Source organism: Scyliorhinus canicula, chromosome 19 (genome assembly GCF_902713615.1).
Source record: "Scyliorhinus canicula chromosome 19, sScyCan1.1, whole genome shotgun sequence".
Taxonomy (NCBI): Eukaryota; Metazoa; Chordata; class Chondrichthyes; order Carcharhiniformes; family Scyliorhinidae; genus Scyliorhinus; species Scyliorhinus canicula.
Window position 1 is genome coordinate 18,699,367 of NC_052164.1, and position 110,095 is coordinate 18,809,461.

Sequence of the window (110,095 nt, forward strand, 5' to 3'; positions counted from 1 at the left end):
ATTTTCTTAGTGTATTTAACTTTATTGTATTGTTGCTTTCTAAAAAATATTTGAAACTGAGTGTTGCCACCCATTTTAATAACATCAGCTCCAGCAGGCCCTACTGTGACATTATAATCAATGATATAAACATAATAGGTTGGAGATAAAATAATATTGATTTGAAGAGTCATGGAACTAGCTGTGTGTTGGAAAAGTCCATATATGTATCAGATGACATGTACCACCTGAGGAAGGAGCAGTGCTCTGAAAGCTCGTGATTCAAAACCAACCTGTTGGACTTTAACCTAGTGTTGTAAGACTTCTTAATATGTATCAGAGTAACATTAAGAGGGGACATTTCCCTAGAATGCAAAGTGTAGCAAAATCATAAATGTGTTCTTTACAAATAAATGTATGGTGTTGCTGAATTCAGTGGAAAGGAAATGTTTCCCCTCTATCATTTTCATTAAATTTACTACATTCTAACAATCTATTGCAGATCTGGTATAATAGAAATATTAAATGAGTAAATCAAATGGTTGTGTCTGCCATATTTGTCAGGTACCTTACCTCACAATTAAGTTAAAATAATCTCCACAAGACTAAAATAATAATTATCAGTTTGAGGCCACAAATACTCTCAATCCAAATTAATATTAGTTGAGTAATATCACTAAAGCTACGACTGCGATAGCATGGTGGTTAGCATCAATGCTTCACAGCTCCAGGGTCCCAGGTTCGATTCCCGGCTGGGTCACTGTCTGTGTGGAGTCTGCACGTCCTCCCCGTGTGTGCGTGGGTTTCCTCCGGGTGCTCCGGTTTCCTCCCACAGTCCAAAGATGTGCGGGTTAGGTGGATTGGCCATGCTAAATTGCCCGTAGTGTAAGGTTAATGGGGGGATTGTTGGGTTACGGGTATTGTTGGGTTACGTGGGTTTAAGTAGGGTGATCATTGCTTGGCACAACATCGAGGGCCGAAGGGCCTGTTCTGTGCTGTACTGTTCTATGACTGTATATGATTTTCCAAATTGAAGCAATAATCATAAATCACAAACCAATAAAAATTGTATAAACAGCATTTTGCCTCAAATCTACAAAGTGTCTAAATACGTTCTTGTGTGCAAGGCTGTGCAATAAATTTACTGATGTAAAAATGCAATTATTTTCTTGAATGTAATGCTTAAAAATGGATGTTTAACTTTGCATTTGCTAGTCATTCAAATCTAGATACTCTAATTAATGTGTTCCGCAATGAAGAAACCTGTTCAACTCCAAAAAATTGGGAGGCCTGTAGTTCAATCCCAACATTGTGATTGCACCCTTCCTATTTGAGTGCTACCCATGATGCGTCACTGGAGGGTCCTCCAAGATATCCTCCCTCATCTCAGCTGTGATGTTTCCTAACCAGTAATGCAACTCCCCCACCCTTTCTGCTATCTCGTCTCATCTAAAACATTGATATCCCAGAACCAATTAAGCTTCCAATCCTGTCCCTCCTTTAACCATGTCTCCGTAGTACATCATGATTCCTCATTAATCCAAGCTCTAAATTCATCCGCTTACCTGTTATATTGGTGTTGAAGTAACTGCACACCAGACGTCCAGAGATCAGCAAATTCCCAATATTTGTCTTAATTTCAAACGCCCCCCCCCCCCCCCCCCCCCCCACTAGTGTAAACCCTTCCGAACCCGTTAGCAAACCTCCAAGCCAGGATATTGGTGCCCCTTCAGTTTAGGTGCAACCTAACCTGCTTCTATAGGTCCCACCTTCCTTGGAAGACATCCCAATGATCCACATATCTGAAGTCCTCCCCTTTACACCAGCTCTTTAGCCACATGTTTTACTTAGTATCTCTCTGTTCCTAGCCTCACTAGCATATGGCACAGGGAGTAATCCTGAAATGACTACCCTAGCGGTCAGCCTTCCTGTACCTTGGGTGTGACCACGTCTCTATAACTTCTATCTATGACACTTTGCACCATTTGGTTGCTTCTTAGTACCTCCAGCTGCTGCTCAAACCAATACATTTGTTCAGTCAGCAAGTGCAGCTGGATACACTTCCAACAGATACAATTGTCTGTTGTCAGCATTCATGATTGACCACATGTTGCAGGCGGAACACCAAGTCCCACCAAATGTCATGACTAACCCTCTGCTTAATATTGAATTACTTTAATAAAATAAAAACACTCATGAGGACGTACTCGCCAATTAGCTACCTTCTTAGATCCAAACTCCGAAGAATGTCCCTCGATGATCTGGTGTTCTCCAAAAATAAGGTCTCCCTCTTTTTTGGTTTGAGGTGGAAGGAGGGATGGCAACACTGCAGCAATGTAATGTTTGGGGATATTCTGTTCTTTGGCAGTGGGTCCTCCTCAATCCCCTTCCAAGTTGTGACTGCACTGATTTATCCCAGAATGCTTTTCAGTACCACCTTCTGGTGAATCCTGTGCGAGGCTTCACAGCAGCCTGGAAGGTACCATGCTCCAAGTCCAGTTCCATATTAAATACTGTGTATGCACAGCAGCTGTGCAAAACAATTCAGGTGCTGTGCATTGCAAAATTCTGACTAGGAAAAACAATTAAATTTTAAAGGGAATATTGCTGTATAATATGACTTTCTACAACTTACGTTAATTTTCTAATGCAAAAGACAAGATTGAATGACTAAAATTGATTTGAGTATCCTACCATAAAAATGAAGATTCACAACTTTTGAAAACATGAACCATTAAAGTTACTGCTTCCATTAAATACCTGAACACTATCAACAACATTTTTATCCAAGGAACTCACAGTATGTCCCAATTAATGTTAAACTTCACAACTTTGTGAAGATCTATTTTACTGTGCGGACTTAAAGGCTAATTAAAGGAATTAATAAGAACCTGAAGTACTAAAACATGATTTTGAGGAACTTTTTTTCAAATCTTAGATATGGTTTGAAAGAATAATTAGATTCAAGTTACTAGTTTTATTAATAGTGCATCAAATGTATACATTCCATTTGGCCATACAAATAGGAGGTATTGCCCCTGCCATAAAATTATTCCTAGATCAAGGCAGACACCAACAGAAAATAAAAGCTTCTGTGCATTCTGAAAAATGTACATCTTGATCCAGCATGTTTAATTTTCTTTAATAGATACAAGTTGCATAATTGTTCAGTTTCACCAGTCATAAATCACAAACAGTATAAACTTAGTGTTTCAGTTTACTGAAGTCTTGGAATCATGTCTTCTTCGAGCACTATTTGCTTCTTCTTCCAAATCATCCAAAAAACGTTCCTGTGACACTGAATAAAACGTGTATCCATCTGGGGACATTATTAAGGAAATATAACTAAAAAATCTGCACACATTATTTAAAATCTAAAGTTTGTAGTTGTAGTTCAATGTTTGAAAATGTTTAAAAACACTGCTATTGCTGTGACTAAATAAAAGTCAAACATATGAACATTTAGTTATCTGCCATCTGAAAATAACTTCTTGCACCAAAACTTAAGCTCTGTTCTTTCATATGGCAACAAATTAAAAAGGTAAAAATGGCAGGTCTACTATTCTGAAGCGGCAGATACAGTAGCATAGTGGTTAGCACAAATGCTTCACAGCTCCAGGGCCCCAGGTTCGATTCCCGGCTTGGGTCACTGTCTGTGTGGAGTCTGCACGTTCACCCCGTGTCTGCGTGGGTTTCCTCCGGGTGCTCCGGTTTCCTCCCACAGTCCAAAGATGTGCAGGTTAGATGGATTGGCCATGCTAAATTGCCTTTAGGGTCCAAATTGCCCTTAGCGCTAGGTGGGGTTACTCGGTTATGGGGATAGGGTGGAGCTAGGGTGCTCTTTCCAAGAGCCGGTGCAGACTCGATGGGCCAAATGGCCTCCTTCTGCACGGTAAATTCTATGAAATCTATAACCAAAAGCTCTAATCTCGGGTACCAACTTATTGAATCTGTTTTCTCTCCATGTTTTATTTAAAGCACAACTTTTATCAAAATGTTCTAACTGTTGAAAGTTTGTGTATCTGAACCCAATTAGTTCAGGTTTTGCCATTTATTGCACAGTTCTGCTTATTCTTTCCTTTAAAATAATCCATCTTTTATTTTTCTGCATTAATTGTCAGCTTACATCTACCTACCTAATATACTAACTGGTATATGACCTCTGAAATTGTACAGTCCTCTTCAGTTAATCATACTTCCTATTATTTGCAATTTCAGATTTTGTGCACCTATACCGCAGACCACATTATGAAGTCTGTATATAAAAAATAAATTTCAGACATATACACAAAAATGTGAGGCATGTTCTTAACCCTGACTGCCAGACACGTTATTCTACTTTCCGTCCACAAAGCTTTCAGTAAGCACTGCTTTATCGTATGTTCTGTAGCTAACTTTCTACCTATTCTGCCACATTTATCTAATGTGTAATTTAGTTTCAGCAATGTTTCTTCTATGTATCAACTTAACAAACATCTTTTGAATAATTCAAGTACACATCTACCATATTTCATTAATACACTCCCTTATGCTATTTACAAATCCATTTTTTTTCATTCTCCTTTTTCACATTGATCATATTTACAACAAGAAATAATTAACAATAACAATGTAACCAACAATCTCCTCAGCCTACCCACCCTCAAACAGCTCCCAACATTTTGAATACAAATCACCAATGAAAAAGAATCATCATTTAATTTATACATTCCAAATCCCCCCTTCCCAAATGCTCGATGTCATCCAATTCATGAAAATGCATGATGAACAAGGCCCATGAGTTGTAGAACCCTTCCATCCTCCCCCTCAACTCGAACTTTACTTTCTCGGGCATTAAGAACTCCAGCAGGTCCTACCACGCAAGGCACAGGGCGGAGAAGCTGGCCTCCACCCCCAACAGAATCCGCCTTCGGGTAATCAGCGAGGCGAACGCTTAGACATCTGCCTCCGCACCCACTTCCAACCCCGGCCAATCCGACACCCTGAATATGGCTTCTAGGGGACCTTATTCAAGTCTCACGCGCACCACCTTTGTGATTACCCTAAAGACCTCCCGCCAGGGGCTGTTTAGCACAGGGCTAAATCGCTGGCTTTGAAAGCAGACCAAGCAGGCCAGCAGCACGGTTCGATTCCAGTAACAGCCTCCCCAAACAGGCGCCGGAATGTGGCGACTAGGGGCTTTTCATAGTAACTTCATTTGAAGCCTACTTGTGACAATAAACGATTTTCATTTCATTTCAATACCCCTCCAGTTTTGGGCAGGACCAAAACATATGAATGTGATTTGCGTGCCCCCGCCCCACAGCCTTCACAAACATCCTCCACCTCCTCAAAAAAATCAGCTCATCCTCGCCCTTGTGAGGTTTGCCCTATACACCACATTCAACTGTATCAGCCCCAACCTTGCGCATGAAGTTGACGCATTTAACCTCCGTAGCACTTCACACCACAACCCCTCCTCCATGCCTTTCTCCAACTCAGCCTCCCACTTTGCCTTAATCCCATCCCGTGATACCTTATCTTCTCCCAGAATAACCCCATAAATCACCGACACCACCCCTTTCTCCAATCCCCCCCGTCGTCAATATCTCTTCCAACATTGTGGGGGCCGGTGCAATCGGAAAGCTCTGTACCTCCTTCCTGACCAAATTTTGGACCTAAACTTCTCCCCATTCCCCAACCCAGTCTACCCCCTCCTCCCCCAAAGCTCCTCCAACTTCGCAAACCGGCCTCCCAGAAACAAATCCTTCAATACATTAACTCCCCTCTCCTACCATCTTCGGAAATTCCCATCTCAACTCCCAGGTTCAAACCTATGATTCCCTTGAATTGGTATTTCCCTTGACCCCGCCCACAACCTAAAGTGCTGGCGCAACTGCTTCCAGATATTGAGTGTCGCTGCTACCACCGGATTCCCTGAGTATTTTCCTGGGGCCATCGGGAGTGGTGCTGTTGCCAACGCCCCCAACGCCGGCCCCTGCATAGACTCTCCTCCATTCCAACCAACTGGGAGTCCCCCCCCCCTCCCTCTAATCTAGTCCCGCACCTTCTCAGCATTCGCCGCCCAGTAAAAATGCAATACATTTGGGAGACCAAACTCCCGACTGCCATCCTCTCTACAACACCTTCTTAATCCTAGCCACCTTACCCCCCACCCCTCCCCAAAATGAACAAGGTACTCATCTTATCTACATCCTTAAAAAACGCTTTGGTTAAAAAGATTGGCCGGCACTAGAAAATTAACAAAAAACACGGCAATACATTCATCTTAACTGCATCCAACCTGCCAGGGATAGAGGAAGACAATCCCATCGTGTCAAATCCGCTTTCACCCTCCCCACCAAACTAGCAATGTTATATCTACGGAGCTCCCCCCAATCACGTGCCACCTGCACCCCCAGATATCTAAAGTGGGTTACTGTCCTATGGAATGGCAGCACAAACCCATCTTCAATTAATCATAGAAGTAATCATAGAATTTACAGTGCAGAAGGAGGCCATTCAGCCAATCGAGTCTGCACCAGTCCACTTAAGCCCACGCCTCCATCCTATTCCCGTAACCCCACCTAACCTTTTTAGACACCAAGGGCAATTTATCATGGCCAATCCACCTAACCGGCACATCTTTGGACTGAGGGGAAACCAGAGCACCCGGAGGAAACCCACGCACACAGGGGAGAACATGCAGACTCCCAAGCCAGGAACCGAGCCTGGGACCCTGGAGCTGTGAAGCAACTGCGCTAACCACTACGCTAACATATCTTTCAATACATGAATTATATGGTTTACAGGTGCAACAGGTGATTAAGAAGGCAAATGGAATTTTGTCCTTCATTGCTAGAGGGATGGAGTTTAAGACTCGGGAGGTTATGCTGCAATTGTATAAGGTGTTAGTGAGGCCACACCTGGAGCATTGTGTTCAGTTTTGGTCTCCTTACTTGAGAAAGGACGTACTGGCACTGGAGGGTGTGCAGAGGAGATTCACTAGGTTAATCCCAGAGCTGAAGGGGTTGGATTACAAGGAGAGGTTGAGTAGACTGGGACTGTACTCGTTGGAATTTAGAAGGATGAGGGGGGATCTTATAGAAACATATAAAATTATGAAGGGAATAGATGCGGGCAGGTTGTTTCCGCTGGCGGGTGAAAGCAGGACTAGGGGCCATAGCCTCAAAATAAGAGGAAGTAGATTTAGGACCGAGTTTAGGAGGAACTTCTTCACCCAAAGGGTTGTGAATCTATGGAATTCCTTGCCCAGTGAAGCAGTTGAGGCTCCTTCATTAAATGTTTTTAAGTTAAAGATAGATAGTTTTTTGAAGAATAAAGAGATTAAGGGTTATGGTGTTCAGGCTGGAAAGTGGAGCTAAGTCCACAAAAGATCAGCCATGATCTCGTTGAATGGTGGAGCAGGCACGAGGGGCCAGATGGCCTACTCCTGCTTCTAGTTCTTATGTTCTTATATAGCTTCTAAAACAGGCTTGTCCAACCGGTGGCCTTGTGGCTGAATGGCCCGAAGTCATTCTATGTGGCCCCAGAGCTACTTCCAAAATGACAGTAGGACTGGGAAGTGAAACTGAAGATTCTGTGAAAGAGGCGCCATGGGGCCCAGGAAGAGGAGGATCAAGTAAGAGAAGCAGCGGGGCCCGGGGGCAGTGGAAGGGGAGAGAGAGAAAGAGAGAGAGAAGTGTGTAACCCTCATTTTATGTCCTCAGAGGTGGTCACCCTGACCAAGCTCGTTTGACACCCCCTGGCACCGTTATATTCATACTGTTCCAAAGCAATTTGTGATACTCAATTACTAATATTATTCAGCATACTGTGTGCATTGACTTACATTCAATTCAAATTCCCCTCTGTCAAACAATCTTATTCTTTGTAACACCTCCTTCTAACCCTTATCTATCCCCTTTGCCATTTTCTTTTCTTATTTGTCTTGTTTTTTCTCTCCCCTTCATGCCACATTAGTTTAAACTTTCCCCCCACAGCACTTGTTATTCTGCACTTATTCATGAAGATCTTAGTTCCAATCATATTCAGATAAGACCCTACCATCCCGTACAGCTTCCAGCACTGGTCCTCATGTCCCAGTACTCACTACTTTAGCTCCATGTGTACCTTCCCTTACTATTTCTATACTGACTAATGTGTAGCATTGGGTGAAATGCTCAGAATCTGAATTTCCAGCAGTTAGGAAGATAGAAATGGGTAGAACACTCTCCCACAAAAAAAGCAAGAGATAATTGCTCAAATCAATGTTTTTTTTAAGCTTAGTGTGTTAAGCAATACACAGGGATGTAAGTCAGCCATGATTCCCATCGAAGAACAAGACAGGTTAAAATCATAGAATCCCCACAGCGCAGGCCATTCGGCGCATCGAATCTAAGGCCCAATCCCATGCCCCACCCAACCTTTGGACAAGAAGGAGCAATTTAGCACGGCCAATGCACCTAACCTGCCTGCACATCTTTGGACTGTGGGAGGAAACCCACGCAGAAACGGGGAGAACGTGCAAACTCCGCACGATCAGTGACCCGAGGCTGGAATCAAACCCGGGTCCGCGGCGGTGCGAGGAATCGGCCATTCCCAAGAGTGAGGAAGCTCAGGATAGATTTTGTAATCGGTACATGGATAGGCGCGTGAGCGATGAAATGGCTGCACAAAATGTTCTGATCCCATCGGCAGCAAAGCGCGGTGGCTATAACCATGCCCGAGTTCACTGTGCAAAACCGTAGCTTTCTCATCTGGGCCCAAAGCACTGAAATCAGGTCAGGAAGGAGGATACAGATGCCCAGGACCACGGCCCCGATGGCTAAGCCCGTCAACACGTTCCTTCCGCGCCGTTTCTGCAGGTTTTTGTGCCACTGAGCGAGCTCCACTCTCCGCACGAACTCAATCTGCTCTTTGCTCAGACTGTCCTTCCTGGGGTCCAGGCGTTTCGCAAACTCCGGGCCTCTTGGAGGATTCATTTCTGCCATTTTTCCAACCCGTCGGCGAGGGTAAAGGTCGTGGGCGGTCCCAGGTACGGGAAGCTGAAGAAGACAAATCCGAAACAGCAACGCGCGCGGCTCATTCTCCTTGTCTGAGTTTCAACCAAGCAGAGGAGGCAAACAAACTTGTGCGGGCAACTCAACTCATTCCCACCCGAAAGTCCCGTGTGGTGGGTTATGACAGTCGGGGAATACGGTGCTGTGGATGAACATGACATGGAAAGTGCAGATGACGGAGAAATTCAGCCATGATCTTATTCTTTTTTTTTTAGAAATGTTTTTTATTTTTTCATATTTTATATCCAACAAATTACAAATTATTAGAGAAAACAAAACACGCAAAAATTAACATGTATATTTACAAGTAAGCATCTTCATAATAACAACTGTGGCCACCCCCTTTAACAGGCATACATATTTTACATTCCCCAATATGGCCAAGGCACATGTTTATAGGCATTTATTTACAATTTGGTTTTGGGCCTTAGCTTGCCATCAGACTGTCGCTTGCGGCTTTGTCCTTTTTCTTTTTTTGGAATAATTTTTATTCAAGTTTTCAACAACAAATTTTATCACAACAGAGAAAAACAGTAACCCCTCCCCTCCAATACAAAAACAATAAATTAACAAGAAAAGAAATAAGCGTAAAACCATGAGAACAAACCCCCATAACGAACCCGTAGCCCCCCCCCCCCCCCCCCGGCTACCTTCCCCCGATTCCCGTCCATTTTCCCCTGATTCTTGTCCACCCGACTATTCTTCCTCTTGTTCGTTGGCCACAAACAGGTCCCGGAACAATTGCATGAATGGCTCCCACGTTCTGTGGAACTGTCGTCTGACCCTCGGATGGCGAATTTGATTTTCTCCATTTGGAGAGATTCCGAGACGTCGGACAGCCAGTCTGCAGCTCTGGGTGGTGCTGCTGACCGCAGGGCCGGCTCAAGGTACCGGCAACTCGGGCAGTCGCCCGGGGCGCCATGTGCTAGGGGGCGCCATCAAGGAGTGCGGGTCCCGCGCATGCGCAGTTGGGCCGGTGTCAATCAGCGCATGAGCGGTGGCCGCCCCGCACAAACATGGCGGATGGATCCAGGCTCGCCGGTGGTCACTCCTCCCCCCGCCCCCCCCCCCCCCCCCCCCCCAAGGGCGCCGAAGTTCAGCTTGCCCGGGGCGCCAGCAACCCTAGGGCCGGCGCTGGCTGACCGCCAGCCAAACAAGATTCTACGGCGGGCGATCAGGGAGGCAAAGGCAAGGGCGTCCGCCCTCCTCCCCAGGAATAGGTCTGGCTGGTCTGAAACCCCGAAGACCACCACTATCGGGCATGGCTCCACCCTCACCACTTTGGACATAGCCTCGAAGAAGGCTGTCCAGTAATCCACAAGTCTGGGGCAAGACCAGAACACGTGGGCGTGGTTGGCCGAGCCTCTTTGGCACCGTTCACATCTGTCCTCCACCTCCGGGAAGAACCTACTCATACGGTTTCTTGTTAAGTGGGCTCTCTGTATCACTTTTAGTTGTGTCAGGCTGAGCCTTGCGCACATGGAGGTGGAGTTGACCCTATGCAGTGCTTCGCTCCAGAGTCCCCACCCTATCTCCCAGGTCATCCTCCCATTTCTTTCTTGTTGTGTCCGGTATGGTGTCGTCCCTTTCTACCAGTCGGTCATACATGTCGCTTCCCTTTCTCTAGGATACTTGCGTCCAGTAGGTCTTCCAGTAGTGTCTGTCGTGGGTACATCCTTGTCTCCTTTCGTAAGAAGTTTTTGAGCTGCAGATACCGTAGCTCGTTCCCCCTGGCTAGCCGTAATTTCTCTGTCGGTTTGTCCAGTGTTGCGATCCTGCCGTCCGTGTATAGGTCCCTGACTGTCAGTGTCCCTCCGTCCTGCCTCCACCTTTTGAAGGTGGCGTCAGTCAGTGCTGGTGTGAACCTATGGTTGTTACAGATGGTAGCCTTGTCCGACATTTTGGTCAGGCCAAATTGCTGCCGCAGTTGGTTCCAGGATTGGAGGGTGGCTGTCACCACCGGGCTGCTGGAGTGTTTTTTGGGTGGGGATAGGAGTGCTGCCATGGCGAGGGCCCGGAGGGAGATCCCCATGGAGGAGGCCTCCTCCGCACGCACCCACTCGGCCTCTGGCTCCTGGATCCATCCCCTTACTCGTTCGGCTGTTGCCACCCAGTGGTAGAATTGTAGGTTCGGGAGGGCTAGCCCCCCCCCCCCCCCCCCCCCCGGATTTTGTTTTTTGTAGGACCTTCTTTGGGATCGTAGCATTTTTACCCCCATACGAACGCCATGATAAGTTTGTCCAGCGCTTTAAAAAAAGCCTTGGGGACGTAGATCGGAATGGATCTAAACAGGAAGAGGAACCTGGGCAGTACGTTCATTTTGATCTTCTGGACTCTCCCCGCGAGGGAGAGGGGGAGTGTGTTCCATCTTTGCAGGTCCTTTTTTACTTCCTCCGTCAGACTGGTGAGGTTCCATTTGTGGATCCCTTTCCAGTAGCCATGATCTTATTCCTGACAGAAAATGATCAGAAAAACTCTGGATGGCCCCAGAATATGGATGTTGTAACTAGGCAACTGAAGAGAAACTCTTTCATCAAGGTGTGTGTATAATATATCTATGCTGTGGAATTAATAACGGACAATCATTAAAATCAATAAAACGAAAACTTTTGACAGTCATCCAGACTCGAAACATTGGGCACGAATGGGAATGGAGTCCCAAAATGACCGCGTTTAGCCGGGTGTTTCTCGGTGCTCGCAACACCATGCTATCTACCAGGACTCAGCAGGGAACCCCCAACGATGGCATGCTTGCCTTCATAGGATGGGGTATCGAGTATAAAAACTCAAAAATTAAGTTACAATTATATAGAACGTTGATTAGGCTACATTTGCAATACTGTGTCCAATTCTGGTCACCGCACTACCAGAAGGACGTGGAGGCTTTGGAGAGAGTAGAGAAAAGGTTTACCAGGATGTTGCCTGGTATGGAGGGTATTAGCTATGAGGACAGATTGAATAAACTGGGATTGTTCTCCCTAGAGAGATGGAGGCTGAGGGGCGACTTGATAAAAGTTTATTAAATTATTAGGAGTATAGATAGGGTGAACAGTTGGAGGCTTTTTCCCAGGGCGGAAATGGCAATTACAAGGGGGCACAAGTTCAAGGTGAGGGAGGATGGGTTCAGTTGAGATGTGCGGGGGAAGTTTTTTACACAGAGGGTGGTGGTGGCCTGGAATGCACTGCCAAGTGAGGTGGTTGAGGCAGATATGTTAGCGACTTTTAAGACTTATCTGAATAGGCACATGAACAGACGGGGCATAGAAGGATATAAGCGGTTTGTCTAGATAGGACACGTGATCAGTGCAGGCTTGGAGGGCCGAAGGGCCTGTTCCTGAGCTGTATTGTTCTTTGATGCCACACTTAGTCCTGTCTCCTTTACTGAGGAGCTCCGCTCGCCAGAACTCCTCAATGTAGGAGATCAGCCATTTTTAAATGGTGTCCCAATCTCTCAACCCCCGATGCGGCCCTCAAACCCACAACTCACCTATAAGGGGGATCTCAGGCTCCCCCCCTCCCTTCCCCATCCACCGGGCACCAAGGTGCCACCCTTCCCAGAGAGAAATCATCTGGGGACCTCTGATCCCCTAGGAGACCCGAGTGCCATTCTGTCTGCTCTCCGTTTGTGGGGACCAGCACAAAACAGCACTCACCCAACGTCTCTGAGGAAAGAGAGGTAGATCACAATGCCTCAGGTCAATCATGGAAATGCATATTAGAGTGAGACTACCTGTCTCGCTCTACGATGCAGATTTGATTTGCAAAATCGCATTAGATCTCCAGAGGTGTATCAAGCCGGGTAGATCCCAGAAGAGGGGTCTCCTGGCATCTAGCAGCTGCGCCATGCTGCCTTTTTGGCGTAACACAGCAGGTAGATCGCACTTGTTAGCTCTGTCCTCTCTCCATGGGTGCTGTCAGACCTGCTGAAATTGTCCAGCATTTTCTATTTTTGTTTCAGATTTCAGAATCTGCAGTAATTTGTTTTTATATTAAAATCAAGAATATTAACAAAAGATTTCAAATATCATGGATGCACATGCAAAGGTTTTCTGTCTCTTGATCCTTCCTCTTCGAAAACAAACCTCTTTTGACCACGCTTTTGGGCACTCCTATTAATAATTCACACAGCTTCTGTTTTTTTGGATTATAATCCTGTGAAGCCTCTTGGAACATTTTTCTACTGTACGGATGATGATTAATTTAAGTCTGTTGAAGTTTTCTTCCCTCTGTAACCACTTGGTGGCAGTAAAGGACCACAAAACATGGAACACAGCTATTCTTGTTGAGTGGCTCATGTTGACTATCAAAAGTTGAGTGCTGATCACAGAACCTAGAAAAAAGCAGATATGAAACAAGAAGCATGGCCATCTGTGAGTAAAAATCAATTCTTGCCTCCGATCATAAAACATCATTTATCTTTAGCCATTCAGGTTAAAAACAGAAAATACTGTAAATATTCAGCAAATCTGGCAGTGCCAGTGGAGAAACATAATTATTGTTTCAGGAAGAACACCTATTGTCTAGACTGCCCTCCAGGTTAGTTCAGATGCTTGATAAAACTCTTCGGCTATGTCAGTGGTACAGCTAGGCCCTTGGTTTTGGTGGAAGATTCCAACACATTGAAAAAATGACCTTTTGACCAAAATGTCACTCTCAGCCATCCCGAGTACGTCACTCCAAAATAGTGCTGACTTTGTCTTGTTAAAAGCTGCACGTCGCCTAGCCAACTCCGCTCCGACATCTTGGTATATCCTAATGATGCTTCCTTCCCACCTCGCGTCCCGATTCACTTTGGCCCATTGCAGAACTTGCTCCTTCACCTGGAAGCTGTGGAATCCAATCACTGCCCACGCTGGCTTATTTGCCCGAGGTTTCCAACGCAGCACTCAATGGGTCCGATCCAATTCTAGAGGGGACAATTGCCCGCCTCAACCTCAAAAGCTTGACAAACATCTGAGAAAAGTACTCAGTCAGCTTCGGGCCCTCTGGTCACCCCATGATTCTGAGGTTCTGCCTCCTCGACCTGTACTCCACGTCATCCATCTTTGCCCTCAGAGGCTTGTTCCTCTTGTCCACCAGCAACATCTCAGCTTCCAACGAGGTGATTCAATCACCGTATCGCAACAAGGCCTCCTCCACACCCTTCAGCGCCTCTCCATGCTCCTTCACTGCCTCCAAAGATTTTTCCAGCTTCTTTGGAAACGAGCCAAGTGGCTCCTCAGATGACCGCTTCAGGGTTTCCATCATCACCCTGCCCCTCCAAATGCTTCGCAAACTGTTTTTCAAACTCCTGTGCCATCACCCCAATCAGCATTTCCATCGTGGTACGGGCGGCCACACCCAAGGCCGGGTCTGCCGCCGTTCCTCCTGCTGGGCTTCGCAAGCTTACTGGCTCCGTTGAAGGATCACGCCCTGGAATCTTCTTATCAGCAACCTTCTTCATAGATTACAACATATTTTCACTGACAAATTCCTTATCCCACATGATGGGCCAATTTTGACGACCAGAATCCCCAGACAGGGTTAAAAAGTCCAAAAAACAAAGATGATAACGGGAGCCACATTATGTGTGACCTTCTACCTGTTGCCACCGGAAGTCCCAGCTCCACTGTTAACAGTGAATCCAGGTTTTACACCACTCCCTTGTCACATCAGTCTTGACTGCTGTACAAACTGTTAACAATTGCGTTAATTCTCGATTCCCAGATAATTAAAAGGGCATCACCTTTTGATTTACTTCTGGTCTAATTTCCCACCTTAAATCTGGTTACTGGAATTGTCTGTTTAACTCAGAACACTTTGTTTACTCTTCCTTGAATTCTTCTGAACAATACCTTGGTCTCTGTTCATTTAACGGCCATTGTCTTAATACATTTGTTCTGTCCCAATTATTTGGTTATCTCGGCTGTAAATCTTTTAAAAATTCATTTTTATGGGATGGGGGCTTCACTGGCTAGGCCAGCATTTGTTGCCCATCCCTAATTACCCTTAATTACTCTTGGACCGCTGCAGTCCATGTGGTATAGATACACTCACTGTGCTATTAGGGAGGGAGTTCCAGGATTTTGATCCAGCAACAGTGAAGGAACGGGGATATATTTCCAAGTCAGGATGGTGAGTGACTTGAAGGGAAACTTCCAGATGGTGGTGTTCCCATGAATCTGCTGCCTTGCTCTTCCAGATCCAGGTGGTCGTGGGTTTGGAAGGTGCTTCCTAAGGAGCCTTGGTGAGTTCCTGCAGTGCGTCTTGTGGATGGTACACACTACTGCTACTGTGTGTCGGTGGTGGAGGGAGTGAATGTTTGTGGAAGGGGTGCCAAGCAAGTGGGCTTTTTTGTCCTAGATGGCGTTGAGCTTTGTGAGTGTTGTTGGAGCTGCACTTATCCAGGCAAATGGGGAGTATTCCATTACACTCCTGGCTTGTGCTTTGTGAGTGGTGGACAGGCTTTGGGGAGTCAGGAGGGGAGTTACTTGTCACAGGATTCCTAGCCTTTGACCTGCTCTAGTAACCACAGTATTTTTATGGCTAGTCCAGTTCTGTTTCTGGTCAATGGTAACCTCCAGGATGTTGATAGTGGGGGATTCAATGATGGTAATGTCATTGAATGCCATGGGGTGATGGTTTGATTCTCTCTCATTGGAGATGGTCATAACTTGGCATTTGTGTGGCATGAATGTTACTTGCCACTTGTCAGTCCAAGCCGGGATAGTGTCTTGTTGCATTTGCACGTGGGCTGCTTCAGTTTCTGAGGAGTCATGAATGGTGCTGAACAGTGCGCAATCATCAGCGAATGTCCCCACATCTGACCTTATGTTGGAAGGAAGGTCATTGATGAAGCAGCTGAAGGTGGTTGCGCCTGAGGAACTCCTGCAATGATGTCCCGGGATTGAGGTGACTTACCAACAACCACAACTATCTTCCTTTGTGCTCGGTATGACTCCAACCAGAGGAGAGTTTTCTCCCTGAGAGGTCATGTAACCAGAATAATAGTTTTGAAATGCCTTTTGTTGCAGCACCCAAGATGCTAAAAGCATGGAACAAATCTGCCATTGGAGCAGTAACACCATCTCTCGCTCCCTTCTCTTTCTATTTTAAATCTGCTACCCCTTATCCTAAAACTGTGACCTCATTCTAGATTGCCCCAAAAGAGGAAACATCACTCTACATCTACTTTGTCAATACCGTTTATCATTTGATATATCTCAATTAGATCTCCTCTCATTCTTCTAAACTCTAGAGGGCAAAGGCTTACCATGCTCAATCTCTATTCATAAGAAAACCCCTCATCTCTGAAATCAATCTGGTGAACCTCCTATGAACTGCCTCCAATGCAACTACATCCCTCCTCAAGCAAGGGGGGCAAAACTGTACACAGTACTCCAGGTGCAGTCTCACCAATGCCTTGTATAATTGCAGCAACGCTTCCCTACTTTTATACTCTTTCCCTTTAACCATAAATGCCAAAAATCCATTTGCCGTTGTTATTTTTGCTGTACCTGCATACTAGTTTTCTGTGATTTATGCACGAGGAATCCCAGATCCCTCCGTACCGAAGCACTCTTTATGTTTCTCTCCATTTAGATAATAAGTTGCCATTCTATTTTTCTGACCAAAGTGGATAACCACATTTATCCACATTAAACTCCACCCATCAAATTTTGGCCCACTCACCTAACCTATCCATTTGTAAATTTATTTCCTCATTGCAACTTACTATCCCACCTATTTTAATGTCATCTGCAAATTTGACTTTAGTACCTTCTATCCTTGCATCAGTCATTAATATATATTGCAAATAGTTGGTGCCCCGAGGACTGAACCCTGTGGCACCCCACTGGATATATCTAGCCAACCAGAAAAAGACCCATTTATCCCATCTCTCTGCCGTCTGTTGATTAGCCAGTCCTCTAGCCAAGCTAATAAATTACCCCTAACTCCATCTTACCTTGTGCCTGATCTTACCATATGTATCAACCTTTTGTGCGGCTCTTTATCAAATGCCCCTGGAAGTTCAGATATGCTCCATCTACAGGATCCCCATTATCCACTTAACTTGTTACATCTTCAAAGAAATCTTGCAAATTTGTCAAAGACAATTTTCCTTCAATAAAATCTTGCTGACTGATACCGGATGGCATTTTGACTTTTCAAATGTCCTGTTATTGCTTCCTTAATGGATTCTAACAATTTCCCCAAAGACAGATGTTAAACTAACTGGTCTAGCTTCCTACTTGCTGCTTCCCTCCCTTTTTGAATAAGCATTTTTCCAATCCACTAGAACCTCTCCCATATCTAGGGAATTTTGAAATACAATAATCAGTAGATCCACTGTCTCCGCTGTCACTTTCTTTAAGTAAGAAGTCTTAAAACACCAGGTTAAAGTCCAGCAGGTTTGTTTCGAATCACTAGCTTTCGGAGCACAGCTCCTTCCTCAGGTTAATTCGCCTAAGGAAGGAGCTGTGCTCCAAAAGCTAGTGATTCAAAACAAATCTGCTGGACTTTAACCTGGTGTTTTAAGACTTCATACTGTGTTCACCCCAGTCCAATGCCGGCATCTCCACATCATCACTTTCTTTAAGACCCTACGATGTAGGTGATCAAGCCCTGGGGACTTGCCCACCTTCAATCCCAATAGTTTGTTTAGTACTTTTCCCTATTGATGTTGATTGTTCTAACTTCCTCCCTTTATATTACCTTTGAATTACCTGTTACTATTGGGATGGTACTAGAGCCTTCCACCATGAAAACTGAGGTAAAATATTGATTTAGCCATCTCCGCCATTTCGCATCCCCCACTATTAATTCCCCGTTCTCATCCTCCAGGGGACCAACGTCAACTTTGCTACTCCCTCCCTTATAACATACTTGCAGAAGCTTTTGATATCCTTTTTTATATTTGGCACGAGTTTTCTTTCACAATTTACCGTTGCTTTACTTAGTTACCCTCTGTTGGTGGCTTCATAGTAGCAAAATTGCATGTTCCCCCTGAATAACGAGGTTTGGGATTTGAGCCCCTTTTGGGCACAAGATCTAGTCGGACTTCCCCGTCCAGTTGAATTTCGGATGAAATGTTAAACCGAATGCACTCCGCGTGGATGTGAAAGATCCAGGAGCGCATATATTTTGAAGAGCAGCGCCCGCACCCCCCCCCCCCCCCCGTCAATATTTAACCCCCAAATCGACAACTGACTGGAACAGATGACCGGGCCACCAGTCTGTGGGATCTTCCCCAGCCCAAAATTGGCTCTCGCCTTTCCTGCATTGCAAACAGTGGCCGCACTTCAGAACAGAAGATAATTCATCCGCTGTATTAAAACGCTTCTGAAACTCCTGAGGTCTCGTCTGTGCGAATAATATTCCAACCGCCGTGTTCATTTGTTTTAAACTCCCCCCCCCACCCCCACCCCCACCCCCCAAAGTTTGTCTTCCTCCGATTGCTTGGGCGCCAACTGACCCAACTGTCAACGGTTCCTTCGCGCGCCAGGCAGCGCGCTCGATGCCGGCGGTCGGCACATTGCGCAGGCGCTTTGGTGGCTGGGCGCCGCTTTCAGGCCGTGTATCGGTGCAGGGCGCAGGCGCGGCGAGAATGTGCCGGCACCGGATGCAGTGCGCAGGCGGGGCGGGAATGTGCCGGCACCGGATGCAGTGCGCAGGCGGGGCCGAGCCGGCGGGCGCACGCGGGACGGGGTAGATCCGCCATTTTCTTCAGAAGCTCCGACGAAGAGGCCGAGAGGGGCCTGACTTGTCTCCGAGTTATTTAACCTGAGTTCACGTTCACGTGTTTTGCATTCGACGGCGTAGGTTTTGTGACCCACACACACACACAAAGTAGGCCCAGCGACATTTGAGCGGGCCCTCGCACCTTTGGCACTCGGGAGTCGGGCAGCTCCAGAGGACTGTGTGGCGGCCATGAGCAAAATGGTGGTTGTCAAGACGGGCCGAAGCCTGGGCTGCTGCGACAAAGAGACACCCGAGCTGGCCTTCAGCGCCGTTTCCCCGGAGATGCTGGAAGAATTTCTGGTCGACGTGGCGAAGGACAATGAACGCAACCTGACGAACCTCTCTCAGCACGCGGGCTGCTTCAAAACATTAAGATTAATAGGTGGGGCTGGCGTGATAGTTTGGTGGCAGCTTGGTGTAAACTTCACTGGCGTTTAACTCCCCCCCACAATAATTTTTTAAAAAATTTGTATCGCAGAATTTGTTTTCCTCCTTTGTGAGCAGCTGGGTCTCCATCAGGTTACAAGATATCAAGCTGTGGAAATACTGGAAAGGTAAAACGTTATAATTAATTTTTTGGGAGATGAAAAGGAGACGCTAATTTATTAAACATATGTGTAGGGGCCATGTCAAATCACCTAGCCAGTACCAGAATTATCGCATTCACCATTTCGATTTTATTTGACGCGGAATTATAACAGAATTATAACACAGACTACACAGTTCACTACTTGCAATTTTATTCCACAATGTTGATTCCCTCTTCCCAGTATCATATATAACGGGCTGGATTCTCCTTTTCTGAGGCGAAGTGACGGCACCAACGGCGGAGAATCCATGTGTTCCATGACAGGAAAATAGGCACGCATCCCTCAGCGCTTGACTGTGTACCCCCACCCACCCAAGATCTCAGCAGAGTGTGGTAGCACTGGACACAGTCCGCAGCTGGCACACCAGGCTCACGACCGCTGGGATCACATGTGGTCAGCACTGTTGGGAACTTGGCCCATCGGAGATATCGCGGGTAGGCTGGCTGATGATGCGGCAAAGGTGTTACGGCATGCGGCCCGATGACACCGATTTGGAAGGGTGGAGCATTGTGAACCAGCGCCTGCCCCGAATCTGGTGTTGGAAGCCATTCAATGCCCGATTGCTGTTCCTGATTTCAGCGTCAGGCTACGGAGAATCCCGCCCAACTCTTAAACGTTCGCTGACATCTCACTGTGAAATTGACAGCAACTTCGCTTGAATGTGGAAATGCAATGCACCCATTACTGTTACCTCTTCTCTGCTTCTCCCCAGGTTGTGAAACCACTTAGAAGTGAGGTGACGTCATATTTTTACAGTCTTGTAAAACTCCTCGACCAACACACAGCTAGTTATAAGAGAGTTGCTGGCAGCAATCCCGGACTTAGCCACGCACCAGTTGATTATGGGAGGAGATTTTAACTGTATCCTAGAGCCCAGGGTGGATAGTTTGAGCCCTAGGTGGCTGGGAGAGCAGGGAGGTGAGCGGGTGGTGAAGATTAAGGAAAAATGGGAAAGAGCTGGGAGGGGAGATAAATTGTGCAGTATGGAGTGAGGTACTACAAAGGGTAAACACATTCTCCTCATGCGCAAGGATGAGCCTGATACAGTTCAAGGTCATACACAGGGTACATATGACTCAGGCAAGAATTAATGGATTCTTCCAGGGGGTGGCAGATGAGTGAGAGAGGGTGGGCAGGGACCAGCGAATCATGCACACATGTTCTGGGGCTGCGAAAAGTTGGGAGAGATTCTGCATGGGAGTATTTGGAGCCCTGGCAAGGATAGTGGGGGAGGGCGTGGAGCCGGATCCATTGGTGGCGATGTTTGGGGTTTGGGAGAAGCCGGAGCTGATGGAGGGGAGGAAGGCCAATGTTGTGGCCTTTGCCTCTCTGATTGCCCGGCCATGAATCTTATTGGAGTGGCGGTCAGCAGCTCCACTGGGCATAGTGACCTGTATGATTTCCTTTGGTTGGAAAAGATAAAATACAAGTTAAGGGGTTCAGTGGAGGGGTTTGAGGCAAGGTGGGGGATGTTCATGACAGTGTTTGAGGAGTTGTTCGTGCTGGGGGGGGGGGGGGGGGGTAGTGAAAAAGGGGAAAGATTTGTACAAACTGTATAATCGTTTGTTGGGAAGCCCGTTTCCCAAATTATTTATATGTTGCAACCTGTTATATACGTTTGCAATAAAATACATTTTAAAAAACACACACCTTGTTGACCCTGGAGCTGTGAACCAACTGTGCTAACCATTATGCTAGCGTGCTGCCCTTATATGAAACACTCCTTGGTCTCGTCCTACTCAGGCCCGCTCTTGCAACACGCTTTTCATTATATCGATAACTACTCATGCTTTTGTCTGGACCTGGAAAAATTTCAGCTTTTGTTCCGATTTCTACCCCTCGCTCACCTTCACATTGCGCATCTCTGACACTTCCCTACCTTGACCTCGCGTCTCCAATTCCAGTGCTAGACTGCCCACCAATATTCATTACAAACCCACAGCTACCTTGACTACCGCTCCTCGCCCTCTGGCCCCTGCAAGAAGCCCATCCCATTCTCCCAGTTTTTCCAATTCCGTTGCACATGTTCTGGTGATGTCATCTGCTTCTAATATGTCTACTTTCCAGCAGAGCAGCATTTCACTTGCACTTCCTTGAATTTAGTCTATTGTATTCACTGCTCCTAATGAAGTCTCCTCTACCGTGGGAAGAATAAATACAGACTGGCCACTCAGTCCGCAAGCACGATCCAAACCTTCCTGTTGCTTATCATTAAAACCCGGCACCTTGCTCTCATACCCACAAGTCCATCCTTGGCCTGCTGCAAGCTGGAGGTGCAGCATCTCATCTGGTTATGCATGTTGTAACCTTCAGGGCTCAACTTTTAAGTTCAGCAGTTTTAGTTTCTGACCTTTCTCCTTCGTCTTTATCCCCTTTTAAAAAAAAATCCCATGCATGTATTGCTTCAATACAAACCATCCCCCAGGCCACCTTGTCCTTTGTTCTTAAAGTTGCTACATTGTTGCAATCCCAGTTACACTCGTTCTGGCGAGAAACGTTAACTCGGTCTTCTTTCCTTACAGATGCTGAGTTTTTCCAGCATTCTCTGATCTCACTTCAGATTCCGGCATCGGCAGAATTTTGCTTATTTTACTTTCTAGTTTGCTGCCTCTGACCAAAATGATTGGCTACCTAACCCAGATAGAAGACAGCATAATTGTTGCTGGATACCAGAGAGCTCCACAGTTGGCACCAGTATCAAATTAATGTTGAGAAAAAATAAATCCAAGCCACAAATATCAGTGAAAACCACCACTGTACTTTTAAAATTTAGTCTAATTTCTTGGTCACTAAAACAAGGGTTACATTAGGTTCAGATGTTCAGTTTATACCTGGACTTTAGAAATTCTTTCATTTAGGGTACTAGGTGTTTTAGTGGCACTGAATGTTAGAGGAGTTTTTTCTGCCCAAGGATAGAATAGATGTTTCGTGGAAACAGTATAACTATTTGGATGAAAGTACAGAGAAGTCAACAGTTTATCATCAAGTTAGATTTCAGGCTCCCTTCATTATGATATAATGCTATAACTTGTTTTACTTTTACAGGTTTATGATTCGATACATTGAAAAACTCTATTCATCTACTTGCACAGGTTCTGAGAAAAACACAGAAAAACATGGCTGGGGACTGTTGCAAGTTAGAATCCAAGATCACTTTGTGCTGCGGATCATGTCTTGTGTTCAAATAGCAAGCAAGGTCTCATTCCATTACCAGGTAAAGTATAACATCATCAGAACCTTTCTTCTGCAATGTACAAATTCCATTTCATTGGAGCCAACCTATATTTTCCATCTCTTTCTCCAGATTGTTGATATCACTATGGCCCTGAAATTTCTCCAGTCTCTTGGTTACTCATACAAGAGAGAAGATTTTCTGGATTCAGAACTGCTTGTCCTTGAAACTCTGAGTTTTCAAGTCAATGTCCCTTCTCCTTTCACTCACACTGAAATACTATTAGAAGTCATGGGTGAGTGAGAAAAATGTAATCACGAGTTAATAACAATTGGGATGGCATTGTAGCCAAAATGCTGAAGAGGGGGGCCAAAAGACAGACGAGTGTGAATTTGCATTTTTATCACTTTATGAATCTGGTGCTTCATTGCTGTCATGTAATGTAAAAGTTACGTGACAATTAATTAGTCACTGCAAAACTAAATATGCATACTTGACTGAAGGCACATTCAAAGTACATACTATAGTACAACAGGTTGAGCATCCCTTATCTGAAATTCCAAAATCTGATACACTCTTGACCCCAAGCGTTTCAGATAAGGGATTTTCAGCCTGTACTACTGAATTCCTGTTTAGTCAGCTCTATAGCAATGATTTAACCAACAGCATATAGTGACTCTTTAAAAACAGGAACAATGTCACCTAAACCACTTGGGGAAAAAAAACTTCCATTTCTGTGTACTTTCCATGTTCAGAATGATCCATGTTGATATATATTTTTTAAAGGATACAATGATCCATCAGTTCCAGTTGAACACCTACATGGTATTGCCCTGAAGGTGCTGAAATTTGTTTACCTCATGAGAAACACCATCTATGAAAACTTATTAAAAATGGCTATTGAAAATTCTACACCTAGTGAACTCCAAAGGCAAGTATTTTTGTTTGTCACCTTAGAATCAATAGTCCTTTAAAAAAAAACTTAGCACCTTTGGTTCTATTAGTTAGTTTAGGATTTGAAGATGGCTGCAGTTTGTATTAAAACCTAGCTCTCCAGCTTCAACAAAAAAAATGTATCACATTTGAACAGCAAGATAGGCAGCTAATTTTAGTCTAATAGTTCCAGTCGGCCATAACTCAAGTCCAAACTACAATCTTCATTCAACTGAACACTGCTATTCTTAAATCTTTTTTCAAATAAGCCTTCCAATTTTGATACATCCTTTCTGTTACGATAGTGGCGTGGTATCATGGCAGTCTTATTTCTTTCAGATAAAAGGACTATTCTGCTTAAACTACTTACTGTAAGTACAGTGAAAAATTATTGCATTCACCCCCATATGAATCACCTTGTATGGTTCCTAACCTCTGACCTGTTCTCGTAGCCACATAGGGCTACAAGAGGAATTCAGAGGCTAGGAACCCTGCGACAAGTTACTCCACCTGACACTCCAAAGCCTGTCCACCATCTACAAAGCACAAGTCTAGAGTGTGATGGAATACTCTACACTTACCTGGTACCCCTTTCACAAAACATCGATGAACAGTGGCAGCAGTGTACCATCTACAAGATGCACTACAGAAACTCTCCAAGGCTCCTTTCAAACCCATGTCTGTTACCATCTAGAAGGACAAAGGCAACTGATAAATGGGAACAACTACTCTTCGGAGTTCCACTTCCAAGTCACTCACCACCCTGACTTGGAAATATATTGCTTTTCCTCCATTGTTGCTGGGTCAAAATCCTGGAACACCCTCCCTAACAGCACAGTGGGGGTACCTACACCACAGACTGCAACAGTTCAAGAAGGCAACTTGCTATCATCTTCAAGGGAAATTAATACTGGCCTAGCCAGCGATGCATACATCCCATTAATTAATTTTAAAATTCTTGGTTGAGATTTATGTACAGTCAATGATAGAATGTCAGGCAGCCTTTTAATTAAGTGCACTTTTAATTTGTGTAAGTCCACATGTCCTTATATGCTTAAAATACAAAATCAAATAACATTTTACTTTATCACAGGGCAAAGTTTGTGACTGTAAAGGAAGATTGCATGCTTCTAGCTGTTGGGGTCATTGGAACAAGTGCATTTATACTGAACTATACACCATGGTTCAAGGTAGTAAATAATACAAATCATATTATAAATGCAATTACTTTACTAGATATCAGTTAGCCAATTCATTTATCCATTATTCTCAAGCATCTTCCTTTAAGAAGAGATGAGTAATTGATTGAAAGAATGATCTTAATTTTGTTTTTTGTTTACAAAAAAGGTTGTACAGCAGCTGGCCTCAATTAGTGGTGTAACAGAAGAAAGCATTTCTGAGTTTTCTCAAGTAATATTAAGACACATTTTTCCAGGAGCATATAATTTGAAATAAGTTTCAATGTTAATTGATACTGTATTTTGTCTGTACAGTAGTGATTTTGTAAATTATCTAGCGAGTTGCAGATTACCGAGATTTACAATTTGTTTTAAAATAATGAATAAAAGTAATCTTGTGCATAGATCTGTAATATTCTGACTTAACATGGTACTAAATTACACAATAAATATGTACGTTCAAATGGAAGTTTGTTTAAATGTTTTCTACAATCTTAAGAATATGAAGAAAGTTTTCCAGCAAGAAAATAAATGTAGATGGGCAAAAATAAATTAAGAGGAAATGGTTATTAACAGTTTGATTTCAACTCCATAACCAAATTCGTACTGGAAGAATTTGTCTGAAGCATTAAAAAAAAAAACAAAACACACTTACTCAATTAACATGCTTGGAGCAGATCATGCAATGGTGGTTTACAAATTTCTCCATGGTTTCACCCCCTTCCCATCTGCTCCAGCCCTGGAATCCCAAGAAATCTGACTCCTCCAATCTGCCTGCTCCCTTGTCCCCAAGTTTTCATTGCTGCACCATTAGCAGTCATTCCTTCAGCTGCCTATTCCCCGAACTCGGCAATTCCCTCCCTAAACCTCTCCTCCTTTAAGACACTCCTCAAACCTACTTATTTGATCAAGCTGTTTAAAACATTTTATTACATTAAAGATAGTATATAAATTCACATTGCCACGATGTATTTCCTAGTAGGAAGTTAATGGCAATTCAGTGACTCCTAGGGCTGGCATAGAATAAAAAAAGGATTGTTGTTCAAGTGGAGTTTGAGACTAGTAAATTAAAAATAGTACTGAATGAAATAAAATGAAAGCACGTTTATATAGAGTCTTTGTTACAACAGTTCTCCTGAGGTACTGGCCTACCACTGGAGGAAAGAGAAGGCAAATACAAATAACTGCATTAATTCAACAATTTAAATCCAGAAATGTTTTAATTAATGGATATTTTTTATTGTGTAACGGAATTCAAAATACTAAATACTTTTATCACACAGTAACCCTACCAAAGTTTTCAGTGCATTAGTATACAGCAGTATACCAAGAAAACATAACAGTATTTTCCATAACTACAATTTCAAAAGTTCCTGACTCATCAACACATTGGCTCTAAATACAGATTATTCATGGAGTCATCTCAATTTTTATATGAAACACCCGCTTTTATCAGTTTTTTCAGTAGCGCAAATACGTGTCGAGATCAAATTACTCAGATGGACTCTGTGACTACAAGTATTTAACTCTGGTCCAACATTTGTGCTCTAACATTGGATCTCAACTCTTCACCTTACATTCTAATGCTATTTTAAGGGACACACGAGAGCGTGCACCGTAGCAGTTGCTAAAGAAAACCGTTACGCTTGTGTACATGTTAAATGCATAAAGTATTTTCCCAGACACATTCCTTTCTTAGAAAATTTGATGTAGCCAAGACTTTAATCATAAATGGGAAAATTCCAAATTCTGTCATGCAGCATCATAACTTTCTGCTGTCTTGAAAAGATCACTGCAGGTTTCTTAATCCTCAGAGTAAATCAACAAAATAACACTCCGTTCATGTGAACAAATAACAAAAACAGCTGGGCTCTTAACCATTTTGTGGCTAGATTCCCACATTTGTTGAGTTACAGAAAATTGAACTTGATTTTTAGTAGGGGCTAGGTGTGATTTTAAGAGTCCGTTTGCCACGAGCGGAAATCCCGCTATCGCCGCTAAATCGCGCGAGTGGCTAGAAAGTGCAGGAACCCGATTTGTAAGAATTTACATCAATTTAACTGTAACTAAATGGCTTTACACCGTAGGGTCCAGCCATGAGAAGTGCCCCCCCACCCCAGTGATACCACACCAGGGTGAATTGCTATGGTTTTCGAAAATGAAAACCAACCGTGATGACCACGCAGCACGGGGTGCAGAGGTGCCTGGAGGCAGAGGTTGGGCTTTGCACCAGAGCAGTGCCAGAGGGCACAGAGTATTTTTTTTCACAGATCGGGGCGCAGGTGACTGGCTCCATCAGGCCCCTTCAGAATGGCAGTGTAACCACTCCTTTTGAGTGTCAGATGACTTGGTCAGAAAATCTGGCTGTGTTTCTGGAGAGAAATATGCTGGTTTTCAATCAGAACCGGACACTTTGCCAGTATTTTTGGAAAATTCCACCCTAGGCAATGTCTGGAATATATTCAAGGTATTTGGATAAGTTTGAATTAAAGCAATGTTCAAAGACTAACAGCTTTGGAAAAACTCAGTTTATTTTATATGCATTTAATTTTGTAAATTCATTTCAGAGCTTTCACTTGCTTTTCAGTGATACAATATAAAAAGGAAAGAGCTGCTTTACAACATTTCAAGCTAAACCAGAGGTATAACAGGATCAGTCAAACAGGTTTTTACTGCGAAATAATATACTAATTTTCACAGAAGCATATTACATATTTAGGTTAAAACACTTATTGTACAGTAATCCACTGGCGATCAGAATCTGGAAATGATGCAATGATTATATTGTAAATTTAATCCTTCAGTGCGGATGTCATTATGCCTCTAATGAGTAGAGAATCCTGCCCACAGTCAGCCATGACACCAGTGTGTAAGAAAAGATTTTTCCATTCCATCTACAACAGTAGCACAACATGCCAGACTTAATTGTTATAAATAAAACTGCTATATATACACAAATAATTATTAAAATAGTATTTGGGTAATTATAATAGAAGCAATCTTTACCCATGGTTCAGATGACAAACTTCTTGCACTTTATTTTGTGGTTCAGAGTTTCTGAATTCCTTATCGTCTTGTAACCACATCAACCCACTATGCAACAAACTCCAGCCCAGCTGCAGGTTTCAGTGATGAGCACTCAATGCAGTGCATTGCAATAGAAGCTAATACTTAAAAGTTAATGTTTACTTTCATTCCAATGTCTCAACACCAAAACATACATGGTTTATGAACTTTCACCTTAATACAATCCAAACTGATCTAAAGGCCAAGGCACCATTAAATTGTAGACTAACACAGAAAAAAATTATCCATCTAGCCACCCGGCCGTTAATATTTTACATTGTTGAAATGTTACATCACAGAACAATGTTATATTTGAAGTCCTCCACAACTGTTATTACGTTGTCATTTGAAAATAGAAACAAAAAAAATCCCAATCTGTTGAAACATATAGTAATCTACTGCATTGATGCAGTCAGTACATGGTGATTTAGTATATCGCACTCAAGATCTATGTCTATATTTTAACCACAAATTCAACCCCCTCCCAGATTCCTGTACCCATCAAGCGCCATTATTGCTGTGGCCTTTCAGCCATGCAGTGTCAGCATCAGATATTCTTGAGGTCAGGTAAAGAGGATAGTTGTCTATTCTGCTGAAACTAAATTGCTGAGTCAGAAAAGCACTGTTAATGTACTGATGTGATATTTCTTCCCCATTTCTCACACAAGCCATCCTGTGGTTGTGCCGGATTGCCAACTAACACATGACTAGGGACAGCTTTGAGCTGCAGACATATGCTAACTAAGAACTGGACTAGAACTACCCCAAACCCATTTCACACAAGACCTTTATAACTAACAACTGAGGAAAATTTAATTCCATCAGATTTGGAGCTAGGTCTATAGGTGAAAGGCCAGCATCTAATATCTAACCACTGTGCCAGCCATTTCTCCAATTTGTCACATTTGATAATTCTATGGTTTATTTCTCAAAGAAAGCATACATAAAAGCACAGTAAGTCACTTTGTACAAGCAATAACATTGGGTGAAACCTTGGAAGAATGGTCAGCAAAAGTAGTACAGATTCAATAAGGAAATAGTCTATAATCACCTATTGTAGAATTGAGAAGATACCCAAGCCAGCCCCCATTTCAAATTGGTAAGCATAAACTTGAGAGCCTTTGTCCACTGTTCCTCAGAGTTGAACTGAGTTTTTATAGAATAAGATCCTCCACTTCCTCCTGTATCTTCAATCTTTCCCTTTTCCACATCCATTCTATATAGCAAAAAGCATCATAAAGTTACTTACAGTATATGTTATTTGATTATGTCATTGTTTAACTTTCTGCCTTTTATTCACTGGACTCACAAACCATTTGCCATTTTTGCCACCTTGGTTCCTTTCAGTTACTACTGCTTTGTCCGATTTACTGAATTAAAAGAGTACAAGTTCTGAATAGAGTTACTTTTTCTCCCTGTAGGGTGAGGATCGTGCAATTTGAGCTAGCCACCCAAATGGGTGTCTTAACTGTCAACTATAAAACTCTGATTAAACAATTAATATATAACAGGTCAGATAGATATCACTCACGTTACATGTTTATCCGGTATTCAGTTTAAAGAATTTTACAATTACATGGGGACGGGATCCCATAAAGGAACTTAAGTTGTGATGCTGTAAGATATGACCAGAGATAGGTTGGAAGGTCACATTTAACAGCAGAGGAGTAGCAAGCAGTGACTTTGAAAAATTCCAAATAGGGTATAACTGCTGAAAGGTTAGCGTCTCCAAAAATAGTACATTAAAAAAAAACCCAATGTAAATCCATATTGTGAGAGCCTTTACACCATCTGAACAACAGTTATGTATACCATACTTACAAGGGTTATTTCTGCAGTATCAATACTCATCAGATGTTAGATTAATGGAAAATACTTCCTTCATACTGCAAATCCTACGCTCAACTAGTGACACCCCTAGTATATATTGTATATACACAAAGTTGGCAGGCATATAATACTGGAAACCAGCAAATTGAGAGTTTTGTCCCTTTATAAACCATAGAAGTATCAGGATGCTAGTTTCCTTGCCATATCAGATGGTCCCTTGAAGTAATCTCTGCTTGGAATCATTGTCCTAAATATTTTTGGTGTCCTGAGGGTTGGTGGTTAAAAAAAAACACACTGGAAGAACAGTCTAGGATTAGTCCCTTCCAAACACAGATATTGACTTACTTAATTTGCAGCAAAGGAACCTTTGTTTCTGACCTGTTCCAAATGTTGTAGCCCACAAGAAAAACATTTGTATTCAATAAAATAGCAATTTCTTTTAAAAAAAATAAAGGTTTTAAATAAGTAAACTCAATTTATGAATAAACATTTGCCACCAAGTAACCTTGTTTTTGGAAAAGCTATGTTTCATTGTTCTTATGTTAACTAAGATTAGATTAAAATTATTTAACTAATGTATTTAACTAAGGTAAATATTGGTCCTTTAGAGGATGAGAAGGGAGATTTAATAATGGGAGGTGAGGAAATGGCTGAGGAACTGAACAGGTTTTTTGGGTCGGTCTTCACAGTGGAAGACACAAATAACATGCCAGTGACTGATAAAAATGAGGCTATGACAGGTGAGGACCTGGAGATGATTGGTATCACTAAGGAGGTAATGATGGGCAAGCTAATGGGGCTAAAGGTAGACAAGTCTCCTGGCCCTGATGGAATGCATCCCAGAGTGCTAAAAGAAACGGCTAGGGAAATTGCAAATGCACTAGTGATAATTTACCAAAATTCACTAGACTCTGGGGTGGTGCCGGTGGATTGGAAATTGGCAAACGTGACACCACTGTTAAAAAAAGGAAGTAGGCAGAAAGCGGGTAATTATAGGCCAGTGAGCTTAACTTCGGTAATAGGGAAGATGCTGGAATCTATCATCAAGGAAGAAATAGCGAGGCATCTGGATGGAAATTGTCCCATTGGGCAGACGCAACATGGGTTCATAAAGGGCAGGTCGTGCCTAACTAATTTAGTGGAATTTTTTGAGGACATTACCAGTGCAGTAGATAATGGGGAGCCGATGGATGTGGTATATCTGGATTTCCAGAAAGCCTTTGACAAGGTGCCACACAAAAGGTTGCTGCATAAGATAAAGACGCATGGCATTAAGGATAAAGTAGTAGCATGGATAGAGGATTGGTTAATTAATAGAAAGCAAAGAGTGGGAATTAATGGGTATTTCTCTGGTTGGCAATCAGTAGCTAGTGGTGTCCCTCAGGGATCAGTGTTGGGCCCACAATTGTTCACAATTTACATAGATGATTTGGAGTTGGGGACCAAGTGCAATGTGTCCAAGTTTGCAGACACGAAGATGAGTGGTAAAGCAAAAAGTGCAGAGGATACCGGAAGTCTGCAGAGGGATTTGGATAGGCTAGGTGAATGGGAAAGGGTCTGGCAGATGGAATACAATGTTGACAAATGTGAGGTTATCCATTTTGGTAGGAATAACAGCAAAAGGGATTATTATTTAAATGATAAAATATTAAAACATGCTGCTGTGCAGAGAGACCTGGGTGTGCTAGTGCATGAGTCGCAAAAAGTTGGTTTGCAGGTGCAACAGGTGATTAAGGCGGCAAATGGAATTTTGTCCATCATTGCTAGAGGGATGGAGTGTAAGACTAGGGAGGTTATGCTGCAATTCTATAAAGTGTTAGTGAGGCCACACCTGGTGTTCAGGTTTGGTCTCCTTACCCGAGAAAGGACGTACTGGCGCTGGAGGGTGTGCAGAGGAGATTCACTAGGTTAATCCAAGATCTGAAGGGGTTGGATTACGAGGAGAGGTTGAGTAGACTGGGACTGTACTCGTTGGAATTTAGAAGGATGAGAGGGGGATCTTATAGAAACATATAAAATTATGAAGGGAATAGATAGGATAGATGTGGGCAGGTTGTTTCCACTGGCAGGTGAAAGCAGAACTAGGGGGCATAGCCTCAAAATAAGGGGAAGTAGATTTAGGACTGAGTTTAGGAGGAACCTCTTCACCCAAAGGGTTGTGAATCTTATGGAATTCCTTGCCCAGTGAAGCAGTTGAGGCTCTTTCATTAAATGTTTTTAAGATAGAGATAGATAGTTTTTTGAAGAATAAAGGGATTATGGGTTATGGTGTTGGGACCGGAAAGTGGAGCTGAGTCCACAAAAGATCAGCCATGATCTCATTGAATGGCGGAGCAGGCTCGAGGGGCCAGATGGCCTATTCCTGCTCTTAGTTCTTATGTTCTTATGTATTTAGTACCTATATGGTAAGCAGAAGCCAGTATCACCCCTTTCCACTTCTTCTTTAAATTGTTGAACACAATCCAGAAAAGCCACCATAGCATGATCAAATTTGTTATCCCAGAAGAATCGCAATCCTCCGGAACAGTACAAGGGCAGCTCCTACAAGAGCAAGTTAAACAGAAGATGCAAAATTTAAAAACGCAAATCCACTTTGATTAATTTCTTGTTTATTTGATGATAAACAGCTTCTCTTCTCCCATTCCCCAAAACAACCACAACTAAGAATGTGGGAAATATGGTTTTGCATAGATTGCTATGTGGTGCAAGGGGAGGCCAAGGATTGCTTTTCTTCCCCATGACACCATACATGGGTCCATTGTGCTAATTACCATTAGCTAATTACAATAACATTGCTACTATAATTTTTTCTTCATAAACATCCATTTAATCAACAGAAACCTAACAGGGAAAGACATATTAACTAATTCTAATAAAACAAATGGGTAAATGCAAACGTGTATTTAAAGACTTTTCATATTTGCACACTGACCTAATGAGATATTCTTATTCTAAAGCTGTTTGTTATACAAGCCAGCAGTGAAAAAATATCTTCCAGTTTTAGATCTAATGTCAGCATAAAACAGATCAGCAGGGTAAAACAATCTCTCTCTCTTCCCCCCCCCCCCCCCACCCTCCATTAAGGATATTTTAAAAAAACCTTAGAAGACTTGGATTTGCACTTGTGGCTTTTTGCAAAATGATTGGCAATGTGAGTTCAGTCTGATAGAAATGGGCTGAGATTGCCCGAGTTCATTTAAGGTACAGTCATTGGCTTTCATCTCAGCAGTCTGGACAAGATCTTAACCTGTCTCAGGAAGGACCTTTCTCTCCTAACTTCTTCCTGAAAGCTACTTCAAAAACTGTACATTTTTCTCTTTCAATATTTCAACTTTTAAATTCACATTCATTGGTAGATAATAGTACTGAGTATTCTCACAAAGATACAACCGCAGTACAGACCTTGGTTCTGTCTGTAAGTGATTCGAGGTATGAGTGATTTCCATAAGGGACAAGACGATATCTATAAAATAGAGAAATATTTTCCACAAAGTAATTAGTTGAGTAAACACACATTAAAGTTTTCTGCATTTCCAGGCATCCTTCACACATTATTGGGGTGTGCTGAACTGACTGATGGGGAGGACATGGCAGAATGATCTCTCCTTTCACATCAGAAATGTCTCCTCTCTCAGGACTCTTCCATGCCCATATGACAAACAAGGTTGGACACAGCTCAAGTGTCAGATCAATTTCCGCCACTGATTATATAAATTACCTAGTATTACACCATCCTCCTGCAAAACCTCTCCTTCCTTGCCCAGCTGAGTGGGACTACCCTCATCTGGTTCCATTCTGGTCTATCCAGTCATGGCAAGAGAGCCTCTTGCAATGGTTTCTCTTCCCATCCTCACATTATTGCTTTTGGACTCAGAAGTACTATTCATAGTATTTTCACCTAAACTTCAGCATCATCATCAAACTGGTCAAATTCCAGACGTGTACCCATTGTGTCCAGTTCTACCTCACCGTCCCCTCACTGAACCCCTCCACTGCATCTCTCGTCACAGACTGCTGGTCTGACCTCTAGTCCTGGATGAGTTGAAATTTCCTCATTGGGGAGAACAAAGCCACTTTCTTAATCTCCAACACAAACATTTTCCTCACTACCAATTCCATTCCGTTCCTTGGCCATTGCCTCAGACTGGTCAGAATCATGACACCCTATTTGACCTTCCAACCACATTTAAATTCCATCACAAAGACCTATTTCCACCTCCATACCTCTTCATCATCCATCCACTGCTGAATCCCTCATTTTGTGATTCTCACATCTTCTACCCTCCAAAAGCTAATCCAAAACACTGCTGCATGTATCCCAACCAAATCCATTTACCCATCACCTGTGCCCACTGACCTGAAGTAACTCCCAGACCTGCAACTGCTCTATTTAGAAATTCTTATGCCAAAATCCCACATGGCCTCATTCCTCCCATAGCCCTGGAAACTTGAATGGTGGCCTCTTGTACAATCTGCACATCCTGTTTCAAGCTTTGTAATTCTCTCCTTCAACCCTTACATCTGTGCTCCTCTAAAAGCACCTTAAAACCAAACTCTCTGTTGACCTGCCCAAATGTCTCCTTTAGTTCAGTGTCAAATTTTGTGGATTACACCCAAGTAATGCCGTGGGAAACTACTAAGTTAAAGGTACTATGTCGGTACAAGTTGTTGTGTTCCTGACTTTTTTCCTCATTTCAGGTCATGTTTTATTTCTTTTGTCATAAGTCAGTCATGCTTTCAAAGAAAAGCTCAAAGCTTTACAAGAAAATGCTCAACAGTATTCACAACAGCGGATGGCCACAAGAATTTTGCTCGACTGCTATTGTCCTGAGAAACATAACTAATTATTCCATCCAAGCACTTAGATTTTCCAATGCCCCGAGTGGACAATCTGCAGCATTTAATCTGGAGTAAATAAATTGGAAGAAGAATGCGCAGTTGCGGGCCCACCCAGTATCACATCAACTTCAGGAGCCCCAAGCCTCAACTTTTAAGCGCTGCTTTACTGAGTCCCACTGGCCACTTCACCAGACTCCGACTAGCACTAAAAGTGGCTGGTTGGGAATTACATGCCTAGGATTTTTCTGATCTCGGCTAGCCATAGGCAGAAAGAGATTTGGAGATACACTCATTTATGTTACCACCTGCTGCACATTTTACTCGCAGATCTGCTCAGGGCAAACCTGCATCACGTAGGTTGGCATATCAGAATCATGACCTCTGCCAGGTTTCTTGTCATTTCCACAATGCAGGGGCTGCTAGGTTCCTCCTAACCCCCTAGTTCAGTTGAGGCTCCTGGGCAGCTACAAGGCTCTGGCTCTATACCCAATGGCACATGTTCCCAAAGGCTGAGAAGTCCATTTCCCATATATTAAATAGCCCCAGAGCCGTGGGTAATCTCAAGAACAGGAGGAAATTGGAGGGGTGTCCCAATCAAATGTGAGGTAGACAATCCAAACATAGTGAAATGGCACAATGGCCAACATATGGCAGGTTAATACCAAATTAATTATTAATAACAAGTCTTACCATGAATAAATCCTCAGTTAATCAATTACATTAAACATTGCTTAAGCAAAAATAATTATACAAATGGGGCTGTTCTTTCTCTCACCACACCTAGTCATGCACAGGCAACTTTCATCTGTTTCCATAGATAGTTTTTCCTGGAACCAGGTGCTAGCCTGTCACCAGAGGCTTATAGCTTGTCGGGGCATCACCCCACATGAAGCATGGCAGATCAGGAGTAACTCTTGCCACCTGCCGTTCTTACCACTCACATGTTGGAAGGATTTTGCAAGTTGATACTCAACCTGTTTGGCCATGTTATGAATGCACCTTCCTTGGGATGGGACTGAAACCCGGAGCTTCTGACTCAGAGGCAGGCCTACTACCCACTGTGCCATAAGACCTCCTGCAAATGGGGGTTGATGGCAGAAAATGTATTGGGCCATAACTTCCAACCACTAGTTCCAAGTCATGACCAACTAGAATTACAAGAGTTTAAAGTGCACTTACCTCCTTTAGGTAACTTAGTTAAACCTCCACTGGCTGGAGTTTCGTGGGACCTGCACTGAAGCAGCCCCTGAAGGCCATAAGCACAGTACAACACCAGAGGTCAAGCCCCCTTTTGTTTTTGCTGAAAAGCAGGGAGATTTAAAGAGCTCAGTGAAATGGATAGGCCAGGGAGAACATGTGTCCAGAAAAGTGGCTGGGATTTGGCTGAGCGGCAGGTGTAGAGTCAGGACGAGCCCATGTAGCTGGAGGTCGGGGCTCCAGAGTATGGAGGTGTCCCTTGTGGGGCTCAGTTTGAGTGTTTAGTTCCGCTGAAGTTATTTCTTATTTCAGAATACCACTGGCAGAACATCCAAAGTTAGCGATTTAAATCAGTTCCCAGCATAGCACAATTGACCAGAGGAAGTTAGCACTTCTGGACAATTATGGCATAAACCTTTACATGGGAACTTCCCAACAGGGATTCTCCTCCCTTCCTCTTTCTCCCCACCTCAAATCCGACATGGACGAGCCAGGAAATTATGGCCGTTATTTTGTTTAGAAAAGTGTGCCAAGGGAAAGATTCCATTTTCCTGTTCCCCAATTTTCTTACCTCATACTTGAAATTCTTCATTCGGAATTAGACCTATTTAAATTGTTCACAATTTCAATAATTAATGATTCTTCTAATATTTATGATTCTAATAAAAACAGGTCTCATTTCAAAATTCATCATTACACATTTCACAATACATACAAACTAAATAACTATTTAAAAATGTACCTTTGAAATCGGAGTTCCATCTTGTTGGCCAGTGAGTGCAGTAATAGCACAGTCTGCCCCCAAGCTGCATTAATCTCATTCCACTCCACAGGGACACTCGGTAGACGCCCTAGCCTGAAGTTATTAATGGTGCCAAACTGTCCACTATGCCTGAAATTCATATTGCCCAGTAATGGAAAAACAAAACAATAAAAATATATCACAATTTATACGCATTCTAAATTCAGATATAATTATATCTGAATTATACAAGTGCCATACAATTCAAATTCGTGAAGGAAGGGAAAATATTTAACAACATTGATTGTTAACACTATAATGCAAATTATAATGCAAATTAAAAAAAATATGTAACATTTTGTCCATGCACGTAAAACTATGAATCTGTCTGTTGTCTTGTCCAACATCACGTTGAACCTGTCCGCAATAAAATATCAGCCAGTCTCATCTGGTATTGCATGTAGAAAGTAAAAATCAAGTAGGTTTAGAAATTGAACAGTTGTATTACAGAATTGTTACGGTGCAAAAGGAGGCCATTTGGCCCCGCGTGTCTGCACCAGCTCTCCAAACGAGCATCGTGACTTAGTGCCATTCCCCTGCCTTTTCCCCATAATCCTGCATATTACTTGAATAGAACATTCATCTGAAATGAAAGTTGCCACAGTCCCCAGAAGACATCATAGACTGCTCGCCCTTTTTGAGAGAGTCCACTGGTGGTGCTTTAACTGGAGTTACCCATCACACCTCAGCGAGGGGCAACGTTTAGAAGGCTAATCACGGGTCTCAGCTAGTACAGGAATTGAACCCACGTTGCTGACGTTGCTCCACATCACGAACCAGGCGTCCAGTTAACTGAGCTAACCAACCCCCTAAATCATCTAATGCCCTCTCGAATGTCCCTTTAATACTGGCTGGAAGAAATTTACAAGAATTCATTTGCAGTCTCAAGGGAAACGACGTGGGAATTATACAAAAAATATCAGTACATTTTTAATTATAACATGCGAGGCCAGGATACTTGACATGGAAGATCATGGACGGTATTTTCCCCTCCCACGCCGGGTGGGAGAATCGTGGGGGCGCCGCGCGAATCGCATCACGCCGCCCCGACCCCCGCACGTGATTCTCCCACCCCCCGAAACCAGCGCCACGCCACTCGGAGAATCGCCGCAAACAGTGATTCTCCGGCCCAGATGGGCCGAGTGGCCGACGGAAAAAAAAATGGTAGTCCAACCGGCGCCGTCCACACCGGGTCGCTGCCAGCGGGCACTCGGTGCGAAGGCTTGGGGGAGCGGGGAGCTTCTGAAGGGATCTGGCCCGCGATCGAGGCGCACCAATCGGCGGGCCGATCTCTCCCCCACCCCCCCCCCCCCTCGGCCTACTTTCCACCGCGGCCGACCCCTGAATACCGACCCCATGTTGGGTCGGGATCAGCGCGCGTAAGAAGTTCCCCGTGCATGCACAGTATGGCGCGGCCCAATTGCGCATGCGCAGGATTGAGCTAGCCCAACTGCGCATGCGCGGGTTGGTGCGGCGCCCATTTGGTGCCACGTAAGGTGGCTGGAGTGACGTCAACTGCTCCAGCACCGTGCTGGTCCCCTGTGGGCCGGCATTCACGACGGAACGAACACTTGGCCTCAATATCAGAGAATCGCCCCCCATAGTGCTGTTTTACTTTGCCCTTTTGACTTGTAAGCCTGAAGATAAGGTACATATAGATAGCTGTTGTCATCACAGGTTATCGCCCAGAAATTCTCTCCCACTGCGGTGCCCCAGTAACTGAGGGTGAAGGTAAAAAGGCAGACCAGACTTTTTTCATGTTGTTTCATGAGATGAGGAAAATCATGTTTTATGAGGAGGTACGTTAATTTTGACCCGCCGGTTCCTGGACATATTACACCTAAACATGAACAGCATCGTATTCAACATGCTCCATCAAGTTTAGGAATGTGCCTAGATAAGACTAGTCGGATATCATTGCACAGTATATTTCCATCATTCTCTACATCTAGGTATTGATGATGGGCCCATGCATGGCAGATGCAGTATAATGTGGATAAACGTGAGGTTATTTGCTTCAGTAGCAAAATTAGGAAGGCAGATTATTATTTGAATGGATGTAAATTGAGCGAGGTGTATATACAAGTGAGACCTTGGTGTCTATTACATCAGTCGCTGAAAGTAAGCTCGCAGGTACAACAGGCAATAAAGAAGCCAAATAGTATGTTGGCCTTCATAACAGAAGGACTTGAAGACAAAAATGTTTTACTGCATATGTTTAGGGCATTGGTGAGGACACACCTGGAACAGTGTGTGCAGTTTTGATGTTCTTATGGAGGATGTTCTTGTTATGGAGAGCGCAGCGAAGGTTTAGCAGGCTGATTCCTGGAATGGTGGGACTGCCGTACGAGGAGAGACTAAGTGGTTCGGATTATATTCATTAGAGTGGAGAAGAGTGAGGGGATCTCATAGAAACGTACAAAATCCTAACAGGATTAGACAGGGTAGATTCAGAAAGAATGTTGCTGATGGTGGGGGAGTCCAGATTATGGGTCATAGTTTCAGGATGATGGGTAAACCTTTTAGGACTGAGGTGAGGATAAATTTCTTCACCCAGAGTGGTGAATCTGGCATTCACTACCACAAAAAGTAGTTGGGTAATTTCAAGTAATTGTGTAATTTCAAGAAGGAATTAGATACAGTTCTTGGGGTTAAAGGGATACATGAGGGGGTGGGGGGAAGGCAGGATCAGGGTATTGAACTTGATGATCAGCCATGATCACAACGAATGACGGAGCAGGCTCGAAGGTCCGAATTACCTCCTCCTGCTTCTATTTTCTATGTATGTGCAGAGAGTCACTTTTGGCAAGAAATAGAAGGGCTCTACAGATGAGCAGTAATCAAGTAGAGCAGGTTTTTGACCCACTTTGCATTTGTTCCCGCTTCATTCCTGTTGAAATACCAACACATGAAGGGTGGATTTCCACCCTTTAATTTGCATACATCGCATCATTCTGATATAAATAGATATTGATGTTCTCATTCAGGATCTGTGCATCAATGAATCGATGCTTCAAAACCTTCATGCTGACAAGATGCAAAACAAAGAAAACGTAATAAATACAAATGGTTGTTGGGCTTTGAGAGATAAACTACAAGGCTTGGGAGCTTCTAGGATTCTACAAGGCAGGGGTGTGATGGAATAATCTCCACTTGCCTTGCCTGGATGAATGCAGCACCAACAAGGCTCCAAAAGCTCAACACCATCCAGGACCAAGCAGTTCGCTTGATTGGCATCCTGTCCACCACCCTGACCGTTCACTCCCTCTAACACTGACGCACAGTGGCAGCAGTGTGTACCATCAAGAGGTGCACTATAGCAACTCACCAAAGTTTCTTCGACAGCACCTTCCAAACCTGTGACCTCCATCACCTAGGACAAGGGCAGTAGATGTAAGGGAACACCACTGCCTGCAAGTTCCCATCCGAGCCACACACCATCCTGACTTGGAATCAAAGCAGCATCCCTTCACTGTCTGTTGCTCGGTAAAAATCCTAGAACACCCTTTCTAACAGCATTGTGGGTGCACCTACACCACACAGACGGCAATGGTTCAAGCAGCAGCTCACAACCACCTTCTCAAAGACAATTAAGAGTTGGGGAATATATGCTGACCAGCCAGTGACGCCACATCTCATGAAAGAATTTTAAAAACAGGAGAGGTAGCCTTGCACTGCTGCATCAGTTGTCATTCTCATACTAACTATCCTTATAGGAAAATGGCTGAGGATCCTTGCAGGAAAGAGGAGAGCATTTTATGCCATCACCATGGGAGTATAATGTAGATAATCGTGAGGTTATCTGCTTCAGTAGCAAAAATAGGAAGGCAGATTATCATTTGAATGGGTGTAAATTGAGAGGTGGATATTCAAGTGAGACCTTGGTGTCTTATGCATCAGTCACTGGAAGTAAGCGTGAATCCTAGAAATAAGTGATTATATTCCAATTGTTACAAATTTAGATTTGCTTTAGATTTCTTAAGTTTAGATGTGTTGGTCATTACCACAAGTTGTTTCAGCAATTTATATTCAAGTGTGTGCCATAATTTCCAACATCCATTTTGTGGATAACCCAGGAGCATAACCATTGTAGCCCCTTCGAAATTAGACTCTCCTTCTGCTCCAAAATTCCTGAGTTTCTGGATGATCACTGAGGAAACCAAACATGCTGAAAGCCAAAACTGAATTAACAGCAAGGCTGAACCTGCTGCCTTGTCACAGTAATAGAGACTATTTTTCCTTGAACGCCACTAATGTACCTCCTAGACTGACACGATTCATTAAACTCAGGTCATTTAATTGTAGTCTGTGAAACATGGATAGTACAGGATATGCATGATTGGATGACAGCTGCACAGTTTATCAGTCAAATAAATACAGGTAAAGTGGACTAGTTCTTACCATATGTGGAATGTAGCATTGAAAACATTGGTTTTCTTGAGTTTGTCAAGCTGGATCTGAGCATATCTCATTTGATTGCCGACACTTGTTAACTCATCATCAAGCTCCAGTTGCTGTCTTTTGAATTCAGAGTACTCCCTCTGGTACCTTTAATATAAATAAGCATTGTGCGAAATGTACAAGCTTAGAAAGGGTTACCTTCGGGTAATAGCCTTTCTTGGAACTTTACCACATTTTTATTTCTTGCATCTTACAGTTTATAGCAGGGTGCCAAAAACTCTTAAAATGCATTTGGCTGTGATGCTAAACCTAGATTTCAGGCTAAAACAAATAAAAGAAAACTGAGAAAATGAAGATTCTTTTGTGCTGGCGTATGTAATAGGACAGGATAAAACACTTAAATTCTAGAAGTTTCTCCATGACAGAATTTGGCTACTATATCTGAACTTATTAAAACTAGAAATTAAATCATTCTTATACATGCCTCGGTATTTCAGGTTTGTTTTGAATTAGAAACTGGGCTGGGAGTTGCCTAGAATGCAATATATACCTGTTTTTCCTTCTGTAGCATTGGATTTAGGTTATGAGAATATAAAACCTTGCAATAAAGAGGAAATATTTCACGTATATTAGTGAGGAAAGCAATGAAGATCATGCACCAATTATAGAATTACTTTTCCCGTACCAGCCTCCCCGGACAGGCACCGGAATGTGGCGACTAGGGGCTTTTCACAGTAACTTCATTGAAGCCTACTCGTGACAATAAGCGGTTTTCATTTTTCATTCATTTTCATTAAAAAACTTTTCTACTCACTGAGCTTCTTCTTGATTGAGTCTGTCTGTCTCTGACCTAACCTCGATCAAATCATCTGCTACCTTCTTCCTTTTCATTTCCACATTTTCAAGTTCTTGGATTAAATAGTCTTCTTTGGAATTCAGTGCTTTTAGTTCTTCCAGCAGTTTCTCTTCATCTTCCTCATTCATTTGTTCAAGTATCTCTAAACAGTTCCTGCATCAGCACAGAAACAGTTAATCACATTACATTTTACTAAGAACCAGGCACAACTATGCAACCGCCTTCAGAAATTTAGTTTTGAAACTGTTATTCTCGAACATTTCCTTTTTAAAAACACCATTATTTTCTAGGGTACATTCAACTGCTTATTGGAACTTTATAGCTTTAGTTCTGTTGATGAAGGTCCTGCATTCTCCAACTGGGATTGAACTAGATGATAAATCATACTTAATTTTGGAATTTAATAGATGTAGCATGAATAACCTACTTGTAATTCTGACATTCATTTTCTGTGACATTCAGTTGCTGGTCCAACTGATCAAGTAATGTATCTGTACATTCTTCACACAGAGGATGGTCCACATCTGTCTGCCCAGACATGATGTCAAACAGATCACTGGTTACCTATTTAAAAACAAGTACCGACAGAATTTTAATAGTGTATGCAATATTAACCTTGTGTTTAGCACATATTTCTCTGTAACACTGTTGATTTGGCAAAACAAAATGTTACTTATTCAGTAAGTTTGATAACACATTGTGTCCCAATATTGCTCCCATTTTTTCCTGTAGTTGGATAAACAGAAAGCAACTGGGCACATCACCTGTCCAAGCCAAGATGCTAAAGTTTAGTGGGCCAGGTCATTAAAGTGACTAGGTTGCAAACACCCCACTTCATTCACAGCAAGGACCTGTCAGTAATTGAGGGCAGAAACAGCTGTGGCCCTCATCATAGGAGCAGGGAGATTTGTGGGCTGCTGTTACAGAACAGCTGCCAGATGGCCTCCAGATCCAGAATTCCAGAGGTAGCTCAGGAAAAGTTGGCTACCTCCATTTGAGCTCTCCTTCAGATTTCTGACTGGCCCCCTTCGATTTCTCTCCAAGCTGTGGCAGAGGAGAGTGTTGGACCTGACAGGTGAGCAGGGGGGGCTTCACAAACAAATTGTCTTGGCCGCAAACCCTGGATAAGAAGCTACCAGTCCAACATTTGCATCGAGCAGGGCGGCAGCTGTGGGGCGTCTCCCAGTGACAGGTCAAGGCTGCCATCTTTAAAGGGAACCACATGCAGCAAGGTAAATGTGCAGCTACCATGGACTAGATAGCAGGAGGAGAGCGTCTACATCGAGTCTTCTATCACCGGGAAATATGGAGAGCTTGAGTGAAACCTACACAAATACATGAAATAATCACAGTTTTACATAGATCTTCATTATTTATATGATACATTTATTATCTGTTGATCTATAATACATACACTTTAGTAAGTATATACCAAAAGTTACTACGCTGCTTTGTTTTTGTTGGCATCTGGGGTCATATTAATTTTAGTGTTGAAATGGGCTTGCTTCACAGTGCCAGGGACCCAGGTACAATTCCCTGCTTGGGACACTGTCTGTGCAGTCTGCAGGTTCTCCCTGTGTCTGTGGGTTTCATCCGGGTGCTCCGGTTTCCTCCCACAAGTCCCGAAAGACTTTCCCGTGAGGTGAATTGGACATTCTGAATTCTCCCTCAGTGTACTGGACAGTCGCTGGAGTGTGGCGACTAAGGGATTTTAACAGTAACTTTATTGCAGACACTAATAAATATTAATATTACATTGGGACATAGTTTGGGAAGCACTGAAGTATAGCCTGCACTCCTCCACTTTGAGAAAGCCTCAGAAATCCAGGGGCAATGCTGGCTCCATCCAGTTTTCCACTCCTTTGCCATCAAAGAAATGATTGCTCCTTCAGCAACAAAGAATTATCAGAGCCATTGTGGATGACATGACAACACTCCCATGGTGCTGTATCCTTTGTCTCACCAGCTGCAAGGCCACAGGCCACAGTACATAAAAAGTACCACGTACACTGACTACAATTCAACAAAATACGACTTTTTAAAAAATAATTTCCAGCTGCCTTCTCTGACCTTTATCATTTGGCTCTGCCAAACATTTTTCAGTGAGTGAGCTGTCATCCCAAGTGACCTACAATGGCTTCAAAAATTGCCCAGAGTAGTATTTGGAGAATGCTGATTTCCAGAGAAACGTCCCACAGCGATTATCCATTGGTTGACTCAGGATGTGCCTCTTTAGATCACTTCTACCTGAACGGTGGTCTTAAAGGGGAAGGTGAGGTTACGTGACTCTATCTGGGAGGATAAATATGTTCAGACCCCAGATTATGAGTGAGAAAAGCTCGGGAAATCAGCCTTAAAATCAAGCTCCCATTTGAAATCTGACTGTTCAATTTTAAACAAAGTTTCTATAATCTAAAATACACGAACCGTCTGAAATTAATTAAGCAATACAATACTGAGGACCTGGTCTATGAATCAGTTAGAATAAAATTAAACTACTGAAAAATAGCCATCATATAAAGTCTTGAATATAATAGCACTTCTTGCCAGTGTCACTCATTTCCTGTTACATTATTTCCGTTCACCATCAGCAGCATTATGGGGGAATCTATTTATATATAAACACACATGTATTATACAGAGTTGCATGTGTTTTTACTTACAGCAGACTTTTCTAATAGAACACGTCAAAAAGTGCAATTTTAAAACATTTACTGTAAAGTGGGTAAACAACAATTACTGTAGATCTATCAGACTGAAGAACGTGCCAACCCACCTTTAGTCTTCGGCTTAGGTTTTCCATCGTGCCGCCATCAGAAGCTTCTCCAATTAGAGTGAAGCTATTAGCACTCTCGGTGGACAACATTCTACAAAAAATTAAGTACTATCAACAATTCTCTGAAAGATCACAAAGCTCAGGAAAATATGCCTGCTATTATAAATTACAGAATTAAGATGCAGTGTCGCTAAGTGAGAAAAATAAACCATAGCTTTCCATTGCTTCCACCTACAAACTATCTTCGGTAGTCCCTTGGGATCGAGGATTACTTGGTTCCACTCCGATTCGATGGGTTTTACGCGTGATCTGCAGTCTCTGCTGTATATGGGGCAGATAGTGCTTGAAGGGTTGGGTAGACTGGTTGTTTGCAGTTTTATGGCGTTCCCTCCGATGCCTCAACTTCACCTCTGCACATTCCTGACAAAAGTCTTTCTACGCCTTCTCAAATGAACCTTCTCCATTGTAGTTGGTCACAAACCAGGGCATCCAGCGAATCCGTGGGTATGGATGCTTTGAGGTCATCCCGAAAGCATAATTTCCACTGTATTGTTGCAACCGAGTTCCAAGCAGAGCAATTGCTTACAGGTAACTATTTGACAATGCTTTGTAATTTTACAATAAAATCTATGGATATTTACAAAGAAAGCAGACTCTCGCTAGTGTATGGCTAGAGGGAAGAACAAGGGAGGAGTAATATTTTTTCCCCATGACCCAATCCTCTTTTTCCTTGCCTGCTTTTGGATAGGATTTAATTCCGATATGGTTTGTTAACATAACAGATACCGTACTTCAAAGTAACGTGTATATGAAACAGTTTGAAATGCAAGATATAAGATGTAAATTAAAGTTAATTCGTGAACGAGAATAATGTATGTCATAAACAGGGCAGGAGTAGGCTATTCAGCCCCTGAAGCCTGCTCTGCTCTGCGAACGTTTCGAGCCCAGATGACCCTTTGTCAGAGCTGGACACCAAATGTTAGCTCTTTTCTCTCGCTACAGATGCTGCCAGACCTGCTGAGATTTTCCAGCATTTTCTTTTCGGTTTCAATTCAAATACTAGTAGTTTGTAAAGTCCCTATTTCACCACATTGCAGAGTAATGCACATCAACTCTTTCAATCGATTACTCTTTCCCCCCAAAGTTAAGTCTTTGGTCAGGAAGTCATATAGCAGGGCAGCACAGTGGCCTAGTGGTTAGCACAACCGCCTCACGGCACTGAGGTCCCAGGTTCGATCCCGGCTCTGGGTCACTGTCCGTGTGGAGTTTGCACGTTCTCCCCGTGCCTGCGTGGGTTTCGCCCCCACAACCCAAAAATGTGCAGAGTAGGTGGATTGGCCACGCTAAATTGCCCCTTAATTGGAAAAAATAATTGGCTAATCTAAATTTATAAAAAAAAGAAAAAAAAAAGAAGTCATATAGCAAGCTGGTTCTAGGCCAAATCGCATTCTTAAGCCGTAGCAAGAAGTGTTAACGGCCAATCCATACGACATGACTTCTAATTTCCCTTCCCTTCTTGTGAAGTGCAAAGCTTCAACTCTTACCGCGTAGCACTACAGGGAAATTCTATCACTTTATGGCAGAGCACATGGAATACATTGCCTGATTGATTGTCCTTTTGACGACAAAAGGAAAGTTGAACTTGATAAAACTATTTGGGAAATTAAATCATGTATCCTTACCGAGCAGGCGGAATATATTTTCTAGACACACCATCTGGCTTGTTTTCTATACAAGGTTCCTGAAAAATAAAGCATCTTAATTGAAAATCAACTGTTGCATGGTTTCTACAATTTTTTTTAAAAACTGGAAACAATATTTGTGGAAATTAGGTTCTTATAGAAGAAAGGTTGCAGATGAATATCAGTGGGTTGAGTGACTAGGCAGAAATCTGGCAGATTGAGTATAATGTGGGAAAATGTGAAGTTTTTCACTTTAGCAGGAAGAATAACAAACTTAAAACAGAGAATGGCTGCAGAATTGAGATGCAGAGGGATCTAGGTCTTGTGCACAAATCAAAAAATGTTAATGTGCATGTATAGCAAGTAATTATTAAGGCAAATGGAATGTTGTCCTTTATTACAAGAGGAATTGAGCATAAAAGTAACAATGTTATGCAAGACATTGGCGAGACTGCACCTTAAATATTGTGTGCAGTTTTGGTCTCCGTATTTCAGGACAGATGTAATTGCATGCGAGGTGGTTCAAACAAATTTTACTAGATTGATACCCGGAATGAGCGGGTTGTCTTACGAGGAAAGGTTGGACAGATTGGACTTACTTCCACTGGAGTTTATAAGAATGATTTAAGTATACAAGATCCTGGATGGTCTTGACAAGTTGGACGTGGAAAGGGTATTTCCTCTTGTAGAGGAGTCAAGAAATAGGTGAAACGATTTTACAATTAGGAATCGATAAGGAGAAACCTCTTAGAGGGGTGTGCGACTTTGGAACTCTGTCTCTGAAGGCAGGGGAGGTGGACTCATTGAATATTTTATTTAACGGTGGCAGTAGATTGATTCCCTTGCCTAACAAGAATGTATCATTAATTGGGGGCAGAAGGGAATGTGGGATTCAAAACACAAACATGGCAGAACAGGCTTGAGGGGCAGAATGGCCTATTTCTGCTCCCATTTCGCATGTTAGTGGCACTGGAATAGTACCCTGAATTGTTGGGAGAAAATAACTTTTTGAAAGCTCCTTCTCACAACTCTGAAACATCTCACAACACTTGCCAGATGAATTACTTTGAAATACAGTTATTGTTATGTCGCTGAACCTCTTTACACAAATGGAGATCCCAAAACTGGATGAATAATTCATTAATTTGTTCCAGCGGTGTTAGTATAGGGGGAAAATATAGTCCAGAACAATCCCCGTTCTTCTCCCTACAGCATCATGGGATCTTCAGCATGCAATTGTCATTTTTTAATTACATTTCCAACAAACCTTGTTCTGCTGTTCGATTCGACAAAACTGAGCATGCCACTTAAGCTGCCGATATTTTGAGCGTCTCTTTCTACAAATTTCCAGCTGCTTCATAACTTGAACTTGAAGCAAATCCCACCCACCCTTAGGGTACCAATTTTGCCAAAAAACAAAGCAAGCACTGCAACTGGAAAATGCAATGCAAACTGGTTAAATCAAAGCAGCTACAAAACACGACTGCACCAAGACAATGAGGTTCTCAATGCGTACTATAAATGGTACAATCCATAAATTTACTGCCTACACGACGACAGAACAGCATACACAACATGCTTCAGCGGCAACACTCAACATTCCAGAATATTGAACAAATAATAACTGGATGCGCAATAAAATTAAATATTTGTATAATGAAATTTATTTATAGATATCTAGTTCAGTTCTTACCTCTGGTAAGCTCCCAGTCTCCACCCTGCCTTCTTCTGGTTTTACAGGAGTAACTGTAACTAAAGGAGCTGAAAAGGAAACATGACCATTACTGGTCTTCTAATGCTTTTAGACATTGATGAGCCATATAATATTATCTAGTACTTGACTGATTAGAATAGATTGAAAAGAGGAATAAAAAGAGAGACACAAAATAATATTGCGTAAAGCTGATCAAATGCCTGAGAACCACCGATCTGAAGGCAGTGTTGATATGGTTATGGCCCATGCTTCAGTGGAGCAATTCATTCAGATGGTTTATTGTGAAACTTGTCCATAGACATTTCATGTAATGCTATTGCTATCATGCTGCTCTGTCACACACCATTAAACATACCTATTTGTTACCCTTACCTCTTGATTCAAGACTTCCAGTTCTGTCTTAAAGCAGCTAGCACTGTCCAGCACAGTAACATCTGCCCATGCTTGTCACTGAAATCCTCAAGTATGCTTCTGTCAACTCCAAACCAAAGTTGATTATTTCAATGCCCTCTTTACCAAGTATGATCTGAATTCTATCGCACACAAAGCCTCATTCACTCATCATCCTACTTCAGTGGGTGGTATCTAATCTCAACAAGCAAATTCTCATCCTTGTGTTTAAATCCTTCACGTGGCTCAATATCCTCAGCTCCATAGCCTTCTTCACTCCTCCCTATACCCATTTCCCCACCATTGTTTCAGTTGCCTGAGCCCTAACTCTAGAATTCTTTCCCTGAACCCATGCATCTCTTTGGCTCCAAAATCCATACCTTTGATCAAACTTTTTGACAGAAATCTCCCTTTTGGCTCTTCGAGCACCTTGAGACATTTCTGTGTTAAGTTCTATCTTAATTTGTTGTTGTTACCCAAGTGCATAGTATTATTTAGGGTGGTATTTTAAAGTCTTCCCAATTCAAGGCTGGAAGAACACCAAAGCTGATGTGGAAAGAACAAGAGTGTGGGTTTGAATTTAGGGAGAATTACTAGATCTCATAGCCTTCCTTTCCTTTCACCCATTGTTTCCATCTCGAGTGGTCTCACAACCAGAAAACATTTCCCCCAATAATAATAATCCTTATTGTCACAAGTAGGCTTACATTAAACACAACAATGAAGTTACTGTGAAAAGCTCCTAGTCGCCACATTCCGGCACCTGTTCGGGTACACGGAGAGAGAATTCAGAATGTTCAATTCACCCAACAGCACGTCTTTCGGGTCTTGCAGGAGGAAACCGGAGGAAGCCACGCAGACATGGGGAGAACATGCAGACTCCACACAGACAGTGACCAAGCCGGGAATCGAACCTGGAACCCTGGAGCTGTGAAGCAACAGTGCTAACCACTGTGCTACTTCCATACCCAAAGATTAACCCATCACTGCTGCACATTATGCCTTCCCACTGCAGTCTAGCACCGTCTCCACATTTTGTTATAACCCTCCTAACTATACTTTGACCCTGTATCCCTTCTGCTCATTCCAGACATTCTCACTCCTCCCATTGCATATCCTCGGGTTGTCACCTTGCCGTGGTGGAGAGGCTTGAATGTACTGTTCATTCGGAGAGCAATAGAGCAATGCCTTTAGGAGTTTTACCAACTCTAGGCTGGGTTACATATGACGGCAAGGTCACAGGAGGGAGAAACCAGACAAAGCGCAATCCCAAACTAGTCCTCAACAGATCAGGCGGAAGATACTTGTATGCTATCAACAGCTGCAATGGCGGATGAAGGCTGCAGCAGTAGGCAGATCCCCAGTCGTTGAGGTTCCCTTACCACTGGAACTGGACCTACCCTCTGTCAAGGACAGTGTGTCTGCTGATGTGCAACGACAAACCAACATTAAAAGATGTCCCGCACCAGGTGCCCACGTAGGGAAAGCCATCATTCACCCCAAACAGACAAGGCCTGTGGCAATCGACGAGAGGTGACGGGGACAGGACCGTGAGATCTGGAAGTCCCTAGCTTCGGACTGGCTGAGGGAAGGTGGTGGTGGTTACATCTTCTGGAGAGGAAAACCAGAGCATCAGCCCAGGATGCATGGAATTGGATTCGCCATTAAGAGCAAACTCATCAATCAGGGTGGCACAGTGGCTAGCACTGCTGCCTCGAGGCGCTGAGGAAGTGGGTTCGATCCTGACCCCGGGTCACTGTCCGTGTGGAGTTTGCATTCTCCCAGTGTCTGCATGGATCTCACCCCCACAATCCAAAGATGTGCAAGTTAGGTGGATTGGCCATGCTAAATTGCCTTTTAATTGGAATTTTATTTAAAAAACTCATCAACTGACTCTCAGAACTCCCCGTCAGCATCGACGAATGCCTCATGACCCTCCGTCTGCTATTTTCCAAGAGCTAACAGACAACAGTCGTAGTGCCCACAGCCCAACCCTTGATGCTAATGAGGAGTCCAAAGTAGGCCTCCACTCCACTCTGGACATCATACTCCCCAACATTCCTAAGGAAGATAAGATCATCTTTCTTAAGTACTTCAATGTTAAGTGTTGGAAAGGACCCAACTCAGAAAAGAAAGGAGTCGGGAATTGCAACTCCAACAGTGTCCTCCTGTTCACCAAATGTGAGGAACACCTTTTGTCATCACTAACACTCTGTTAGACTTCATGGGAGTCATCCACAATCAAAGAACTGACACAAAAAATAAATTTTGAGCAGCTCCAAGAGCCAATCATGCTAGTGAAGGTCCAACAATGTCGTCTCTAAAATATCCAAAGTGTTCATGCTAATGGCGTGGAGGAAAACTGGAAAGAGCTGAAGGCAGCCATTATCTCAAGCTGTGAAGAAACCATCAGCTACAAGATCAGGAAACACCATGACTAGTTCAACATGAGTGATCACATCATCCAAGACCTCATCAACAAGAAAATGAAAGCTCTCCATGCCTGGCAGAATGACATGATGAGAAAGGCAAAGAAGACAGCTCATCAATCAGCCATGGCAGAGGTACAAAGAAGAACCAAGGAAATCAAGAACCAATGATGGACTGAGAAAGCTAAGGATCTACAGCTCCTCGCTGAGAAGCATATATTGCCATGGCCCTCATGGCCAAACTGCCGCGGGGTGAAAAACCCTCTTGATACGGAGTAAACATCAGTCTTCAATGGACAGAACACTTCAAAAGAACTCTTAAACTGTGATACATTCATAGTTGACGACGTGTTTGAGGAAATCCCACAACTCCCCATCAAAGATGATCTTGGACTCCCACCAAGCGTGGATGAAGTCAAAGGTGCCAATAAAACGTGAAGAATAGAAAAGCGCAGGGATTTTAAATTTGAGAGGAGACTAAATCACCCATCATCTCCATCAGCTGTTCCTGAATGTCTGGGACAGAGAAGAAAATCCTGCCGACCTCAGGGATGCCGTCATCTCCAGCATCTTTAAGAAAGGAGACAAAGCGGACTGTGGGAATTATCGAGAAATATCCCTACTCTCCATCAACGGGAAAATCATCACCAAAATCCTCACTAGCCACCTTCTTCCAGTCTCTGAAGAAATTCTTCCTGAAAGCCAGTGTGACTTCCGACCAAACCGTGGAACAGCGGACATGATTTTCACTGCTCGGCAACTTCAAGAGAAACGTCATGAGCACCATCAACCGTTCTACGTAGCCTCCATCGATCTGACAAAGGCGTTTGACTCAGTCAATCTGGAAGTGCCATGGAAGACCCTGTCAAAGGCCAGCTGTCCAGATAAACTCACCAGCATCTTCCTACTCCTCCACGGCAAGATGTCTATAACAGTCTACACTGACTGAAATAAGACAGAAACCTTTGCATCAAGCCTGGAATCAAGCAGGGATGTGTCATCACCCCATCCCTTTCTCCATCTTCATTGCCAGCATCGTTCAGAACAAGTTTCCCAGTGGAGGGGACATCATCTACAAGATGGTCGGATATCTCTACAAACTGAACCGATTGAAATCCAAGAAGAAAATGACACTGACATAGTTTGTGGAACTTCGGTATGCTGATGACATCGCCTTCTCTCAGAAGAGAATCTCCATTGCGGAAGAAACTGAAGAATCCGTCTCCACTTCAAGCTCAAAAAGACTCAAGTCCTTTACCAAGCCGCTCTAGGGCTCCCTCCATCAACAATAATAGAGAAACCCTACCAAATTTGGAACATTTGCCCTACCTGGGGAGCCAGCTATCATCTAAGGCTGACATTGATGTGGAGATCCAACATCATATCCAATCCGCGAGCGTCTCTTTCAGATGCCTAAAGACAAGAGACTTTGACGACTGCGACATTTGTGCAAACACTAAGATCCTCATGTACAAGGCAGTTCCCCCCCGACCCTCCAATCTTCTATATGGCTCAGAAACCGGCACTACATAGAGACACCACCTCAAGGCCCTAGAGAGGTATGATCAATGCGGTCTGAGATGGATTATCAGCATCAGATGGGATGACAGGCATGGTAACATAAGCATCCTTGAACGAGCCAAGAGCACGAGCATACAGGCCATGATCATCCGAAACCAACTCCGCTGTGCTGGCCATGTGTTCAGAATGTCCCCATCTCCTTTCTATTACAAGCCCTCAGTTTCAGTTCAACTCCACTTTCTCTCACCCAATCAACACAAAGTAAACAACAGGCAGTGTCAATACACAAAAACACTATCAGCAACGTAAGACATGTTGGACACTAATATATCATACAACAACTTCCCATAAGCAATAAGGTGGCCAACCAATTAATATATTTTAAATTTAAAAAATATATTTCTAACAGACCACGAAGCATTGTTAAATCTAGTCAAGCAATGTTTTTGTATAGATATAAGCATTTTGAAAGAACACAATGACAGTGGCTGCAAGGCAAACTAGCACTTTTCAAAGTGTTGTCAACCCTTGTAATGTAGGAAACACAGCAGACATTTTTCACACAGAAAGCTCCCAAAACATGATAAACACCCGATAATCTGTTCTTATGATTTTGATAAAGAGTTAAACTCCAGTATACGTCTTCCAAATATTTTCATGAGATCTATTGCATCAAATTAAGAGCAGATGGGGCTGTAGTTTAATGTCTCATCCAAAAGATACCACCTCTGACATGCACCATTCACTCACCACCATCAGATGTCAGTCATACATTTCTCTGGAGTGGAACGTGAACCTACAACCTGTTGAATCAGAGCAAAAGTGCAAACAATTAAGCCATAGCCGATAATGAAATAGCAGTTGTTACAACTGTATACCTGTAAGTTCCTGAATTGTCACTCTATCCAAGACATTGAAGGATGTATCCAGCTTTAGAGGTTGACTACAGCGCTGGCATACAAAGCTCACTTGCATGGTGGAGCTCGACGACTTTGACCCCTCCATATCTATACAAGAAGAAAGATGAGAGCATGGAATAATAGATCATTTGGCCCATCAAAACCAGTCCTATCACAGACCTGATACAAATTTCCCCCATCATTGACTCTCCCTGACTAATTTAATTTATGGGAAGGTTCTACTTGAATTTTTCCTAATTACAGTCAACACCAGTGAACACTACAGATTAAGTATGAAAACATAAAAGGTTTGAAATTCACAGCATCTGTATTTTTTTCCCAAGTGTGGGAGACACTAAGCAGGTAAAGTAAATATTTGTGTGGCAAATAAATCTCATTCTAGATGCTGCTTCAGATTGGAGATTGCAGATGCACAGCATCCAAAAACAAACAAAGCAAAAGAAAAAACGTGAATAAATCATATACATACACAGAGTAAAAGAACCAAAAATGGGCTGAAATGGAAAACAGAAGATGGTCAAATGATTGAAGTGATATCAACATGAGCGAACAGGAGGCATAATGCAGGAAACACAAGACATTTTCTGACAGCATGAGTTAGATCGGGATGTAAACAAACAGAAACTGGAAATGGAGCAACCATAATGTAGATCCACCCATGAGCATGATGATCCAGCAGAAGATAGTCATCACTTCCCGCCCACAAAACACAAGTCAACAATACAGGCAGTGGCTGAAAAATACCTACAAAAGTAAGGTACAGCGCCTCACCCTTACATCCCCGCTATTTAACAGTTAAAAAGACAACAAATAATTGTTGCTGCAACTTCAAAATATTTGGGTGGCACAGTGGTTTGCTCTGCTGCTTCACAGCGCCAGGGACCCGGGTTCAATTCCAGCCTTGGGTTACTGCGTGGAGTTTGCACGTTCTCCTCGTGTCAGCGTGGGGTTCCTCCAGATGCTGCTGTTTCCTCCCACAGTTCAAAGATGTGCAGGTTAGGTGGATTAGCCATGTTAAATTACCCCTTAGTGTCCAAAGATGTGCAGGTTAGGTGAGGTTACAGGGACGGGGCAGGGGAGTGGCTCTAGGTAGGGTACTCTTTCAGAGGGTAGGTGCAGACGGCATGGACTGAATGGCTTCCTTCTGCAGTGCAGGGATTCTATTCTGAAAAGATTCAGAATAAGTGCTGTAAATGCACTCTTATAGAACAGTACAGCACAGAACAGGCCCTTCGGCCCTCGATGTTGTGCCGAGCAATGATCACCCTACTCAAGCCAACGTATCCACCCTATACCAGTAACCCAACAACCCCCCCCCCCCCCAATTAACCTTATTGTTTAGAACACTAAGGGCAATTTAGCATGGCCAATCCACCTAACCCGCACATCTTTGGACTGTGGGAGGAAACCGGAGCACCCGGAGGAAACCCACGCACACACGGGGAGGACGTGCAGATTCCGCACAGACAGTGACCCAGCTGGGAATTGAACCTGGGACCCTGGAGCTGTGAAGCATTTATGCTAACCACCATGCCACCGCGCTGCCCAAAATCGACTTAAAAGCCGACTTATCAACTTAAAAGTCACCCATTCCCCCCCCCCCCCAATCTAATCAAACGATCCTCATCCAAAACATTAGTTACCTCAGCATTTGTTTTCTTAGCCCTGACTGGCTTCTCCTCCCTTCGATAAAAGACAATAACACCGTTAGTCCCAGCTCCGTAAGGAAGGGGGGGGTTGGCAACTGTGTGTGTGTGTGTGTGTGTGTGTGTGTGCGGGCGCGGGGAGGGGGTTGGCGCGGGGAGGGGGTGGGCGCGGGGAGGGGGTGGGCGTGGGGGTGTGTCTCAGGGATGTGTCTCAGGGATGTGTGTGTGGATGTATGTGTGTGTGGGTGCATGTGTGTTTGGGGGGTGGGATGTGTGGGGGGTGGGGTGTGTGGGGGAGTGGTGTGTGTGTGGGGGGGGGAGTGGTGTGTGTGTGTGGGGGGGGGGAGTGGTGTTGTGTGTGTGGGGGGGGGGGGGAGTGGTGTGTTGTGGGGGGGGGGGGGGAGTGGTGTGTGTGGGGGGGGAGTGGTGTGTGTGGGGGGGGTGGTGGGGTGTGTGTGGGTGGGGGGGGAGTGGTGTGCGTGTGTGTGGGGGGAGTGATGTGTGTGTGTGTGTGGGGGGGGGGGGAGTGGTGTGTGTGTGTGGGGGGGGAGTGGTGTGTGTGGTGGGGGGGGGGAGTGGTGTGTGTGGGGGGGGGGAGGGTGGTGTGTGGGGGGGGAGTGGTGCGTGTGTGGGGGGGGAGTGGTGTGGGGGGAGGGGGAGTGGTGGGGGGGGGAGTGGTGTGGGGGGGGGGGAGTGGTGTGGGGGGGGGGAGTGGTGTGGGGGGGGGGAGTGGTGTGGGGGGGGGGAGTGGTGTGGGGGGGGGTAGTGGTGTGGGGGGGGGGGAGTGGTGTGGGGGGGTGTGGTGTGGGGGGGGGAGTGGTGTGTGGGGGGGGGGGGGAGTGGTGTGTGGGGGGGGGAGTGTGTGTGGGGGGGAAGTGGTGTGTGGGGGGGGGGAGTGGTGTGTGGTGTGGGGGGGGGAGTGGTGTGTGTGTGGGGGGGGAGGGGTGTGTGTGTTGGGGGGGGGGGAAGTGGTGGTGTTGTGGGGGAGTGGTTGTGTGTGTGGGGGATGGTGTGTGTGGGGGGGAGTGGTGTGTGTGTGTGGGGGGAGTGGTGTGTGGGGGGGGTGTATGAGGGGTGTGTGTGTGGGGGGAGTGGTGTGTGTGTGTGGGTGGGAGTGGTGTGTGTGTGTTTGGGGGGGGGAGTGGTGTGTGTGGGGAGAGTGGTGTGTGTGGGGGGAGTGGTGTGTGTGGGGGGAGTGGTGTGTGTGGGGGGAGTGGTGTGTGTGGGGGGAGTGGTGTGTGTGTGGGGGTGAGTGGTGTGTGGGGAGAGTGGTGTGTGTGTGGGGGGAGTGGTGTGTGTGGGGGGGTGTATGAGGGGTATGTGTGTGGGGGGAGTGGTGTGTGTGTTTGGGGGGGGGGGGAGTGGTGTGTGTGTTTGGGGGGGGGAGTGGTGTGTGTGTTTGGGGGGGGGGGGGAGTGGTGTGCGGGGGGGGGGAGTGGTGTGCGGGGGGGGGGGAGTGTATGTGGGTGTGTGTGTGCCTCATGAAGCGGCTCGACACGGCTGTGGGGGAAGCGCAGCTCAGAGCCAGTGGTCACACTCTCACCTCATGAGTTTCCTGGGCAGCCTGGCCAGGGACATGCGGCGGGCCGGCTGATGCTGAACAAGCCGCTCAGTCCAAGCACATGTCCGAGCGACGGGTGAGTGGATGACAGTCTCTCCTCTCTCCCGCTGTCTCTGATGATGTTGTTGTTCCTGTTCTCTTCCCTCTCCCCCAGGCCGGAAATGAGGTCACTGCCGGAAATGAGGACACTTCCAGCCGCCTTGCGACATTGCTTTGCAACATTAAGGCAGCCAATGGGCGGCCGGTTGACGTCAGTGCGCCGGGGCCGGGGGCGGCGCTGATTCTTTGCAACATGTCGGGGCTGCTGAAAGTGGACAATGCGCTCAGAACCAAGGTAAGGCCTGGCCCGGAACAGGCGCTGCTGCCGCCTGTCTGAACCCCCGAGAACCCGGAGGGATCGGGATATTCTCCCCACCCACCACCCCTTGTTTCATATCAAGCTTCTGACACCCAGCTGCTTTATTTCATTCTCCGGATGTTTCCTTCTCATGGGGTGGGGGAGAGGAGAGGAGAAGGGGTTGAATGGGGGGTTAATTGGGTTTGCCCCCCCCCCCCCCCCCCCGGTGATCCGCAGCCGGGCCCCTGGTTCTGCTCAGGCCCACATATGGACCAGGCGGCCTGCAGCAGCCGCAGCTCCATGTGGGTTCTCAGCCCCGGCCGGGCATTGTCACTCTGGCTTTACAGCTGAGCTGCAATAGCCTGCGCCGTTATTATCCCTCCCTCCCCGTTCACTGCAAGAAACCTGCTTATTGTCAGCCAGCCACCTGACCATGGATCTAAACCTGGCTCTTTAACAGACACAGGCCCTGGGCAGTTTTGTCTGGGACAATTGGATATAACTGGACCAGCTTCATTTTTTTTGTTGTTGCTGTCGCTCAGGGTGGTCAATACACAATCGGTACTCGTGTCTTCGTAATATCATAGAATCATCGAATTTACAGTGCAGAAGGAGGCTATTCGGCCCCTCGAGCCTGCACTGTCCCTTGAAAGAACACCCTACTTAAGCCCACACCTCCACCCTATCCCAGTACCCCCACCTCACCTTTTTTGGACACTAAGGGCAATTTAGCACGACCAATCCACCTAACCTGCACATCTTTGGACTGTGGGAGGAAACCGGAGCACCCGGAGGAAACCGACGCAGACACTGGGAGAACATGCAGACTCCGCACAGACAGTGACCCAAGCCGGGAATCAAGTGTGGGACACTGAAGCTGTGAAACAACTGTGCTAACGTGCTGCCCTAACTGATAACTGTTTTCACTTGATTGCAGGTTGTATTTAATCCATAAAATCAAAATTATTAAGGTGTTGTTATTTTTTTAATTGAAACAATAGTCACAAAATATATTAGTTCTGCGCAGCTACTTATTTACCAGGCTTCTGGTAATCTTCAATTTTGACTTCTTGCTAAGATGGCGTTGACTCCCGCAGGCATTTTTGCCTCTTATAATAAATACTCCTGGTGGGTTTTGTTGGTGTGTTTCAGTAACAACCTGCCTCTGATAGAGATATGACAGATGAATTTAGGAAATGAAGGGGCTTGATGGTTAATGACTGCTGCCAGTTGATATCAGCGGTAAGATATTGAAGAGTAGGGGGATGTTTGGGTGGGTGCACAATGTAGACTAGGACAAGGTACGTTGAGGATGAAGGGTTGTAAGACAGTTAGGGAGCCCAGAGCTAGGGCCCACTAATAGGCACAGTAAGAAGTCTTACGACACCAGGTTAAAGTCCAACAGATTTATTTCGAATCACTAGCTTTCAGAGCACTGCTCCTTCTGGATATTTGTTCCCCGTGCCTAATTGCCCTTGAGATGGTGGTGTTGAGCTGCGGTCCGTGTGGCATAGGTACACCTACAGTGCTGTTGAAGGAGGTTTGGTGAGGTACTGTCTGGAGTAGTTGTCAATAACCAAGAAGAAAAGAAAATGCTGATGGTGTTAGATAAAATAGGGCTGGAAGGAGGCTTGTGTGGCGTATAAACATTAACAGACCAGTTGCATAGTCTGTTTCTACACTGTAAATTATGTGTAATAATTCAAAACATCTTGTAGATTGCATAAACTGCAGTCACTGCGCTAGCAGTGGATGTGGTGCCAGTCAAGGGGGGCTGCTTTGACCTAGATGGTGTCGAACTCCTTAAGGGCAGCACAGTTGATTCACAGCTCCAGGGTCCCAGGTTTGATTCCCGGCTTGGGTCACTATCTGCGGATTCTGCACGTTCTCCCTGTGTCTACGTGGGTTTCCTCCCGGTGCACTGGTTTCCTCACACAGTCCAAAGATATGCAGGTTAGGTGTATTGGCCATGATAAATTGCTCTTGGTGTCAAAAAAAAGGTGAGGGGGTTTACGGGGATAGGCTGGAGGCGTGGGCTTAAGTAGGGTGCTCTTTCCAAGAGCTGGTGCAGACTCAATGGGCGAATGGGCTCCATCTGCACTGTAAATTCTATGATAAAGTGTTGTTGGAGTTTCACTCATCCAGGAAGTGGAGAGTATTCCATCAAACTCCTGACTTGAGTTGTAGATGATAAACAGGCTTTGGGGAGTCAAGAGGTGAGTTACTCTGCAGAATGTGCAGCCTTTGACCTACTCTCTATATGGCTGGTCTGGTTAGGATTCTGGTCAACGGTAACCCCACAAGATTTTGAATTAAAGATGTGAAGCAGAGATGTATCGGGGTCCATTGCATCATAAGGTTTAAGCTGGTCCTGGAAAAAGACGAGGAACAATCCAGATCAGAAAAGGCTAATTGGGGGAAGGCAAACTTTAATGGGATGAGATTGCCTCCGAGTCTGAGTCAAATGCTGGCAGAAAAGACAGTGGCTGAAAAATGGGCCTCCATCAAAGAAAAGATATTACAGGCAATGTCAAGGTCTATTCCCTTGAAGGGGAAAGGTAGGACAAATAAATCCCGAGCACCCTGGATGATGGGATAGATTGAAGTGAAGGTGAAAAGGGAAAAAATGAGCGGCCAACAGATGTCAGGTGGACTACAGAAGGACCAGAGGGGAAGTGAACAAGGAATGAGAGGACAGAGCATGAAAAGAGACTAGCTGTTAACATAAATGGGAATTAAAGAGTAGGGCCTAATGAGGGAGCAAAGGGGGGCTTACACATGGAGTTAGGAGGTATTAAATGAGTACTTGACATCTGACTTTACAAAAGAAGAAGATGCTATCCAGGCCAAGTCGAGCGAGGAGGTAACAAGAATTTAGAATTGAGATTGAGACGGATTAGAAAGGCTAGCTTCACTTACAATCGATAAGGTACCGGATAAGATGCATCCAAGGGTTCTGAGTGAAGTGAGTGGGAATTGCAGTAGCGACAGTCTTCCAATTTTCCTCCGGCACAGGGATGGTGCCAGAGGACTGAAGAATTGCGGATGTTACGTCCTTGTTCAAAAAGAAGGTTAAAGCTGGCAACTACAGGCCAGTCAGTGGTACGGAAACTTCTCGAAACTGTAGTTTGAGGGGGAAAATCAATCGTTACTTAGACAAGTTCAGGATAATTAAGGAAAGTAACGATGGATTAAGGGAAAGTCATGTTTAACTAACTTGCTGTAGTGTGAGGAGGTAACAGAGAAGGTTGATAAAGGCAACACTTGAGTTTTATATGGCTTTTCAAATGGCATATGATACAGTGACACACAACAAACAGACTTGTGAGCAAAATTCTAGCTCATGGAATAAACGGGAAAGTAGGCACTTGGACAATAAAGTAACTGAGTGACAGGAGACATAGGTAGTGTAGTTCCCCAGGGGTCAGTGTTGGAACCTTGCTCTTCCTGATATATATTAATGACCCAGACTGGGGCAGCACGGTGGTGCAGTGGTTAACACTACTGCCTCACAGCGGCGAGGTCCCAGGTTCGATCCCGGCTCTGGGTCACTGTCCATGTGGAGTTTGCACATTCTCCTGTGTCTGCGTGGGTTTCGCCCCCACAACCCAAAGATGTTGGGTTATGGTGTTCGGGCCGGAAAGTGGAGCTGAGTCCACAAAAGATCAGCCATGATCTCATTGAATGGCAGAGCAGGCTCGAGAGGACAGATGGCTTACTCCTGCTCCTAGTTCTTATGTGCAGGGTAGGTTAATTGGCCACGCTAAATTGCCCCTTAATTGGAAAAAATGAATTGGGTACTCTAAATTTATAATTTAAAAAATGAATAACCTAGACTGTGGTGTTCAGGCACATGATTTCAAAATTTGGAGGTGATATGAAGATTGCGACTGTTGGCAACTGTGATGATGGTTATCTTGAACTTCTAAATGACATGGGCATGTTGGTGGATTGGACAGACAAGCAGCAGATGAAGTTCAATGCAGCGAGGTGTGGTGTGATTCATTTCGGCAGAAAGAATATGGAGAGACATCATAAAACAAAGTGAGAAACTCTAAAGGGATTGCACGAATAGAGGGACTTCAGTGTAGATGTACTGAAGTTAGAGAGCAGTTAATAAAGCAAATAGTGTAGTGGGCTTTATTAATCAGTGCATTGAGTACAAGAATAAAGAGGTCAGGTTGAACCTGTTTAAGACACTAGCTAGGCCTCATCTGGAGTTCTCCATCCATTTCTGAATGCCATATTTGAGGAAGGATGTGAAGGCATTGGAGAGAGTACAGAGTAGATTCACAAGAATTATTCCAAAGATAAGACCACAGCTATGAGGATGGATTGGAGAGGTTAGGACTATTTTCCCTGGAGAAAAGAAAGTTGATAAGTGTTCAAAATCCTGAGGGGTATAGATAGGGTAAATAATGGGAAACTGTTCCTACTCAAGAGCATCAATAATCAGAGCAGTGCTTTTTAAACTTTTACCAACCGGCCGACCAATGGGACCAGCGCCCTCTGACATTCGCAACACACCATTTTCGCTTACCTTTAATGTGACAGGTGAGCCTGCTTGGTCCTCACAATCTGGCTCCAATCAGGTGTACAGGAGGAGAGGACAATGCACATATGAGGTGCAGAGTTCAGCTGCTTCCTTTATGCTGTCTTCACCTTTGTGAGGACAGAAATTCCAACCTTGCACATGTAGATCTTTGTGAAGGACAATAGCAACAAAATGCTCATTTTACTCAGCACTGGATACTCCTTGGAGATGCTACTCCAGAATGCTGACAGCCTCATGGATTTGTGGTGTGTATTTAATATGCAGGCACAGGTGAGGTGCAGAAGCTCAGCCTCTTCATTTGGAGTCGGTTGTAAGTTAATAACTCAAAAGGATTTTCCCCCCACCTTCTCTTTCAAAATCTGAAACTTCTCCGCTGGAAAGTAGCGACAATAACTGTTGATAAGCGGAACAACCGACTAAGGTTTGCTGATCTATTGATCATTCCCTTACTAACGTTGTTTTCTTCGATGTGTCGTAGCAATGTGGTGAGCATGTAGTAGTTTTGGCTTTGTGCTCTCACTTGCCAAGGACTTTTGGAAAGCACCTGTTTCTTCACTAGTGCCAAAAGCAATCATCCTTCCCTTGCAATTTGAGGTTCAGTTTGTTTAGAATTGAAAATATAAGATATAGTTGGTAAGGTAAGATATAGTTGGCATCCAACTCTCATTTGCCAGTGCTTCCCTGCATATAAGACACATAAACTTTGCATCCTGATTTGCATTGGCACAATTAAAATCATACCCCAGAAATCATCTTTATACTGCTTTGTTCCCAATTTCAGTTTCTTAACGGGAAGATCATCAGAGACCATGGAACTCTGTCCTCAGCTCACATGAGCACTGCTTTCTCCTGCTGTGGTCTTTCCTGCGAAGCTCTCTTCAGCAGATTCAGTTGTCAGATCGTGGCATATTTGTGTCTCTGGCCCTCTTCCTTATTACGAAATGACCCATCTTCAGCTCTTCACAGTCCTGTCGCTTGCTTGCTGGCAGCTACAAAATGGAGGAATATCTCCTTGTGATTTCATGGGCGTACAGGGCGTATGCCGTGCTTTCTGGCGGGAAGACTGTCATTCTGAAAAAGAAATTTGGTCCTGGGAAAGCTCGCTGATGACAGGAGGAGGCTGGGCTCCAGGCCTGCGAACTGCCAGATCCGCCCGAAGGAGCACGCATAGACGGGACAGGCATTCTTGAAAGCCAGTCGTGGCCGATGGGCGCTTCTCCCGTGATCAGAAACACCGCAACCCTCCCAACACCCGCTTCCTGCGAGGGTGGTGGAGGCAGGTTTGATAGAGGTATTCAGGATGGAGTTCGATTGCTATCTGAAATGAAAGAATGTGCAAGGTTACGGGGATAAGCAGGGGAGTGGGCCTCGGTAGAATGCCCTTTCAGAGAGACCGTGCAGACTCGATGGAATAAATGGCCTCCTTCTGCGCTGTAAGGATCCTTTAATTCTGAGGTTCATTAGCCAGAACAAAACATTGTGTAGAAGAAAGTAATTTGTCGTAGTGGCTCTTTCTCACCCACCATTGCTGATCACCAGGATTCTTAAGTCGTTTTCCAAGATTTCTGGCATCATAAACGCAAACAAACTTGTGCTGAATTTCTTGATTTTCTACTCTATTCAAAAATAATTAGACTTGTAAATACTGATAAGATGACAAATATATTGGTTATAGCTCAGACACTGCTATACCTGCTGTACCAGGCTTAAAGTTGATGGTTCTACATCTGGATGTGATATTGTTCATATGTTAACTCCTAAATCAATATTCAGAAATCTATGGCTATCGCAGACTATTATAAAGCAAAAAAAAACGTTATCTCTGTCCTTTGGTTCACTGCCATCTATTTCTAATATAAAATCTTGTACATTTGCATTATGTCTCAATGTTTACCTTTTGGTTGTTAGAATCCTTACAGTGCGGAAAGAGGCCATTCGGCCCATCGAACCTGCACTGACCCTCCAAAGAGCACTTTACCTAGGTGCACTCATCTGCCCACCCCATGCTATCCCCGTAACCTACCCTGTGCATGCCTGGCCACTAGGGGACATGGGGCTGTTTAGCACACTGGGCTAAATCGCTGGCTTTGAAAGCAGACCAAGGCAGGCCAGCAGCACGGTTCGATTCCTGTACCAGCCTCCCCAAACAGACGCCAGAATGTGGCAACTAGGGGCTTTTCACAGTAACTTCATTGAAGCCTACTTGTGACAATAAGTGATTTTATTTCTTTATTTTATATTATTATTTAGCATGGACAATCCACCTAATCTGCACACCTTTGGACTGGGGGAGGAAACCCACACAGAGGCAGGAAGAACATGCAAACTCCACACAGTCGCCTGGAATTGAACCCGGGCCCCTGTCGCTGTGAGGCAGTAGTGCTTGCCACTGTGCTACCCATTATCAATTCTGATTATAAATTTTCTCCTTTTTCAGTATTCTGTTGTTCCACGGTTGAGCCCCCTAACAAAACTAGGGTCAATTTATAAATTTGCAGAAGTATTTTATATTCTTGAGTACAATCCATTTGTTTAACCGCACAAATGTAGGATGTAACCGTGGTTCATGGCCCCAAAACGCCACTCATCTGAGTCAGAATGTTGAACTCTCACCTTCCCCACGTCATTCTCACGTAGAAAGCGTGCACTGTGCGTGCGCCGACTCTGCATACACAAATTCGCCATTTGTACTTTAACACTTTGCAAGAATTCACAGGGCAGGAACACCTGCAAATGGCGAGTGTTGACTGTAATTAAGCTGACTATTTAGCAGTGCCTCTAAAAGTCACTAATTCAGCAGCACAGTGGTTAGCACTATTGCTTCACAGCTCCAGTGTCCCAGGTTCGATTACCAGCTTGGGTCACTGTCTGTGTGGAGTCTGCACGTTCTCCCCGTGTGTGTGAGTGGGTTTCCTCCGGGTGCTCCAGTTTCTTCCCACCTGTCCCAAAAGACATGCTTGTTAGGTGAAGTGGGCATCCTGAATTCTCCCTCAGTGTACCCGAACAGGCGCTGGAATGTGGAACTAGGGGTTTTTCACAGTAACTTAATTGCAGTGTTAATGTAAGCCTGCTTTGACACTAATAAAGTTTAATTAATTCCCCCAGACTTTGCATTAATTTTTAAGGACTTCACATATGCTTACTCGAGGACCAGCTGCACCTCCTATTTAAAGCGCGGGCTCTCAACTCTTCTAAAGCCCCGAGAATGTCAGCCCATCGTCATGTGCTTTTTACATTGCTGGCAGCCTATTAAAGTACTACATGTACTGCAGTGGTTTTCAAATCTATTTATGGGTGAGCCTCCAGAAATATTGTTGTATTCCATGGGATCCTTGTACAGTAAACATTGTACTGTTCGGCACTCTACCAACTGGAATTCTTTACCAACTGGAATTTCTGTGGGCTCTGTTTTTTGACTGGAGGTTACTCTCATCCCTCTGAAGCCGGTGCTAACCTTTTGTTCCCTGTCAGCCCCAAACTGTCAGCTACTAAAAATTGTTAAAATCACAGGTGCTTGTAATCCTGGGCCTGCCCTCGCTCCAGTCTCTCTGTCTTCAATTGTGTCCCTCAGTGCCACGCTCTAGATTCACCCGCTTCCGTACGACCTCAACACCAGCTTCACTACGCAATCCTCCAGGAACTTTCTGGTTGGTTGAATATGTTGATCTCTTAGGTAGACATCGTTTTGGGTTAATCGGCACCAACCATTCACCATGCATTGCAGATAATATAACTTTTACTGCACTCCCTTCTGAAAGATGTTACCGGCTATACAGAGGAGAACAATGTATTTATTGTTTGGACCCCAATAGATCCATAACTAATAACAAATGCCTGATTGGCTCAGGTCTGAGAACCAAATATAACCCATTATAAGGCCTACAGGAAAGATGGGTGACTGAGCAAGAGTTGCTTTAGTGATGAAGGATGAAACTACATCAATGGGAAGAGAGAATATAACTAGTTAAGCATGTCGTGGAGACTTAATGGGTAGATTTAAGAGTAATGGAAGCTGTGTATTAGGCTTTCTGGCAGCCGTGAAGTGTTAGAACATAGAACAGTACAGCACAGAACAGGCCCTTCGGCCCTCGATGTTGTGCCGAGCAACGATCACCCTACTCCACCACCCATTGGGGTGTTAGAATGGCTAAATGAATAGATTGGACAATCATTCGCAAAGTTAGTGTGGGGTTTTACTTTTGGTTAGTTTGGTATAAGCACACAAATAAAATTGCAGAGAATTTAATAGATTAGGTAAACGGGCAAAATTGATGAATGGATGTCAATGCAGACAAATCAGGAGTGCGATATGATAATCTCCACTTGCTTGGATGACCACAGCTCCAACAACACTCAAGAAGCTCGATACCATCCAGGACAAAGCAGCCCGCTTGACTGCTACCCATTCACTAATATTAATACCCTCCACCACCGATGCGTAATGCCAGCAGGGTGTACCATCCACAAGATACACTGCCAGAACTCACCAAAACTTATTGGACAACATCTTCCAAACCCACGACCACTACCATTTAGAATGATAAGGGCAGCGATTACCTGGGGGAACCACCACCTGGAGGTTCCTCTCTAAGCCGCATGTCACCCTGACTTGGATGGAAATATTTCGCTGTCACTTACTGCGGGTGTCAAGAAGGCAGCTCATCACCACCTTCTCGAGGGAAATGCGGGATGGGGAGTACATGCTGACCTAGCGAAGCAACGGCCACAGCCCAAGAATGAATGCAAAAAATATATGATCATCACTTTGGATCTAAGAGAATTGAACAATGAGTGGTTAGAATTTTGAATGCACTGCCTGAGAGTGCAGTGGAGGCACTTTCAACTGAAGCATTCAATGGAATTAGGATCTTATCTAAAAAGGAAGTAGGTGCAGGGTTACAGGAGAAGGTGGGGAACAGCATTAGGTAAGTTCATTCAGAGAGCCAGAGAATGGGCCAAATAACGTAGATAAGATGTCCTGGGCTGATACAGAAAGTAGTCAAAGAGTTTAATGGAAGGCTAGCCTTTTATTTCTACAGGCCTAGATTGCCAGGAGGTTATGCTACAGCTGTACGAAGCCTTGCGGGGTTAGACTACACCTGGAGTGCTTTGAGCAGTTCTGGACACAAAACTCAGCAGAATGACACATTGACCTTGGTGGGAGTGTAATGCAGAATAATACCTGGACCCTAAGGGTTAAATTACGAGAACAAATTCCACAGGCTGGGGTTGTAGTCCTTGGAATTGAAAATAATTAAAGGGGCTTTTTGATCAAAGATTTCGAGATATTAAGAGGAATGAATGGGATGGAGCGAAGCTGTTCGGTTGGAGAGTCCGAGGTGAAGGGGCATTGTTGAAAAGCTGGAGCTGGGCCTGACAGCAATGAATTTGGAAACACTTTTCGACAAATGTCAATGACTGCTTGATCCATCAGATCATTTAAAATCGGATTGATGTATTTCTGTTGACCAAATGTATAAGTGAAAATTGGGGTGTGGAATTCAGTCGCGGAGTAGCCATGATCTCATTGAATGGCAAAACTGGTTCGTGGGACTAAATGGGCCTGCTGCTACGTTCCTTTGATTGAAATCTGATGTAAGATTGCTAGAAATAAGACCTTTGCAGATGAGGCCTAGGAACCCCTGTTTGAAAAGCATTGCAATAAGTGACTTTTTTTTCATATTACATTAGCTATAACATGTTCCTTTTTCTCTGTTTTAGGTGGATGCTTTCAGGGAGCGAATGACTGCTGAAGTAAGTAGCAATTTGATTCACAAAGTGTTGAAAATAACTGATGAACGGGCTATTTATATCCCTCAATCGTTTTGCCTCTAACTTTGCATGTAACAAGATTCATTCATTATTTGCTCCTGGATGCGGAGACAATCAGCTTCCAGGTCCCTGCTGGAAACATGAACAGACCACTTATTGGCTGCTCTGTGATTTTTATATCTAAATCCAATTTGAGATTTTTCCCATTCTGGTATTACTGGGGTGGCATACTCTGTTAGCACTGCTGCTTCACAGCGCCAGGGTCCTGGGTTCAATTCTGGCCTTGGGTGACTGTCTGGAATTTTCTCCAGGTGCTCCAGTTTCCTCCCACAGTCCAACGATGTACAAGTTAGGTGGATTGGCCATGCTTAAACAAAGTGCCCCTTAGTGTCCAAAGATGTGCAGGCTAGGTGTGGTCACAAGGATAGGGCGGAGGAGTGAGCATAGGTCAGATGCTCTTTCAGAGGATCGGTGCAGACTCAATGGGCAAAATGGCCTCCTTCTGCACTGTAGGGATCTATGATTCTGCTGTTGAGACTATGGGTCAATTTTTGGTATTATGGGTGCAGAGTTGTACAGGTGGTCAGACTCTATTCCTTTCTCACAAAAAAAAGTGTACAGGTGGCCAGACTCTTCCTTTCTCCCAAAAAAGTGCAAAGGGCAAAGGTCACAGATAGCCTTTGCCATTAAATGGAAGAGGTCTAATTCTATATTCCTGTGGGGCTTCGCCAATGCAGTAGACAGATTTGATTTCTTCTCCCTCTAGCCTGCAGCTTAGTCCCAGATATCAGAAATGCATTTGTGGCAAAATGCTTACTGGATGATGGACGCTTCCCAGTGGATGAAAGAAAATTAACAGGTGATTTGTCCAAAGACGGCTGTTAACTTGTGACTGGTTCAGAACAGCAGTGCTGGAGGACTAGGCTTGGGTGCCTGCCTAACCACATGATGGCACATGATCCAGGATGATTGAGGATCAAAATAGAGGCTTCATAGGCTGCTCTCTGAAAACAAAACTGACCAATCATGTTTAATTCTTGGAGTCATTGTAAGGAGGAGTTTCATCCCTTCTTCTCTGCTAACATCTAGGTGCTGGAGAAAAACCTTTCTTCCCAAACGCTGCTCGTTTTGCAATTGGATATGGTGGATATTCTCAACAGCCAAATTATTTTATTATTTCTAATGTTATATTATGCATCGTAATTTTTTATCTAGTTTTCAGTTTGTAAGTTTTTAGCATATGAAAATATAATTTTTGTGTGGAGGCTGAAAGCGTTTACTATGAAACATTTGGTTCTGAAATTGGTATGCCATTCAGACGAGACAGGGCATTTTCAGATTAGTATGGCTGCAGGCTTTTTAAATTTAGAATACCCAATTCTTTTTTTTTTTTACAATTAAGGGGCAATTTAGGATGGCCAATCCACCTACCTGCACATCTTTTGATTGTGAGGGTCAGACCCTCGCAGACACGGGAGAAAGTGCAAACTCCACGGCAGTGACCAGGGGTCAAACCCAGACCCTCAGCGCCATGAGTGAGCAGTGCTAACCCCTTGGTATGCCGTTCAGATGAACGCAGTGCAAACAAGCCTAGGTTTATTACACTTAAAAGATCAATTGTAAGGGCAGCACGGTGGCACAGTAAGCAGCACTGCTGCCTCATGGCGCTGAGGTCCCAGGTTCGATCCCGGCTCTGGGTCACTATACATTCTCCCCGTGTTTGAGTGGGTTTCGTCCCCACAACCCAAAGATGTGCAGGGTAGGTGGATTGGCCACGCTAAATTTCCCCTTAATTGGAAAAAATTAATTGGGTACTCTAAATTTATTTTTTTAAAAGATCAATTGTATTTATCTTAAGGTAAGAGGTAAAGCTACAAAAGCAATAAATAGGGAGTCTTCTGTCTTAGTTTGTAAAGGAGCCAGAGGTTTTCCTACTTATTTCACTAAAAGAACCTGAAAGCACCTTTTGTAAACATGAGGGTTTCGTCATGGACAAGGTGAGTTTGCTGATACGGCAATTGCATTCATTGGAAACAATGTTGAAGGTAAAATCATATGTTTACATTTCTGTTTGAGACCATCGCAAAACATGTCACGTTGTCATAGAGATGGGTTGTATGGGTAGAAGGTTAATTTATTTTAGTTATCTGGGTGTTGGTTCAAAGCAGGCAGTAACCGTTTTGTTTTGGTGTATGCCTCTTGGGGGGGGGGAAGGAATAGAGCCAACAGGAGAAGATTGTTAATCAGGCCTGCAGTTTAAGCAGAGAAAATATTAACTTCTTCATTTACTGTGCTAAATATGGTTGGGGCTCGAGCTCAGTTTGGATTTTAAGGAAGAAAAGCGTCTTGGAGATTTGTCAATTTGCAGCTAGAGGAAGAAATCCTCAGTGGTCCTCACAGCCTTGTGGCAGGAAGCAGTCAACAGTCAGCTTGGAAGCTGTGCGAATACAGCTGAGTATCAGCCAGCAACCAGAACTAGAAGCTCAGGCATCCAATGTTGGAGGGTTGTATAGTTTAAAAACCTAATGGAAGGATCCAACCTAAAATCTTGCTTCGGACAATAGTTGAAATAAAGTGAATTCTGGGAGGCTGTGGAATATCTTGTAGGTCGATCCCTAAAGACATGAACGAACCTTCAAGATTTTCAAAAAGTATAAGTGAATTCTAGGGGGGATCAAAAGGTGGAATTAAGTTCTTGCATAAATAATAATAAAGTATCGTGTTCAGTTAATAGTGTGTAATTCTCATATAAAATGTTTTTGTTTCAAACTGTGACATTGTGAGGCATAATTCTGTTAGTTAAGTGTTGACTGACTTCCAGTGGCGATCGCGAACAGAGCGGCCGCAGCAAAGACTCACCCGCACATCCACAAAATCGCGGCTTGTTTTCGGGGTTATCCCGGTGACATTTTTTTAAAGAAAACAAATGTAACGGCCTGTGAAATCGGCCCTGCCCAGGCTACAAAGCAGGAACAGGACGCGGCGGCCATTCCCCTGCCCGGCACAGGGGGAGGAATGGAGAAGAGCGCTGAAGACGGAAATAAACACCATAAAGGGGGAGGTCAAAACTGAGATAAATGCCATGAGGGAGGCACTCAGGACGGAGCTCCACACAATGATGAAGGAGATGCGGGCGGAGACGAGGGACAAAATGCAGCGAACCATTAACGGCCTGGAAAGGAAGGTGGAGGCGCAAGAGAAAACGATTCAGAGAGACAGGATGGTTTTTTTCAGGATGGTAACTCAGGAAACCGAGATGAAAAGGCTGGTAACGACCCAGGGGAGCCGAAGAGGGAAAGTGGAGGACCAGGAAAATAGGTCCAGGAGGCAGAATGTTAAAATAGTGTGTCTGCCAGAGGGGATGGAGGGCAGAAATCCAACAGGCTACGTCACCCAAATGCTGGGCAAGCTAGTGGGAAGGGAGAAATTTCCAAACCCACCCCCAGAAATCAACAGGGCGCACAGGTCCCTCCGACCCAGGCCCAAAGCCGGGGAGCAGCCCAGAGCGATTATCGTTAAGCTGCTCCGGTTCCAAGACAGGAAAAAGATCGTAAAGTGGGCCCGGCAGGCAAAATCGTGCTCGTGGGAAGGGAAGACCATAATGAAATGAAATAAAATCGCTTATTGTCACAAGTAGGCTTCAAATGAAGTTACTGTGAAAAGCCCCTAGTCGCCACATTCCGGCGCCTGTTCAGGGAGGCTGTTACGGGAATCTAACCGTGCTGCTGGCCTGCCTGGGTCTGCTTTCAAAGCCAGCGATTCAGCCCTGTGCTAAACAGCCCCTGGGTGTACCAGGACATTGGGGTGGACCTGGCCAAAAGAAGGGCTGAATTCAACAAATCAGCACTCCACAAAAGTAATGTGAAATTTGGGATGCTATTCCCAGCCAAACTCTGGGTAACATTGGAGGGGAAGGAGCTGTTTTTTAATACCCCAGCGGCAGCGGAGGAGTTTGTTAGAGCGAACAAACTTGGGGGGGGGGGGGGGGGGGGACGGCAGCCGCAACGGCCATCATGAAAGCGACTGGGATGGAAAAGAAAGGAAGAATCGGAACAAAGAGGAGAGGGCAGACCGCAAACAGAGACAATACGATCACTATCTGTACATACGTGTTTGGTGCACTGTGCGGGAGGGACTGTGCTAACTTGTTCCCGGGCTCGTTCCATCTCTCAATGCAATGGGGGGGGGGAGCGCAGCAAGGTGAATGAGGGTGAGAAAGGCGAACAGGAGGGCGAGCAAAAGGAAGGTGAAACAGGACCAGAGCAGGGCAAGTACTGGGAGGGGGAGCACCGTGCTAGCGAGGAGGGCAGGAAGAAAGGAGGGCCGCGGCGCACCTCTCGGGGGAGGGAGTGCTGGCACAAAGAGGGGGTGGGCAGGGCAGAAGGGGGGGGGGGAGGAACAGGGACTAGGGGAGGGGGTGGGGGGGGAGAGCGCAGAACAAAAGAGAAGGGTGAGGTAGATAAGCAGCACGAACACAGGCCTTGGCAGGCATGGAGCAGGGTGAGGAACCAAGATGGTGCCACAAACAGCCACTCAGGAGGGCGAAGGGAGACCCTGGAGTGCAGGGGTGCAGCCACATGGTGCACACATAGCTGGCGGCCATGTTGGGTGCCCTCTGGACAAAAGGAAACCCCTGGGGCCCGACCTCCTGGCGAGAGCCACGACCGTGGCCATTTTGGACGGCCCCCTAACGAAGGGAAACCCCAGAGTGCAGGGGTGTGTCCACCAGGTAAGTATGGGTGACCCCGCAGGACCGGTGTGTCGAAACACCCCCCCCCCCACCACCATAATTGTTACCTGGAGCGTAAGGGGACTCAAATTCCCGATGAAAAGATCGAATCTTCACCCACCTAAGAAGCCTAAAAGCAGACATAATCTACCTACAAGAGACACACCTGAGGAAGAAGGGCCGATGGCTGGTAAGATAGGGATGGGTGGGACAGACGTACCACTCGTGCTATGGGACGAGGGCTAGGGGGGTAGCAATATTTATTTGCAAGCGGACAAGGTTTACGGAAACCAAGACCGTTACGGACCAGGGGGACAGTACGTCATGGTCAGCGGTGTCCTGGAAGGGGCACCGGTCGTACTGGTAAATGTGTACGCTCCCAACTGGGACGACACAGAATTCATAAAGAAGACCATGGCAGAAATCCCCGACCTTGACACACAACCCATGGAGGTTCCTGCACCCGGGAGAGAGGAATTTTCAAACTTCTCACAAGTACACCAGGTCTACACCCGTGTCTAATTCTTTGCAGTGGGGAAGTCGGTGCTTCCAGGGATCATGGGAACGGAGTACTCCGTGATCGTTATCTCCGACCACACTCCACATTATATGGATGTGAGGTTGGAGACAGACCGGGCCCAGCGCCCCACGTGGAGGCTGGACACGGACCTCCTGGCCGACTAGGCCTTCTGTCAGAAAACATTGTGGGCCATAGGCGACTACGTTAGTAACAACCAAAACGGGGATGTCTCCCCCTCCACGTTCTGGGAGGCACTGAAGGCCGTGATTAGAGGAGAGATAATAGCCTACCAGGCAAGCACAGATGGGGAAGAGAGGGTGGCCAGGCAACAAGTGGTGGACTCCATCCTGGAAGACGACAGAAAATACTCCGAGGCCCCGACTGTAGAGCTGCTGGCGGAGAGAAAAAAGCTGCAAATGGACTTTAACCTGCTATCCACTAGGAAAGCAGTGTACCGACTCCCCCAGACACGGGGGACCTTCTACAAACACGGAGACAAGGCTGGCCGCCTATTGGCTCACCAGCTGAGAAAGCAGGCAGCCACAAGGGAAATAGCGCAGGTACAGGATAGCAGAGGCAGACTGGAAACAGAACCAAAGGAGGTCAATCAAGCATTTGAGACCTTCTACCGGGGACTGTACACCTCCGAGCTTACGAGTCGGGGACGCTGGGATGAAACCGTTCCTAGATGGACTGGAACTACCAGTTGTGGGGGAAGACAGACGGGGGAGCTGGAATAGAGCTGGGAGAAATCCTGGAGAGCATCAGCTCCATGCAGGCAGGCACCCGATGCACCAGTCCTGGCCCCACACTTAAGGGACATGCTCGCAGACTCACTGGCAAGGGGCACCCTGCCCCCCCATGCTGGTAATTTCACTGATACCCAAAAAAGATAAAGACTTGACAGAATGTGGATCATACAGATCCATTTCACTGCTGAACGTGGATGCGAAAATACTTGCAAAGGTCCTGGCCAAAAGGCTGGAGGGCTGTGTACCAGAGGTAGTCGCAGAGGACCAAACGGGCTTTGTCAAGGGTAGGCAGCTCACAGCGAAAATCAGGCGGCTGCTGAAAGTAATAATGACCCCCTCTGGGGAGAGAACACCAGAGGTGATCGTCTCCCTGGACGCAGAAAAAGCCTTCGACAAGAGTCTAATGGAAATACCTCCTTGAGGTACTGGAACGGATTGGGCTCGGAGCGGGATTCACCGCCTGGGTGAGGCTCCTGTACAACGCTCCCAAAGCGAGTGTCCGAATTAACACCACCAGCTCTGAATACTTCCAGCTGCAGAGAGGAACAAGACCGGGCTGCCCCCTGTCCCCACTCTTTCGCGCTAGCGATCGAAACCCTGGCGACAGCCCTGCGGGACGTGAAAAGCTGGAAGGGAATCCAGAGAGGAGACAGAGAGCACAGAGTCTCGCTCTATGCAGATGACTTGCTCCTCTATGTCTCAAAGCCACAGGAGGGACTGAAAGCAATACTGCAAATACTGAAAGTTTGGAACCTTCTCGGGCTACCAACTTAACCTGGGCAAAAGCGAGTGAGCATTCCCAGTGACCCAAACAGGGGAGGGAAAGAACTGGAGGGGCTCCCGTTCAAAACAGCCCCGAACAGATTCTGTTACCTAAGGATCCACAAAGCCAGAGACTGGACACAGGTCCATAAGTAGAACCTGACCAGCCTGGTGGAGGAAGTAAGAAGAGACCTTCAAAGGTGGGGCTCACTCCCACTCTCTCTGGCGGAGAGAGTGCAGACGATCACGATGAATGTACTGCCAAGGGCCCTCTTCCTGTTTAGATCCATTCCGATCTTCACCTGCAATGCCTTTTTCCAAAACGTAGACAGTCTAATCATGGTGTTGGTGTGGGGGTAGAAATCCGAGAATTCCCAAACAGACACTACAAAGGGGGCTTGGCCTTACCAAACCTACAATATTACCACTAGGCAGCAACGGCAGAAAGAGTGAGGGGATGGGTACAAGAACCTGACATAGATTGTGTACAAATGGAGGAGGCATCCTGTAAAGGAACCCTCCGGGCCCTGGCCACAGCAGCACTCCCATCCTCCTCAACAAGATAAACAATGAGCCCAGTGGTGGTGGCCACACTGAGAACGTGGACCCAGTTGAGACAGCACTTTGGGATAACCAAAATGTCCCTTGTGGCCCCCATCTGCGGCAATCACAGATTCCCCTCAGCCATGCTAGATACCACCTTCAAAAGATGTAGGTGGGACGGGGGCACATTGACGGTCGGGGAACTGACGGAAGTGGAGGCTAGCAAAAGGACAGGAAATGAGAGACCTCCAAATAAAGCACTTCCTCCGTAAAGAGACAGTGAGGTACCCCGGGGCCCCAGAAACTAGAGGATCTAATTGGCACAAGCAACGAGAAGTGGGGGGGCTATGTGGGAAAATATACGGACAGCTACTGGACAGAGCCCGAACACCACTGGACGAGACCAGACAAAAATGAGGGATGACCTGGGGACAGAGGTGGGATGGGGACTCTGGAGCGAAGTACTGAGGAGGGTGAACTCCACCTCCTCCTGCGCAAGGCTAAGCCTATTGCAGCTCAAAGTGGCGCACAGAGCGCACCTGTCCTGAGCAGGTTCTTCCCGGAGGTGGAGGACAAATGTGAGCGGTGCCAGAGGGGCCCGGCCAACCACACCCACATGTTTTGGGCTTGGCCCAAGCTTGCTGGGTTCTGGGCAGTCTTCTCCGAGGCAATGTCCAGGGTTGTGGGGGTGAGGGTGAAGCCATGCCCAATAGTGGCAATCTTCGGGGTATCGGAGCAGCCAGAGTTACACATGAGGAAGAGGGCCAACGCCCTCGCTTCCCTAATCTCAGGCTGGAGAATCCTGCTCAGCTGGTGATCGGCAGCACCACCCACAGCTGCAGACCTATCTCCACCTGGCGAAGATGAAGTACGCCACCCGAGGGTCAGAGGAAGGCTTCCTGGATACTTGGGGGCGGTTTTTCGGTCTGTTCCAAAACCTGTTCGAGGCCAGCAACAAGGAGTAACCTGATAAGAATTTTTTCTTTTTAAACCGTCAAGCCGAACCCGGGGGGGGGGGAGGAGGAGAGAGACAGTGGGGAAGGGGGAGGGACCATATACCTAAACTACATTAACATCACAGAAAATAGCTTACAATTAGCAGTTGAACAATTCTTAATAAAAGAAAATATTTTAATTTCTAACTGGTACCTTCCCTATCTCCAATCAAGCAAAGCATGTCACAGGTCAGCAGCCACTTTAGCAAACAAAGGGTTAGTTGCTGTACACTTGAATAGAGATTTCTTGGAAAGACTGCGAGTGAGGCGGTGAGAGTTGGCGTATTTTCTCCTTATTACTTCTCTATGACTTTATTATACTTTAAAAGTTATTTCATTTACAAATATAGGACTTTAAGAATGTACAGTCTTCCAAGTTACAGAGTATAATGTTTCTTGGTATTCTTTCTCATGGGAACGGTCCTACAGGATCTAAGTACAACTTGCGCAATGGTTGTAATGGGAAAAATCCAATTTAAATTGTTTCATTTTTACTTTTCAGGAATCAAACTACAACTTTAAGTGAGGATTTATACAGTAATTCCACATCATTTCTGTCAGCCTCTTTCTTTTGTACCTAGAAATGTATGAACCAAGCATGAATATTTTTGATATAGTCCGGAAAAAATATAATAAACCAATAAAATTACCATGTCATTTGTGCCTCACGGTGCATCAGTTATCCAGTGTGTTGGAAACAGCCTGATCCATGTTGGCACTTTTCTGATTTGCATTTTTGTCTTCCACTTTAGGCAGAAGACTTAGTTGCAAGTTTTTTTCCAAAGAAGCTATTGGAACTGGATGGTTTTCTGAAGGTAAGATTCACAGAACTTTAGTGGATATGATACGTTCAGCATTCTCAATGCGTCAGGCTCAAAAGGCGCGTGGATTGGGCTTAGAGCTACAATATTGTGGAGCTGATCTCTAACCTGTACTCCCTGTTGGAAGGACTTTATTGTTTTGTGTAGACCTACAATAATTGCCATCATTTTTGTGTTTAAATAGCTCTTTACTACTTGTATGTTTTCTGTTAGTTTAATAGTTATCTTTTTGTTATTTTGTGTAATATCTCATTGTTGGCAGCCAATACAAATTAATTTAATTGGCCTCCTTTATGAGAGAGCATGCAGTATTGCAATGTCCCCACTGATTGGCTCATTACACATTGTATGGCCAAAGTAGGGCTTTTGTTATAATTTATCTAACTCTAGATGTATTCATTTCAGGAACCCCTCTTGAATATTTCGGATTTGGCTACTATTCATTCGGACCTCAACTTGCCTGTGCCAGAACCTATAATGCTAACCAACAGCCATGATGGTTTGGATAGTGCAGTGAGTATATTTCTGGAGAGGATTGTGCGTGATCTCTTGGGACAATTGTCAATGTAAACTAAAAAGATAAGCAATTGACCTTCAAAGCTGGCAAAATTAATCATCCTTTAACAATTCTTGTATTTTGTGAAGGCAGATCCGAACTCTGGCACCTTTCCAGTGCTGGCATTTTGTTTAAAAATAGTTTTCCAGATTTGTTTGAAAATATATGGAGCCATAACTTCTTGGCTGTCCAGCGTTGAGGTGGTGCCGGGGGGGGGGGGGGGGGGGGGGGGGGGGGGGTGCAGTCAATGTGTCTGTTTTACAACTCATTGTTACTCTGAAAGGTCGAAAGAAAAAGTTGCACTTCTAACTTCAGAGTAACTATTTTAAATACACAGACTGAGCCCTACATGGTCCACCTTGCCCCCACCACTCCACCCACAAAGGATTCCCACCCCGCTCCACATCCCGTTGACTCACCTTGGACACTTAGCTTCTCTCTTTCATGGGTCCTTTAAACTCTCCTGCTTTACAGCAGTTAGTGCTTCTTCACTCTGCTCCTTTTATACTTCGCCACTGGAGCCATGGACCCACTTCGCTTTTTCAGTCTCAGCTGACCTGAGTCTGGAAGGTTGGGTGAGACGACGCTTTCCATTTCAAACGCACGTAAGTCACTAGAGAATGGCAGTCTACCGCTGATTTGCCAATCTGAGGAAGTTACGGATTAGAGTCCATGAGAGGTACGGTAACAAATTGTTCGGCTTGGATGGTTATATCAGCAGCGAGCAAGTCAACACTTAAGTAGGTTTTCTCAATGAGAGGGTCTCTTTATGCAGCTGTATATAATAATATAATCTTTATTGTCACAAGTCAGCTAACATTAACATTGCAATGAAGTTACTGTGGAATGACCCTAAGTTGCCACACCCGTTCAGGTACAGAGGGAGAATTCAGAATATCCAATTCACCAAACAAGCATGTCTTTTGGGACAAGTCGGAGGAAACCGGAGCACTCGGAGGAAACCCACACAGACACGGGGAGAACGTGCAGACTCCACAGACAAGTGACCCAAGCCAGGAATCAAACCTGGGACCCTGGCGCTGTGAAGCAACAGTGCTACCCACTGTGCTACCGTGCTACCACAAAATGGAATAGAGGATTCCCTCCTCCATATTAGTGGTTTCAGCAATCAAACAAGGCAGCATTTGTGGAATATAGAACAATGTATACATAACTATTTTTTAAAAACAGAAATAAGGCTATTCTCGTGCTTTCAATTTGCAATCTGCCTCTTGACAATTTAATTTCTCTCGCTTCTTGTTTCTGTGTATTTTTAGATATTTTTTACTTGGCCTTTTAGCTTATTTTGACATTTGCTTTAGGGCCCCGTGGCTTTGCTAACTCACTCGTTCTCCAGCTACATTTTCCATTTGTTTCATCCCAAATCTTGGAAATTGATTTTCAATTTTTTTTTTTAACATTTCAGCACAACATTAAGAAGCGAAAGCTGGAAGATGGCGACGGTAATTGCCCAGGTAAAGAGAGCCTGCATGTGAACTGTTTTTTTTTTCTAATTATTTGCCGTCCCTACAGTGAATGCCTAAATTTGAGAAATTAAATGTTGCAAATATACAGAAATTAATGAGCATATTGTTCATATTGACAAGAGAAAATAAAGCACAGAAAAATCTCTTTGAGGAAGTCCCTCAAAACTTCTTTCCACCTTCTCCTATCCTGGAAAGTATAATAATTGGTTCTTTACAATTTATCTCTCTTTCAGAATGTGAAAGATTCAATTGTTTTTCAAAATGTTTGTGTTCAGCTTTTCTCAAGTAAAGGGATAATTATAAGTATGTGTGAGAGCATCATTGTCAGCGTGATTGGGTAGGTATAATGAGGAGTTTTTCCCATTTGACATTGTGTTTATTGCTTCCTACTTTAGAAGGTTTAAAAAGGTTTTGAATTCCTATAAAGAACGTCAGTGGGGATTAAAGAGGGGCATTTAGCCTCCATTGTCTATAAACCCAATGTGTAAAAATAATCAATTCTATCTTTGTTTGGGCAGCACAGTGGTGCAGTGGTTAGCACTGCTGTCTCACTGCACTGAGGTCCCAGGTTCGATCCCGGCTCTGGGTCACTGTCCGTGTGGAGTTTGCACATTCTCCCCGTGTTTGTGTGGGTTTCGCCCCCACAACCCAAAGATGTGCAGGCTAGGTGGATTGGCCATGCTAAATTTTTCCCTTAATTGAAAAAAATGAATTGGGTACATCTTTGTTTATTTGTTGAGTATAATGGTCATCCTAGCTGCATTAGTAAAATTGTATGTTTGTATTAGCTCCGGAGGGGTGGCACGGTGGCACAGTGGTTAGTGCTGCTGCCTCACGGCGCCAAGAATCCGGGTTCGCTCCCCGCCCCGGGTCACTGTCCGTGTGGAGTTCGCACATTCTCCCTGTGTCTGCATGGGTCTCGCCCCCACAACCCAAAGGATTTTTTTTCTAAATTTAGAGTACCCAATTCATTTTTTCCAATTAAGGGGCAATTTAGCGTGGCCAATCCACCTACCCTGCACATCTTTGGGTTGTGGGGACGAAATCCACACAAACACGGGGAGAATGTGCAAACTCCACACTGACAGTGACCCAGAGCCGGGATCGAACCTGGGACCTCGGCGCCGTGAGGCTGCAGGGCTAACCCAATGCGCCACCGTGCTGCCCTCCCACAACCCAAAGATGTGCCGGATAGGTGGATTGGCCACACTAAATTGCCCCTTAATTGGAAAAAAGAATTGGGCACTCATTATTTTAAAAAAGTATTAGCTCCAAAGGATCCAGCGTTTCATTTTGCATCTTAAACCTTACCATGTTACTGTCATTGCTCCAAAGGTGCGCACCTACATTTAGCTCCTTCCTCATCTTTATCGGAAGGAGCCCTGCGCACACTTGGGAAAATATTCCTTTTATTTCTTCCATTTACTTCTCTCCCTGTCCTGGTCAATTATGTGGGCAGTTAGAATATCCGAGAATAACTGTTGTTCCTACTCGCCTCCTGATCTGTCAATGGATTTCTATTATGTAATCCAAAACCACTGGCTGGAATTCTCCAACCGTTCACTCGCTGGCGGTGGGTTTCTCTGGTCCTGCTGGCAGTGCACCCCAGCCCATCAAACGGTACAGGGCCCCCTCTCACCGCCGAGATACAAGCGGCCCTGGAGGCCGGAGAATCCCACCCATTGTTTTAATAATCCCATTTATCTTTAATAAGCCACTTTAATTGCGTATGTCAGTCCCCTCTCGCATTTATCCCCTCCTTTATCAATATTGCCATTTCTGCTTTCTTGCATGTTCGATCTAATAACCACGTGGTGTCCTTTTTAGTAAACTGTTATGGGCCAGGGTTTAGAGAACCCCAAAGTGTATCATGGAGTTCAGCTGACCCACAGCTTTTAGTAGATTGTGGTATTGGGAGCACACGGCCCACTCTACAGGTGTGGTACAGCAGAAATGGAAAAGCATTTTTTAAAGCAAAACAATGTTTATTCTATGAACTCAAGTTAACCTTTTTAAAACATACAGTGAACATCTTAGCAACCATCAATTCAAATACAACCCCCAAAGAATACAACACTAAGTAATCCTTAATAACTTCCCAAACAACATCCAGAAGACAAAATAAACATCTTTTAACAGAAGCACATTAGGTTTAAATTCACTACTGGGAACATTTATAATTCTGAATTCACCAAATGAACAAGAGATAGTCTTTTCATGGCAGAGAGAACAGCAGTACACCTGCTCTGTCTGGCTTCAGCTCCAACACTGAAAACGAAACTAAAACACACGCTGCAGCAAACAACCTAAAATGAAAGTAAAAAGCTGACACAGCCCAGCTCCACCCACACTGGCATCACTGCAGTAATGTGAGCAGCCAAACATTTCTTAAAGTGTAATTCTCATGACCAAACTCTTTTCAATTTGTGACAGTACCTCCCATCTATTTGTCTCTTTCGCCTTCTGATTACCTTCATTTCTCCTGCCTTCCTCTTCCTCAGTTTAAATGACTTTTCATTTTCCCTATTCATCCGTAATGCCACTTCTGCTCAGGTCATAGAATCCCTATGGTGGCGAAGGAGGCCATTTGGCCCATTGAGTCTGCACCGGTCCTTTGAAAGAGCACTCTACCCATATCCACTCCCCCGTCCATCTCTCGCTATCCCCGAACCCCATAACCCAACTGCACATCCTTGGACACTAAGGGGCAATTTATCATGGTCAATCCACCTTACCCACTCTTTGGACTGTGGGAGATGAAGCTCCTTCCATTGTAAGCTCCTTCGTCCTCTGAAGTGAAATCCATGAGGGCTGAATTATCATGGGGCCAGGAAAATAATGGGGAGCCCTATCGGGGTAACCTTGGAAGCTGAGGCTAGCAGCCGATTTACACTCTCAAAACCCCCAAAGAGGGGAAACTTTGCAACACTGTCAGCCTTGGAGCGCTGTCCTCACACAACTGCAAGCAAGAGCTGCCCAGGCCTGGAAAACATCAGAGCCAACGGCTGGATCCCACAGACTGGGGCTTGCTGGTAAGAATGATGGTAGCCGTGGCCCAAATACTTCCGCCAACGGTTTGTCCCTTTGAAATTTTTCCTTTAAATTTGCAACTGGGGGGTATCTCCATATCTAATCGCTGGATAGATTATATCCATATCTAATCGCTGGATAGCTCATAGGCAGCCAATTAGGAAGTTGTCTCCATGAACAGTTGCTCCACCAATCACAGAACTCCAATTTGGTCCCGATGTCAGGATTCCAAAGTCTGGGATAATCCCACCCATGTCTTTGGAGTTCCCTATTCTAGCATATTATGTGCCTTGGAAAATAACCAGTAGATTACCACCCTGAACCTTCCTGTTGTACAATATTGTTTGTGTGACTTAAAGGCCTGTTTAACGATTGCATTCGTTTAACGATTGCATTCTTTCTGGCCTTAATTTGTTTGTGTACATTTTTCATTAGTTTATTCCACTGATCCAGATAATGTTTTTGTTTGCAATTGCTTTTGATTTGTTTTAAACGTTTCTGGTATTCTGAGACTGCTGCGTGTTTATCATATTTCTTTCTCCTTTTGCTCCCCCAATGATGGTGACAGTTACCTGCACAGGGATCAGTGTGCGATGGTTGCGGCTGAGAGCAAACTAGTCAGATGGGGTGGATCTCATCAATGTTGTTTTCATCTGATGCCCAGTCAAACCAAGTTTCACACCTTCAGTCGCAGCTTGAAATGAAAGCAAAATGATGCTAGTCCTTGGATGCTTTGTGGCAATTATCTCATCGTACAGTTCTTAGAACATGGAACATACAGTGCAGAAGGAGACCATTCGCCCCATTGAGACTGTACTGACCCACTTCCACCCTACCCCCAAAACCCAATAACCCCTTCTAACCCTTTCTGGACACCAAGGGCAATTTAGCATGGCCAATCCATCTAACCTGCACTTCTTTGGACTGTGGGAGGAAACCGGAGCACCCAGAGAAAACCCACGCAGACACTGGGAGAACGTGCCGACTCCGCACAGTGACCCAGCAGGGAATCAAACCTGGGACCCTGGCACTGTGAAGTCACAGTGCTGGCCACTGTGCTACCGTGCTGCCCATATCTGTTCCTTTTTTTAAAAAAAATCCTGATTACAAATAACTTGTTTTTCCAAAATCAATAAATAAGTATGAAGTTTACGAAAATGGTATTGTTTCCAAGAACCAGTTTGGGAAAGCAATGGCCGCATGTTTTGGCAGTTTAAAGGTGTGAAAATGTTCGATCTTTCCCCTCATTGGCAGACAAACGGGAGTCTGCATGTTAGGCCAAGATTTAATGTTAGTCACATAATTCAGACTTCCAAACTGTGAAGCTGCTTTGTGCAAACACCTTGGCATGTTTATACAATTGGATGCTGATACTATTTTGGCAAAGAGGTTTTCTTTCCTACTCCAAACATTATGAAAGTAAAGCCATTTGAGTAATGGGGCTCTTGAGTTGCTACGGTTTCTTGTCTGAAGATTCATGACTTGCTTACACAATCATTTTAGCACAAATAAATTGTCAAGTTCTCTGCATTAATCCTCGAGTTTGAATCGTTTGTTGCATTTTCCGTTCGTGGAATACTGACCTCTTTCGCAGGGGAGGGGGAACAAGTTGGTGGCTAAACTGAAGGTGGGCGAGGAGCTCTTGGAAGCCAGTAGTACAATCAAATTATGGAATTACTTTTGGTGGAGATAAATGTCAGAAATGTTCTAAAGATAAAATTCGAGGGATTGTGGCAAAATAATGTGGCTTGACCATTATGAATTTGCCACTCCATTAAAATCCATATAGATCTATACAGGACCCAGAATGGGAACGGAGCCCCATTGTTTGTAATGACATTTGACTTTTGTATCCATGGTTAATTTGGCCGTTTGCTAGTTGGGGATTGTACCTGTAATATTGGCCAGCTACGTACAAGATTATAGATTAGACATTCCATGTTACCAGAAAAATAGTGAATTTAGTCCTTTGGTCAGAGGTTCCATGGGGTGGGCTGGGTCTGTTTAAATAACCGTGACTTTCGTTCACATAGAAATATATAATCCAGGGATACATAGAACATACAGTGCAGAAGGAGGCTATTCGCCCCATCGAGTCTGCACCGACCCACTTAAGCCCTCACTTCAACCATACCCAATAACCCCTCCTAACCTTTTTGGACACTAAGGGCAATTTAGCATGGCCAATCCACCTAACCTGCATGTCTTTGGACTGTGGGAGGAAACCAGAGCACCCGGAGGAAACCCACGCAGACACGGGGAGGATGTGCAGACTCTGCAGATGCTAGAAAAAATATATAAAAGTTGAGCAAACAGGACTATGTTTGGAATGAAAGCTGGAAATGGTAGTGCTCGGGGTCAAATAAGGGCATTATGGCTATACATGGTCTGGTCCAGCCTCAGGGTACCGACCAGAGAGAGGAAGATGTGGTTGCATAATTTCAAAGGCTGCAGGCAGAATGAAAAGGATGAGGAGGGATAATTGGCATGTACAAATCCACATAATTTTGTCAATTGTGACTTTGAGGGCTATTTTGTTGCTTGGCGTTGACAAACATTTGATTGGAGGCATTCAAGAACCGAGTTATAGGCTTAGAGGACAGTTTTGAGAGGGAAGACCATGTTTGACGATTGCTCAACTTGTTGACAATTCATGGAGGAAGCAACAGAAGGAGCTGGTTCGGGTATTGTGCAAGATAATATATTTAGTTTTTCAAAAGACAATCAATAGGTTACCAAATATTGGACTCCTGATTGAGGTCAGGGTATTTGGAATCATGGAATCTACAATGCAGATGGAAGCCATTAGGCCCATCGAGTCTGCACTGGCCCGTGGAAAGAGCACCCCACTTAAGCCCACGCCTCCACACTATCCCCGTAATCCAGCAAACCCACACAATCCCTTGGACACTTAACGTTCAATTTAGCATGGTCAATCCATCTAATCTGCACATCTTTGGAGTATGGGAGGAAACCGGAGCAACCGGAGGAAACCCACGCAGACACTGGGAGAACGTGCAAACTCAACACAGTCACCCGAGGCCGGAATTGAACCCGGGACCCTGGAGCTGTGGGGCAGCAGTGCTAACCACAGTGCCGCCCAACCAACAGACAAGTATTACAATGAATGTCAAGCTGAACACAAATTGAAAACTGAACTCGCCACCTGTAGGGAGAGGAAGTGTGACACATTTCTATTTCCGTGTCTCAGATTTGAAGGAGAAGCAGGTTTATCCAGTTCCTCGTGGGCGCCAGTATGCACCACAGGCCTGTCCATAATTTCATATAGCAGCACGTAGCATAGTGGTTAACACAATTGCTCCACAGCGCTAGGGTCCCAAGTTCGATTCCCGGCTTGGGTCACTGTCTGTGCGGAGTCTGCACGTTCCCCGTGTCTGCGTGGGTTTCCTCCGGGTGCTTCGGTTTCCTCCCACAGTCCAAAGATGTGCAGGTTAGATGGATTGGCCATGCTAAATTGCCCTTCGTGTTGGGCGGGGTTACTGGGATATGGGGATAGGGTGGAGGTGTGGGATAGGCTATTGAATGAAATTGGGTGCTCTTTCCAAGAGCTGGTGCAGACTTGATGGGCAGAATGGCCTCCTTCTGCACTGTAAATTTTATGATTTGCAATCTGCCTCACTAAAACCATCAAAGGATAGAAATTGGGAGGTGGAAGATTGCCCGTCGTAAACAATATATTTTCTGTTAACATACTGCATTTGACAAGCCTTGCCTTGGGTCTGTTGTCTCACGTTGGAGCATTTTCTGCTGGAAACTAGAAAAATATTTTGTTTTGGAGCAACAGCATCCTGTACTATCTGGAAGGGGAGGAAACAAGAAGCACCATTTTTTAAATGGTGAATGGGCAGGACTACAGACAAAAATAATGATGGTGATGAACTGAGGAATGTGATGAGATGTCTGGAGTTATTTCATTAAACATTCAATGAAATGGATGGCACAGTGGTTAGCACTGCTGCCTCGGCTTCCAGGATCAATTCCAACCTCCGGTGACTGGGCATGAGTCTGCACGTTCTCCCCGTGTCTGTGTGCGTTTCCTCCGGGTGCCCTGGGTTCCTCCCACAGTCCAAAGATGCAGAGGTTGGTGGATTGGCCGTGCTAAATTGTCCCTTAGAGTCCAAAGATGTATAGGTTAAGTTGGGGTTGCGGGAATCGGGGTGGAGAGTGGGCCTGATTGGGATGCTCTTTTGGGAGGAGGGGGGTCAGTGCAGTTGTGATGGGCTGAGTCGCCTCCTTCTGTACAATGGGGATTCTATGAATTCACTTGGAGCATTTTCTACCGGAAACTAGAAAAATATTTCATTTTGGAGCTATCTTGGAAGAGTAGTAAATGGGGATAATTTTTTTAATGGTGAATGGGTGCAGGACTATGATATCTGGAGTATTTCATTGAGCATTCAACTTCTTTACATTCTCAAAAGTGTTGTTTGACTGCCCAGTAATTTCCCTGGAAATTGGATTTGATTTTCCAGTCCTGCCCGCCGTGGGAATCTTTGTGGGCGGGATGGAAAATTTGACACGCCCAATGAAGGGTCCATTGACCTCAGACAAGAATTTCTGATCTTGGGGCGGGAACGACTGGGAAAACCCTGTTGCGTTTTTAGTGATTTCGGCCATCTTGCCTTTCATTCCGAGATCTTGATTATTAATAATAATAATCGCTTATTGTCACAAGTAGACTTCAATAAAGTTACTGTGAAAAGCCCCTATTACATCTCTAACAATAAGTTCAGTTGGCATTGAATCATTCATACTTTTTGGATTCAGATGGTGCAGATAAAACTAATTGCTGCAAATCTTGGAGTTTTAAAAACAATGTTGGAAATGTTTGGTAAATATGGCAGGTGTTGATCCACTTAATGGTTTTGACATTAGGACTGTTCTGGTAATGGTCCAACACTTAAAAGTTAACCTCGTTCACAAATGCTGTTGGATTTGCCATTTATTTATTTCCAACATCTGTTTTTATTTCTGGGAATTAGCAGTTTAGCTGCTAAAGTTACAACATTGCAATAATGTTTCTTTTTAAGTGCACGATACACTTGCTACTTTCAAGTGGATCAGATGGTCTTGTTAACTTTTGCAGGGACAAAGGTGTTTGTAATTCCAAATGGAATGTTGAAGAGCAACCAGCAACTGGTTGAGATGATTGAGAAAATAAAGCCAGAAATCAGGACGCTCATGGAAAAGTGCAATACGGTAAGTGACGTCTTTTTGCAACTCTAATTTTGAGTGCAGCCTGAAGCACATGCAGTTAGCAAACTGTTCACTTCAAAATTTGGTTGTCGTATTGTGCTGCATTTCTGAATTTAAGTTCGAATGAAGATGAGTGCAGCCCCACCTGGGGCCAGTTTTCCGTAACATTGAGAAATGCAACCAGCCAGGCACATCTCTACTCAGTCTGCGGAGAAAAGATGTTGCAGATATTCAGAGTTTTTTTTAAAAAAAAGACTTCCCTACTATTTTCTCTGGGGCAGATTCATTTTTTTTTTCCAGTTCTACAATGTTGTTTATTTGGGCTCTAGGCACGCATACTTCACCTAATGTTTCGGCTATCTTGTAGAAGTGTCCTGCACCTGTTTCAGGACGATGCTTTATAAATGAGGCCCATAATGTGGAAGAAGCCACCATTCTCATACAACCTCACAGCATAAATTTGGAAACTGACCTCCAGATGCTAATGCAAAGCTGATACATACACTGAATATGATAGGATTGCTGGTGACAATCGAGTGAACATTCAAGCTCTCTTCGCCAGTAGCTCCTTGCTGGTCACCGGAAATTCCATGATATAACTCATCATTGTACATCTTCTAAAACATTATTCTCTCGGGTAAGATACTTACGGGTGATTGATGCCACAGAATTCTACCCCAAATAACAGCAGGAATGAGGGAGAAAAATAAGAGGGAATAAGTCCACCTGTCCCACAGCAAATTTTTTAAATTGCCAAATGACCTCCCAGATTTGTCGGCCTGTGCCCATTGTAGGGATACAGGTGGCGAATGTAGTATCTAACACTGAAGGCAGTGAATGATACAAGAGGTTAAAGTTCAGATGAAAGGCCCACTCGCTATGGATTGAATTTGAGCAGCCTAGAGTTAAAATGGGAAGGGAATGCCATTGTTTTCCCCTCCCCCTTTATACAATGCCTCATGAAATGTACATAGCATATGTTTGAATATATTCCAATTATGTGTAAAGTCACATAAATGGAAACTCTGCAGAAGCAATTTGAAGCGTGTATTTAAATAGCTGACTGTGTTCTCGATGAAAGCTGCAACATGAAGAACGAAACATTTAATATTTAGAATACTAAAAAGGAAAAAGAATCAAGACGCATTAAATTGGCAGCCATAAAAACTCCTACCCTAGTTCTTTCCAGAGTATAGAAACCAAAGACTTATTAATTGCCCAATACTCGGTAAGTAAAGCCAAGAGTACATACTATTCCTTCCTTCCTTTCTTCCCTTCCCATGTGGGATTATTTTGCGTTGGAGAAAAACAATAATCATGATGACCCCCAGATGCAAGAGCTCATCTAAGTGTGCAGCTGTATAATATCCATTCTTTTGAACTTAGGTTAAAATGTGGGTTCAGCTACTAATACCAAGGATAGAAGATGGCAACAACTTTGGTGTTTCTATTCAGGTAATACCTTTCTATATTTACTTGGGTTTGCTCCCTTTTTAAAATCCTATACCTTCCATTTGTTATTTTGCATTTTGGGATGACATTTCCCCTGTGGATCAAGCTGAGAGTTGTCAGCTGGAATCGGAATACCTTTCTGCTTCAGCTACTCGTCAACATGGAGAACTCAACACATGCAGTGTGACCTGGACATGGTAAACTGCCCTGTATGTTTTAGCGGCAGCTAAGAGTCCCACCCACTCTACATGGATTGCCACACCAATTGTTGAATTGCAGTTAGCTTTGTTTTCTTTATTTATTCATGGGATATGGGCATCAATGGCATTTATTGCCTGTCTAATTGCCCTTGGGAAGATAGTGATGAGCTGCCTTCTTGAGCTGCTGCAGAACATGTGAGAGGGAATGCCAGGATTTTGACCCAGCGACAGTGAAGGAATGCATTTCCAAGTCAGGATGATGAATGACTGGGGGGCGGGGAGCTTCCAGATGGTGGGTGTTCCCAAGTCTGTCTTTTTAGATGATAGTGGTAATGGGTTTGGAAGGTACTGTGTTCTATGGAATTGGAATTGCATCTCTGCAAGGATGGCATCTAGAGTATCCACACTCATTTTATGCGAGAACCTTGCTGCTAATAAGGGTGTGGCCCCATTCACCTCCTGAACTGGATTCAAACTTAGTGCCAAATGTGAAAAGGCAGACTGTAGTTAAAGGTGTTATTTGGTCATTTCCTCAGCAATCCCTGTCTCGCCGTGCAAGAAAAAAAGGGTTATTGCAAATGCATAGTTTGCAAATAGCTTTATCCACGTGTGTGTATTCTAGAGAGTATAAATGTGCACGTGTAATATTTATTTACAAACCAAACATTATTTATGTTCCAATACAATACAAGGTGTTCCCTCCACCCCGAGATATCAGGAAAACTTTGTAAAAGTTATTAGCTGTTTAAATCGACACACAAACACACTTTGTTACATCCTGACACGAGTGGGCCTATTGGGTGATGTTTCTGTCTGACTGCCATTCATTTTAAATTGTAATTGCTGACATTTCTTGCTGTTTGATGCCAGTCTTTGCATTGAATGTTTCAGTGCAATGATGGCCATGGCTCATGTCCAGTGTGGCAAGTCTCACTGAAACTGCTGTGGATTTAACAATCTCCGTTTTCTTGTTGCCTTTTTTTTTGACCCATGCTTACAGAGGAGTGTTACTTAGAATCATAGAATAGAATCCCTACAGTGCAGGAGGCCATTCGGCCCATCGAGTCTGCACCGACCCACTGAAAGTGCACCCTAACCTAGGCCCAATCCCCCATCCTATCCTTGTAACCCCACCTAAGAGCAATTTAGCATATTCAATCCGCCTAATCTGCACATTTTTGGACTGGGAGGAAACCCACGCGAACACGGGAAGAATGTGCAAACTCCACACAGACGGTCGCCCGAGGTCGGAATCGAACCCGGGTCCCTGGTGTTGTGAGGCAGCAGTGTTAACCACTGTGCCACCGTGCCGCCCCAAGTTGAAAGCCCTTTGCTCTTTCACCAAAACTGACCCCTCCTGCATTATGGTTGTCATCTTGCATGCCCGTATCACTACATTGGAATTTAAAGGAGCAATGGGCAGAATAATGCCTTGGAGTAGATTACGGGTGACCAAGCCTTTAATGCAATATTAAATAATCTGAACAAAGGTTTAAGTATGGCAAGCCAAGATAAAATTATTATTTATGCAAACCTTGCAGTAGACCTCTTGTTGAATTTGAGAATTCTTTTGTTTCCCCTTTTCATACAATTAAAGGAAGAGACTGTTGCAGAACTTCGAACAGTTGAAAGTGAAGCTGCTTCATACTTGGATCAGATCTCCCGGTAAATACAAATTTTAATATACAAATCATAATCTGGGTTTAGTGAATTCGCATGTTTTAGGTAGAACTTTATCGCGCACAAAGGTCAATAAATATATTCTGTTTTAAAGTTTTAACATTCTTAAAACTTCAGAGCAATAGGTTATTATGTTCATTCGTCGAGTAAAATTTGTTTAATTTTTTGAGTTTTCAGTTCAGAAATAATGCTGAACTTTCTGGTTCTACACCAGCAAAACCCAAGTTAAAGCAAATTATGTATTTTTGGCTTTCTAGATACTACATTACAAGAGCAAAATTGGTGTCCAAAGTAGCAAAGTATCCCCATGTGGTAAGTGGAAATAAAATTGTACTTTGATGTGGAAATATTTTTGTCACCTTGTCTGCAGTGAAGTCCAGGTTTACTCGTTAGCTGGTTCCTATAAAATTACAAACAGTTAATCACTCTGTTCAGAACTCATTTAATCTTGTACACAATGGCTAATGGGAGATTTAGGTACATTTAACCTAACATCACTACTGAAATTAATAGTGATCTGGGTATATGCTGTTGGCACCCAGCTTTACCTCACCACCATTTATCGCAACCCGCTGTCTCCAAATTGTCAGACTGCGTTTATCTGACATCCAGTACTGAATGAGGGGAACATTTTTCCAAACAATTATTGGGAAGACCAAAGTCTTCGGTCTTGCCACAAACCCTGCTCCCTCATCACCAATTCCCTTGCTTTCTCTGGCAATTGTATGAGGCTGAACCACACTTCACAACCTCTTGTGTTGTGTTTGCCCTGGGGGACGGGACGGGGGGGGGGGGGGGGGGGGGGGGGGGGGGACGGTGGTTTCGAGCATATTCACGGTGTCGTTAAGATTGCCTCTTTCCACCATGATAACATTGGCAAATCCGCCCTGATTTTTAATGGCTAGAACGCTGCCTATGCCTTGAGCTGCCTCTGCCCTAAGCTTGGAAATCCCTCCTTAAACTCTCTGCCTCTTTTTCCTCCTTTAAAGCACTCCTTGAAGCCTACCTCTTTGAATAATCCTTGGTTATACAACCTAATATCCCCTCATGTGGCCAAGTGCCATATTTTGGTTTCTGTCTCACTGTGAAGTGCCTCAGGATGCTTTATTGCATTGCAGATAATATACAATTTCAAGCTATTATAAAATGGAGAGAGGCGAAAGTTCTGTTTTACTGATGTATTTAAAAAAACAAATCATCTCTGGTGGTGCTAATTAGAATTCAGGCTAATGAGCTGTACTCCAAAGTCACTAAATGCAGCATGTATAGAACTGCCTGCGTAAACTGGAAATCCAGGGACTGAATTCTGAGTCAGGGAACATTAGGCACGTGACCGGAACAGAAAAGGTAATTTTCAAAACAAACAACATTAAAGGCACACTGAAGCTTTACTTGCTTGTGGTCAGAGGCAATGGGACAGTATGTTTTGAAACTAAAAAAGCATTCTATTAGTCAAAAATACTAAATGGAATTATGCATTAAGAAATGTGTTTTGTAAGGCGACTGAATTGCTTAGCACTGATATGCCATCCCTTACTTAACTCGTTATAAAATCTCAATTAGATAGGAGCTCATTTGTGGACTTGTTTTGAAAACTTTTATTGCTTCCACAGCCTGGGTGCACATCTAGCCAAGGTTAATTGAGAGGGGATCTTCAGAGCTGAGGTGGAATAAGGTTCGGACAATCTCTTCCTAGTGCCCACTGGTTAGGGGTCCGCTGCAGTCGTACTTCTGGCAGCCGCAGTGTTCTTCAGAAGTTGAAATTAAATCGCTGTGCAACAGATTAAAGTGAACCAAATTTGAAACTGATCCATGTGATACCTGCCTTGAGAGTATTTGCTACTGACATTAACTGCAAAACTGAATTCTTAATAAAAAATAAAACATACAACTCCATCTACAGAATTCACGTCAAACATTGCCAGAGGATATGTTTTCCTATTTACATTCAATGCTAACACTATGAACAGAGTTCCACATGCTGCCACATATATTACTGAACTGCATCTAATATTTAATGTTGTTATTTTCCTTGTGTTGAAGGCTGGTTATTTTTTTCCAGTAATGAGACTTTTGAATCTCTCTGACACACTGCCACAGTAGGTTTTTCTTCTGTGGAAATTTGGCAATTCTTTTGGCTCCTCAACATTAACTCCTGCCGGGTCTAGCTTCTTTGTCAGATAGCTGCCAGCACCTCTTCCAAAGTCTTCACTCCATTTATGAGCATAAACGGTGAGGGCTGTTGGGGGAGGAAGCGTGCCTCTGGAGTAAATTCTGTCCTCACTTCGAGTCCGCAAGGCACACTTTAGAGTTCAGGAGATTATGGTTGACTTTCCCTCCTGTAACTCACGGATGCCGCGGTCAGTTGCAATGTCACTGTTGCCAAATCTGCTGAAATCGGCTAATTCATGATCTTAAGAATGGTGGGTAGCTTTAGCTGCTGGACACTTGAGAATGAATCCGTTTGCAGCCTTGTTTGAAAAAGAAGCTGGAGCAATAATTTACCTGCTTTGGATTTTAGGAAGATTACCGTCGCACAGTGTCCGAAATTGATGAAAAGGAATATATCAGTCTTCGATTAATTGTTTCTGAACTGAGAAATCAATATGTAAGTATACATTCAGTACAATTGTACAATGATTTAATCAAAAACTGTTTTTTTTTAAACTACTGCAGCTTTAGCACGACAGTGATCTCTTATTCTATCACTTCCTCACCTACTCCTTAAAATTCTCTCCAGCAAGACTGCCGCCACATTATAACCTTTCCTGGGCTTTCTCGGGAGACGTGGACTGGGTGGTCTCCATTCATAGTGGAGAGTGGGAATTTGCCCTCTGCATAATTGCCGGTGCATTCCAGTGTTTCAGTCTTCCATGGTGCAGTATGTTTACCGAAACCTATGTATGTGAACTTTGATCATGATATTGGTTGAAGAACCCTGAATACTGACATTAGGAACCTGGCTTTATCAACATTTCGGGTGCATTGCTGACACTAATACTCCTCTCAAGTTATAAAATTCAATGGATATTAATAGTCCAATGATATAGCTGTTGTTTGTTTTGCAGCCTGGGTGCAAATTTTATCCAGATTGACTGGATAAACATCCGTTCTCTGCTGATCAAAGGGTGAAGTGAAATTGGGCAGTTTCAGTCCGATTCCTAAAGGTGATCAGTCCAGTAAACCTCTGAAGTTTCAGGGATGACTGGTATGGGACATGGTGAATTCCTACTGGCAAAGTGGCTCCCAAAACACATTGTGCAAAAGTCATTGTTGAGGACAATTTTAAACAAGTCTCACATCTGACCCATGGCTGGCAGCAGTTAGTAACGGTCAAGTGCAAAGTAAAATCTACTTTGTTTTTAAATCGTTGCCGAATGCCTAATGAACATCTAGTGACAATCAATCTGAGAGCGACAGAGATAAACTTTGTGGTTAAGATGGCTGCAAAATGGCATGCCTGCCAATGAAAATTCAGATCCGAGAACATCGTTTACCCTCTTGGATTCTGTAATGAAATACCTGAGATTGACAAAGTCATTAACTGACTGATCTAATCAATGTGCTTCACCAGTGATTCCTGGTGCGATAAACCTGATGGGATTCTTCCCAGTGAGTTTCACGTAACCATCCTGACCCCGTGGCCCTAGTCCATACGATGGCATTGGCCAGGCAACAAACAGGATATTTACCAGTTCTACAGTTATGTGCTTAAGCTGGCTCGACTTGGATAACTGGGATGGGTTACCCGGGTTGGGCAAACCAACCATCCTTGGGAGATTTCCCTGCCTCCGTTTGGATTTTTACCATATTCCAACTGGCGGGTATAAAAACCCAGTAAACCCAACTCTGAAGTTTCAGATGTAGAAATTAATCTCGGGCAGTGGCACAAAACGCTTGATGTCGGATCAGCCACCCGTTTTGTCTCCCTGCCCGAGGTGAATTTCTACCCTTTTGAGTATTTTTCTCCTTTCCCTATTCATTCCACCCCCATCCCATTCTTTCCAAAATGTTTAACTTTTTCTGTGTCAAACTGAAAACGGGAAATGCCGAAAATGCTCAGTAGGTCTGAAAGCGCCCGAGTTAAGCCAAACAAAGTTAAACTTCTGCTTCATTGATCTAAAACATGGACTCGGTTTCTCCCTCTGTGGGTGCGAACCAAAACCACTGCGAATGTCTAGCATCCATGGCCTTTTGCTTTTGTATTTGTATCGACATATTGGTTTGGAAATTGTGTTGAGTGCATAAAGGGAAGAGGTGAATGGGTAATTTTGCCTTTTGCTCCGAAAGCGAATAAGTTGATGCTTTTAATTGTCCTGTTGCATCACGGATATTTATAGATACCATTAAGGTTTAGAGTAGCCTTACTCTGCTGGCTGCTGAGAAACTGCAACCTTATGGATTGCATGGAGGTGTTTCGGGTCTGATCATATTACGCAGAGCTGGCGTTTGAGCATTGGGACACTTTTTTGCTGCAGGACTATACTCCCAAAGTTCCCTTCTATCACACTCGGGTTTTAGAGCTTATGTGGTCATCTATTCAGAGTTATTTTTAAACATAGAACATTACAGCGCACTACAAGCCCTTCGGCCCTCGATGTTGCGCCGACCTGTGAAACCACTCTAAAGCCCATCTACACCCTTATCATCCATATGTTTATCCAATGACCATTTACATGCCCTTAGCGTTGGCGAGTCCACTGCTGTTGCAGGCAGAGCATTCCATGCCCTTACTACTCTCTGAGTAAAGAACCTACCTCTGACATCTGTCCTATATCTATTTCCCCTCAATTTAAAGCTATGTCCCCTCGTGCTAGCCATCACCATCCGAGGAAAAAGGCTCTCGCTGTCCACCCTATCTAATCCTCTGATCATCTTGTATGCCTCAATTAAGTCACTTCTTAACCTTCTTCTCTCTAACGAAAACAGCCTTAAGTACCTCAGCCTTTCCTCATATGATCTTCCCTCCATACCAGGCAACATCCTGGTAAATCTCCTCTGCACCCTTTCCAATGCTTCCACATCCTTCCTATAATGTGGTGACCAGAACTGCACTCAATACTCCAAATGCGGCACACCAGAGTTTTGTATAGCTGCAACATGACCTCATGGCTCCGAAACTCAATCCATCTACCAATAAAAGCTAACACACCGTACGCCTTCTTAACAGCCCTATCAACCTGGGGTGCAACTTTCAGGGATCTATGTACATGGACACCGAGATCTCTCTGCTCATCCACGCTACCAAGAATCGTACCATTAGCGCAGTACTCTGTCTTCCTGTTACTTCTTCCAAAATGAATCACCTCACACTTTTCTGCATTAAACTCCATTTGCCATCTCTCAGCCCAGCTCTGCAGCTTATCTATGTCCCTCTGTAACCTGGAACATCCTTCCGCACTGTCCACAACTCCACTGACTTTAGTGTCATCCGCAAATTTACTCACCCATCCTTCTACGCCCTCCTCCAAGTCATTTATAAAAATGACAAACAGCAGTGGCCCCAAAACAGATCCTTGTGGTATACCACTAGGAACTGAACTCCAGGCTGAACATTTCCCATCAACCACCACCCTCTGTCTTCTTACAGCTAGCCAATTTCTGATCCAAACTGCTAAATCACCCTGAATCCCATGCCTCTGTATTTTCTGAAATAACCTACCGTGGGGAACCTATTCAAATGCTTGACTGAAATCCATATACACCACATCAACTGCTTTACCCTCATCCACCTGTTTGGTCATCTTCTCAAAGAACTCAATAAGGTTTGTGAGGCACGACCTACCCTTCACAAAACCGTGTTGAGTGTCCCTAATCAAATTATTCCTTTCTAGATGATTATACATCCTATCTCTTATAAACCTGTCCAAGATTTTGCCCACAACAGAAGTAAGGCTCACTGTCTATGGTTACCGGAGTTGTCTCTATTCCCCTTCTTGAACAAGGGGACAACATTTGCTATTCTCCAGTCTTCTGGCACTATTCCTGTAGACAATGACGACATAAAGATCAAAGCCAAAGGCTCAGCTATCTGCTCCCTAGCTTCCCAGAGAATCCTAGGATAAATCCCATCCGGTCCAGGGGACTTATTTATTTTCACACTTTCCAAAATTGCTAACACCTCCTCCTTATGAACCTCAGGCCCTTCTAGTCTAGTAGCCCATATCTCGGTATTCTCCTCGACCACATTGTCTTTTTCCAGTGTGAATACTGACGAAAAATATTCATTTAGCACCTCTCTTATCTCCTCGGACTCCACGCACAACTTCCCACTACTGTCCTTGGCTGGCCCTACTCTTACCCTATTCATTCTTTTATTCCTGACATACCTATAGAAAGCTTTAGGGTTATCCTTGATCCTACCTGCCAAAGACTTCTCATGTCCCCTCCTGGCTCTTAGCTCTCTCTTCATGTCTCATCTTTACATAAGCCTCCTTCTTCCTTTTGACAAGTGATTCAACTACTTTAGTAAACCACGGTTCCCTCGCTCGACCACTTCCTCCCTGCCTGACAGGTACATACTTATCAAAGACACGCAGTAGCTGTTCCTTGAACAAGCTCCACATTTCAATTGTGCCCATCCCCTGAAGTTTCCTTCCCCATCCTATGCATCCTACGTCTTGCCTCACATCATCATAATTGCCTTTCCCCCAACTATAACTCTTGCCCTGCGGTATATACCTATCCCTTTCCATCGCTAAAGTAAACGTAACTGAATTGTGGTCACTATCACCAAAGTGCTCACCTACCTCCAAATCTAACACCTGTCCTGGTTCATTACCCAGTACCAAATCCAATGTGGCCTCGCCTCGTGTTGGCCTATCTACATACTGTGTCAGGAAACCCTCCTGCACACATTGGACAAAAACGGACCCATCTAATGTACTCGAACTATAGCATTTCCAGTCGATATTTGGAAAGTTAAAGTCCCCCATAACAACTACCCTGTTACTTTCGCTCCTATCCAGAAAATTCCCAACAGGGTAACCTCTCCCTTCCTGTTTCTAACCTCAGCCCATACTACCTCAGTAGATGAGTCCTCATCAAACGTCCTTTCTGCCACCATAATACTGTCCTTGACCAACAATGCCACCCCTCCCCCTCTTTTACCACCTTCCCTGAGCTTACTGAAATATCTAAACCCCGGAACGGCAACAACCATTCCTGTCCCTGCTCTATCCATGTCTCCGAAATGGCAACAACATCAAAGTCCCAGGTACCATCCCATGCTGCAAGTTCACCCACCTTATTCTGGATGCTCCTGGCGTTGAAGTAGACACACTTTTTAAACCACCTTCCTGCCTGCCGGTATACTCCTGCAACCTTGAAATCTTACTCATGAGCTCAGTACTCTCAACCTCCTGTATACTGGAGCTACAATTCAGGTTCCCAAACCCCTGCCGAATTAGTTTAAACCCTCCCGAAGAGCATTAGCAAATTTCCCCCCCAGGATATTGGTACCCCTCTGGTCCAGGTGCAGACCATCCCGCATGTAGAGGTCCCACCTACCCCAGAATAAGCCCCAATTATCCAGGTATCTGAAACCTTCCCTCCTGCACCATCCCTGTAGCCACGTGTTCAAGTGCTCTCTCTCCCTATTCCTCGTCTCGCTAGCATGTGGCACGGATAACAATTCAAAGATAATAACTCAGTTTGTTCTAGCTCTAAGTTTCCACCCTAGCTCCCTGAATTCCTGCCTTCCATCCCTATCCCTTTTGCTACCTATGCCGTTGGTACCTATGTGGACCACGACTTGGGGCTGCTCCCCCTCCCACTTAAGGATCCCGAAAACACGATCCGAGACATCACTGACCCTGGCACCTGGGAGGCAACCTTGATACGAAAAAGATGTATCAAGTAACGTTTTAGCCGATTTATTCTCCAAAACCAGATGATGCAAAGCAACTTTCAGTCCATGTGGCGAGAGGTCCCTGTATCCAAAAATATGAGCCACACTCATTTTCTAGTACCTGCAGCTTTGTTCAATTGAATGTGAGCCAAAAGAGCACTTCACCGGTAGGTCGCATTTTGGGGTTATGCAGACTTCCAGGTGGGAATAATAGAATTTCCTGGTCACTGAGGATCTCAATTGCTATATCTTAAAATTGAGTGGAATACAGTTGTTATTTCTCCATATGAGTGAATTCCTGATGCGCTGTACCCAACGGATGCAAAGTGGGGTGAAGCAGCATGTCCACTGGTTGATGCTGCTCTTGCTCACCTGGGCAAACCTCTTAGGCAGAGACCCGAGACTATACAATGGGGCACAAAATAAACTCTTAGGTGGATTGGCCTTAGGGGCTAGATTGCCCCTTAGTATGCAAAAGGTTAGGTGGGGTTACTGGGTTATGGGATAGGTGTACTGCTATTTCAGAGGACCGGCGCAGGTGTGATGGGCCGAATGGCCTCCTTCATGGCAGGAATTCTATGACTTGCAGCCAGACAGTCTACTTTGATTTGAATCCAGGTTGCATAGATGTAAAGCTGCTAATTTACTGTTCTCATTGTTATCCAAGGAAGATGACATTGTAAATTTTAAAACATCGCATTTTGTCCCCCTAACAGGTAACATTACATGATATGATCATCAAAAATATTGAGAAAATCAAACGACCCAGGAACAGCAACACGGATGCACTGTACTAACGCGTGCATGCTTCGTGAATTGGAATCCAACCTTTGTAATCCCAAATATATAAGACCGTGAATGCCTTGGCTTTGTTACGCGAGATTGGTCTTGTTGAGATGGAAAGAATGGATTGAAAAATGAAGCACAGAGTTCTTTGCATTTTAGTGAAATAGCTGAAAAGGGATTTCCATTCATCTTTTATTTTTTTTTGTGATGTATAGAGGTTTTTAATCCTCAGGAATTCTTTCTCATTTGCTTGACAGATCTCTTTGTAATGTACAGTGTTAGTGATCTTAGCAAAGAATTCTGTTTAGAAGCGCGGTTCATTTCAACACATGGCATTTTTCTGTTTCTTGCACATCCTTCCCTCATTTTTAAAAAAAAGTTACAGTTCACGAAAGATGATGTGTAAAATATCCTGTAAATGCTGAACGATTAGTCGTGTACAGCTTTTGTATACAGGAAAATAGCCACAGAACACTGGCCACATGTCTGCAGGCTGCTAATGGTACAAAGGAGCACCCATTGCACCGTATTTTATGATAAACCTACTGACCTGTCCCCTGATCACCTGTGAACATTTCTGTTGAGAAGTATTTGAATGTTAAGTTGTGCTGTGTGCTTAGTGTGAACCTCCATAGTGGGGATAAATTAAGTTTTAAATTCTACGTAAATTACGTATTGCTATGATTTTTCTAATTACCCTAAATTAGGATACCGAGTTGGCGGCTCCAGTTTAACTTCCTCAGCTTCCTTTTTCTTGTGAAATCACTCGCAGTTTTTAAACTCCTATCTCTGCACTTTTGCAGTACTCACTGTCCCCCATCCACTTCTTTTCTTGCAAGGGTTGAGAATGTTGTGCTCATTAGTCAAGAACTTGTGGGGTGGAACACAGATCAAAATTTGCTGGTGAGCCCAACTTTCAGACCATGACTTACAAAACTATATAAGACCTAATAAAACATTCCTCCTAGATAACGTGTGTTGGGATCTCTGTCTGATGATGTGTGCGGTAACTTTGTATTTTGTAAGCTGATCACACTGCACAATGCAGTTACGGGAACATTGCTCCACAGACTACACAACAAAACATAGTTTAATGAAGATTGACGTTAAGGTGCAAACAGACGAGCTAGTCTGCTGGGTTTATACAATCAATATTAAATTAAAATAGATTCATTTTTAACTGTAATTTAAGAATACTGTCCTACTCATTAGATTTGTCTTTCAAACTCTTCATTTAATTTGCTTTTATTCACTTGACTTGCTTTCTTATTGTTTATCACCCTCTTTGCACCAAGGTTTGCCGCAAATCTGGGTAAGCAAAGCCAACTGAAGTACTAAAATGTAATGGTGGCTTAGAAACCCAATTAACTGTGCATTCTGTTGAAATCATTAAAGTCTCCAGCAAAGACAAAATAATGATGTGACTCGCGCATAATTAGCAGAAAATGTGGGCCTTCTCTTCTCAAAAACGCAGCTTGAATGGAATTTACCTTCCAGAACCACAATGACTTGTCACTCTGGTACTTCATATCTGTTACAAAATGGTTGACTCCTTCAAAACTTGAGCAGTTGGTTGATGGGGGAAGCTGGTGTCTGCAGCGGTTTTTATTTTCAACAGTGCAAGCATTGTTCTGATTTATCTTGAAATGGTTAGTATAATGAGGCCACATGGGACCCTGGGGATCTGAGCGCTTTTCTAATGACCCTCTGCAACCTTGAATAGTCCTTTGCAGTAGAGCCTTTTTAAAAACAAACTATGTCCATAAATACCTATTTTTCCAGATGTATTCTGCAGCTGCAAGTGATTTTTAAATTTTTAAAAATTAATTTAAGGAGTGTGGGCGTGGCTGGCTAGGTCTGCTTTTATTGCCCGTCCTTAATTGCCCTTGAGAAGGTGGTGGTGAGCTGCTGCCATAAACCACTGCAGTCCCTGTCAACCCAGTAATTAGATTTCACCGTGAGCCTGAAGCCTTTCTGTTGATGATGATTTCTGCCAGAATAACAGGGGTTCTGTGTCACTTAAATTTTTCTGTTCTCCAGCTTCACTTGGCTAACTTGTAAAGCTTTTGGTCTCAGAATCAATGCCTGCAAATTTTTTTAGTGTCGGGAGCTCACAGCAATAAAAATAAATAAACTTGAACGATGCATATCCAAATGAGTTCAAGAAAACATTCTCATTCTACTAATGAGCATGTACGTGTTGCTCATTCAAATGAATATAAAGTACAATTTGTGTGATGCGTTCCTCCAAGTAACACAATTCTGTAGCCTAAACATGTCATCTGATTTGTTTTCTATACAAGCTTCCACTGGTACGATCAGATGCAACTTTATTGAGCAGTATAGTCCTGTTACTGTGCTTCCATCTTCATCCTGTAGTACTACGTGTGCCCCAATACTAGGCTATAATCTTTTCTCTGCAAAGCACAATGGAAAATTATTTTTGAGTAGGACAGAATCTTAATGGAAGAATAAGTTTGTAATGGCTGTTTGTGAGTGTGTAGTGACATTTAAAGCGTAGCCAGAATGTAGTAGGCCAGTGTCATTCATCAACAGCTGAAAGAAAATATTTATTTATTGGCAGTGAACTTGTAAATGAAAGGACCAAAAGCTAAATATTCAGTCATTGTACTTGAATCCCAGCCCTGACCAGCTCGACAAAGTCAATTGAGCAGTGAGGGTTTGAGTGAAAACCTGAAGGTAAATGGGATTTTTTTCTTTTGTTCCAATGTGTTTGTGAGTTGATGAGTAAAAAAAACTGATTGTAACTGCAGCTTGTGTTCACTACCATGGAATGCGTAGCCTTTGCTTGAGATATCTGGATTATTAGATGTAGAGATTGGTAAGAGAAGTGGGATCTCCCCTGTCATCCCCCTGCCAATAATACTCCTGCACAGAATAATTTCCGCTCCGAATTCTTAAAAACCTAAAACTTTCTCCTTTTTGAAACGATACCTGCAAATGTGTGAATGTAATTTGTAAGCAAGAAAGCAGAAATTATGCACTTGAGATGTTGAGCTAGAATATGAATATAGATTAGCCATTCCATGTAATAGTGAACTTGTTCTGTTGAAATTTGAATATTTTATTACCTGGTCCAGGCAATAGTTGAAATTATCTGATTGACCGCTTTACGTCTGAAACTTCAGCCTGCTTTATATTTTAGAGTCTCTAGGTGCTTTCACTCTGGTCTCAGCAATAAATATTTTGTCACTCATGTTATTAATTACTCTTCTTAATTCAAAGATTACCTGAAATGGGGTAAAGGTTACAGCATTCTCTTTGGCATCCCATGTATTTTTTTACAAACCTCACTAGACTTAAAATAAATCAATTTAGCATAGTCCCATTTTTAGCACACTTGTCCCAATATTGATGTGGAAAAATACTGATCGCTCCAGAAAGACGACTCCTTTCATTTTCTGACTTCTTGCAAAAGACGAGGTTGTAGCTATCTTCGCCAGAAGTACCTGCCCCATCTCGGCCTCCACCTGAAATCCTCCGCATCACAGGTGCCAGTCTTCAGCCAATTCGATTCACTCCACGTGATATCAAGAAACGGCTGAAGATGCTGGATACTGCAAAGACAATGGCCGCAGACAACATTCTGGGAATTGTACTGAAAGCTTGTGCTCCAAAACTAGCCGTGCCCCTAGCCAAGCTGTTTCGGTACAACACTGGCATCTACCTAGCAATATGGAAAATTGCTCAAGTATGTCCTGTCCACAAAGAGTAGGACAAACCTATCAACCCTACTGCTATCAACAGCCGAGAGATGTAGTGTGTCAACAGTGCTGTCAAGCAGCACTTACTCAGTAATAGCCTGCCCTGCTGGAACCTAAACTATAATAGAATATACTCCTTCATCCCACCTATATCTGCACAAATGTAAACATTTTAAAGGATAGCGCAACATTACAGAATATATCTTTGTTCTCGGTACTTACACAGTCCCTGTAAACCAACTGTGGTCAGACGCACCCCACTCTGAAACCCAGTGACCAATGTGATCCAATACCCTTCCCCCCCCCCCCCCCCCCCCGCCCCAGATAATTACCCTATTGTGAGTCAACTGGTCTCACTGGAACTTCAATTTCTACAGTTTCCAAACCACTCTTGACAAACCGTGCCGTGGAATATTCTCCCTAATAGTGCTTTCGCTCAGATGTTCACTTCCAGGATTTCAACCTCTTTCCTGTATTCCTCTGCCTTGGTTTGCTACATGCATTCAGTAGTAGTTCTCTCTGCGCCCTTTGTTCAATTTCCAGTTCCTATTGTCCCTTTGACTATAGTCTTCCTGAGATTTCTCTCTTCATTCCCTGATTTCTGATGCTATCTGTTCTTTGGCTTCTGGGGCCTACTTTCTTGCCCTTACTCTATTGTCCTGCTGCTCTTCTGGCAGTATCTGTGAGAGCTGCTACCTCTCCAGCTGCCTGGATCCAACTGCTACTAGGTCCAGCTTAAAACTAAACTCAGCATCATGCGAGTCGACATTTGCTTGCTTCCCGTCGTAAACCCTTTAAGCACAATGCCCTTTAAACACAATGTAGGCAATGGTTTGAAATGAAACCAAAACCTACAAACATGCACGCACCTTTGTTTAACATGAATCTTAACTAAAGTTTTAACCTTTTCTTACACACAAACAAAAAATTAAACACCTAATATCCAAAAATACAAATATAGGTTACTTAAAAGTTGCCTGTTTTCTGACAATGCTCAATTTAGGTTCCACCAGGGCCTCTCCGTTCTTGATCTCGTTACAGTCTGAATCCAAACATGGACAAAGGAACTGAACTTGTGAGGTGAGTTCGTAGTGACTGTCCTTTTTTTTTTTTTTTTTATTTAAAATTTAGATTACCCAATTATTTTTTCTATTAAGGGGCAATTTAGCGTGGCCAATCCACCTACTCTGCACATTTTTGGGTTGTGGGGGCGAAACCCACGCAGACACGGGGAGAATGTGCAAACTCCACACGGACAGTGACCCAGAGCCGGGATCGAACCTGGGACCTCAGCGCCGTGAGGCGGTTGTGCTAACCACTAGGCCACCGTGCTGCCCGTAGTGACTGTCCTTGACATTAAGGCAGCATTTGACCAAATATGGCATCAAGGAGCCCTAGCAAAACTTGGAGTCAAATGGGAATTTGGTAAAACTCTCCGCTGGTTGGAGTCATACCTAGTACAAAGGAAGATGTTTGTGTTTGTCAATCATTTATTTTCTGGGACATCGCTGCAGGTGTTCCTCAGGGTAGTGTGCGAGACCAACAATCTTCAGTTGCTTCATCAACTATCTTCCCTCCATCATAAGGCCTGTAGTGGGAATGTTGCGAATCATTGCACAACGTTCAGTATTATTCGCGACTCCACTGATCCTGAAGCAGTCTACATCCATGTGCAGCAAGACCTGGGCAATGATCTGGTTTGGGTGGATAAGGGCAATAAACATACAAGCCACGGTTCCAGGCAATGACTGTCAGAAACTGCTCAAACCTGTGGCTGCATGAGAAAGTCTTAGAAGGGTGGGAATTCTGTGGAGAGTAACTTACCTCCAAAGCCTGTCCGCCAACTACAAGCTATAAGTCAAGTGTGTAATGGAATACTCTCCGTTTGCCTGGATGAGTGCAGCTCTAACAACATTCAAGAAGCTCAACACCATCCAGGAAAAGCAGCCTCCCTGATTGGCAGTCCATTCACTACCTTAAATGTTCACTCCCTCCACTACCAATATACAATGGCAGTGTGTATAGTATGCAAGATGCACTGCAGCAACTCATCGAAGTATCTTTGGCAGTACCTTCCTAACACATGACCCCTGCTACTTAGAAGAAAAAAACCTAGCATTCTGCAATGGGGTCTACTTCAACATGGAGTACAAGGTACATTGTAATGGGTCTGGACCAGAACTCCAATTTTGGTTAAGATCCTGAACTAGTACTTAACTATTTGCATTTGGTAAAACTGTGAGGAAACGTTACTGCATCACAGGACTGATACCACTGAGCAGTAGATAGCTTTTATGTTGGGCTGGTTTAGCTCAGTTGGCTAGACAGCTCGTTTGTGATGCAGAACAAGGCCAGCAGTGCGGGTTCAATTCCCGTACCAGCTGAGAATTCTGAATTCATCCTCTGTGTACCCGAACAGGCTGGTAGCCCGACAAAGTAATCTGGGGGAGGAAAGATTGCGGAGACGGTTGCATCAATCACATTGGAGATGCTGGCGGGGGTGATGGTGCAGGAGTTGACGAGGTTTGGAAGGCAACTGGAGGGGCAATTTGAGAGGCAAGGAACTTAGATTAAAGAGTCATTTAAAGCCACCATCGAGGAGATGTTGGACCCGATATGCGAGCAGCTGGGCAAGACGCCCAGAGATGTGAAGGAGGGAGGGGAGATGCTGAAGGGTGTGGAGAAGGCCTTGTCGAGGTTTGAAACAGCTTGCCTCATTGGAAGCTGAAATGCTGTTCGTGCCGGAGAGGAATAAGAGCCTGAAAGCTAAAGTTGAGGGTCTGGAGAACAGGTCGAGGCGCCTGAATCTGAGTGGTAGGTTTGCCAGAGGGCCAACTGAGCGTTTTTGCAGAGAGGTACTCCCAATAGGTGGGGTTTTTTCTTTTGTTTCTTTCGCTTGAGGCCAGGATCATGGGGGATGGTAAGGCAGCTGGATTGATAGTGTTTGGAGGGGAAGAGGAGCCTGGTAAGGATGTTGGGATTTGGACAAGGGAGTATGGAGGGTGGGCTGGGGGGGGAGGGGGGGGTGTGGGGAGGGGGGGGTGTGGGGAGGGGGGGGAGGGGGGGGTGTGGGGAGGGGGGGGTGTGGGGAGGGGGGGGTGTGGGGAGGGGGGATGTAGGGAGCTAACAGTGACCAGGGGATTTTCTTTGTCTCACCAATAGGGTGGGGCGAGTGGCCATCTTGAGTGGGCCTGGAGCCTGTGATGGAGGTATGATGCATCACGGTGGTAATGGTTGACTCGAGGGTTAGTCACCTGGAACATGAGAGTCGGGGGGGGGGGGGGGGGGGGGGGGGGGTTGAGAGGCAGAAAGACAGTGATGCTTTTTAAACATTTAAAGAGTTTGGGTGCCGATGTGTTTTTACAAGAGACCCATTTGCGGGGGTTTGGCGTTTCCCACGGGGGAGTAATTGTGGGATGATTTGGAGGCGCCACTGGACCTGGATGTACAGGAGGATTCTGGACTCGTCTGTTGGGAACATTATGAGTATCTTGCAGAGGTTTGGTGCCTTCTCCGGTTACAAAATGAACATAAGGAAGAGTGAATATTTTGTGGTCGGAGAGGAGAACCCGATTGGGGGGTTGCCGTTTTGGTTAGCGGGCTCTAGTTGTGGATACTTTGGAGGCCAGGTGGCTGGGGATTGGGCATGGCTACGGAGTCATAGAGCCATAGATGTTTACAGCATGGAAACAGGCCCCTCGGCCCAGCTTGTCCAAGCCACCCAGTTTCTATCACTAAGCTAGTCCCACTTGCCCAGATTTGGCCCATATCCCTCTATACCCACTCTGCCCATGTAACTGTCTAACTGCTTTTAAAGGAAAAAAGGGTACCCACCTCTACCACTGCCTCTGGCAACCTGTTCCAGCTCACCACCCTCTCTGTGAAAAGATTTCCCTTCTGGTCACTTTTGGATCTCTTCCCTCTCACCTTAAACCTATGCCCGCTAGTTCTAGACTCCTCTACCTTTGGGAAAAGATGTTGGCCATCCACCTTATCTATGCTCCTCATTATTTTATAGATCTCTATAAGATCAGCCCTAAGCCTCCTACATCCCGGGGAAAAAGTCCCATCCTGTCCTTATAACTCAGACCATCAAGTCCTGATAGCATCTTCATAAATCTCTTCTGCATTCTTTCTAGTTTAACACTATCCGTCCTATAATGAGGTGAGCAGAACTGAACACAGTATTCCATGTGTGGTCTTACCAATGTCTTGTACAACTTCAACAAGACGTCCCAACTCCTGTATTCAATATTCTGACCAATAAAACCTAGCATGCTGAATGCCTTCTTCACCACCCTGTCCACCTGCGACTCCACCTTCAAGGAGCTATGAACCTGTACCCCTAGATCTCTTTGTTCTGTAACTCTCCCCAACTCCCTACCATTAACTGAGTAGGTCCTGGTCTGATTTTATCTACCAAAATGCACCACCCCACATTTGTCCAAATTAAACTCCATCTGCCATTCATCGGCCCACTGGCCCAATTGGCCAAGATCCTGTTGCAATCTTATATAACCTTCTTCACTATCCACTATGCCACCAATCTTACTAACCATGCCTCCTACATTCTCATTGAAATTAATATATATAACAAATAACAGTGGACCTAGCACCGATCCCTGAGGCACACCGCTGGTCACAGGCCTCCAGTTTGAAAAAAAACCCTCCACAACCACCCTTTGGCGTCGGTCACCAAGGCAATTTTGTATCCAATTGGCTACCTCACCCTGGATTCCGTGAGATTTATCCTTTTGCAACAACCTACCATGCAATTCCTTGTCAAAGGCCTTGCTAAAGTCCACGTAGACAACGTCGGAGGTTGAACGATACGAGCTTGGTGAGTAGAGTTAAGGCAGACCTACAGAGGTGGGATATTCTCCCATTATCTTTGGCGGGCTGGGTCCAATCAGTTAAGGTGAACATCTTACCGAGATTTTTGGTTTTATTTCAGTGTCTCCTGGTGTTCCTGCCCAAATCTTTTTTCTGAAGGGTGGATGGCTTATCTCCAGCTTTATTTGGTTGGGTAAAGCCCTGACAATTTGGAGGGGGATCCTTCAGTGGGACAGACCGGCCGGGGGTCCTGTGCTGCCAAACTTGCTATTCTATCACAGGGCAGCCAACGAAGGTATTGAGGTGGTCCAGGGATCCGGGGTCTCTCTGGGTTCAGATGGAGTCTGGTCATTACAGAAGGACAAGCTTGGAGGCATTGGTAACGGCACCAGTTCCAGTGACGACGGCAAGATACTCGACGAACCCAGGGATGGTGTCCACATTAAAAATATGCAGGAAACTCTGTCAGCAGTTGAATTGAGGATAACCTCAAGGCTCGCTCCCATTTGTGTTAACCACCTGTTTGAGCTGGCGAGCCTGGATATCAAATGCGATGCATGGAAGGAGAAAGGGTTGAAGAGAGTTTTCCTGGAAGGGTGCTTTGCCAGCCTGGAAGAATTGAAGGAGAGGTTTAGGCTGTCCAGCTTGGACATGTTTAGGTACCTCCAGGTTTGGAGCTTTGTGAGGAGGATGTTCCAGGTTTTCCCGGTAGTGCTGCCATCATCCTTATTGGGGAGAAGTCTCTCCTGTTCGGGATTGGAGGAGGGCAGTATGTCCACCATGTATGAATGATCATCGTAGGGGAAGAGTTGAATTCGGTGGAAGGGGTAAAGGCTAAATGGATGGAGGAATCGGGGCCACTGGAGAAGGAGGTATGGAGTGAGGCATGTTGGAGGATGAGTACCATATTGCCATGTGTGAGACTGAGCCTGATCCAGGAAACGGTAATGTTTCGAACGCACCTCACTAAGGCAAGGAGTCGGGTTTTTGAGGGACTGGAGGATAGTTGTGAGTGTTGTTCAAAAGGCTGGAAAACCACACACACATGTTCTGGCCCTGTTCTAATCTGGCGGGTTTTTGGAGGTTCTTTTTAAGAACCGTGTTGGCGATCCTAAATATTGAGCAGAACTCTGCTTTTCGGTGGCTATGTTTGAAGTTTCCGATGTGCTGGAGCCGCCGGTATGTCCTTGCCTTCGCCTCACTGGTGGTGCGGAGACAGATCCTGTTTGGCGGGAGGCTAGCAACGCCGCCGAGTGCTTTGGCGTGATTGGGGGTTTTATTGAAGTTGATGCACCTCGGGAAGGTCGACACGCCACGAGGGAGTCGATTGAAGGTGGAGACTGATTATTTTTATTTCAGAGTGTTCGACACTGTTAGCTGTTGGAGGTGGGAAGGTGTAAACGGGCGGGGGGGTTCTCGTTTCTTGGATTGAAAGGTTGATTTTGGGTTGTTTGACATTTGGGTTATTGTTTGTAATTCTGTATAAAATGTTAACTTTAATAAAAACATTTTTTTAAACAGTAATATGAATTACAGGTGACTGGATCCATCTTGCATTCACCTGCGATGCTGCTTATCACACAACAGATGGATTTTAATACGAATAAATAGCCTTCCTATTAATATAGGGGGAGCAGTGCCTGAAGATGCTTGTAGAGAAACATGGGTCCCATTTATTACTCAATGTGTTCTGACATATCCCATGGTAGAATCGGAGTGTTAGAGCCTGTGTCTAGCTTGTGTAAACAGAGCACTGAAGAGAGTTGGTTTGTATGTCACTTCCACTGCCCTGGATTGGCACAGAGGTTGGATGCAGTGACAACATCTGGTGCTATGTGGAGAGCTGTTCTTCATATGGAAGAAAGTAAAGCTATTGAAAACATTGCTCCTCACTTCACTTCACCAATGTTCTGAGGAGCCAGTAAATGTGTGATTGTGGGTAGCTGTCCCCCTCATGTGATTTTCATCACAGACAGTTTCTGTTTTTGAGTATGGGAAACAAAATCAATGGCATTTAAATCAAAACATTTTCAGATAAAATAAATGTTACATGAACTTGCATAGAATAACATGGGAAACAGCACTGCAAAAAATGGCATGCTATGCATGGCATACATTGTACATGATTCTGTAAAAATTATAGCCTAAAAACTGGGCTACACTGGGAGGCCTCATTAATGTTGCCCCACACCTCAATGATGAGATCTGAAGCTCCACAGACACAGCGCTTCAATATTAATTTCAATATTTCTGAAGAAAGTCCTGCTGGTGGGGAGGGGTCCAGTTTTGGGTTACTGTTAGAAGTTGGAATGAAATGAAACTAAACAATTGGATTGGAAAAACAGACAGGGATTTAGCTACACTGAGGAGATGGAGATTAGCCTAGTAGCTGTCATAATATACACACAAGTATATGATGGTGCATAGACAGACACTGACTGACACACTGAATGACCAATCAACACACAGAACACAGCAGCCAATCACCAGACAGGACACAGCCACTAGAAAGCCAGAGGGCACTAGTTTTCCCTCTCTCTTGTGATGCAGCCTCTGAGACAGCCAGAGCCCGTGATCAGCAACACAAACATCCACCATGTGCTAGCAGGATAGTCTGGTCAGGTTAGCCTCAGGTCTCCAGTCAACTCAACATAATGTCAACCCACAGTGCAAGTTTGTTTAACAGCTCATAGTTCAATAAAATGGAGTTGTACTTCTACAAGTGCTGGTAGCCTGTCTCTCTCACTGCTATGGTAAACGCAGTCCTCGCAGACCCAGCACACCCAACACATCAGTAGCGGGGTGAAATTCATACTTTGTTAAGCAAAGTGGAGACTAGCATTCCAGGGACCTAGATCATAACCATGCCCAGTTGCAAAGCAGAGCTCCTGATGTTGTGCAGAAAAGAAAGCAACAGACAAACAAGTCTAAACTAGAAGAAAGGTTTCCAAAATAAAGCTACAGGTCCTGTGTGATAATTATTTTCTGGATTTTGCTCACAGATGCTAAAACCTATGGGATGTTGTTTTGGGGAAAATGTATTCTCAGAGTTTAGGAAAGTAGATAGATTTGTATCAGGGTAATTTAAGCATACTGTCCGGGTAACCATTATTGTGGTTAATTGTAAATGTTGTTTATTAATGTTGCCTTTCTTGTTTATTTTAAAGTTTAATAAACATTTTGTTACTTGAATAATTTACAAGACAGACCCCATTCCCTCTTATTTTCCCAAATCGCAAAAATAAATAATA

General features: G+C 44.4%; 4 protein-coding genes across 9 annotated transcripts; 2 read left to right on the forward strand and 2 right to left on the reverse strand.

Annotated features, from left to right (window-relative positions):
* Nucleotides 1–2,936: 2,936 nt before the first annotated feature.
* Nucleotides 2,937–8,998, reverse strand: LOC119953981 (cytochrome c oxidase assembly factor 3 homolog, mitochondrial). The gene is made up of 2 exons (XM_038778757.1): nucleotides 8,759–8,998; nucleotides 2,937–3,298 (listed from the first exon to the last, which is right to left on the reverse strand). Exons 1-2 carry the CDS (start codon nucleotides 8,949–8,951, stop codon nucleotides 3,192–3,194), a joined length of 300 nt encoding a protein of 99 aa, XP_038634685.1. The 5' UTR covers nucleotides 8,952–8,998; the 3' UTR covers nucleotides 2,937–3,191.
* A 9,681-nt stretch (nucleotides 8,999–18,679) lies between these two features.
* Nucleotides 18,680–25,303, forward strand: cntd1 (cyclin N-terminal domain containing 1). Of its 2 annotated transcripts, XM_038778538.1 has the most exons (7): nucleotides 18,680–19,122; nucleotides 19,219–19,294; nucleotides 22,376–22,544; nucleotides 22,635–22,797; nucleotides 23,289–23,433; nucleotides 24,529–24,625; nucleotides 24,783–25,302. In XM_038778538.1, exons 1-7 carry the CDS (start codon nucleotides 18,930–18,932, stop codon nucleotides 24,888–24,890), a joined length of 951 nt encoding a protein of 316 aa, XP_038634466.1. In that variant the 5' UTR covers nucleotides 18,680–18,929; the 3' UTR covers nucleotides 24,891–25,302. The 2 variants fall into 2 exon arrangements, with proteins under 2 accessions (XP_038634466.1, XP_038634467.1); XM_038778539.1 differs by lacking the exon at nucleotides 19,219–19,294 and having other exon boundaries at nucleotides 22,423–22,544; nucleotides 24,783–25,303.
* A 1,823-nt stretch (nucleotides 25,304–27,126) lies between these two features.
* On the reverse strand, nucleotides 27,127–56,408 carry becn1 (beclin 1, autophagy related). 4 transcript variants are annotated; one of them, XR_005458135.1, is made up of 13 exons: nucleotides 56,226–56,408; nucleotides 52,995–53,123; nucleotides 47,756–47,823; nucleotides 46,063–46,121; nucleotides 44,381–44,471; nucleotides 42,032–42,168; nucleotides 41,563–41,757; nucleotides 40,749–40,895; nucleotides 36,288–36,437; nucleotides 32,912–32,972; nucleotides 31,908–32,050; nucleotides 27,620–28,895; nucleotides 27,127–27,507 (listed from the first exon to the last, which is right to left on the reverse strand). XR_005458135.1 is itself a non-coding variant. In XM_038778535.1 (13 exons), the coding sequence occupies exons 3-13, from the start codon at nucleotides 53,119–53,121 to the stop codon at nucleotides 28,727–28,729; spliced, it is 1,347 nt and encodes a 448-aa protein (XP_038634463.1). In that variant the 5' UTR covers nucleotides 53,122–53,123; nucleotides 54,680–54,719; nucleotides 56,226–56,408; the 3' UTR covers nucleotides 27,127–28,726. The 4 variants fall into 4 exon arrangements, 3 of the variants coding, with proteins under 3 accessions (XP_038634463.1, XP_038634462.1, XP_038634464.1); XM_038778535.1 differs by adding an exon at nucleotides 54,680–54,719 and having other exon boundaries at nucleotides 27,127–28,895; XM_038778534.1 differs by having other exon boundaries at nucleotides 27,127–28,895.
* A 43-nt stretch (nucleotides 56,409–56,451) lies between these two features.
* On the forward strand, nucleotides 56,452–99,699 carry psme3 (proteasome activator subunit 3). 2 transcript variants are annotated; one of them, XM_038778566.1, is made up of 11 exons: nucleotides 56,452–56,577; nucleotides 66,857–66,889; nucleotides 75,961–76,023; nucleotides 76,435–76,542; nucleotides 78,012–78,060; nucleotides 86,210–86,322; nucleotides 87,706–87,774; nucleotides 89,569–89,636; nucleotides 89,909–89,963; nucleotides 92,173–92,259; nucleotides 98,217–99,699. In XM_038778566.1, the coding sequence occupies exons 1-11, from the start codon at nucleotides 56,536–56,538 to the stop codon at nucleotides 98,295–98,297; spliced, it is 768 nt and encodes a 255-aa protein (XP_038634494.1). In that variant the 5' UTR covers nucleotides 56,452–56,535; the 3' UTR covers nucleotides 98,298–99,699. The 2 variants fall into 2 exon arrangements, with proteins under 2 accessions (XP_038634494.1, XP_038634495.1); XM_038778567.1 differs by lacking the exons at nucleotides 92,173–92,259; nucleotides 98,217–99,699 and adding an exon at nucleotides 91,265–91,553.
* The last annotated feature ends 10,396 nt before the right edge of the window (nucleotides 99,700–110,095 follow it).

What these genes read in the sequence shown, in the direction of transcription:
- LOC119953981 (XM_038778757.1), bottom strand. Translation starts at nt 8,951, where the DNA reads ATGGCAGAAATGAATCCTCCAAGAGGCCCGGAGTTTGCGAAACGCCTG. An exon ending in GGCCGTGGTCCTGGGCATCT is followed by an intron (nt 3,299 to 8,758) that starts GTATCCTCCTTC and finishes TAATGTCCCCAG; the next exon opens with ATGGATACACGTTTTATTCA.
- psme3 (XM_038778566.1), top strand. Translation starts at nt 56,536, where the DNA reads ATGTCGGGGCTGCTGAAAGTGGACAATGCGCTCAGAACCAAG. An exon ending in ATGATGGTTTGGATAGTGCA is followed by an intron (nt 76,543 to 78,011) that starts GTGAGTATATTT and finishes TTAACATTTCAG; the next exon opens with CACAACATTAAGAAGCGAAA. An exon ending in TAGCAAAGTATCCCCATGTG is followed by an intron (nt 89,964 to 92,172) that starts GTAAGTGGAAAT and finishes TTTGGATTTTAG; the next exon opens with GAAGATTACCGTCGCACAGT.
- cntd1 (XM_038778538.1), top strand. Translation starts at nt 18,930, where the DNA reads ATGAGCAAAATGGTGGTTGTCAAGACGGGCCGAAGCCTGGGCTGCTGC. An exon ending in AGGTCTCATTCCATTACCAG is followed by an intron (nt 22,545 to 22,634) that starts GTAAAGTATAAC and finishes CTCTTTCTCCAG; the next exon opens with ATTGTTGATATCACTATGGC. An exon ending in ACTATACACCATGGTTCAAG is followed by an intron (nt 24,626 to 24,782) that starts GTAGTAAATAAT and finishes TTTACAAAAAAG; the next exon opens with GTTGTACAGCAGCTGGCCTC.
- becn1 (XM_038778534.1), bottom strand. Translation starts at nt 53,121, where the DNA reads ATGGAGGGGTCAAAGTCGTCGAGCTCCACCATGCAAGTGAGCTTTGTA. An exon ending in AATGCTACATTCCACATATG is followed by an intron (nt 36,438 to 40,748) that starts GTAAGAACTAGT and finishes TATGAATTTCAG; the next exon opens with GCATAGTGGACAGTTTGGCA. An exon ending in CACTTACAGACAGAACCAAG is followed by an intron (nt 32,051 to 32,911) that starts GTCTGTACTGCG and finishes TTGCTCTTGTAG; the next exon opens with GAGCTGCCCTTGTACTGTTC.